The sequence below is a fragment of the Clarias gariepinus genome, chromosome 1, assembly GCF_024256425.1.
Source record: "Clarias gariepinus isolate MV-2021 ecotype Netherlands chromosome 1, CGAR_prim_01v2, whole genome shotgun sequence".
Classification (NCBI taxonomy): Eukaryota; Metazoa; Chordata; class Actinopteri; order Siluriformes; family Clariidae; genus Clarias; species Clarias gariepinus.
In genome coordinates, this window is record NC_071100.1 from 35,812,938 (window position 1) to 35,942,279 (window position 129,342).

The window sequence follows — 129,342 nt, forward strand, 5'->3', positions numbered from 1 at the left end:
TCTTTAGTCCTCAGTCAACATTTCTTAATGTTTCATCATCCTGGCTACCTGTTCATTTACTATGTAATCTGGACAAATCACATTAGTGATTCTAATCAAGAAAAACACAAGTTTACAGTAGGATAATACTGTATATGTACTGTGTAATAATATCTAATCACTTCATCGATTTAATCATCTGTATTTGCAGTAATCTTTTTCACACTTAAAATCATGCTGAAGTTTTTAAATAATATATTCTGTTAATTTCCAATATTTTTACTAACATGTTTAAACATTCCAAAACTTTCATCTGTCCATTCTACTTTCATCTGATCAGAGTATGTACTGTAAGCATGAGTATTTGTTCTAATAATAATGCATCAGTGACTGGAGGACTGTAGACATTTTAAGAACATACAGTTTGTCAGAGTGTTAATGAATTAATGACTACATACAGTTTATATACCTGCCACTCCAAACCATTTAATAAGTAGCTACTAATGAAGTCTTTGGGATAAGAAAAATTGAAATATACAGTACATACACTGTTTATTCATTCTAACCCAAAGTTTAATCAGATTTTATTTATATAGCGTTTTAACAATGGTCAGCAGGCAGCAGATGGTCTTTACAGAATCAAAAGAAAATTTGGGAAATGATTATGAAATGTGTGAGAAACTATAAATCAAAATGATCAGATTGTGATCTTTGCAGAAAACCTACACTATGTGAGTTTCTGCATTTTTTCCCCCTTAAATTCGACCTTATTTTAGTGACATATGTATTTAGAAATTACTTTCTTGTTCAGAAAAACCAAATTTTGGTCACAATCTACTATATATTACGATAAATCTTTTTCATGTTAAATGTTTTTCTGTGAAAAAAATTGAACGCAAATTTGGTTGAGTTCAAGAAACATGGGAGTCCATGTTGGTTTTACACTTTTTTTTCTAACTGACTTGTATGCATTAAATTGTATTATTGTAAATGTATTATGTTTTCTTGATATCTTTAGCAGATGATAAACACTTAATATTGTTCAAATAGATATTCAAATCTTTTTGTGGTTTTGACCAATGCAGGGAATAGTTTAAAGACATCATCTTTTAACCTAGTGTAGTCATTTGTACCTGCAAGTTGAGATAAGAATTAATAATTTTTTATTAAACGTGTGAAGTCAACATCCCAACCCAACCACATGGAATAAAACAAACCCATATTACACCCAAATCATCACATTTTCATCCCAGGTATTTTATAAGTTTTTTGCTGTTTAAAAATAGTAAAATGTTCATTAAATTCACAGATTGTACTACTGTGCAGTGTTTTATGTTATTTGGCTTGTCTGGCAGGGAAGAAAAAATGTGATTAAATTGATTAAAACTTTATATTGATTAAAGCTCACAGTTTTAGTTTACTAACAGTAGTCTCGTTTTGTTTCATTAGTTATTGGGGGGCAAAGTACACTCTTAAAGTTTCTTTTTTTATTTATTAGACTTAAATAATAATTTTATAGTCTCAAATTTGTGTTTTCTGAGCTATTAAAATTACTGTCTCTTGAACCCGTCTGACTATTTTCCTGTGACCTCCCATGAACAGGCTGTTTTCACTTACAGTACTGCAGTTTACTGGATTTGTTTTTGCATCACTTAACTTAGAGCCTATTGTGAAATCTCAAGAGAATCCCAGGAGATCAGTAATTCTTAAAATACTCAAACCAGACCAATTGGCACCTTAGTCAAAGTCATAGAGATCATGTGTTGCCTCTATTCTTATGTTTTATCTTAACATGAACTGAAGCTCTTAACCTGTATCTGCATGATTTTATGCAGTGTTTATGCAGCTACATGATTGTCTGAATAATTATATGAATGAGAAGGTATACAGATTGTCCTATTAAAGTGGCCCTTGAGTGATTACGTGTAAAAAGCTTTGCAGGTGTGAAAAATTCAATTCCAGGGCAAGACTCGGTCATTGTATTTAGTTCCTGTTTTTCTAGTTTCTTGCTTGCACAGTTACCTCTTTTTTTCTAGCTTATTATTTTCTAGTTCATTGTGTTCTTTTTTTAAGAAACCCTAAAATTCTTGTGTAAAAATGATTGCGCGTTCCAAAAAAAGAAATACTCAGTTAAAACTTCACAGACACGTTCTGACTTCAATTTATATTTTCATATTATGTTTTTGATACTTGATACAAAGTTTATTGTATGCCCTATTTTGAACTTTACCATCACAAAAGAACTGCAAACATATTGTGGTTCCTAACCAATTTTAAAAGGACTTTAAGACTTTTGCCAATGACCATTTCGTCATTATATGCAGTACATATATGAAATCATCAGCATGGAAGAAAACCAAAGAGATGTGAGCACAAAGAAAAATTTAAACAGAAGTAAATGATTAAATATTTCATTAAGCCTCACCATGTCAATAATAATAATATTAATAACAATAATAGTAATAATAATAATAGTAATAACCAATAATAATAATAATAATAATAATAATAATAATAATAATAATAAGTATTATTATTATTTTTATTATTAGAGAAGATAACTTTGTATTTAAATGCATTGTTTATCTTGAGGACTAAAACTGTTATGGATAAAATTATGAATTAACCCAATTAAAATTATTAAAATGAAAAAAAGTCAGTTCATTTAAATGGGAACTTAAGTTTAAAGAAAAGATGCCAAAACGTCAGAAATAGCACAACTTTTTTATTTTTTTATTTTTTTAGATTTATGAAAACTCATGAGTAGACTATATTGTAGTTGAACAAACTTTTCTGTGTCAGATGACATGTAATGTACTGGGATTATTCTGAATTTTAGAGTATATAAAAGAGTAATAGTGAGAAACAGACAACTCAGTGAAATTCAATGGTATTTATATAGCGTTTTTGGCAATGGTCTTTTATTGCAAAACATATTTAAAGAATACAAAATTAAAAAAAGGAAATAAAATGCAATGAAATATGTTTTAATTAAAACTATATGTTTGTCCATGATAAGCAAGACAGGGAGACAGTGGTAAGGAAACTCTCCCTGAGTTGACAATAGGAAGTAGCTATGGGACTCAACAGTAAACCCATTCTCATTTGGGTGACATCATATACTGTAGCAGATATTGATTTGCAGTCATACTGTGTGTTAGGAGCCTGAAAGTTTAGTATAACAGTAAAGGTGTTTAAGTTAATACGGAATCCACTTTTGTTTGTTTTTGGGAATTTCAGTCCTAAACTATTAAGCGACTATAGTGTCAAGCCATCAGAAAAAACTGCCTGGATCAGCTGAGTCCAAGAACATGTTCATGGTCAAGTGGAACCGTCCACAGTGGTACCGTTGTGTGAGACCACTTAGTGCTTTATATAGGTCAATAGTAGTATTTTAAACTCAATGTGTAATTTCACTGGGTGCCAATGTAATGTGAATAAGATGGGTTGATGTGCTCATATCTTCTGGTTATGGCAAGGGCTGCTGCATTCTGGACTGACTGGAACTTGTTATGTGCCTAGTGGAACACCCAGAAAGTAAGGTGAACGAGTTTTTCTGCAACCCAATTGCAAAACAAAGAAATGTTTCCCATGTAACATGTTTCACAGGATATTGATAAATCCTTACAAGAAACTGTAGGATGTTTTGAAATTCTGTGAAAAAAAAGTACAACTTTCCTAAATAGGTTTTGTCTCTTCAGAGTTCACACTTTAACTGCATCCGGAGGGATTCTGAAAAAAATACGTTGATTTGTACCTGATACCTTAGGGCCATGGTTTTCTTTCGGGTCATCCAAGAAGTCAGTAAAGACTGGCAGGGACCTGTGGTTTGTTTAGTGTATTATTATTTGTTAGAAAAAGAGGCAACCCCACATTTGGGTGGGAAAAAAAAACAAAAAAAACAAAAGTGTGTATGGATAAAATTATGAATAAACCAAATTCAAATTCAAATTACATTTCAATTGTGTATGACTGAAAAAAAAAAATCTCCACACCAAGGTCTGAGACATTCTACAAAATAAATTAAACTAAATAAAACCTGCTAAGTCAGTTCATTTAAATGGGAACTCATTGCGTAAACTCAGAGGAAAAGGCGTCAAAACGTCTTTTGAAATGGCACAGCTTGAGTTTTTTTTAATGTATGAAAACTCATGAGTGGACTAGTTCAACCAACTTCTCTATGTCATGTGATAAAGTATGTAATGCACTGGGTTTAGACTGGAGTGGGTACATGGTTACTAGGCTAGGTTACTTCAGCATTCACATGAGAGGACGAAGTCACTACACATACGTGTGTGTGTGTGTGTGAAACTGAGAGCGAGTGTTCAGGGTGATGTGGAGAGGAGAATAGCTCAGTGTACAGGTGTGTGTGTGTGTGTGGTTATATAGGATTAGTTTAGCGGAGAGGTCGTGTTATTTTGACTCCGAGCTCTTCTCACACACTGACTGATGGATGTGCTAGTCTTGCTCTGCTCAGTGTTGCCAACTCGTCAGTAAGGAAAGTAGCTATTGGCTGTCGTAGAAGTCGCTAGAAGTCGCTAGATGACGTCATCACGTAATTTGCATAATGCAAATCTGTCATATGGCTTTCAAAAAGATACGTGACACTTATTTGAAGCTTGAAATATGGTAAGAATGTGTATTTGTATCTGACAAACCCATTTGTAACATTTCGACTTTTATCTCATAACATTGAGTTTATTCTTGTAGATTTACATTTTTTTTTAACGTGGCACTAAAGCTCCATCGTACCGTCGTAGTTTTTATACATAATATATATTACTATATATATCACCATTTTTTTCATATTTAGCAGATGTTTTTATCCAAAGGGACTTATAAATGAGGACATTTAAAGGAATTAAAATCAACAAAAGAGCAAAGACATGCAAATGCTATGCCATGTCTCAGTTAGCTTATACACAGTGCATTTAGCAAATGCTGATGATAGAATAGAAAAAGAATAATACATGCTTATGGTAGGCCTCTGTTTTTATTTTTTTTATATATATAATAGCCTAAATAAAAAAACAGGAAAGCTAGTGTTATTAGTTTAGTTTTTTTAATGTCACAATTCCTACCCTCCTCCTTTACCCGGGCTTGGGACCGGCAAAAGTGACCCAAATGAGACACTTTGGCGGAGTTTTTTTTTTGTTGTTGTTTGTTTGTTTTTCTGTTGTTGTTTTTTTTTTTTTTGCTTGTTTTTTTTTTTATCTTTATAATCTTATAATCCACTTAGAACCTTAAAACATGAACAGTTTAACCATAACATTGTAACATTTTAAATTTTTTTGTTTTTTCCAGACCCCCCTCAACACTAACACTAGTTAACACTAGTTAACACTAGCGGTGGGCTCCTGCGAGAGGACAGCCCTGTCTGTGAGTGCTTTGGGACGGGGGCGGGGCCGGCGGCGGCAGCTGCTGTGGCAAGTTGAGAAGAGTCAGTACAGACACATCAGAGTCTACAAAAGTCTCCAGTAACACAAGAAAAAGTCGCCAGATTTGTCGCTAGTCGCTTTTAAAAAAAAATGTCGCTAGAGGGATTTGAAAAGTCGCTAAGTTGGCAACACTGGCTCTGCTTTCTCTCTTTACACTGCTGCGTCTGCGCGGTGCCAGTAGTGCGCATGTCCGCGCAACTCACCGCGACTGAAGGTAAGACAATGATGTTTAACAGCTGTAGCTAATTGTTTGTAGCTTAAACTGTTCCGATTCTAATAGATTCGTTTCATGTTTGATTTAAGCCCTATACGGCGCCTCATACAAATCTATTTATTACTATAAATTATAGGAACAAGTGCTATACATTATGCAGCTAATTAACATCTATCTAGATATACAGTATACAACTAATTTATATATATATATATATATATACATATATATATATATATAACTTACTTAAAAAAAAAATTAAATATAGGGTGACATCAGGTAAATTGGGCCACTTTTTGGTAAATCAAAAAAGCACTTAGTGAGACTGATTTGTTTTTTTTATTTTTAATATGGTTTGTTTTCAACATGGATATGCTAAATTAATTGAATAAATTATTATTGGTTAGGCACTATAAATTTTAAAACATCAGTTGTTGCACATTTTTTAGCTGAGCAGTGTTCAGGTAAAGTGGGCCATTTAAAAAGTAATTTCTGATAAAACAAATCAATTAACTTTAATTTGAACTCATTTTAACAAACATAACACATTCAAGTGTTGATCTAATAATTCATGAACTACAACACAGACTAAAAAACAACTACAATTAATTCATCAATGAAACATTTTGACAGAATTTTTAAAGACACAGTCTTGTGGGCAAATGAAACCATCCTCATCAAAGATACCATTCTCTTCAGCACAGCTTTCATGAAACCAGGCAGAACATGGATTGCGTTTTACCCATTCCTCAGTAGCCTTAGGGTCAGTTGGGTCACCATAATGGGTTTTGCAGTCTTTGCAAGTTGATTTGCTTTTTTCGCCCTGCTCCCCCACCCCCCCCCCCCCCCCCTTTTTGGTTGCTTGCTGCCCGGGTACTTTCTGGCTTGCTTGGATGATTTTTTTGTTTTAATATATTCAATGTGTTGCTCACTTGTGAGGTTATATGATGGTGGCTTAGCTCTCTTTCTGATGGCCCTCTCCCTTCGCGGCACTGAGATCAAGTCAGAGGATAAAAGTACAGTGGTTCCCACAGGTTGCAGGGGTGTCAGCAGAGGACTGAGGTCTGGCTGGCGGATGAGAGTGCTGATGTCCAGAAAGCAGGGCTGATTGCGGGCGGGCAGAGTGGGTCAAGGTCAGCAGGGGCGACCGTGGTCCAGTGGGCGGGGGTGGGAGAGACTGTGGTCATAACCCTTTGGTCGGTATGTGAGTGTGTGGGTGCGTGTGTGTGTGTGTGTGTGTGTGCACGTCTCTCTCTCTCTCTCTCTCTCTCTCTCTCTCTCACACACACACACACACACTCACACACACACACACACACACACACTCACACAAAAAAACACTCAAACACATATGTATGTGTGTTTGTGAGTGACGTAGATGATGGCCCATTTTAGCTGAAACATGTGGCCCATTTTACCCCAGTGGGTTAAGGTACATTGGGCCACCAAGAAAAACATAAATTTTTTAAAACATATGTTTATATACCAAACTAACAGCATTATTTTTGATTTATGCCATCAAGAGATATATTATACATAATATTTTTATGTCCATGTTTGTTTGTTTTTATAGAGTTATCATCCTTATAATAGTTTAGTTAGATTTGGTATGCCAGGCTACTTGCTACCATGCAGCTTTTTGGTGCAGTCTTGATTTGAACTATTGCCCCGTCCACCATAGCAACCATAAACCAATCAAAACACCTGTTACTTGTCAAGCACAGTTATGAGAACAGTTTGAAATGCTTTGCAGTGATTGGCTCTAAATTCCAGAGGCGCTGGGCCCCCCAGACCTTAAATGGCCCATTTTACCTGATATCCCCCTACTGTTAAACTATGGTTACATTTTTTGCTCCTCTCTGCGTATATATTTATTAATTTATATAAAACTATATATATATATATATATATATATATATATATATATATATATATATATATATATATATGTATGTGTGTGTGTGTGTGTGTATTTATATTATTTATGTTTATAGGCATATATATATAGGCCAGAACACACACAAAGCAAAACATTATGTAAAAAAGCTATTTTCAGATTTTTTTTTTTAAAGCTTCTGGGTTTTGCATGCATAAAAAAGAAGCAGGTGCGATATGTCCTCAGAAGTAAAACTAAGCAGGTAATTTCGGTATAAAACTGCTGACATAAAAAAGACTATATATGCTATAAAAAGACTGACATCTTTGCTCTACAGCAGTTATTCGCATGTGCCAAGACTTTTGGACAGTACTGTGTGTGTGTGTGTGTAAAACCTAACACCATATGTGAAGAAAGCATATGTTCATATTTAACAATAACACCTTAAATCAACATATTGCAGAGGACATTTTAAACTCTTCTTCCGAGACAAGTCTGGAGTGGATATCTGACCCCCCCAAAGCGGTACGTTCCTCGTTTCAATCCTTGTACTGAATCTTACTGTCATTCATGAAACATTTTATTTATTTACATTACAATACATTTATTTTTAAATTGTTAATTTTATATGTTGCTAATCATTCATTTCAGTGGGAAAAAATTCAGCTGAAGCTGGGACTGGCTTCAGTCCATCCTGTCTACCAAGGCTGTAATCCAAAATATCAAAACCAATCAAAAACATTGTGGACTAAATGGATTGCGAAGAAAGACGCCAACAAGCTTCGGCTGGACCTGCTTTTTGCTCAGAATGACCAATCACCTGTCACTATTCTGTTACTTGAGTCTGATGAACCAGTGAAACATCCTCTCAATGGAAGAATGCAACAACAGGTTGTTGCTCCACAGGCATTTACTCAGCCTAATAAACCTCAGGATTTGGAGACACACCTACATCATGCACAGGGTCTAGATTTGGGAAAAGTCACAAGAAATGGATTTCACTTAGGGTTCTTCTACAATGGATCATGCATGTTAATTTCCTCTGTACGGGTCTTCTACCTGAAATGTCCAGAGCTTACAGTTAACCAGACTATTTTTGGAGAGGCATCAGAAGGGTCAAGCTGGATCAGTGGCCGCTGTGTGGATGGAGCTAAAGCAATATCGACTCCACAGATTGAGTGCGAGTCGAATGGACAGTGGGGTGTAATGAAAGGATTGTGCATCTGTGGAGCTGGTTATCAAAGAGAAGGGAGCATGTGTAAAGGTCAGAGGATGCTTTTCATTTTTATTTCTTGAATAGTTACACCCATGAAAGCATTACATGTGATAATGAGACATACTGCATACAGTACACCAAAATCAGATAAATCATTTTATTTCAGCTTTATTTATTTGTTTATTTATTTATTGCATCACACTACTGAATCTGGTGTGCTAGTTTTCAAAGTTGCTCAACAACATACAGTAACCGGTTCCTACTTATTCAGGCCAGTTTAACTAGCACACATATGACTAGTATGACTAATAATTAGAACTGGTAAATGTTAGTACTGTAAGCCTTTAACAGTAAATCAGATTTCTTCTGTTCCAAGAAGAATCCAATTGTGACATCTTTAAATTCAGTCATATTCCATAGCATTATACATGACAAATGATCTCACTAATCCTGGTTATAGTTTACAAGTTTACTTTACAATAACTAGCGCATTCAGAATGAAACCTGTCACCCACAATCTGTTAGTCAGAAAAATATCATTAAAAATATATATATATTCTTGAAAATCAGATTCACAGGAACTTTGCACAACCCTTATTTGTTCCTCTATTTTACTCTTACATGACCTCATGTGCTCGCTCTCTTCAACGGAAATCTCCTAGCTGTTTGGTACACATGAGCAATGTAATCCCATTATGATGAATATGAAATATATATATATATATATATATATATATATATATATATATATATATATATATATATATATATAAATAATTAATAGAAGAAAGAGGTAACATGATCTACTAGATGAGTCCACACTGTGCAAAGCAACGCACCGCAGTCAAATAAATTTGGTGTTGAAGACTCTGAAAACAAAAGCACTTTTAAGACAATTCCACAATAGACTGAGAACCTACAGTAGTAGAACCTAGAAGGCTTGGTGATCACTGTTGAGATGAATTACAGGACTGAAAAAAACTTGAACTGCAAGATTTGCATTAGTGTGTTGACAATTTGATAAAAGAGAACTCATTGCTCTTTGAAAAACTATTATCTAGAGAGAGAGATACCATCATGACTCCTCGCAGGAAGGGGAAAGGAGAATGTTTTTTTTTATTCTAGTAATGCTCCAAAACATGTTATCAACCAAAGTGTTTTTTCTTTTAATATTTGTGGTATGCGATGCTCTAGAGCTACTATTGGTGAAGGTGTAATAACGTAACAGATACACATAGAAACCCAACCGGGGTGTCCATCTACTAAATCTAGAAGTTTTCTGACGTTTGATGATTTCCCTTTAAAACACATCTACTGTACAAACCCTAGAACACAGTATTTAACAGTGAGGGGAAAATGATTAAAACTGTCTTGTTATTGGTGTTCAGTATGAATGGCAATTAATAAAACACTTTTCATCTCATTTATTTTGTACACAGCTTGTGGTATGGGGAGCTACAAGCCTTCCAGTGATAGTGGAGAATGCCAGCTTTGCCCATTCAATAGCAGAACATCCTCGGAAGGGGCTTCACAGTGTGATTGTGACGAGGGATATGCCCGACTGGAGAATGACCCACCGCAACTAGGCTGTACAAGTGTGTAACATATCTTTAACTTCTTTATTTATGTCACAGCAGTAATACATATACATTCATTCTCTTATATTCGTACATTTCTATTCATAGGAATGTACAGTATAGGCATATAAATTTAATGTAACTATTGTTGTGGAAAATTTAAATCATTAAAAATGGCTAACAAGTTTTAATGCATGCAAAAAGAAAAACAAATACTCAAGTATGTCACATAGGAATATACTGTATAGTGACATCTCTACCCAGGGTGAACTTTGGTTCTTCATGTACATGTGACTTAGAGACAAGATTCAGTCAATGATTCATAGCGGCTGTTTACTTCCCTCACAATGGTTTCAACGCTCCTAATTAAGGATGCCATGTTCATGCATCCTTAATTGTTTCGCAATTTCATTCATCTTTTCTTACACCTTAGAGATTGACCTATGGTCATCATTGATCATATGGTCAACATTGATAAAAATTGATCCCCTACTATAGCACACAGATGAATTTAAATTGATTACAAAGGCTAGCATTAAGGAGAATCTCTTATGTATGTAAAGACTACCTCTGCTGTGAGTAGCCCACAAATTGAATATTTATTATAACAAAAAGTTAAAGGTTAAAATGAACCTGAGCACTGGGCCAAACGACGTTCACCCCGAAGTGCATTTCCAGGACACCAGTAGAAAATGGCTGTTTTTCTCTGACAACTAGACAATACATGTATATTGCAAATAAAGAATTGTATTTGCAGATGAAAATGACAGCTGGTGAGATGTAAGTTTAGTTCTCAAAGACATGAATTGACCATCAACAATTACATACGGATTGATATACAGATTATACAAATTACAACACAGGCCCTTTTCAGGTCATTTAAACCAGTTCTGTCCTTGCACTCCAGACGACCGTTGGAGACCTCAGAAAAACTTGGTAACGCCCCAGCGACCTAGGAGGTTTCTAGCTTTTCCATCCCACGCCTTTATGATTACCAAACAGTGTTTCTGATAATGCCAGAAAGTATTCTTCCCTTGAGAATGTCTTGTACAAACAGTTTTGGAAATTTAGGTCTTTTTCTGTTTTCTGACAATTAGCAGCCTGTGTCACAACATATTCTGGTCCTGATGGAATGAGGCTAGAAGGAGCAGCAGTCTAAGTGAGATGCTCCCATGTCAGCAACTAGTAAAACTACATTACATTTCAAATTAAAATTTTGATACCCTGTAATAATATCTAACAAAATATCTAGCTTAAGGCACAGAGTAAGGAAATATGGTCTGGGTAGCCGTACTCACCCTGTCCAATCACTTAGCTTTTCCATTTTCAGCTTTATTTTCAGTTTGTAGATGCTTTTTGTTGACAATTTTTGGCAAAATGTTTTTGGCAGAATTTCCATCTCTCAGTTAGACTCTTATCTTTTCCTCGTCCTTCCTCTGTAGTTTCCTCTCTGGTGCCAGGGCCCCACCTCTTTGAAGTAGCCGTCTCTCCATTGCCGAAGGCACTTCCTCCAAATGAAATTTATTCTTTTTGGTCAAAATTGGCCAGCAGATGCTGAGGAAACTGCTTACGTGTCTTTACAGCTCTGCCAGGCTTCTTTAATCAATCCAATCTATTCTTTCTTTATAGTAGTCCACTCACCCTTGCAAAGGCTTTTCACAAAATGGTGCTATGTCACTAAATTAGACCAACCCGATTTGTTCCTTAATCGTTGGTCTTCAATGGCCATTTTTTAAAAATATCCTGTCACCCTGATTGTCCCCACCAAACCCACTGGCCTCACAAACATCCAAGCCTGTGGGGTAAGCCTGGAGGGGCAGAGGACTTTTTCAGAAGTGCCAGACACTCCCTTGCACAGTTTTAGTGATTCTATCAGCGAAGAAGATAAGAGATATCAGGATCTGTGGTACGGCACCAAAAAAATGTAATGACACACTTGGATAGAGAGCACTCAGGCTAACATAGGTTTTAATCACTTGTGTGCCGGTCTGTACTAAAATGAAATACATATATGTTGGCAGATCATGTTCACGTACCTTAGAGCTGAGAATTTAACCGATCATTCATTACTGGTGTTTATTTCGCTTGTAGCCATAAGGAAAGATAAAACATAATTCTGGCCTTGAAACATGCCGATCTTCTCATGGTTGAACGTGTCAATAAAAAAAGCAGTGGTTTCACCATTCACAGCAGACACAGACATACAGAACAGAACTTTAGGCTAAACTAAATTTACATACAGATACAAAAATATAAATAATATATTAAGATAAATCATGCTTAAAATTTCTCCGAGATGTATAACACACAATCTTTCCTTACTTATTATTTATTTTCAGAATCTCCATCTGCACCACTCAACTTAACCATCCATGAATTGAGTAACACTGCCCTGATTGTGAACTGGGAAATGCCTGCAGACCTGGGTGGAAGAAAGGAAGTGATGTACGATGTGGAGTGTAGACAAAAAGCAGGAGTACCTCATACTCCCTGGGTTCCATGCAACAGTACCATATTAATAAGTCCACAGTCCACGGGACTAACAGAGACAGTCGTCAACATTACTAGGCTACAACCACATGTGAGCTACCAGATATCTGTCAGAGCATACAATGGGATATCTCAGACACTGGGCACATCTGGATCTGCACAGTCCATTTCTATATGTAAGTGATGATCTGGGCAATAATGACTGATTCATTTATTAGTTTGGATGATGGCAAAATATGACATGATAATCATATGAAAGATTAATATGGTTTTCTTGGTATATGGTGTGCCTGACAGTGAAGACTCAAGTAGTGGTTACTGTTCCTCCTGTTCCTACACCAAGCCCTGCTGTTCAGACACAGCTTGAAATTCCAGTCATTGCCGGTGTGCTGTGTGGAATACTGCTCCTCCTGGCTCTGCCAGCAGCTGTCCTTTGCTTTACAGGCAAAGGTTATAGTAAATTCAGGTAAAGAAACTACAGTAGTATTTTCTTCTTATTATTATTATTTAAACACATTCATTAAAATGAATGTAAAAATGTAAAATGTTGTAATTAAGTACATGATCATTGTATTTACTTATATTTTGATTTGTAATCATTATTAGGTTTGGAGAAGATCATGAAGTGGAGCTCGTTCCTTTACAGGACATTGGCACGGCGTACAGACGCACTGAAGAGCCATCAGCTACATCTTCTCAACAAATGACCAGTAAGACCTAATTAGACTTTATCTCAAAATGATTGCAGTGACTATTGGTGGAAGTGCTAATATATGACTGGAGCACGTTCTATTGTTCACATTTCATTTCCACAGTGTCAGTGAATGTGAATATGATTGTACAGTAAGATATTTAATCATATACATTTGAGTTATACCGCACATCTGTCTCTGCCACTGTGTCCTTTAGGTTCTGTTCAGGTTTTGGACAGCGTGAGTGAAAGACTGCTATCTGGTATTAAAGACGTGTTTGTAGACCGTAGCCGAGTCACACTGGGCAAAGAGCTTGGAAAAGGTAAACATACAGTATCTCCCACATATCTCCAGGAACAAAAGTCCAATCAAAATGAACTAGAGGTCTGTACTAAAATGAAATACATATATGTTGGCAGATCATGTTCACGTACCTTAGAGCTGAGAATTTAACCGATCATTCATTACTGGTGTTTATTTCGCTTGTAGCCATAAGGAAAGATAAAACATAATTCTGGCCTTGAAACATGCCGATCTTCTCAAAATGAACTAGTCTTTAGTTGATTCTCTGTACTGGATGGTTTTTTGATATGCATAGTTTATTAAGTCATTTTAGTGCTTGCTTACATTGTGTATTTAATACATGAAATCTTAGTAGGATTGGCATTTCATCTCTTTTAGGAGAATTTGGGGCAGTCTATGAGGGCATCTTCTTAACAGAAGATGATCAGAACATTCAAGTAGCAGTGAAGACCATGAGAGGCAAGTATACGATTAGAACAGCTTCTTATACAGTTACAACATTTACACCAATCATTTTTAATTAGCTAGTGTTAGCTAGTAAGCAATTTTTACGTAATTGATGCACCTTAACTGTAACCTTTTCCCCTACTCATTGTAATTCTTGTTTGCTGCTTACGTGTTGTGTATTATGTGACCTTGTATGCTATTGCATTAAAATTTCACTTTATCGGAATTAAGAGACCCAAACCTGTTCCAGCATGCCACTGCCTCTGTGCACAAAGCAAAGTCCATTAAGACATAGTTTGTCAAGGCTGGAGTGGAAGAATTTGAGTTGCCTGTCTAGAGCCCTGACCTCAACCCTGATAAACTGGAATGCTGAATTCACTCAACATCAATCCCTGACCTCACTAATGTTCCTGTGGCTGAATGAGGAAATCCCCAAAGAAACGCTCTACACTTTCCAAGCATTCCTAGAAGAACAAAGGCTGTTACAATGTAATCAGATGTTTGGTTAAATCAAACATTTCAATGTTATTTAAGAATATGTTCTTTTTCATTCTTATTATAGTTGGAATTTACAGCCAGGATGATCTCCAGTCATTTCTTAAGGAGGCTGAAATTATGCAGCACTTTGACCATGATAACATAGTAAAACTTCTAGGTAAAGTAAAGTCTCTACTGTAAATCTTTCAGAAAAGTCAAGTTTTGTCTTCATCAAGATGAAGCTCCTAATATGGATTAAACTGTATGCTTATACTTGGTGTTGTCTATTTATATGTGTATATTTCATATAAGTCTTTTGCTGGAACTGTGTGAGTATAAAAAAAAAAACACTATTGTTGTTCACTTATCTTTGGAATTGAAATTTCTCACACATTCTGACTCATTCAGTTAATGTGCTATTCTGATAATAGGACCCAACCCAAACATAGCCCTTGGTATATAATATTTAAGGGTGTTTCATACTTTAAATTACACAACTTATAAATGCATTTTGGTGCTGTGTGCTGACACTCAAGGGAAAGATAATGTTTAGCCAGTTTCATGGTGGATGGGGCACATACAGTACAGTATTTTGCCATGATAATGCTGTTGCAGAGAAAAAAAAAACTGAAATAATTTGTTGGAGTACCTTTGTGACCAGGACAGTTTACTGCAAAATTGTAAGTTTTATTAAGTTAAAAGGTATGTGGGCATAGCTAGGATACAGAATGCCAGAATACAAAATCCACTTATGCACTAATACTATTACTGGGTAGGGCTTTCCTTTGCTCTCAATGGTGCAAGTGTGTCTTTAAGTTGCTGTGCTCTTTCTGACACATCTGGTCAGCGACCTCACCTAGCTGCTTTTACTTTTTTGTCTTCTCTCTTTATCCTCGCTAATCATGATATTAATAATCTCTTTAATGAATATCATAATTAATACAATGCCCTGCTATGGATTGGCACCCATTCATGGTGTACTCTGCCTTGTGCCAAGGCTCCAGGCCCCCTGTGACCCTGTATACAGCATAAAGCAGTATAGATGATGAGTGAGAGTGAGTTAGTCATTTATACTGTACTCACATTTAAAACTGTGTACATTTATTCTTAAATAATTAATGGCACAAATAGTTTTATATTAAAATAAAAAAGGTGTTATTGAAGATATTCAGAAACAAGGTGCCGTTATATTTTTCCCAAGTATACACAATGCACACATTTTACTGCTGCAAACCCCACTTACTGGCAGATAAAGCTTCTAATTAGTATTCCCCTGAAAAATAATATGAGAAAGTTTGTCCTGTTGAGTGTCTGCCTGCAGTGTCACAGCAACTCCGTTAGGCAGGGCGCATCACAAAAAGATTTAAAGTCCTTGTGTGATGTGAACTGACTGACAGCAGCCAGATAACTTTATTAATAGGTAGGACATCATGAAAATAAATAGGAAAATTAAATTTTAAAGGGCCTTGTGCATTTTGGACAAAAAGGACAGGTGCATAAGCACCGTTAGCCCCGTCCCCTGGACGCCTACTGCTTAACCATAGCTCTTTACAGAAAGTTGAAAATAAAAGTGACTAAAGCTATAGGGAAACAGATTACAGTGGGTACAAGTAAGTGATGAAAGCTGAAGTTGATTTGTACAATCTTGTGCCATGTCTGTCCACCAGGTGTCACACTGGAGACAGTGCAGGACTCTTCCATCCCTGTTCCACTTGTCATCCTGCCATACTTAAAGCATGGAGATCTGAGACGGTTTCTTATAGCCACTCGCTATGGTGACATTCCAATGGTGAATATCAAAGACACGCGCATAAACAAGTAGAAATGTCCAGATGTTTATATATATATATATATATATAGAGCCCATTACTTGCAGTCTGATAAAGTACAGTACATCTTCTCTAAATGTATATTTACAGAAGGGTTTTGTCTGCAACTTTGTGAGATTGTTATTGTTATTATTACTGATAATAATGTTCATATTAATGACAATATGTTCATAGTAGGTGTATTTTCTTTTGTCCGTAATGTGTTTTGTCCTGTTAATCATAATTTTCTTATGTTTTTTTTTCTGAACAAAAAAAAAAGCATTTTTGTTCATTTAGATTTGGAATTGAAAGTTGACACCTGAGTGTTTTCAACTTGTTTTTTTGCACCCAACCCACTCATAGCTTAACATTTAATGGTGCTCGTTACCATAGCGACAATCAGCTTTAGACTTAAACTTTTACACGACTAACCATGCATTGTTCTTTCATCTTGTGACACTCAAAGAAAATATTTATCCAGTCTTAAAGCAAATGCACACACACACTTTACATTCCTTATGGTTTCTGTGACTGATTACTTTATTCCAGTTTGTGCCACATCAGAGTCTGCTACGCTTTATGATTGACATTGCATCCGGGATGGACTATCTCAGCTCTAAGGGCTTTTTGCATAGAGATTTGGCAGCACGTAACTGCATGTAAGTCCATGGTGACATTTCCGAACATTTTATATCACAATAAACCAGTGCATTTAAATATTTCTCTCCCACTCATCGCCCACGCATCCAGGTTGGGAGATGATCTGCGTGTACGTGTGGCTGACTTCGGCCTATCCAAACAGATCTTCAGCAGTGACTATTACAGACAGAGGGTTGCTATCCGCATGCCAATCAAGTGGATGGCTATTGAGAGCCTTTCTGAATCCATCTACACCAGCAAGAGTGATGTGGTCAGTCATGTAAATTACTGTCAAGATACTTTTTATTTATTTATTTTTAATTTTTTTGAAAACAGTTTATTGAATCTTTCACTGTCTTCAACTGTATTCAGTGGTCCTTTGGAGTGACCATGTGGGAGATTGTGACTAGAGGAAAGACTCCATATCCTGGTATCCCCAACCATGAGCTTTTGGAAATGCTGGAGAGCGGACATCGCCTCAACCAGGGGGACTGTGATAGTAAACTGTGAGTGCTTTGCATTTGTTTTCACACAAATCTAAACAGAGCAAAGATTTTGGTGCACAATTTGAGGACAACCATTTTTATTTACAAGTACTTTACAAACTTAAATAATTCTTTAGAGTGTGTAAAGCTGCTGTGCCACAATGTCAATTGTTAAAAGCGCTATACAAATAAAATTGAATTGAATTTAAAGTACAGATGTAATAACGAGTTGAAAATAAAACTGTCATTTATCATTCCCTACCTTGGTTTTAGGACCTTAAAAAAACTATTTTTCAGTTACTGACAGCTCTAATGTCTCCAAAAACTTCAGGCAGCTGTCTTCATAAACAATCCATGTGTCCTAAGAAACTAAGTATCCAATAGTAATGTTATTTTATATTTAATTTTAAAGGGCCATTTTCAGAAGTGGGTTAAGCATGTACAGTACCATGCTATTTTTTTTAGGAATGCTGTAAACTAAGAATGCTTTCAAAAATTTTAAATGTTTATTATTATTATTATTATTATTATTATTATATTTACAAAATGAAAAGTGAGCGAACGAAAGAAAAATCTCAATCAAATTAATATTTGGTGTGAGTACCGAGCTGCACAATTGTGCAAAAGTCAAAGTCAGGAATTTTATAGGATCAGAGTCAGGTGTATGATTAACCAGTTACACCAAGCAGGTGCTAATGATCAATAATCAGCTGTGTATGAAGCTTTAAACTCAGTAAGGAACAGCCACTACTGCTACTACAGTGAGGTTGTGGATAATGAGGACTGTAGACGCCGTGGTCAGCCAAAGAAACTTAATGCAGCAGATGAAAGACACATCATACTTACTTCCCCTTCGACATTGGAAGATGTCCAGCATTGCCATCAGCAAAGAACTGGCGGGAAACCAGTGTAACCCAAGTGCACCCGTCTAGTGTCTGGAAAAGTCTGGCAACTCAACAATGCACGAAAACATAGAAACCGTTGTGCAAAGAAATGCCAGGTTTGACTGGCGAAGGGTGGTCATCAAATACTGATATCTTTTGGATTTTTCTTTTGTTCATTTACTTTCCATTTTGTTGATTAATAAAAATAAACTATTAACACTTACATTTTTTGAAAGCATTCTTACTTTAGAACACTTTTTCACACCTGCCTAAAACTTTTCCATTATACTGTACATTAAAGAGTTAAAAATGGAATTGTGCACATCAGTATCTTGGTGGGTTTTCCTCCAGGTAGTCCATCTTCCTCCCACAGTCCAGGCACATGCAGGGAAAGCTAATGGGCATTTCCAAATTGCCCATATTGTGTGAGTGAGTGTGTTAGTGTGTGCTTGCTTGTGCCCTCTGATGGGCTGGCACCCAGTCCAAGGTGTACCCTGCCTTAAGCCCAGAGGCCCCTGGGATAGGCTTCAGGCCTCCTAAGTAATATAGAGGTGAATATATAGTATAATTAGTGAGTGAGTATTTTGACCCCAGATGCAATTGTAAACTTGGGCACATGGTTATGACTCTTATACAGTATGTGGGTTTTCCCACAAATTTACTAGAAAATGACTGCATGTTGTAGCATTACATTTTCCTTTACTGCAAGAAAGGAGTTCCCAAAACAAGTTCCAACCCTGTTCCAGCCAATCCTTACGCACAAATTGCGGTTTAAAAAGACATGGTTGTCGAAGTTGGTTTGGAAACACTCAAGTGTCCTCCACAGAGACTTGACCTCAACTCAGCTGAGCTCAAACTAGGGGATGAACTGGGACACTGACTACGCTCTGGGTCTTCTGGCTCCAACATCAGTTTCTGGTGGCACTGATGCTCTTGTGGCTGAATGGGCACCAAAGCTAAGCAACACTAGAGCAGGAAGTAGCTTTTAGAATGGGATCTTCAGCGAGCATGTACATTTGGCCATACTGTATAATGGTTAAACAGTTGGATGGCAAGTGCTGTTCTTTAAAAGGGGTTGTCTTTGATTCCATTACATATTAGGAAGACAAAGATCTGGGTAATATTCATTAAGAGTTAGAATCGAAAGGGGTACCTCGAAAACAATATGAACACATAAATGAAATAACAATAATAGTTTTTTTCTTCCTGAATTGTGAATATGGCATGAGGCACTAAGATCCTTATATGGTAACATAAACAAAACCTGTTTACTTCATCAAAAAAAAAAAAAAAATGTTAAGAATCAGCTTTAAAATTGCTCTAGTAGTGTCTAAACCTCCATGTGTTTTCCTCTTTTTCCTTCCTCTATCACCCTTCCAGCTATGAGGTGATGCTAAGCTGCTGGCACAAAGAGCCCTCTCAGCGGCCTTGTTTTGCGGAGCTGGCGCAGAGTCTCAAAGCTCTACTGTGTGAGCTTCCGCCCTTGGAGCCCAGTAAAGAGAGCTACTACATCAACCAGGGCCTGGAGGCAGCCAACGCCAGCCAGAGCAATGCTGCAGAGCCTGACACCGAGGGAGCTGTAGGAAACATTTACTTACCCTCGCCACTGGCCAAAACAACCTGTGCTAAAGAGAAAGAAGAGGAGAAGGAAGAAGGATATCTGCTCTGTAATGGTGTCGATTTGACAGTTCACGATAAACTGTCGAAATAAATTAGGTACAAAATGTTGTTGTTTCTTTTTGCAGTGTTATGTTTGTACAGTAATGTATACTTTGTTTATGTGTACACAGTGCAAATTCAGAGATATATATTTTTACATTTTTGTAGCTTTTTAATAAAAATATTTTAAAGAGCAGGACAAGTTGATTTTTTTTTTTTTAAGTATAATCTGAGTCTACTTTTAAAAATCGATTATGTAATCAACATTATCCTAAATAACTGATAGTGAACACCAGTGATGACTGTTTTTTTTATTCAGCCAGGCATGAAAAGAAAATCAGTTTCTTACTTGTAGAGTAAAAGATAACACACTAAGTTCCACCGAAATAGTGACCTATTGTTAAATCATCTTGACATCAGGTAGAGCATTATTTTTGAACCAGTACCGGCTGTGAAAAAAATAGTCATGGTTCACTTTAGTATATTATCACAATCTCAAGTCACATGATAGTCCAAATAAATAAATAATTACAACAATATAGTTGCAAGCAACAGGCCCATGCACCCAATATTTACATTTACATTTTAGGCATTTTGGCAGACGCTCTTATCCAGAGCGACTTACTTTTTTTTTTTTATCTCAATATACATCTGAGCAATTGAGGGTTAAGGGCCTTGCTCAAGGGCCCAACAGTGGCAACTTGGTGGTTGTGCGGTTTGAACCTGGGTTCTTCCGAACCGTAGTCCAATGCCTTAACCACTGAGCTACCCCTGGCCCATGTGCACTTAATGTCACTTTCATTGTCACACAAAGTTATTAATCACTTGTCGGCATCAGATCACAAAGGAGGAGTATAGCAAATTCCATTGGGTGCAAACAACCCAAAATAACTGAGTTGATTAAAGCCGGTTATGTAAAGCCCATGACATGCAATGCAAAAGTTGCAATGAGTTCTAAACATGTACCGGGATGTTATCGTGGTGATGTCCTAGTGCTTGGGCCCTAATAATAATAATAATCAAATTGGTTAACATAATCTTTGCCAAAGTCCTTAGCCCCTTAATTCCTACACATGACCCTCTACTCTTAATGATCTGTGCTAGCAGTCACATTTTCAATTTTTTATCAAATTTCTCCTTTCAGCCTTTGCTTCAACTACTTCACCTCATTTTGAGTGTTCTTGCAGAGCTATTGAAATGTATCCCAGAATGATTAACACTGACAGAGTGGATCATAAATCACTTAAACACTTAGTCAGCATTGATGGCAGCTTGTAAAACTCTACATCAACTTTTGTATTGTACAATCTTGCCAGACCTTAGTAGGTACAATATTATACATCATGTTTCACAAACAAATAAAATTGTACAAGGGGCGTTCAAGTGAAACCCGGACTTGTAGCGGAATTTCTTATGAATAAAGTAATGAGTAAAACTGATTGTCATTTATAGAAAACTTAGATAGACTTCTTAGATAGCAGAAGGCACTGTAACTCTTAGCTGCAGTGAAACATTTGAATGGCGCAAACCTTACAATGAATGCCAACGATGATCACAGCCAAGGTTGGCTCTGAACCCACTAAAGTCGTTCACTTAAAAATTCAGCAAATGGAATGTCTGATCCTTTAAAAATCAACAGATAACTTGCGGAAAGTATGATTCTGTCTGTAGGGACATTCACAAACACCATTTGCACATTACAGGAAGCCGGTTGGGAGTTATTGCCCCGTCCTCCATTTCCACATGTTTGGACCATTAAAGGAGTTTTTGGAAGGCCAAGGTTTCAAACGTGATGCACACAGTCCAATCATGGCTCCAGTGTACTGAGACAACTTTCTACCATGATGGTATCCAAGCACCAGTGAAATGCTGGGATAAATGCATGAGTGTATTATCCAGGCATGAGTTTATATAGAGCAGAGATATTTAACTCCAGTTCCTACTCACGTGGCACCTGGAGGAAATACAAGCAAATGGCGAGAAGAACATATGAAACACACAGACAGTTACCTGAGCTGAATGGGGGATCCTGGAGCTGTAAGGTGACAATGCTGCACCATCATTCTGCTATCCCCGATTCAATTTCTTGATTTGAGATCAAGCTTCATTATGTGTACAAGAACGTGCTGAATGTGCGGCTTCTTGGTAGAATCACAGTCATCCAAATCTGTCAGTACACCTTAGCAACAATCATAGAGCTAAAACAAGCTGAGGCGTAGGACTTTAAACCGGAAAAATAGTATGTAGGTGTACTGTACAATCATCCCAGTGCTTGCTTTCACAGGTACTTACACACATCAGCCATAACATTAGAACCCTCTGTGTAATATTGTGTAGTTCCCCACACACACACACACACAGCTGTCCACAGTTGAGAAGTTGTGACTCATCACACCAGGCCACTTGTCTGGTCTGTGTCTACGCAGCCACATGTAGCAAGCTGTGGTGCACTGTGTTTGTAGCCAAAGTGTTAACTTTTTCATCAATTTGTAGTACTTCAGATCTAACACTTATTTGGGATCAGACCAGACAGGCTAGCCTTTGTCCTGTTGTGCATCAGCAAGCCTTGGGTGTCCATGACCTGGTCACCAGTTCACTGGTTGTCCTCCTTCCTGGGACCACTATACTGGGAACACACCACAAGATTAGCAGATTGCAGATATCAAGCATGTTTGTGTTGTAATGGTCCTTGACTCTCAGCTAAAGACTTTAGATAGGTTTTTGTTTGGTCAATTACGCTCGTAACTAGGGTTGCCAGCTGTCCCATAAAATATGGAATCTTCCCATATTTGAAAACTAAAAGACCTATTCCGTATTGAATATTACAGGTCAGACTGCTAGGACAGACGTATTTGTATGGGATATAAGCATACAGTCAGTGGATAGAACGAAACCCCTCATCTTCTTCACCCTATCTGCCATGGTCTCTACCAAAACACAGAACAGAGAATGTGCTTCTCATTGCTTGGAGCTCATGACCCTGGGCAGCATTTCACTGGGGGTGGCTTTGGAAAAATAATAGGACATAGGGAAAAATAAGTGCAAAGTTCAGAATTATGATAATGTTTGTGAGATTGGTTTTCTATTACTCATTTGCACATCACATGTCATCTCACAGTGTCGGTTACTTCACCTAGTTTGTGAGTAAGGCAGGGGACTGACTGGGAAGGTCACTCACTTAGATGTATGAAATGGGGAAGGAGGGGCTAGTGGACATCACCTCAGGTCTCCCCACTAGAAACCAGACTGCAGGGGCAGCAGGGAAAAGTGCATATAAAACTTTGTACAGCAATGCAGTTAATAAAATCAATAACACTATGAAGTGCTACTGGATAAATGACAGATCACTCATTCTCTATATATATCAATATATACTGTACTGTACAGTTTCATTCTTCTGTTTAATGTGAAATCATTAGGAATAATATATAACCAGTCTACACACTCCAGAGGTGAAATGGTTTAGTCTTTACAGTAGTGTTAATTGGAGTTTGTATGTCCTGATGCTTGTCAAAAAAAGAATATATAATAAATAAATGGTCAAAGCCCTATTAGGTGGTCAGTTTATAGAAAATAGAAAGAAAGGAAGAAAAGATAAAGGCATGCAGCTGTAAGCACTTTATGAGTTGAATATTATGTGTGTAGTAAATAGGCCAGTAACCCTTATGTTTGTTCATCTGTCTTGCTGTGTTTCTGACTTATGTAAAGTTGAATATAATTTCATATCCAGTGTTTAAAGTCATATCATTAGCAAATTTAAGGCAAGAAGTTTTTTTTTGAATGGCAGTCGAGAAACAGAAAGCAAACAGAAGCATTTGGATATCTGCAAACAAAATTTGGACTAAATTTTAGAATGAGAGATATCATTACTGGTAATAAGACATGGACTCATCACTACGAGCCTGAGAGCAAACGGCAGAGTATGGAATGGAAATGTCCTCAACCGCCATCCAAGAAAAAGTTCAAAAGTCAGCCATTAGCTGGAAAACTGATGGTTATAGTTTTCTGGGATTCTTAAGGGCCAGTATTGAAACATTATCAGGAAAAAAGGTTTAACAATTAACAGTGCTCGTTACAGTGAGACGCTTATTTAGCTGAAGTGTAAACTGCAAGAGGACTGCTATGCAAGGGCGTTGTGACCTTTCATGACGATGCATGTTCGCACACTTCTGCCCACACTGTCGAAACTCTGCAAAAACTTCATTTTGAAGTGTTAAAACCACCTCCCTATAGTTCTGATCTTACTCCATTAGACTTTTACGTGGTCTGTCAGTTGAACGCCGCCCTACAAGGATAAAGATTCACTTCTGATGAAATGAAAAAAAAACAGCTGTACATATGTGGCTCACAGCTCCGCCTAACATTTTTTAACAAGGGAATACGAAAGTTTGTTGACAGGTGAAAAGCAAGGAGATTATGTAAGAAAATTAGGCATTTGTTTTTCTAAAAGTTAATTAAAAAAAATTCTACAGCCAGAGCATGGCTAATTTTTGACTCAGGTGCCTTAATCTTGGCACAAAAAGGCGTGGTCCACTGGGAGGAGATGCTGAGCTTTTATTCAATGTCAAAGCTATTATGTTTAGCCTCAAACTAGTGCTAGGATCACTGTAACAATAGTTAAATAGACTATAAAACTAACAAGATATTGAGGAGTGTAAAACATTTCTATTTCAAAGAAGGAAACATACACTTTATTACTATTCATTACACTGTATTATTGAGGAATCTGGATCCGGACTTTAAGAAAAAAAAGTACAACCCCCCCTTTTCAAAAAACAAACAAAAACAAAACAACAAAAACAAAAACAACACCCCCACCACATATTCTTATTTCCGTTTCTGGGAGTTGGCAAGCTTAGCTTTAATCAATGAAACTCTCTCCCCCAACCCCCCCAAATTTTTATTTTATTTTCTTTCTTTCTTTTTATAATTTTAGGTTTAATTACTTAAGTTATTTATTTATTGGTTTACTGAGCATATTCATTTATTTACATTGTTTTGTTTATATTATATATTCTGGGTGGCATGGTGACTTTATGGTTAGGGTTCGAGTGCTGCGTCGGGTCTGGGTGCATGGAGTTTGCATGTTCTTCCCGTGCTTGGTGGGTTCTTCTGGGTACTCCGGTTTCCTCCCACAGTCCAAAGACCTGCTTATCAGGCTAATTGGTGTTCCCAAATTGCCTGTACTGTGTGTTTGCCTTGTGAATACTTGGCACCGTCCCCAGGGTGTACCCCGCCTCATGTCACCTGGGATAGGCTCCAGGCCCCCCGTGACCCTGTATACAGGATAAAGTGGTATAAGCAATGAGTGGGTGAGAGAATATAGATTTTATTTATTTTGGTTCCGTTAACTGTGGATTAATTAGTTAATCCAATGTAGTGAATCTTGTATGCAATACAATATACTTTTTTTTTATTAAATATTTTGTAATTGTAACTTTTGTTAATAATGAAAAGACAAAAAAAATTACAATTCTACTGGTAGTAAAACTAGTGTTAAAAAGTCTGAAAAGATCAAATGAAGAATTTATACAATTCAAACTACTCTCCACACATTTGACTTTGATTAATTTCTCAAAAGCTGTGACTAAAGTCCAGAATTTAAAAAGTTAAAGTTAACGAAATTGCCAGAAACTGTAAGGGTTGGTGACGTCATGTCATTGTTGCCGAACTTGCTTTTCTTTTTTCTGTAATCAGGTCTCTTTTGAAATCGCTTCGTACTGCCACGTCATCTGATGTCACTGCCGCACCTGCGCAGCCATCTTGTACTTCTGCGGCCAGAGAGGAAGGAAGAAAAGCAAGGATAAAACTGAACCGTGCTATTATTCATTAGAGTAATGTCCGATAAGTGAAGGGACGTAACTGAAAGGCAGCGTGCAGCGTGACAGCAGCGGAGGGGAATCAGAGACACGGCGGAGTTCGTCACAGAGCCATAGAATTACACACGCAGAGGAGTCATCTGTTCTCTAGGAGTGAAAAGAGGAAGGAAGAGTGTCCGTCAGCTTTCCACCTAAAATAATACACACCGGCCTTCACCCACCATGAATCCTGAATAGTAAGTATCACTCTTCCTTCACTACACCTGATGTACTAATGGATCGTTTTCACTAGTTTTACATCCACTAATGAGTGATAAATCCATGGCGTCGTTAGCGGACAAGCTTTGTCACCTCCTCCCCTAGTAGTTAGCAGCCACCGTCAGCTGGCAGGCTGCTTTGCTAACCTAACTATTATGTTCTACACCCGTTTTACAATGCAATCCACTTCCTGTATTGTTATTGGTTGCAATCGGAGACTGACCGGAATTTGAGCCAATCGAAACGTAGAATCGAGCCTTTTCGCAGCCGTTTGTAGCCTTGGAGGCGGGATGTCACTGAATACAGGTTCGTTATGCTAATTTAACGGATATAACCAAACTAGCTAGCTAGCCAAAATCATCTTAGCCGTAGGAAGTGGCTTATTAAATTTGTTCCAGGACTAATGGACGCCCACAAGGAGTCTTTTCAGGTTTTTCCCTCTTTGGATACGCAGCTTTTAAAACAATTTACGATGGGTTGATAATCGAAAGTGACGCCAGCGGTTTACGCCGCAGCCGGTTTCCTGTCGTTTTATTTGGCCTCATTTGGTGAAATTGGTGCGTTTTAAACTGAAACTGTGTCATAGGGAGAGAGACCAAATCCGAAGAAGATAAACATAGGTTTATTGTCAGGTTGTGTGTCATGTGTGACTGGGTTTTTTAGGCCTGTATGAGGACCCGGGGCTGTGGCTGGAGGAGGAGGAGCGGGCTTTAGTGTAAAGGTGGCCGATATGACAACAACAAACTCCCATCACGATATGTGCATTGTGCACACATCTTTACCATTCACGATAATCGTGTTGGTAACAGATCATTATCAAAATTATGTCAATACTTTAATAATATTATTTAAAATAAATGGCATTTAATGGAAATGATGATGATGATTTACATTTTTCATTTAGGCATTTGGCAGACGCTCTTATCCAGAGCGACTTACATTTTTATCTCATTACACATCTGAGCAGTTGAGGGTTAAGGGCCTTGCTCAAGGGCCCAACAGTGGCAACTTGGTGGTTGTGGGGTTTGAACCTGGGATCTTCCGAACCGTAGTCCAATGCCTTAACCACTAAGCTACCCCTGTAGTATCACAATACTATAGTAAATCCTGGATTCACCCACAACTTTCTCTTTCTTTATGCTTGATCAGCTGACCTGAATAACAACTAATTTCTTCTTAAGTTTCTACCATGGCCACTATTACAAATGTAATACAAGCAACGTGGCTGAAACCTACTACCATGATAAGGAATGTCATGCAACAAAATGTTTCCTTTTTTCCGAGGTTTTCTTACAGCAGGATTTATGGGCTGTCTGATTAAAAAATAAAAAAAAGGTGGATGATCAATAAAACAGGAAATAGGAGCCAGAAAAAAAATCCCTGTGCGCTTCTACATTTTTTTTATATCATAAATAAAGAATAACGCTTTGCGAAGAAGCTTGGGAATGTCTTAGGTGTTTCCATGGCAACGAATCTTTGATTGGGACGGAAGGTGGTCAGCTAGGTATCGGGTAAGGGTGTACGTAAATTAGTACCTCTTATTTCATGTGTGTGCTTTAATGTTTTATTAGGGAAACCAGGAAAACAAGTGAAGAAAGATAATTTAAAAAAGCATAATTTAAATGCAGTTCCACAGATGTTTCATCACTTGTTCCCAGATTGGGGCTAAAAGTCAAGACCTATCAGAGCATGTGTGACATTTACAATAAAGCCAAACTTACCAGTTAGGTATTTGTTCAGGGTATAGTTAAAAAAAAAAAAACACCACAAGGCAGTTTTATAAACTGCAGGTTTAATTTGACCTTTTTCTGTTTCCTGGCTCTTTCGTGTTTACAACATGAAAATACTCATTATTGATTCATGCAGTATGATCAGAAAAGCATTATTATTGCATTCTCTCATGATAGCACACCTTTTTGTCCTGTTGTGTGGTCTTTAGACATAGCCACGTCACACCATATGACATGCTGCATGCACAAAGTGCTTATTGCTTCACAGCAGATGTGATGCAACACTTAGTTGCATATGTAACGTAAGTCCTTGGCAGTGCCTTCTGCTCAGAAATCAAAAGGCACCAGAACAGCAAGTGTGTTGAAACATTTAGATGGTCAGGAGTTGGTTTAAATGGCACGGTGGTGTTTATCAAGGGCAAGTGCCCTGTTTCTGTTTACCACTTTACCCAGGTTATTTACATTTCTTTACATTTACATTGGGCAATAATGTAAATATGTTGAGTTATTGTGTATAGTAACAGCAACCGTTTACATCCATAGCTGCTAAAAATTTTGCTTTTCAAAGGGGTTAGGTTTTTTTTACATGGGTTGAATTATTTGCTTGGCACAGTGGGCATTTTATATGCAGGTCCTTATGAAGGAGTGTTTGCTTCAACTCTTGTGAGCTGTTGTGAAATAGTGAAGCGCAATACAGATGCACTAGGAAATGCTAACAGATGTGTGAAAATGTTATTTAAAGCCTGACATATTTAACTCAAACAAGCTCCTCCTGCCTTTATACTGTTTCCTTGTTTTTCTACTTAACTGCTTTTGATCTGTAATCCCCCCTGGGGTGCGATTTTATTTATTTATTTAACCTGCAATGTGACCTGTGCTTTTCAGTGACTACCTGTTCAAGTTGCTCCTCATCGGTGACTCTGGAGTGGGCAAGTCATGTCTCCTGTTGAGATTTGCAGTAAGTACACAGCTTGGTCAGTTGAAGTGAAATAAGAAAATGAAACTAATATTTTTCTGGTAATTAAGCTCTTTAGAAAATATGTCCTTTTGATGGATGCAATTAAAGTGGAAGAGGTCCCCAGTAAGATGTACATAGACAGAGTGTTTATTATTATAATTATTTTTATCAGATATAATGAGGCAGGAAGTAAGTGGCATGTTCCACACCCATCAAGGATTATTACAATAACTTTTAACGTTATTTAATATATACAATAGAGATCTGGAGGGGGGGCAGTTGGTTATGAATCAAGATTATTTTGTTTTTGTATTTTTTCCCATTCCATTCATTTTTCATTCATTTTTCATTCATTTAAAATAGAGATGCACTAGTCGATTAGTCAGCACATGGAATTGGCAGTTTTTCAGCTTGATCAGCCTGGGATATAACTGATTCTGTGCTGAGTACACAAGCTTCAAAATGGCGCAAAAGAAATGCCCTTTTTTTTTTTGGAGTCACATTATCAAAAGTTGCGTGCATTAACCAGCCTACCTCCATTTTCTCCGAACTCTGTTTGTGAATTGGTTTCTCAAACATTCATCACACAAGCTTACACTAATCTCAAAACAACAAGTGTGCTAAGTGTGCCCATGTTAAATGCTGTGGGAATCTGCATGCTCACAACTGATCAACACGCGCTCAAGATTTTGTAGGCATTTGAGATGGTAAAGCATCGTCGTCTCTTTGTTATCCTATAGGCGGTGCACTCTATAAACTATTTTCACACTACCATCCCCTGCAATAGGAGGGAATTATTTGCTAAGTTGTTTAGAAATAATAATTATTGCAGATGACAGAGATGCATCCTGCTCAATTAAGTGTGCATTTTGTTTAATTTTAAGTTAAATGCTAAACTCTTCTATTTGAAGTAGTTTATATTGTTTAAATGATCCCTGTGGTTTTTAAGTGAGAAAACTAATATAAGGATTGGGCTACATTTAATTCATCCTGTTCAATAGGTTGAAAGCCTTAAAATTGTAATATTGGGTGGTGACTGGTGATTCCTATCCCTCATATACCGCCTTTCTTGAGGTCTTATTTTGCTAGGCATAGCTATAAAATATAATTAATTCAATTAGTATGTAACTTCTTTTAAACAATGCCTATAATTTAACATACAACTAATTGTGACAATGCATGCTTGTTTTCTAGGATGACACGTACACAGAGAGCTACATCAGCACCATTGGAGTGGACTTCAAGATCCGCACCATTGAACTGGATGGCAAAACTATTAAGCTTCAGATTGTGAGTGATGTCTAAACTTTCAGTTGAATTCCTGCAAACCCTGGCAAAAAAGTATGGACTCGCCATATGTAAAGAATGTTTATCCAGATTTTTTTACATTTTGTAATAAATTACGGATTTAACGCAAAACAATTTGTGTTTATTGGTTGATGATCAGTTTTTAAAAAGTGATTGAAATATTAGTTTTGCAAAGAAACCTTGCCATGTCTCTTTTTTAATTGTATTTTTTAATTCTGTTTATCATGTTGGGACCTGGACTGTTGGCTAGCCATGTTATTAAGATGATAATGTTTTTCTTCAAGAAAGAAAAAAACTTTTTGCTTTTATATTCCTGGAGAAATAAGAAGTGTCATTCATAACTAAATTACCTTAATTCATTTATCTAATAGAGATGGGGCAATTCATGCATGACCATACTGGCTTGAAAAAAAAAGAAAAGAAAGAAAGTTCAATTTAGATATGTGTGCATTTGAAGTGGTAAAATGTTTCTAGCCCTTTATGTTCCTGCATGTAGTGTGCTGTAAACTATTCACAACACAGCATCCTGTGTGATGAGAGCAAATTTTGGTTAGAACTGTAACAAAATCTGGAGGGAAAAAAAGGATTCACAATATAAATAGAATTGGCACCTACTGTAAGTATCGTGATAATATCGGATTGGGAGGTCCCTGGTGATTTCCCGCATGGCGTTTCTATATGTATATCCCATTTTATTCAGATGATTTCTTACCGTTGTCACAATCATTAACTCTGTTTAGGCTTTTTTTTTTTTTTCCAGTTATGTTATGCATGTTTATTTTGCCTCTTTGACATTTTCCTTTGTCTAGTCACATTTTTCACCTTATAACCTTTTCTTTTTTTTCATACTTGTATTATGTTTTATGAGATGAACCAACACCTTTTAGCCACACCCTGTGCTGGATTTTCTTTTTTAATTTGTTTTTTGTGTGATGTGTAAAAGTAATTATTTCGTTGTTTAAATGGACCACTTCTCTTTATGTGGCCATGTTTCTATTAATTAGATATGTCCAACACCTTATTATAGTCTATAAGCTGTTGCTATGTAACTTTATAAGCCTTATAGTCTGTTTTAACTGGAGACTCATTTGCATTTTTGGACCTCTGCAGGTATTTGTTTTTAGAAATGCAAAGTAGAATGTGAATCCATAATTATTTCCTTTATACATTTCTCTGGAAGAAAAATACAATTAATTAAAAAAAAAATTGTTTGAGGCATGTTTCACAGAGCCAGAATGTTCAGCTAAAAAAAAAAATTGTGTTATAGCCATTCCTACTAAGCTGTTTGAGTTATGTTAACGTTTAAGTCTGGTAATTCCATAAGTTTTTGCCCTGGGTTGTCAGTTCAAACCTTAATATTGAGTTATTACATACAAACATTGTCTATAAAAATTCCAGTTCTTGGTTTAGAAGACAATACAAACATTTTTATTTTTTTAGTGTGCTCGCTTCTGGTTTAGTTAGCTATGCTGTATTTGGAATTAAGAAAGAACTGACTCTGTAGATCAAAATAACTTGTACTAGTCGCTTTATTTCTTTTATAAAAAGATTCTTACAAAATAAATTTTTACAGTTGTTAATTGTAGTCGATATGATAACAGAGTACTTATTAACAATTGTTTATGCTTTCCTAAATATACACTTTATTTATTTATTTATTTATTTTTAATCTTACCCTACGGTCTGTTTTTTCCTCTCAGTGGGATACTGCTGGTCAGGAAAGGTTTCGCACCATCACTTCAAGTTACTACAGAGGGGCACATGGCATCATTGTGGTGTATGATGTTACTGATCAGGTAATACAACATGCAGTATTAGACTCATAAGATTAACCAAGTGTACTGTACAAAGCTTCTAATTCCATGGTCTTTCTTAATTTTTATTTAATGCTGCATTGTACAAAAAAAATGCTGAAGGCATCTAAAATATGCAATAATCTTATTTAAACAGTTGATGTCGAGATGGGTCTGCTACTTATCCTCTGTAAAGCCGGGCCTTTATGAAGGCTTTACAGTTGATATTGAGATGTCGTATATAAAGCCTTCATAACGACTCTAAGGTTATGTTAATTGGTGATGTTTGAGGCCGGTAACTAAAAATAATAATAATATCCCCTCTGCAACAGAGGTAACTTTTGGTCTTGCTTTCCTGGGATGGTCTTAATGAGAGACAGATTCATCATGGTGCTTGATGGGTTTTGCACATACACTTGATAATACTATTCTTACTGTAGTTGTTGTTATTTAATTACCTAATGCCATATGTGTTGTTTTATTTTATTTTTATTTTATATTCACTATCATTCTAGAAAATAAATCCAACCTTTGTGACTGGCACTGTATATTGTTAGATCTCATATTTCTTGCTTATTACTTGAATCAATAAAAGCCTTTGTAAAAAGTTCCAACCATTTGTGAAACAATCAGTATAAGCTAGGCTTACATTTGTAATAGAATTATGGGCACACCTGACTTCTCTGCATCTCCATTGTCACATTTTATAAACAGGCAGAGAGTCAGGGTAAAGGATAAACTTTAAGATTGATATTTGTTAATGATTATTAATAATGAGCTGAGGTAAAAATGGCTAGAAAATGAACCTTTCTACAGTAAAAGTCAACAGTGCTTACACCATTGAAATACTGTATATCTGAAGGTTTTCTTGAAATTAGCTGGCATTAAAGTTTTGCACACAGGTTTACTGTTTGATCCAGTTAGGGAGAGGTGATGTGCCACCTACTGGCATGGTGACAAAAGTTGAGGTAGCTGTGTGCAGTATCCTTACAATGCAGCTAATTGGCCACTTAATCTTATATGTCAGGGGGGGCAGTTTAAAGCATACATTCATTTTGTGCACTTTACTGTTGTGTAAGTCAATTTGTTGAGTATACATTACTGTGTAAATCTGTTGGTGCAGTATCAGCATTGTACAATTTATTTAGTCTCGTTACTCTCTCTGTAGGAATCTTACAACAATGTAAAACAGTGGCTTCAGGAGATTGATCGCTATGCCAGTGAGAACGTCAACAAGCTGCTGGTTGGAAACAAGTGCGACCTCACCACTAAGAAAGTAGTGGACTACACAACAGCCAAAGTATGACGCTCTAGTGATCTCATGCTATAAAAAAAGAATAATAAGTTAATGGCGCACATTTTGTTTAATTTGTTACTTGCCCATTTTAATGAGAAGGTGTCCTTTTTTATTGCAGGAATTTGCTGATTCTCTTGCCATTCCTTTCCTTGAAACGAGCGCTAAGAACGCCACCAACGTGGAGCAGGCCTTCATGACCATGGCTGCCGAGATCAAGAAACGCATGGGCCCGGGAGCTACAGCTGGAGGAGACAAACCCAACCTGAAGATCGAGAGCACTCCAGTTCGACAGTCTGGTGGTGGCTGCTGTTGAAGAGCATCTCTCTCACACATACACTCACAAAAACATGCCCTTTCTGCCCTCCCATACATACATACATACATACATACATACATACATACATACAAACGCACACACACACACAAACACACACTTGCATACATCTAGGAGCATAAGAACAGAAGGTGATGTTCTAACATTCGCATGGGAGTAACCACTGCATTCGAAGCCAGCTTTCTAATGGCTTCCTTGCGAGAAGTTTGTAGCTTCCTCTGTGAGATCCCGGTCCTCTCCTTGGTTTTATACTCCTAGACTCCATCCCTATCTCTTTCAATATTTGTCTTCTCAAACCTTGACCTATTCTTCTACTTTAGTCTCACCTGCATTAAAATTTCCACCCACAACCCAAACTCTATACAGACACAGTGATTTCTGGGTCTTTTAAAGGTTATCTGTCTTCTAACCGACAGGTGTCAATTAGAAATAGGAAGTAAAATTGGCTTCTGGAGGATTCCCTATTTATTATATGCAGAGCTGAGGGATGTGAGTGAAGAGAGAAAGTTACATAATGTTTGTCATAACGTCTCTCCCCAGTCTTGCGTTCACAGATCCAACACACGAATCACAGATCACGTACTTGTTGAGTGTATAAAGAATGAAAAATCAAAAATTTGGCAATATTATACGTCTCATTTTCCGATCTTATAAGGATTGTTATTAATTTTAAGACTTATTATAGTTTTTTCCTAATCAGAATTATTGTATAAAGGCTTACTGCTGTCAAATGAAGGTGTTTGGCGGGGAGGGGGTGGAAAGCTTGATGTCTGGGGTTTAGGCTAAATGACTAAAGCTACTGTTCCCTGTTACCTCATTTAGCCCCTCCCCTGTCATTTGTTCTGAGTGTTTTCAGGAGCAGGAAAAAAAAAGTTAAATCCAGACTGGAACTGAAAAGCCTAGTGGTGGCACAATTTTCTCTTCTGTATTTTAAGTGAACGTCAGTTGTTGTCCTTCATCACTGGACGCTTGGTGCAGTAAGGCAGTCGTATATGTAATTTGCGATTTAGGTTTTTTGTTTTTTTAAAAAAAAGGTTTTCTGGTGTGATGGATTTCACATATTCCACTCCACGTAGGTCGTTCTGTTTTTTTTTTGCATAATTACTGTAGCTTGTCCTCCAAGATGTCTTAGGTTTGACATGTGTCGACATCTTAGCATTTCATCGAGTTGGTCTTCTACAGAATCTGTATAGGCGTTGCGGATGTTCCACTGTATACCAGATGTGTGTCTGACTCAACCCAGCACTCCTGCAGAACTGTTTGGTCTTTGTATGTGTACAGAAAGTGTACATGCATGTAGAGGGAATTTAATTTAAAGTACTCATGGAGGTATGTGAAGTCAGTCAGATGTTTGTACTGTGTCTTATCAATATGGAGGATCTTGGGACTGACTGGTTTTGGCTAAGAGACCGGATATGACTTCCCACATCCTCTTGCGAAGTGCAAACCCCCCCCCGGTCTAAACAGAAAAAAAAAAATCACAATCTGATCCCTTTCTTCATTTGGCCCAGAACAGCACAAATATATTGTCTCAATAAAATCCATTTTAGGCAATATAAAGGTTTTATTATGTATGTCATCAAATTAAAGCCCCTTTACTCCATTCAGTGTGGTTTAAACTTCTCATAACAGAACGGTGTCCCTGTACTGAATGTTTTAGCTTCAAAGCCCATGAGCCTGTGTGAGCCTCTGGTGGACAGCAGACAGTGTTTTCCTCATAATATATAGATTGTGGTTCTAGGAGAAAAAAAAAACGCATAGATGTTTGTAGAATTCATTGTTCAATTCATTGTGACCTATCTTAAATGAGTTGCACCAGTCTCCTTCATTTTGTAAGATTCGATTACTAATTAAACTGAGCCATTTAAACTACTTTTGATGCCACTTCAGCCATTGCTAACCTCAGATTAACCATGTTTCTTGGGAGATTAGAGACAACGTTTAGCGAGTGATGGGATCGGTGGAATAAGGGTGGAGGGAGCAGTAGCAGGCTGGTGGGGGGAGGTACAGGGTGGGGTTGGGTTTAGTGTATTTAGGAACATTCCTTCTATTTCGATTACATGTGACGTCTGCAAAGGAAAATATACATCTCGCTTCAGACTCCATCACACTTTAAATCTGAGTGCATCCAGTTTATGTCCATAATGCATTTTTTTTCCTCCACAAAGCTTGCTGTTCTACTGATTTTAACTTGAGCTATTACATTGTGATGCTGTGTGTCTGATTCATGGATGTGGGCCTAGGGGCAATATCGTAGAGGGGCGGGAGGTTATTGAACGTGGGGAGGGCTACTTTTGAATGTGTTGAAATTTTGCCGCGTGCTTTTTTTTTTTTTGGCTTTTACTTTTTAACTGGTTTGTTCTGTCATTTGCACATCTCTGTGTTGCTTTGGGTGAGGTATGACGAAGGCACGGACGACGGTTGTAGCGAGCACCAGGCCGGTAGTTCTTCCCCTCTCCCTCTGCTTGCTCACTCTGGTGCTCTCTTTCATAGCTCAGTTTGATCATGTTTTTCTTCTTTCTGTACATATTATTATAAATATATATAATAAAAATGATCAATGTCTTACGTCTGGCTTTTTTTTGGGGTTCTTGTGCCTAGGATGTCATTAACGTAACTGTACACAGTAAGTGCGAGTGTGTGCTCCAGCTAGATGCTACTGTGTAAAAGTGTTAGAGACTGTAATGCCCACACTGCAAACACACACCTTTGCCAGAAGAATTAAGTAATCTTCAAATTTATTTTATCACTTTAGTGTAAAAATGCCTATTTTTTTCTCTTCCTGCCCGAACATCTAATATTTTTGTATAACAAATTGTTTAATGGGGTAACCTAACCAAGAACAACTTATGGTCCTGGGTGACTTTAAAGCATACAGTATCAATGCTGTCATATTCTCTTTGAAATTATTTGAAGTGTAGTTAGTTTTACTCAAGTCTAGTGATGTATCTGTTAAACATTCCGAACATCAGTCTAAATTCAGTAAAATAATTGCAAACACTGCTCGTGTAAGCACTACTGTTACATTAGACTAGATCAACATCAAGCAATTATATGACTATGAATAAATCTTTTTGCTTTTGACCTACAGTATAGTATAAATAGCCTCTGTACTGTATATCTTGTTCTGCTCCTTCCATGCTAAAGGCAGTGTGCATCATGTTGGTGGGGAGGCAGTGATGACCTTGAGTTATTTATAGTCAGGGAATGAGCTGCAGTCTGCAGACACGACGGTACCAGCCTGCTCAGACTTCCCTAAGAAAGAGATGAATAGACAGAGGCCCATGAGCCTTAACTTAACTTTTTCTTTCATTGAGATTTATTTAAAATTTGTATTGTCAGATTTTTATTTTTTTTTTGCAAACTCAAACACAAAATACTCATCAGTCCTAATGTCTGTAGCTGCCTGTGTGCATTTTGAAATCTCGGCCCCATTTACACAAATTACTCTATCAGCATTTCAGGTTCAGGCACAACCACCACTAACTTGCAATAAAATGATCTTTCTTTGCTTTCCCACAATAATTTCACGAAAATCAAAGCAATTGTTTTGTAATTATTCCATCATCTTTATTTACATATTCTCAACATTTTCTCAGCACGTTGATCTTTTGGTGCAGTAACAGTTCAGTACATGTACTCCTCAAGTCCTTTTCTTTCACATGCACACAGTTTCTTTCACAGTCCTGCTGTCTCAGTCAACGGGGCCTTGGAAGATGAGCTTGACGTGGCCGTGCTGGCCAGTGAGCCACGTGCCACAGAACGGGCATGCTGCGTGGAAAGCGTGTGTTCCGTGGGGCAGTGGGATCTGGCTCCAGCCTTGCGCTGTTTTTTCTGAGCACACGTGGCCACAGGGGCAGAAAGCGTGTGTTGGGGGACCTGCGTCCAGATACAGGCCACCCTCGCAGCCCAGCCACAAGGGCACGTAAGGGCCCACCTTCCTGCACATGGGGCACTCGCGCTCGGCTGCCCCCACCGCCTTATCTTTCTCCCTGCGGAAGCCCCAGTTGTGGTAGCCGTGCACGTGACCGCAGTTCATGTAGACCCATGGCTGCTTCTTGTCCACGGTGGCACGTTGCGCCAAGCTGGGGAAGGCCAGCGTGTTGAAGCCCACAGGACACTGAGGACGTGCAGCATTCAGCTCCTGGCGCAGCGACTCAAGCTGCTTGAGCGTAGGCGTGCGCCGTAGGCCACTTGGGCTTCGCCACAGCAGTGTGGCACCACACAGGTCAATCAGTGAGCCGTCCTGCAGTGTGTTTGACTCATTCTCGACCTGCAGGAGTGCAAAGTCCGCACAATAGTAAGGATTTGGACAGATCCAGGGATTCCTAGGCTCAATATTTTCAGATAACTACCATTTTTACAGACAATGATCTCTTGCATTTTTTTTGCAACGTTTTCCACTAAAAGGACCCCATAATTTGTTATACTCTGAATCGCTGCCAGGGGATCAGCTTGAATTTTAACCAGGATCAGCTAACACATAAGACGGTTTAGTTTTTATAGCAACTATATTCTCTGGTTGGTTGAGCAGTTGGTCTGTTTTTAGCCTTGTAGCAAATTCCAAGCATGATACCCTACTCACCAGTTTGCCTCTCTGTTGAGCCGAGCGTGTCTCTCTCAGTGCGAAGACGTTCCCACACACTGATATCTCCCGCCACACCCCAGGAGTAGGCTCAGACACGAAGTCCCCCGCAGGATGCATCACTAACACCCCGTTGGTGGTGAGCCCATCCATCAAGCCGTCTGAGGTCCGCCATTTAGCCGCCCGCTCCTATCACAATGCCACAGAGCAAAATTATTTAGCCCATAAAGTCGGATTTACCATTTTAAACATCATATTTTAGTCAATAAGGTGTAAATCACATACAGTGCTCTCAAGAGTCTTTTTATAATACAATATTTCTGTCCTCATGTACGTACAGTACATTTCACATGCTTCTTCTCCACCTCCCTATTACTCTCCACCTCCACAGATCGGCAGTGGGCAGAGGGAGTCTGTTGTGTGCCAAGGACATTAGTGTGTGTCAGGACTCATGCTGTGGTAAATCTGAACATGAATCACTTACTGCAACAAAACCAACACTGTTCTTTGTTCAACTGCCTCTTAGTTCCATTTCTGTTTAGCAATAATGCCTTTTTCATAATGAGGAAGACATTTTTCGCTTCCACGGCACTCTTGCAGAGCCTTCTGTGTAAAATGCCCTGTTAGGTAAAATTCAAAATAGTATTATGAAAAATGAGTCCTGGCTCAGTGATAAATTTCTATCTGGACAACTGAAATATTTTCCAATAATACATATGCTAATATTAAAAGAAACATATTGGGCAAAATTCATGTTTTAGTATTTATTTTTTATTTATTTAGATGGGTTTCCAGTGTGTGTCTACAAAATATCAACAATAATAGTAAAATTTTAAAACATGAAAAATAATCCTGCTCTTTGTTCTTTTCCATTTTCATGGAATCTTAATGGCTGGGGCTTAAAAAAGCCAATTGGACTTTCTGCTTAATGTGATCTTATATAAGAAGATGCCCTCCACCCAGATTTGCTGTTCTGTGTGTGTGTGTGTGTGTGTGTGTGACTGCAATACTTCTAGACACTCAACCTGCGTGTTTGGAGAAGGTGTAAAACACATGGATTTAAGAGTATAAAAAAGCATTATCTGCGAGTTATTTCAGGTGGAGCATTAACAGACACATTTTGGGGAGCTCAGAGACTAGGGTTACCTTGCTAAAGAAATAGTAAAATACAGGAACTTTAAATCTGTTTGAAAAAGCAGTGACTGTTTATCGGGCCAAACATCATTTGAAGACGCGATTAACAAAACTGAAAAAAGAAAATTAATTGAAGCAAATGTTTCCTTAAGCAACCTTTGACAAACTCACTGGGTCGTTATTCATCATTAGTTACTCCAATAATTTTAACCACTCCTTTTTAACCAGTTTCATCAGCAATTTTTGTTTAGAAATGTAATACAGTACTTAAAATCCTGCCCATGCAAAAATGCTCCTAAGCACACTTGTAGAAAAAAGGCCAACTGTTCATTTTTGATCGATTTTAACCAGATTGGAAACTGACAGAATCTAACTCTCCTACAAATATTGCGTTATCTGAGTGAGCAGCTTGAGAACTGTTCAAAACTCAGAATATTTCCATCAGTCATTTTAATCGTAGACAAATCCAGTTGTGCCAGTGCCTTCCCATTTTAATTTTTGCTCCATCAGTGATTGCTACAATGACTCACCCCGAGGAAGATGTTTTTGGAGGAGTCAAAGCCAGCAGCGTAGATGCGGGCTGTGAAGGGGGCACTACGCTCACACATGATGCGGCAAGCGTAGCGAGAGATGGTGCTTTGTGCTGACTGGCCCCCGTCTCCTCCCGCACCCCCCTGACTCTGACCTTGGCACTGCCCGCTGCTGCCTGCCATATCTGTCACCACGAAGTCGATCATGCTCTCTGTGGAACGGCCAATCTTGTACGAAAACAAAGACATGTACATGAGATGATCTAGCACACTTCACCATGACAAAGTACGGTGCTTTGCAAAACATTAACCCACATTAATCCACTTTTTTACAGTAAAATACAGCTTTACTTCTTGATTTGAAATTAATTTGGTGGTTGGGTGATTATCACGCTTGACCTCGTGCTGCTGTACTGAATATTAGATTAGCACTTATGCAATATCTTCTCATCACAGCCATGCTGCTATTCAGTACAACAGCACTTCCTCTTGTGTGATATTGCTTAATCATTTTACTTTTAGGTGCATTACAGAAAAGGTGATAGAATTTCACTGAGGTGTAGGCAGGAAGAGGTACTGCCATCAGACACACACACATATATATATATATATATAAACTGTGTTTACCTGAAACATATCTGTGTTGGAGTCATGTGTGTACTCTACTATAACAGAATGACTCCTTGACAGTGTGTAGGAGATGCTGTGCTGACTTTTGTTGCTCAGTGCCTGAAACACACACAGAAATACACCACTCCATCAGATTTTCATCATTTGTTAGCACTTTCATTACACCAGTATATGCAACAGTACAGAGGCTGCTCTCAAAATCTCAAATCTTATGCAATGGCCACTGCAATGTTATATAATGGGTTTTTTACTCATGACATTTAGTGGGAGAACCAGGAGATATGCAGGTGGATATGTAGGACTTAATGGAAGTTAAGGTTCTCTATAAACAAAAAACAAAACCCCCCCGATAAAGTTCTGGAACGGCATCCTTTGGACCGATAAGACAAAGATGGACTTAGACGAGAAGGAATGGAAAGAAGAGAGAACTATTCATTATTTGGGGCAGTGGTAACTCAAAGGGTTAAGGCACTGAGTTACTGATCAGAAGATCGACGGTTCGATACCCAGCTCCACCAGGTTGCCACTGTTGGGTCCTTAACCCTAACTGCTCCAGGGGCGCCGTATCATGGCTGACCCTGCGCTCTGACCCCAGTTACGCTGGGATATGCCAAGAAGCAATTTCCCTCTGGGATTAATAAAGTTATAATTATTATTATCCGAAGCATATCACCTTATCTTATGTCGTGGGTGAGGGGAACAAACTGGGACTTTTGATTGTGCAAAATAACAGAACACAGATATAAGATTAAAAATTACATTTATTTCACTATACAATCCCCTGCTACATCAGTGCACTTATGCCAGCATTTCACTAGTGCTTGGATACCATCAAGGTAGAAAGTTCTCGGTATGCCGGAGCCATTATTGGACTGCTTCACATTTGAAACTCTGGCCTCCCAGGAACTCCATTTATGGACCAAACATGTCCATTAAGGGAAAATGCTTAAAGTAAGGTTTAGGATTATACAGAGAATATGGTAATAACTCTAAGCCAAGTTACACTAGCTGAATGTCCTTAGGAACAACTGCATCCATGAATGTACAGAGTTCCCTAAAAAACGTTTTTAAACCTTTTTTTTTATATGTTCCTGCTGATAAGAATCTCATCACTGTACTGTGCTTGAAGTGTTCAGAAAATGTCAATGTTTTATGCCTTCATTCATAAGACATTTTATCAGAAGGCCTGGTTTTACTTGGCTTGAATGTTCAGCTGATTTGGATGCAAATACTCTTAGAGTATCGTTGAAAGTCTGTACTTTGATCACTACTTATTTTTCGATATACTGCTGTAGACAGCTAGACTAACAACAGGGAAGTTAATGTCAAATATTTATGGGCCTGACTGTGCACCTTACTGTGCAAAGTGCATAGGAAGCTGGTTATTGTGTATACATGTTATGAACAGATGCATGAACATATGCATCCTGTGCATTCACACCTTCCTTCCAAGCTCATACATTTATAATACCAGCTCAGTAAGTAATGATACTCGACTTGACTTAACTGTCGCTATCAATAGATTTGCTTTCCTGTTGCTATTCCTACTGGGCACAAGGATCAATATTAGTAGCGTAGCCAGGCAAAGCAATATAACATTCTAGTCATAAAATATTCTTTTTAGAATAATTATTACTTGCTAATTAATTTTTTGACAGTAATGTTTTCTCTGATATATAGCAGTGGCTGAAAACAGCTTCCTATTTACAAAAGACCAAAGTTGAATTTGGCACACTCGGTTTTGTTTAACTCTACCTACTACCATTACTGCTGGCCACCTAAGCGATAGGTAAGTGAGATAGCAAACCAGAATTTAACTACAGTATAGGCTTAGTACCCTCCTCTGAACTCCTACATTCACATGTAACTTTGTGCAGTTGGAATTTATATGATTTGCATAAGCTTACTATTAAGGAATACTATTTAAACAGCCCCTATTATGCTTTTTCAAAAAAGATCTTTCATGCAGTGTGCCATGTAGTGTGCCACTGTATGTATGACGCCGACAGTGCACGATAACTGAGGTTTTTGTCTCTTAAAAAAAAAAAAAAAAGAGTCAGCTCAAATTCGCCTAAACGAGTCGTTAGCAAATCTAATTTTTATTCCGTTACGGATTCACGTCACTCCGTAACATATTTGCATAATGTCCGCCCACGCTCTAAGTTGCGAACAATTTGCCCGCCATCTTGTAATTAACGTTACCACACTCCTGTTAATGTGACCGAGCATTTATGCCGGGTTCGCTCCACCATTCACCAAAACTGAACTTAACACTTGCAAAGTGCGCATGCCTCTTGCCGTAGCTCCTACGGCAAGCAATGAGGGGAAAAATTGCATCACACACACGCGAAGTGCGCATGCGCTTTGTCCTTTTACGCCAAAAATGCATCACACTCGCGAAGTGCGCATGTGCCTTGCCCTTTCACTGAACTGCCTTCAAAGGGACAGCCGGGAAAGAGCGGGGTGGGGTGGGGTGGTGGGTAGTAGTAATGGTGGACCAGCGCTGGCGTTATTTGTTTGGATGAGAGAAGGAGAGAATGCTGTGGATCATTTTCTTTCGAAGATTTTTCAACCGGATTATCTTTGACTGGACATATTCCCCCGATTTCTCACCCTCCGTCATCGGCCTTCCGGACTTCATTAACCCCGGTGAGATCGAACCATACTCAGTATACTCGAATAACACACGTACAATAAACACAGACTTTGGACATTTTCCACTCACTCACGTTCATGCACATAACGTTTATTATATATAGTTTGTAAATATTGTTTATATCTTTGTTTGGTTGTGGTGCACCTTATTCGTTTACTTTATTTAGTTTTGTGTAATACACGTTTGCTTTATCTACTTGTTTGTGTTTGCCACAGTTTGCCACAGTTAATATAAAATTAGCTGGTCGTTACACAGTAAAACCAACGACATCTTTTCTATGTATTGACGGGTCATTCAGTTATGGTAATGGGCGTTTCATTTTCCGACACACGCTGTAGAGGTAGACTAATCGTAACGGGCCGTGCCATCTGACCAATCACAGCAGTGAGGGCTCACGGAAAGGAGGGGTTTAGACAAACTTAATCTTCAAATGCTTTACACGCATCGTTTACTAATCATTTAGAAATGGGGTAAAATTAAATCTATTTTTGGAGAAAACTGAAGTGTTTTTTGACCTTTCATACGTGTAAACCTGTTTTAAGAGACTCATTAAGCAATATTAGCAACCTTTAAAATGGCATAATAGGACCCCTTTAATAATTCTCACCTTTGACACCAGAGGTGTGGATACGTTGTGAATGACATCAGGTTTGACGCCATTGGCTTTGGGTCTCTTGTAAAGGGCTAGTCGACTCCTCCTGCGCCCTTTATCACCACCAGCTAGTGAACCGTTATGTCTGCGGATAACAGTTAAAGGAATTAGCTAGAGAAGTCATGACAAATAGGTTCACTTGACAGGAATTCTTAATTAAATGATTGTTTCTACAATATACATTATATATGCAGTATACACTGATGATAATATTAGCCACAAACTGTCCCTTGCTATCACGGAATTTGGTTAGTTAGGGTTGTTTAGGTAGGTAATGTGTCATAGTGTGTCATCCACATGAATGCTTGGACTCGAGGCCTCCCAGAAGAACATTGCCCAGAGCGTCACGCTGCCTTCGCCAACATGCCTTCGTCCCATAGTGTATCCTGTTGCCATCTTTATGCCAAGTAGGTGTTGCACACACACCTAGCCACATTATGTAAAAAAATAAAAACATGATTCATCATACCAGGCCACCTTCTTCCATTGTAGCATGGTCCAGTTCTGACGCTCACATACTCATTGTAGGCACTTTCAGTGGTGGACACGGGTCAGCAGGGCCATTCTGAGCACTGTGTGTTCTGTCACCTCTGTATCAAAGCCAGCATTAACTTTTTAAGAGTAGAGTAGCTCTGAGATCCGAATAGACAGATTTGCCTTAGATTTTTGTACATCTGACGGATGTACCAATGAGCCTTGGGTGCCTGGGTTGTCCTGTTCCTTGAACCACTTTTGGTTATGTACTAACCACTGCATACTGAGATCACCCCACATGACATGCCACAATTTGGCCTTTGTTAAATGACTCAAATCCTGACACTATAGCCATCAAATGCTTCGGTTTTGTTTTGGTTTTATTACAAATACAGTTTTGCCTTTTTAAAGTTTCTTTACTTAACTTATACATTACCTGCACTCTCTTCTTCATCCTTACACTGATTGTGAATGGATTAGAAAAGCCATCTCTCCTTCTCTCTCCATCTCTCCCTCACTAATGGCTAATGTGGTCTCTGCTTTCATTACTCTGCTATGTCTGGTAGTTGTGAGATTTGAATGATGTCTTTGTCGGCATTCAAATGAGGTGTTTTACATTCGGAGCTAAAATCTGACGATAAGTGAATGGAGCAGCTGTATCTGTGCGGCACTAGTCGAGTCTAAACAATGTTACGTTCATTCATCCAAAAGAAAGGATCATAACAGGAGGCCTATTTATCTCAAGGTAGTTTTACCCTTGAACTCCTTCTTAGATACATTCAGCAGAATATTGGTGCCATGTAGTGTTGTAGAAATGTTTTAGCAAAAAGAATACTCTATGTGTGGAAAAACAGAGCTGACTTAATAGTTATAACTGTGGCAGAAATTACCAGAAATTACCAAATTATATTAAATCTATTACTATATTATAATATGATAATATATATATATTTTTTTTATCTCAGAAACATAAAAAAAAAAACACACCGTACAATTGTTGGCATATTATTATTACAATTAAATGGTTTATACACAGCAAAGGACCTACACACTTTTTTAAAGTGGAGTCACTTGTAATTCCCAAGACTCTATACTTTCCTAAAGCGAAGTATTATTTAATCCACACCCATTGTTTCATGCATTATATACACACCCATGTTCATTATTTTCGTGCTGCACTAATACACTGCCTGCCAAAAAAAAGTCACACTTTCTTAGATTTCGTTGGGCCACCTGGGCTTTGATTATGGCTGTGGCATATTTTTCGATAAGCTTATGCAATCTCACAGCATTTATTTTGCATTAATTTCTGTATTGATGATGGGAGAGGCAAACCGCTGCATAAAGTCTTCTCCAGCACATGCCAAAGATTTTCAATGTAGTTAAATTCTAGATTCCATGTGTGGAAACATATCAAACCTGGCAGTTATCTTAGTATACTGTATGCTTGTTCCAACAGGAAATAATAAAAATCCTTTGAGGGAAAAACCTGTTCATTCGATATATAGTCAGGTCATCAGCTGACCTCTTTTGGGCACATACTGTTACTAACCCTAGACCTGTCTGACAGAAGCAACTCCGTAACACTGCCCCTCCACAGGCTTGTACGGTAGGTTACATCACTTCATCTGCCTCTCCACTTGCCCTCTCTGAAACGGGGTAGATCTAGACTCGTCAGACCACATGTCCTTTTTCCAATGTTCCACAGTCCATTTTTAATGCTCCCTTGCAAATTGAATGAAAGACCTTTTTCCATTTAATAAGTCTCACTTATTAATGTGGTTTCCCTAAGGCTACACAACTGTTTAGTCCTTCGCATTGTGGGTGTGGAAATTCTCTTACTTTATCTATTAAACATAGCTGTGAGTTCTACTGTTGTTTTTAATGATTTGATTTCAAGCATTTAAGTGTTTTTTTCCATTACGATCATTTGGGATGTTTTTCAAACCATGTTTCTCCTTGCATGGCAGCTAACAACCAGGAAGGCTGAAGGTTGAAGGCGAATTGAGTTCTTCCTCGGTTGGAAAAGATGCATTTGGAGCCAGCCAAATGCATCTTCTCCAACTGCTGCTCAAGCTATTTCACAGGGCAGCAGAATAGTCAGAGAAAGGCACTACCTGACCTCTACTGCATACATACAAGAAATTACACTAATTAGTACCCATAATTAGTAGATGTATTATTGATTGTCAGGTTTTAAACATTTAACTAAATGCATTGTTGCACCGAAAAATTGCTCAATATGATGCTGTGCAGGAAAATGATCTGATTTAACAGTATAATATAGTATAGTATAGCATAGTATAGTTAGTTTATTAAAAATAAAAATCATCATTTTTAAATTTAGTTGCAGTAGACAGATAAAGCTCAGTTATTTATCCGAACAATTTATATGCTCAGTGCATGTACCAATCACATGTGACTCAGTTTAGCAGTGTATTAGGAACCGTATCACTTTAGCTACCTTACAGAACACAGAGTGGAAAGTGATATACAGTTTGAATTGATACTTCCTTCAGCCAATTAACATAATAGTTGAACAAAATTGATGTGATGTGATGTTCTTACCCCAGCACGATCAGCTCTCCATACTTGATGGGTTCCTTGTCACCTGGGAATATGGCATCATGGGATTGTGAGCCCGAGTCTAGAGGGGGCGATGGTTGGCTCTTGTTGCATGATGGGCGCAACTCCAGGGACGGAGGAGGGCACAGGGCCTCAGAGCTTCCTTCTAAAACCATATCTGATGGCCACGTGCAGGAACTTGCAGCTGAGAAAGGAAAAGGCCTTCATTCATTAGGTTCTAACAATTTAAGACCAAGTGAAGTTATCAGGTACTGTTCAATATCGGATATCATTATTATACTCTAGGTTATGCATGTTTCTCAAAATGATCCTGTACATTAATTAATCTCCGGTGGAACATGAATGTTAATCCTTCACCTGAGCGAACCATGGGGTTTCTTTGTAAGGTTGAACTTCATTAACTAGCCCACATTTCTACACTGAAGATCTGGATCATAAAAAGCAAGCCTAGAATCCCTGAGGTGGAACCTCAGTAACATTGCGAGTTTTCTGCTAATAATAATAATAATAATAATAATAATAATTTTTATTTATATAGCGCCTTTCCAGAGCTCAAGGACACTTTTACTGTTTACTGTACAATTTACTGTTATGCCTTTAAAGATAACAACCAGTTAACCATCAGTGAACAATGTGCCAGACTGACCGATGTTCTGTTACAATGCACTCAAGTGCGAGTCGCCACACAGACCACACTTTCAAGACTTGGTCATACACATGCCTTAAGATTATCCAAGCTATTCTTCTGCTTATAATCAATGTCTTAAAAAGATGTACAGTGGAACCTCAGATTGTGAGCAATGCGGTTTGCGAGTGTCCTGCAAGACGAGCAAAGATTTTTAATAAATTTTGACTAGCCTAGTCTTGGTTTACGAGTACCGAGTATCATGCATCACACATGCGCTTCTTGTTCTGACTCCGAGCGTCACGTGATCACAACTGGAGCCAGTCTTTTTTCTCTTTCTTGCGCAGTGGAATTGTGGGTAATTGTCTCCCCTACTGGGTCTTAGTGCGTGTCTCTTACTGGTATAATCAACATACGTGCACGTGTGTACTGTTTACTATAACACTGTGACCATGTGTGTGTACGTAAAACATATTTTATTTTATGTTTGTAAGAGATGTGTACAGTACGCGTGTACTGTTTTCTTATAACACGTGTACAGCGCACGTGTAAATCAAAAGAAAGTCTCATTAGAGAGGTTAAAGATCCATTGTGCGCGCGTAATTTGACACCGTCCCCCTTCACACAACATCTCGTCTTTACCCTCCCCCCCCATCACCCCTCCTCATCTCGAGTTTACACACAGAAACACACACACACTCTGCCCTACACAGAAACGCTGCTCGGTCGCGATTGTTTCCAAAGGTAAAGTGCAGGTTCATTTGTTTGTTTGTTTTACTTTACAGCAGTGATTCCGTTAGTATGCGCTCACACGAGTGTCATTAGCAATGTTCCTTGCTAAGTTTTCTGATTAAACAGTCTTTCCGTTAATGTGTGTGTGAAACTCAAATAATAGAGAAGAAAAGTTTACTGTGTAAGATGAGAAGATGGAGACGGAAGTGGCTGATTCCTCTTTTCCTTTTACTTTAGATTCACACACACACACACACACACACACACACACACACCGCTTACGCGCATAAAAGGAAACACTTACTTTTCTGGATTTATTTTTACTTTTTAAGGTAAAGTGCAGGTTAATTTAGTTTTATTTTTAATTATATATTTTATATTAAGTATTTTTTTGTATTTATGTTTTGGAGCTGGGGAATAAATAATTTGAGTTTTCATTATTTCTTATGGGAAAATGTGCTTTGATTTACAAGTGTTTTGGAATACAACCCCCCTCCTGGAAAGAATTATGCTCGTAATCCAAGGTTCCACTGTAGGTGTCATGTGGCAGCAGTTTAATGCAAAAAATCCTGATACATGTTCACATCAAAAATCAGATCTCGCACAACAGTCTACAGAAAATGCATAACATTTTAAACCTAAAAAAATTGGTTACAATTGGGAAGGACAACAAATCAGCCAAGAACAGGAGTCTGAGGCTACCATGGGCACAGGTTCAGTCAAACTGGACAACTGAGGATTGAAAATAGACTAGGCAATGTTTTGGTAAGCCTGTACCCATCTGCCTCAATGTGTCACTTAATGCATGTATTCTAAAATGTGTTTCTGCTTATTACGGTTATGAAGAGTGATTATTCTAGTTAACCAGTCTGGTGATTCATCACCTAGCCTTCTCATCAACAAGTCGTTTCCACTCAAAAAAAACTGCGTCTCATTGGATGTTCGGGTTTTTCACACGATTCTGTACAAACTCTGGAGCCTGTTGAAAATCACAAAAGATCAACACAAACAACGATGCTGTGGTCAAAGTCACTGGAGATCAAATTTTTCCTCATTTCGATGTTTGATATGAATATTAAATAAAGCCCTTGACCTGTATTTGCATGATTTTATGCATTATGCTGCTGCCATAAGAATCAGTAAAAGTATTAAAGTGGCCTGTGAAGGCATCTTTGTTTATGTTTGGTTAAAAATATTTAACTAGTATTAAATGTATCCAAAGATACTGTAGTTTATTAATAAGAGTGTTTTATTAATATCCCAGAATCTATCCCAGCAGACTTTAGGCACGAGGCAGGGTACACCCTGCATGGGGTTCCAGTTCATTGCAGAAAACGCACACACACTACGGGTACTTCTGGGAATGGCAATTAATCTAATCTGCATGTCTTTGGACTGTGGGAGGAAACCTAAGATCATAGAGGAAACCCACCAATTACAGGGAGAACATGCAAACTGGGATGGGAATCGAACCCGACCATGGAGGTGCAAGGCGACAGTGCCAACCGCTGAGCCACCGTGCCGACACTAAAATGTGTAAAAAATCTTAATAATCATCACATTTACTGATCATGCATAAAGTATACACAATCAGAGTTACATCAAAGATGAAATATATCAACGATGCACATATTAGCTCTGTACATGCTGGATTCCGTTATGTAAAATTTTATGAGTCTATCTAGCCCAGGGATGATGAACAGCACAAATCAACCAGCTGCAGTTCTGCTACGGTGCAGCATGGTTGTGGGGGTGTGATGGTGGGATAGAACAGACAGAGGGGAAGGGGCAGGAGAGAGAGATGAATGGCAAGAAGACAAAAATAGATCAGGCATGCCAGTGCAGGTGATGGAGGGCAGACGCATGGCTAAAGAGAAAGCCACACAGTGCACAATGTGACAAAGTGCTGAAGGCTTACATTAAGCTAAAACATGCACACAGGGCTGTAACAAAGGTGTGTGTATGTGCGGCCTTGTGTGTCTGTGTGTTTATACATGCTTGTGCATGAGCCTGGCAGGGTGATGGATTGCCTGCTTTGTGCCATGTACTTTCTAATCAACATCACAACCTGGAGTAGGAGACCAGGTGAGAGAGAGGAGAGCGATAGAAGGAGAGAGAAGGCAGGATGGACAGGAAAAAAATAGAAAATAAGGTAAAAAGAATGTGACAATCGAGTAATAAGGATGCAAAGGAAATTCTGTATGATATAACAAAGGACAAGAAGGGGGACTAGTGGGATGGTTAGTGCTTTTTATTTCCTACACCATGTTTTACTCTATGCCTTTGCCTTTATTAACAACAACCCCCTCACTCCAGACACCATCTGCCATCTTCTTTTCTTCCCTGGCTCCTTTTCTTCTTTTTTGTCTTTTCCAAACCATGTCTTTCCTCTTCATCTATTCCTTTCAACTCCTGTCTTCCAAAACATGCCCCATGCAATCTCACTTCCCTCACACAATCCTCTGCGCTGCCTCTGCAGCGTGGTATGTGTGTGTGTGTGTGTGGGAGAAAGAGGGAGACTGTGAGGGAGAGTAGGAGAGGGAGAGAGTCTGCATCATCTATCTCCATCATGAAACTGATGAAGGGGGCTGCTAAATATACACATGTACGGAAATGATCTCCAAAATAACTTAGCCTATTCCAGTCTGATCTCACTAAACTTAATTCTTCATCGTCTGTGCACGCCTTTTTCGCAGCGAAACCATTAGTAAGCTCTCAGTTTTATGTCGGCGCTGCAGTCTCCATGCATGGCATATATCTTCTATGCTAGTACTGTAGCAAGGCCAGACGCACCTAAGGAGTCCGTGGCTACAAGTGTGTTTGCATTTAATATAATGATCAGAGTTAAATGCCTGTAATGACCTTGAATTTGCTGTGCTAATGTTCTGTACACAATAGCTTCTGGTATACGTTAGCAAATTAAGTATTTATAACAGACTTATCTGTAGGCAGGAGTGGAGAAGCATTTATGTTTTTTTTAAATGATAATGGTAATAGTTTTATATTTCTGTATTATTATTTATATTATACTATCTAATCATATGGGTGTTTACAGTAGCCTGACATCATTATTTCCTCGTATAACTATTATGCATTACGCTGTCAAGATAATCGAGTAGAGCTGCATAATGTGGACAAAAATAGCATCGTGCTACACGCTGTGTTGTGCAACACATGGTGGTGAATCCATGATAGAGCATGGTTATAGAACAACTAGAATTTTTACCTCACCACATTTCCCCCCATATTTATTAAAAACCGCCAGAAAACAGTTTGGCAAAATGCTAAACGTTCAGGGGATAGAAAAAATACAGGTTATGAGCATGCTTATTTGTATGTTGCAAACATGGTAATAATAAATGCATTTATATTAAAATATATTGCACATTGCTATAATAAACAAGTATATGTGTTGTAATGGTGCAGTTTGTTCAGTGAGATGGTGAACTGTGGGTGTTTAACCGTCCTGCCTGAGCTGACTGATGATTCCTGGACCTGCCAAAGGATCTCAGAGCAAAGAAAGAATTGATCTTTCTTCTCTCTCTCTCCATTTTATTCAATCTTATCATGTAAAATAAGAAAAATAACAAGAAGAGTCATTACTCTTCATCGTACACTTTTTACGCAGGGTTGTATTTTTTTGTCACATACCTGTATCTAATTTTCCTTTTCTATTTTTGTCACTTAAAAGGACAAACTTCCTTATCAGCATGTCAATTCAATGCCATACGTTTCCTACAGTAAAGGTTGTAATATACCAGAGTGAGACTGAGATCTGCTAATTCTGCAGGAATGGAATACAAACATCACCATCTTTTAGAAAGCCCTGCATGCACAGATATCTGCATTTAAAGCCTGAGCCAAGAAATGAGCAGGATAATAAATAAATAGTAAAAAAAGAAAAAAGAAAAAAAAAGTCACAGAACCCTTGCACCAGGGCCCGTGTATGTTAGAACTCCTTAACTCGATCACGAGCTTCATAAAATTTACTACACAGCTTCTTTCTACATGCAAAAAGACTTATGAACACTTCCAGAATTGTAACTTTTCTGTGTGTTATGTATCTATGCAACATAATATTCAAATATTTATGAATATATTTACTTCACACATTTTTTCATCTTATTGCAATTACATACCATCTACTGTACATTCACAACAAAAGCTCAACAGCTGAGATGAATACATTGTATATTGTACTGTATGAGCAACAACTTATATAAGCTAGAGTACTACAGCACCTCGACAAATCAAGGTCTTCGAAACCTTCTATAATGCTTCATCGTAGATGATGTATCCGAGAAGCGCTGATCCTAATAGTCCTGTTAGGCCTTCTTCGCTGTCTACACACACATGCATATAATCCCATAAGCTACAACATGAGCAAATCTTTTCTCAACTCGAGTATGTCACAGGTGGATCTCACAACCACATCCCCACCCAGACACCCACACCACCCCCCCTCCCCCCCCACACACACATCGCAGATGTTGAAACCTGTAAGAGTACCAGTAGAAAAAGGGGAAAAAAAAAATTCACAACAGGCTGTGCTGAGTCACTGTGCCGAACATATAGACATATTTCAACCACCATGCTGTGTCTGGGTGCCTTAAATGTCCTTTATGGGTTTAATACAGCCAAGTGCTTTGACATCCATGACATCTTGTGGAAATACAAATCTGACACTGACACCATTATCATAATTATAGTGACACACTGGAAATGCATGCACTGTAAATAGGCATGTGATCTTTCTGTCACGTTTAGCCTTGGAAACAAACTTCCCCTTAATTTCAAGACATCATTATGCAATGGCATTTGTGGCTTTACAGCCCTGCTTGTAAATCCTACGCTTTCACATGCTGGACTGCAGGGGGTTATGCGTCTACACCAATACACACACACACACACTGTTGATTGTCGATAAACAACCCAGAAAGCACCCATTGCAGGGGAAATTCATCCTAATATGCTATCAGGGTATGAAGCTCGAAATATTGATCAGTGCACAGTGATGGGAGACACACACACACACACACACACACACTCACTGCGCACAAACAGTAAACAGTCTAATGCGGGATCAGCATCATTACAGATCTATCTAAAGACAGTCAGAAAGCATGTCCACACACACACACACACACACACACACCCGCTGATGTTTGCGTCCTCAGTCCTGATGGCTGCTTTAATCCGCGCGTGGCATCAGAAGGGCGCGTGCTGCTGCTGCTGGTGCTGCTGTCCTCGCGCTACGATGATGGTGATGATGATAATAATAACAAAACAGAAGGCGCGCGCTCATTGCCACCCAGACACCCCGGGGTCATTACGCTACACGGTGAGGGTAAATGTTAATCCGACTCAGGAATTTCGCTCGGCGGACACGACATTCAGCTGACACGCCCATCACTCCTATGCGTCCCCCGTCTTCCAAGAGATAGAACACAGAAGGTGTTTCTCCGTCGCCTCCGGAGAGGGTGTGTTTGCTCGCCTTGGACGCCGTGACTCGGTTTAAGACACGCCTTACGTTCTACAGATAGCGGGGTAGCACAGGCTCCGCCCACCCGCGGGTCCGCCCCACGCGTTCAACCGAGAACACGCGAGGAAACACCGCGAGAGCGAGCCTGGCCTTTAAAACTTAGTATTTGTGCAACACCTGAAACTATCTTTTTTTGTTTGTTTAAAGTAATGCAAAACCACACAACCTCTTTTTATACAGAGATGATAATATAATGATAAAATTATTGCGATTATATTGATATAATATACATCATACTGTTTTACTTTACCTCAAGTGTGTAGACATGTTTTGGCTGACTGTATAAATACACACACACACACACACACATATAGAAGTAGAGTAGAGTACACCTTGGACAGGGTACCATCGCAGGGGGCTTTACACATATCCATTCCAGTCACTAAAAAAATACCAATATTACCAATTTCCAACACTATAATCATATTTTTGCATAAAAAACAATTAAACAATTAAGAAAAGACATATACTGTACATTAAGTAAAATACCCATGTTGCAATGTCTTCAATAAATCTTGCACAAAATGCAAAAAAAGTGTGTAGACATTTTTTTTGGCTGATTCTGTATATGTACAGCATATATTTATGTAACTTATATATAATTATATGTCATTTATAAATAAGGGCATTGGTGGCTCAGTGGTTTCTTGCCTGCCATGCGGAATGCCCGGGTTCAATTTCCAACCAGTGCTGGTCCCGAGCTCGGATAAAATGGGAGGGTTGCGTCAGGAAGGGCACCTGGCATAAAACCGGTTCCAAGCTTGTGTGCGGATTGGATGGTCCGACCCATTGCTGGGAGCAGCAGAAAGACGAACACAACATATAATTTATACATAATTTATAAATATACATACAGTACTAGGAGTACCAGCTGCAGATTCTTACACCCATGCTACCCTTACCTGCGAAAACAGTGTGCGGTCAATGCACTGCTGATTCTCACGCTGCTCCAATGTTCTGGCAGGGCCTACTTCTGCCGACTGTCTTATGTGTCATCACTGTAGACATGTCACAATCTGATCCTGGGTTTCAGTAGCTGTTATCTGGGGCTGACATACATGCTGTGCTACTGTTACAACGTGACATGCTTACAGAATGACATAAAAGTTGGTGATTATACCACCTAAGAGTAGGATGACTATGATGCTGCCCATCATGACACGAGCAGGTTTTATCTATCTATCTATCTATCTATCTATCTATCTATCTATCTATCTATCTATCTATCTATCTATCTATCTATCTATCTATCTATTTAGCTATCTATCTATTTATCTATCCATCTATCTAGCTATCTATCTCTTTCTATATAAAAAATTTATCTATCTATCGTCTATCGATCTATCTATCAACCTATCAATCTATCTATCGATCTATCTATACATACACACACATAAACACCAATCACATAAAAAAAATTATCATTACCTAGGCTTTGGGTTCTTCTTAGTTCTGGCCTCTAGGGGTGTCCTGTGTTGTCCAGAACAAAGACCTTAGCAGTGGATCCTTCTGGTGGTTTACATGGATCCTCAATCGTATTGGGATCTGGGTGATTTTGAAACTGGGTCGCGGCCTTGGGCTCTTTACCAGCTGGGCCACTTGCGTGGCAGGCTGTGGGTCACTGGTTGTAATTGTGCCTTTCTACTGTGGTCAGCATTTACTTTTTTTGGCAAATTGTACTGTATCAGCTTGTTTGTGGATTGGATTGACCAGCTATCCTTTAGACCCCCCCCCCCCAGTGTTGTTGATGTATGTACATATGGCATATATTCCCTGTAGCCTGCATAGGACTCTCATAGCCTTGTACCTCCAATGTACATATTTTTTAAGTTTAAATAAACCACTTATGCACCTCAGGTTAAACATTAAATGTGTTTGATTGACTTCGCCCATGTACTTTGCACATTGAATCTGATCTAAATCTACTCAAAAGTAAATGTAAAAAAAAAAAAATTCACATGTGAATAATACATAAAGTATATGGCTCAAAGAATGTGGACACTTGACCATCACATCCATATGTGTCTAGTCCTAATTCATGGGCATTAACATGGACTTAGTGCCCTTTTGCTTGCACTCATAGGGAAATGTTTTTTTAAAAATAGATTTTGGAGCATGGCTATGGGTATTCGTGTTCATTCATCCACAAGAGCATTCGTATTGTCAGATATTGATATTAAAGTGAGGAGTCCTGAGGTCCCATTGGTCTTCAAGTTCATTCCAAATGTGTTTAATGTTCCATCACAGTGTTCATAGATCCACATGCTAGAGTATGTACTCATTTTTATTTCACCTCTTTTAACCACAGGCATGGAAAAATGATCATTTGCATAACCTCCTCCACAATGGATGATGGATCTGACCCACATTACCAATTGCATGACTGCTTACATAAATCCCAATATACCCTAAAGGTGAATGTGGCAACCATCTGTCTACCGCAGCATCATGAAAAACAGATCTCACTTGCTATTGCCTTTCTAAAGAGAAGAGCCACCAAAGTGTTGGCCCACTGGGTGGTAAATATCATTAACCTGGGGAATAGACAAGTGCAGCCCCTGCTGTAACATACCATTCTACACCTATTTTTTATCCTTATCATCAAAGATAATTAAAAAAATAAAAAAAAAGTTTTTTAGAAATACCTGGACCTGACTGTCAGCTATTTCCAGATCTCACACAAATCTCACATCATCCAGTGGTGCAACATTTATCTCTAACCATCATAATCTTGATCCTGTTCCTGACTGATTTTATATATTATCCAGGTGTTTCTCACCACTTATGTCTAAAGCTCAGGTTGTGTATCTAACAGATTGCCTTAAAATATTCAGTTCTCTCATTGAGAACCAGCACTGACTTGGGAGAAAGTTTGTTAAAACTACTGCATCATAAGGCGTACCTTGGAGGAAGGGCTCAGCATACACGTACAGTATGTGAGGACAGGGTGGTGAGTACAGTATAGGTTTCACACGACCTCTGGTGTTTAGAAGGGGGTCCAAAAAATTAATTAATTAATAAAGAAATAATGACCAGCTCATCCGTTGTCTTCATTGATTTGGGTTGAAATATGAAATGTCTGACACTCAACAGTTATTGCAAAGCCCGGCAGACAAAACTTATTATATGTTAAATATATCTAAAAATTAAGATGTTCTAGAGAAAACAGTATAGCAGTGGAGAAATAAAAAAAAATGAATTTATAAAATTATAAAAAGTTATTGATACAGATTAGCCTTCGACTGAAATGTTGCCAATGTACATGCATTTGCCAACAATGCATTTGCAATAGTGGAACAGCATTTAAAAAATGTTGGTAAAAGGGTGCAGGAAAGTGCTTAGACTGCTAAAACTATTGGTGACATTAGGAGCTATTTAGTTGCTATTTTAGTTGATTTCAAATTTGAATTTTGCCTGTTTTTTGCTGCAAAATGAATCTCTTTAAACATCTTAAAATTACATTAAAAAAAATAAATTAATAATAAAATAGGGGTATGCTTATCTTTTTTGCACAGAGATATTCATATATATAATTTTAAAGTAGTAAAACAAATGCAAACCTATGCAATAAGATGTGTATAGTGTGCATGGATTCATGTTGTTTTCTACTTTAATAAATAAATGAAAGGTTATTTACACATTTATCCTAAAAGTTATAGGATAAACTCTTATAACTTGTTTATATCCTCCATGGAAAAAAGAAATGTGTTACAGCAGCATGGTACTGTAAAAGGATATACAAACAGACAGATAGACATAAAATATGTTGGTAGTAGTGGCAAGAATGCCAAAAGAATGGTAACAGCATGATATGTAAGACAGGAAATTGGTACTGTACAGTATATCAGAGCATCTGTAAAATATAATGCAGATTTTAGTATGACATAGTAGTAAAAATGAGTGACAGCTGCATGATGTATTAAAGGAAAAACGTATCCCATAAAATCACATATCTATAGACTTATAGGGTTTCCCACTGACTTAAATACAGGATTATGATGCCAATCATATTATAATCTTAAACAGCCCGTCCAGATGACTGAGAAGGCTACAGACTAGTAGGTTACCTCTTTTTTTTTAGGTGTTTAATTTGTTTGGAAGACGCTTTTATACAGTACAGTATTTTGTATTCAAATTTATTGTATTTTTCAGACTGGAAAACACCGGTTCAAGCTCTTAATCAGCACAAGCAGTCACTCCTATCCTCTCCTAAAAACAATCAATAAGCAGTGGCTCAGACTGAGCAGCAGGCTTCTCCTTGATATAGAAAGGAACTCTTTCTCTATTCAGCATGCAATCAGATTACGCAGTTCTATTTTTTTCTTGCACTCAACCTTGAAGTGCAAGAAAGGCACACCTTAAGGTTTTTAAGGCTTAATGTTTTTTGGACAGTTTTAATTTCCAAAATGGTTAATAATTGAAAGTCTTCATTATAAAAATCTATTAAAGGAAAACAATAGGGACAAATAAGCAAATATGAAACCCCCCCACAAAACCAAAATGGTGGCTCTGTGATGCTGTGTGAGGCATTGTGCTTGTTTGTGCTTACTTGTCTCCTCATAGCGATGGGTTACTAATTAAACTATATTTCTTGTTGATTGAAAAATCTGTTTGATTGATTAATTTATCCTATGAAAAATCATTCTTTTTTTATGGGGTTTCACTCCTCTGCAACAACGACGCCAAAAGCAAATGAGTGTTAATGGACTTTCAGTTGCACTTATCATTCTCAACTTGCTTGTCTTTTTTTTAGCGAGGTGTTTAAAACTCAGTGCATGTTATTTTCTGTTTTGCATCATCCCCGGTCATCTCTAGAGACTGCACAGTATGAATCTCAGGAGGTGCTGGAACCAACACATATAAACAGCCAAAGCCACCCGGGCTTTGCATGCTGCTCTTCAAAATGTTTTGTAAAAATCAATTTAGATATTTTAAATATTTCTGTATTTGTTTTTATAATCTACTGAATTACTGGTTTATATAATTTTTATAAACCAACGACAGCAATAACAAAAAGCAAGATAATATGACTACTACTAATTCATTCCACTTTTATATTGCTTTTCCTGTTTAGGGTCTCATGAAGCAGAACCCTTAACTCTGAAGGTGTCATATAATAATAATGACAACAACAACAACAACAACAATAATATTAGTAACAATAATAATAATAATAATAATAATAATAATAAGTAGTAGTGGTATTAGTACAAGTATATTACCTTTTACTACAAGCCTGTTAAAGATTTTACGGTATATGAGTATGTGATACTTAAGGTTAATTAGGATGGTTAAAGATGTATTAAGCTTTTCTTAAATTTTTTATACCCCTTAATTCCTATTGTACTATTCAAAATTTACCAATTTGGTTTTTGCAAAATGTATTCACTGCTTGCGTTTCTTGTTGTGCTCAAATTTTAATAACGATTCCTAGTCATGTGACTAAGTAGTCAAGGAAACATTTAGAAATGTTGGTAAAAAAAAATATTTTAAGAAGATTTCCTGTCTTTTAAAAATGATTTGAGTGCATTTGTTCATGTGTGGAGTTTGTCTTGTTATTCGCTGTACAGTATATATGTTTTATCAAAATAAACATTATAATCGGCAAATAAAATTTTTTAAGCATCAGTTAAACATTGTAACAGTTGAGAAACATTGTAATTCTTTGAGATACGAATATAAGGTGTATAATAATATATAAACAGCCATATCAGTTCTAGTGTCCCAAATGCATTTACTTGAAGCTTTAATTTTCACTTAAATTTTCATTTGATATAAAAAAAAAATATATATTTCCTGAAGGTACCTTATTGTAGGAGAATCTTTAACAGTGTTGACATTATCGACAATAACAACAACAACATCAACATAATAATAATAATAATAATAATAATAATAATAATGTTTTTTAAAATTTCTAGCAAGAATTACAATTGCAAAATTAAAATAATATAAAAATGGTGTAAAAATTTAACTATACATTTAACTATCCACAGTTAACAGAGCAAAAAATAAATAGAAGATATACAGTATAGCAAACTTGACCAAGATTATGTAAATAAATAGTAACAATAGACAATAAAAAACAAACAAATAAATAAATATATATATATAAAAGATAAATAAAATAACTAAATGAGAAAAATGTTTCATTGATTAAATCTGAATGACAGTAAGAGAGAGGATAATTTGAAAAGGTTTAGGGAATGATTTAGAAAATTGACATTTATAAATGCAGAATTTGGCCATTTAGAGTTGACAATGTATTCAAATGGTTTGTTACTCTGACCGAGAAAAAGAAAATAATATCCTTTAAAGTGAAAGTTTAAGATTCGTGAATGAAATGACATTTATCATTTTCAAATTGCATGATAATACAGTACACCAAACCCGATTTGTCAGCCACTCTAATGACGTCCCTACATGCTTAAAAAGAAGGGCGCACGTTAGTGACGTCATTCAATGGCGCCCAAGGATCAGCCTTTAACTTGTAGCTTGGGAAGTCCCGAAAAGCGCGCTAGCTCCTCGTCATTAAGCGCCTCTGTGGCGATTAAGGAGTGAGAAAGGCCAGTCTAAGGTCAGGTCGTGTGGAGTGTGCGGTGTGTGCAGTGTGTGAGGTTCGCCATGCCACAGGACGATGGTTTAATGCCGAGCCGCAGCAGCGCTGAGGAGTTTCTTCCTCCTGATGGACTCTGCTGGATCTCTGTACTGTCCTGTTTACTGCTCGCATGCTCATATGTTGGAAGTTTATACGTCTGGAAAAGTGACTTACCAAGGTACCCGGATAATGCTACTCTCATCTGGGCTGAGTTTTAATTGTTCACATGCAGACAGGACATTTACTCGCTTTATTTGCTCTCTCTGTGCTGTTAGTTGGTGGCAGGCATGGATTGGTTTTCTTAATGTATCCCTAGAAAGAGAAATTTCTAGAAAGTTAATGAGAGGCAAGTTTTTCCTACTTGATAAACATTTCACCTTTACAGCTTCTACATGTCAAAGTCACAATGTAATGATGCATGAACCAGCTGTCACTGCCTGGTTCTTATCTGACCAAGAACTTCTGCTGGACTGCGCTTAGATTTTATTTAAGAGATCAGCTTCTGTGGTTCAACTTGTCTGGAAATGAAATGCTGCTTGCTACACTACATAGACAAAAAGTGTTGGTCCAAACCTGCAGTGACAATGTATCCAGATCCATACACTTTAATATGGAGTTGGTCCCCCGCTTTTTCAGCTATAACAGCTTCCACTCTTCTTGGAAGGCTGTCCACACGATTTTCTGTGTGAATTCGTTCCTATTTATTCTGTAGAGCGGTTATGAGCTCAGGCACTGATGCTGGATAAGAAGGTCAGGCTCGCAATCTCTGTTCCAGCTCATCCCAAAGGTGCTCGATACGGTTGAGGTCAGGGCTCTGTGTGACCCACCCAAGTCTTTCCACACTGAACTCATCACACCATCAAAATTGTGCTGGAATAAAGAAGGGCCTTCTCCAAACTGTTGCCACAAAGTTAACAAAAAGCATAGCATTGTCCAAGATGTCTTGGTATGCTGAAGCATTAAGATTGCCCTTCACTGTGGATAAGGGACCTGATTGAAACACCTGAATTCAATAATGATCCGGTTTGGCCTAATACTTTTGTTTATATAGTGTAATTTAGTTGATAAATATTTACAGGTTGCCTTAAAGGTTGGGCAAAACTAATTCGCTAAGAGATTCACAGTCAGACATGGCACACGGTTCATAAAAGAAAGTACCACCTATTTGACTATGATATACTGTTCTGAATCTCTGACCATATGCGTCTGTGTGTGTTTGTACTACAAGGGACCATCCGTCAGTGATAAAGAGGCGTTTCACTAGTGTGCTGATTGTGTCAGCATTGTCTCCACTCTTTGTCTGGGGATGGAAAGGGTTCACAGGCATTCAGGTGAGAAGGTCTTAAGTTTATGCCTCAAAGTAAATATTAACTGCATTCTAAAATATAGCATGTAAACGCACTGTTTTTTAACATTTATAATTAATTTCAACGTCATGAAAAAGGCTTTTCATTTAATACGCAACACATATGAGGACATGTATGCCGAATCCTGTTTAAGTACCAGTAAAAGGCATATGTGACATATTCTCTGAATAAAAAAAAAAGAGTACTATATGCCTTTTTAACAGCTGGATTGGGTCATTAATTGTGTTTTGAATGCAGTGCAAGGAATATGTTTCTCACAGAGTTGTTATAGTCATCTTTGTTTTTGTAAATATACAGTGCCGCGAAACAGGATTTGCCTGAATTTAAATTCTTTTGCATATTCATCACACTTAAATGATTGAGATCATCAAACAAATGTCAATAACACACAAAGATGCAAAAACTTTTTTGTGAAAAAGTAATTGCCCCTAAGCCTAAAAACGCAATCAAGCTGTTTGTGATAACTGACAATAAGTCTTTCACATTGCTCTGGAGGAATTTTGACCCAATCACTTTACGTTATCTTTGTGTAATATTAAAATGTGATCTCAGTCATTTAGGTGTGACAAATATTTAACAAATTTTGAAAGGGGGCAAATACCTTTTTACATCACTGTACAAACGTTAATATAGCTGTATATAATGCATTTAATAATCTAACAGTTAAATAGGCACACCTACCTTTTACTGCCACTCATTAACTACTTTCTGAGCACACATATTTGGGTGTTAAACCTGAAAAGACTGATGCTGGTACGATTGTAGCAGGTAAAGGACAGCCAGTAGGTAGGTGTTTCTAATAATGTGGCCAATATGAAAACATGTTATAACAGATGAGCTAAGCAAAAAGACATACAATACAAGGTAGATAGGTAGGCAGTATAGCAAAAGCTGCCAGTTCAGTGTATGAACTCTATATACTACATACTTTAATCTGTGCCGTGTATTTGAAATATATTTTAGGAAAAGGTTTCTGTTGCCGTGGTGTTGCTTTTAATTTGTTCCCATCTTCCACTCTACAGACGACTCCACCCTTACTATCTCTCATGGGAATCCGGTTTGAGGGTCTCGTTCCAGCTGTCATTCTTCCCCTCATACTGACCATGGTAAGGAACGGTCACGTGTCATAAGATATCATACATTTCCTAGGATTTTCCTGAATACCCTTTAATGTAAAGGTTTCAGAGTTTCATTTAATAGGCATTTCAGATTTGCATTTTGTTTTTAAATAAAACATGGTTATTGTAATAGTGCTATTGGATTCTCCTATAGGGTTAGACAGGAGGTGTTGGTCAATTTTTTTAGTGAAGCAGCTTTCATTTCTCATAGTTTTTGTGATTGACTGTTGTCACTTGCCTCTGAGATAGCTCCTGATATGAAATTTAGTGAGATAATTGGGTGAAAAAGCATATAAAATAAGTGTATGGCACCCTTTTGTATTTTCATGCCCCAGTTTATCCTCTCTGCTGGTCTGCTGGTTCAGGTTAATGTGTTGTAGTGTAATGGATCTCCAGGCCTGGGATGCACTAATGTACGCATCCATGACCACTAATACTATTATTTATTTTTATTAGCTTTTTTTTCCTTGAGATGGTTTCAATCATCTCAGCTGTGTAGTTTGTGACTACTGATACTTTTCCTCACCTTAGTTTTAAATGAATTTTCCTACTCTGCTTTGATACCAGTCTAATAGTAGTATTTCAGTGAACAAGACTGTGGCATACTGTATATAGTAAGACTTTGATTATTTATGAAATGTATTCTTTATTAAAAGGCTCACATTATAACAGTTCTAATATTTACAAAACTTATAGATTGTAACAGAAGCCTGATCGTATATGGAATGATCAATTTCTAGGTAAATAATAAGTGTGCTTCGTTGTCTCAGGTACTGTTTCTGGGTCCTCTTATCCAGCTGGCCATGGATTGCCCCTGGGGCTGTATTGATGGAATCAAAGTGGCTGTTGGTGAGAAACACATTTTGTACATAAAAAATGTTTGTGGATGTTTCATTGTTTATCGTTTTGCTACATATCTACTTTGTAATTGTTAAAATCAGACTCCCAGTGATATCATCAAGGCGCCAACTGAAGAACTATCTTTCAGAAAAATCTTGATAATGCCTTTTTTTTTTTTTTTTTACAATGACTGTGCATTCCTATCCTGTCTTATTTGTGCAGAACAACAATCACAAAGCACTCAGTTTTTACACACAGCAGTAGGATTGCACCTAAAAAATAATAATTTTAATCAAGTTTATATACTGTACAGTAAGTGCACAGTAAAAAAACAAAAAAGATTTGTTGGGTTTCTAAAAGTTGAAAAGTAACAGTAGTTTAAAATGTGTTAAACAGACCCTAACGTATGATAATACCAAATCCATTTAGCAAAATAACTGATGCACTTAGATCCATTTACATTTTAATGCTGGCAAGACACACATTTTTGTGTTGGAAATGGTGGAAGTGTAGTGAACCACATTGCATTTGTTTGAAATAAAGAAAAAAAGTCCTCCAAAGTCAACAGGAGGATGATTTAGGCGGTAAGGATTGTAATAGGATAGTAATAGTATTGTTTTTTTTATATAATTAAGATTTCTACAACAGTAGTCTTATTTATTTTTTTATCTGTATATTTATTTATAATATTTTGAATGATCTGGATATTAATCTTGCCTTAAAAAAATTGTGAGCTCGTAAAGTTGGACATTTAATTTAGATAATTTCAATATTTTACCATATTGTAATATTCACCACATTCTAAAAATTGGCTAATATAATTTAAAACACACACACATTTGAAGTTCATGCATTGAGGTATTTGTTCAGCATGATGTGCTCAGACCCATAAAAGCTTTCTTCTTTTACACTATCATTCTCTATACCGCTTATCTTGTACAGGGTCGTGGGAGACCTAGAACCTATCTGAGGGGACTTGGGACACAAGGCAGGGTACACTTTAGAAGATGGGGTACACCCTCGGGTACACCCTACACATTCTTCTTTACACAGAGACATTCAAAATAGTACAGATAAGTCTAAACGTAAAGAAAAAGATGTTTTAAATCGCTGATTGATTGTTTTAAATCTAGTTTGGTGTTTGGGAGACCGTAAAGACAAGGACTTGTCATTTAGAACAGTGAAAGATTTAGCTTGCTTTTACTTTTCTGCATTGAAATAAAGGACTAGGTGTCAAATTAACGCAGAAGAGTTCCTGAGTGGCGTAATAAAATATGCATGAACTCATCTGGAGATCACGTGTTCGATTTCATCTGAGCAGGTTGACCGTGCTTTAAGAGGGAGGGGTAAGTAATGCTGCCTCCCAGTGGTGCATGAGCAGCAGTTCATGAAATAGGTGAGGTCAGCTGGCGCCACATGCACTGGTTGACTTTGCGTCTGATGTAAAAGCTGCAGGGTTTGGATGTGCAGAGAGTAAAGAAAAGGCATTTGCTGAGTTTCTACCGGCTAGTAGCTCCGTTGGACTGCACAGAGCGGATTCAGCCGTCTAAAATAAGATTCTAAACTGTAAGAGTGAAAGTGCTCAGTTAAAAGGGAACTGTGAGCATTAAGCGGAACAAGTGTACAATGGTTCATCACTTTGCTAGAAGTAGACAAGCAAAATTGTCCGTCTGTCATGGAGCTTGCACAAGACCTAGCATTCATTTCATACTCTATTTATTGTTCCCAATAAAGACATAAAGGTAATAATAATAAAAAAAAATTATAACTTGTAAGTAATCTACTTGTATTGTAATAAAAAAAAAAAATAGGCTGTTAATCGGCATAATATACATTTTTTAAATAATGACAGGATCTATCTTCTTAATTAATCAAATCACATTTATTTACAAGAGGCATCCATTTCATAGTATTGTGTTCTGTAATGTATAGTTTATTATTTAGATATATACTCTTTTTTTTTTTTTTGAAGTGTGAAATTTTGCAGTATTTTGCAAATTTTGTGGAAACTGTGCTGAAATAGAATATAAAGAACGTATTGAAATAAAAACCAATAGATCCTGTCATTACTAAAGAAATAATATTATCAAGATTAATGTCCTATGCTATATCAGCTAATTCGCAATGCACCAGAGTAAGGGGTACACACGAAAATAGGCTACAGCAGGGCTACTTTTAATAACTAGAGCACATGTGAAACTTTCACGAACAGTTGAACGGTTTAATGAAGTGTCTTATGTTCGTAAGCGCTCTCGCAGCCTTGCTGTTCTCTTGTGCCACAAGGCAGTCAAAGGAGAGGAGAGAGAGTCTATAAGAGGATTAAAGACATTGCAAGCCTTTTAGATTTTTATTTATTTATTTATTTATTTTTGTGGAGAGACGACAGCCACTGATGACTGTCTAGATAAAACTAGTCACAAAATAAAAACTTTTAATGCATTGGTGACCATTTCAGTCGCCACCCCGAGCCTTGTAATAACACGATAACCCCCAGCCAAGACTTTTTTAATATAGTACTTAATATATAAGTACTATATACTTGAACTAGAAAGAAAGAGTGCTTCCACCTGCTATATACTTTAATTTGATTGGCTATTTAATCAGTCTTAATTTGTCATTGTTCAGTTCCATGGCAGGAGCCTGCAGGCTAAATTTGGATCATGTCCAGTAAATGCTCAGAAAGTATATAATTTTTCATACGTTTTAACGCTAAACTATTAAAAACCTTACAATTTACTAATTTTGAAACGAATATTAATGTCAATTTAGGTAAATTTCCATAGAAAATATAATACCTTATACATTTTTTAGTACTGTAGAGAGAACACAAAGCAACTGTAGAGGAAAACGTGGCTTGGGATTAATGACGGCGCATAAAGAAACCGCACTTGTGTGAATTACAGTACATATACGGGGAACATCTGTATTTTACATTCTAGCGCTTCTGGTGACACAGCAGTACTGTGTATACGGGTTTACCTTTACATGCCTTTTTTTTTCAATGGTTAATGTATTCAGCTGAATTTGAAATGAAATTAAAGTGTTTGGGGGCATATTTAGGGTTTAAACCATAAAAATAGCCATTTATAAGCATATTTTGACCACATCCCAAATTCATGTTTTGCTCATGTTTAGCATGCAGGTGCTCTAGGAACGTAACACCTACAAATTTTGTGGGGTCGACTGTATTTTCTGCTGTGCTGTACTGTAGTCTGCTCTTTTGTATGCATTAATGTTAAGTGACTTGTCTTTTGGCTGCAGATCCACGCTTCTGGGCGCTGTGTTTAAGCGACATGCGCTGGCTGAGGAACCAGGTGGTGGCACCTTTAACGGAGGAGCTGGTGTTCCGCGCTTGTATGCTACCAATGCTGGTGCCTTGTGCTGGACCCACCACCGCCATCTTCACATGCCCACTTTTCTTTGGTGTAGGTGAGTATAAGACTGCAACTTAAACTTCAGCTTCCAAACGACATTTGGTTCTGATATGGTTCATGAAAATTCCCTAGATTTTCAGTGTTACTTTTGTGTCTGTGTGTGTGGTGTGTGTCTCTCACTGGTCACGGCAGCACATTTTCACCATGTGATTGAGCTCCTGCGCTTCAGACAAGGGACCATCTCAGGAATTTTTCTTTCTGCAGGTACATACAAACTTTTATCACTGTTTCCATATCAATTTCTATCAATATAAATCTTATACATATGGCTTATTGTGCCTAACGGGTGTCTGTGTTTGTACATGTTGCAGTGTTCCAGTTCTCATACACAGCAGTATTTGGAGCTTACACAGCCTTTATATTTCTCAGAACAGGTACGCCGAGACTGAATGTCATGTTCCACCTTACTTACTACATTATAGCATGATTATAAAGCAGTATAACATCCCAAACAACCTGTAGGACATGTGTTCCTTTTTATTTGTAAAAGCAGGTAATAAAAAGTTTAATTTTTAATTTTTTTTGGAAGAAATGTACTATACCATACTGTATCGTACCATATATATATATATATATATATATATATAAATATATATAGTAGACACAACTTTTTTTCTCTTTTTCTCATTATACTCTGTTTGCCTTTTACTTTCCCAGGTCACTTGGTAGGCCCTGTGCTGTGTCACTCCTTTTGTAACTACATGGGTTTTCCTGCATTGAGTTCAGCACTGGACCATCCACATCGCCTTACCGTTTTGTCCTTTTATGTGCTGGGAGTGTTGCTCTTCCTGCTTCTCCTCTTCCCCTTGACCGACCCGCTTTTCTATGGCTGGCCCACACCCGTCTGCACTCTTGCCTCCTCACTCGGCTCCCTCTGCTCCTAACTGTCCACATTCCGCATCGTTCTGCTCTCCTACAGGACCTGTGATCTTTTGAACCTAAGAGTGACCAGGATGTGTGTTGTAATGAGGATTACAATGGTCTCATTGGCGGAACAAAAAAAGGTATGAAAACTCCCACATGTTGGACAAGTCTGCGTGTTCACCAGATCACCAGAACACCTCTTCCTACATGGATTGGGCCAATAAAGTCAATAAGTCAGACTCTGGAAGAGTTAAGAGAAGACGGGTATTTATACATTGCTGCATGTTCATTGCATTTATATGATAATATATTTGAATTTGGGTTTACTTGGACGTAGTGGTTTTATTATTTTATTGTTCCACTGAGAAAGGTTCTACACTGTATGTTGCATCACCCACATAAGGAGTGGATGACTTCCTTGTTGTTTTTGAAATCTCCTTGCTCAAATTAACATAAGCTGCTTTGTCCAGTGCTAGAACTTGAAGAACAATGTTTAGGTCTATCCTGAAACTTTTTTTTTAACTCGAATGTTTTAAAATAACCCAAACAGCTCATTAAGACGAGAATCACATGGCTCATTCGACTGTCACTTAATATTCGCATAAGGGTTGAAATTAGAAAAATGATTTTAATAGTATAGAATAGCCTTATAGCTTGATATACAGTATGTGTAACTGACCTCATGCCAGACAACTTGGCTCCTTTCATTATAGACTGATGCAAAACAGGCCGCTGTGCATAGATTCAAAGCTACCTGTTTTTGTTAATTCAGACATTAATAGAAAATACCAGCTTTCTGGATTATGGCAGACCATTTACTGTATATATAGAGAATTTTTCTAACAACGTATATGTGACCAGCGAAATCACCAGTTACATATGCTTCCATGGCGTCTGGATAACTACTAGGAGAGGTGTGAAGCACCTCAAAACCTATATGTTTGCATGGACACTCATGCTAAGCCTTTCCAGCAAAATCATGATACAGATTTTGTACTTAAGGAGCTTTTCATTGAGCTGGTGCTGATTCGAAATGAAGAACCCTAGCGGTTGTCTGGGTTTCATGAAATCACAGTTATTATACATATCTACAATTCTATTTCACCTCATCTATTAGCCAAGGGTGGTGTAAAACGCCTGGTAGCCAATGCCAATCCATCTCTTAATAAGGCAAATGAAGGAGACACATTGTTTTTTAAGGGCACATCCTATAGGAATGGTCATTATTTTTATACCATGTAGTGGTATCTGCTTGAGACCACACAGCTTCTACTAAGACAAGTTTTATTTTTACAATAACTAATAAATATTGCCCGAGGATTGAATGGATGATGTCCATTGGGTTTATGGTGGAGTGAGGCCAAAGCAGTGGGCTAGTGCAGCTGACTGGGCTCTTGCTCTGCCAGGAAGAACCACAACCAACATAGTGTTGAGGTAAAATCAGCAATGGGGGACCACCTGCACCTTGTCAGAACATTCCTTTATCTAAACTGTCAGTATTGGGTGCACATGTATCTTGCATAAATGAGGTTATTTGGGGACATTTTATGCAAGACTAAGAGAGCTGCTCAGCCCTCTGCCAGCCTTTTGGTTCATACTGCTGACTATTGCAACATTTTTTGAATGGGCCAGCATATGGCACTGTCTGAGAACCAGCAAGATGATTGTGAGGGCCAGATGGATCACAGTTCCAGGTGGTTGATGTTTTATGGCGGTGCACCAGGGGGCCAAATGCCTTGTAGCTCCAGCATGACAATGCTTGAATTACCTTCTCTGAGACAAGGATATGCCTATCTATGGTGATTGTATCTAACCCACTTATTAATACCAGTTAATAATACCTGTTGTTTCATAAAGCATGGGGAGATCCTTGATGTGGCTGCTGCTTTAGGTCTCTAGATGTCCAAGTAAAGCAAAAAAGACTTTGAAGTGAACTGTCATTGGAAGTGAAATCTTAGTTCCAGCGATGTGAACCATTCCAGTTACTGCATGGCATGAAGGTGGTGGGTCTTTATCAACTAGAGTGCCATTAGTATCCCAGTGACCCAGGCATCAGGATACACTGGTCTGATGTTGGTGACATTTTCATCTATGTAGCATGCGAATACCAGCCCCTGAATTGCTGGTTATACCTCACAAGACTCTTGAAGGTCTCTAAGGTTGGTGGAAAGCAGCAAATTAATTCATAAGCTACCCAACAACCAAAAAAAAAACAACAATCTGAATAGAAGGGCACACGTTTCATAATCTTAAAGGATTATTTGTGTGGCATGCAAAAGGAAGTGTTTCAAACCACCCTAAGAAGTTAGAGGAGATAAAATTAAAGCAGTTTATGCACAATTAAACTAACTGCTTTAAGATGTAGTACATATGGAAAAGTAGACTTTACTGGTGTGATGGTCAACCTTTTAATAGCAACTTTATTCTGGGTTTTCATGCTCAATCCATCGAAATAGATTATAAATAACACAATTCCACATTACAAATAATAACAAAATTATTTTGTTTTATGCCCTATGACATGTGCGGTCAGAGATAAAAAAAAAAAAAAAAGCAGTTTTTTTTTTTTCTTTTAACTAATGCATATATTTTTTTTCATTCTGGTGGAATAAAAATAGTCTTGTTGTTTCATGCATGACTGAAGACGCAGAAAGCTCGTGTAAGCAGTTCTTTATTATGAAATGACATTCTGACCACTACACTGCATGCTGCTACACTGCTCGCCTGTGGATTGTAAAGCTGTATTGAAACCGAGATGCATCGTTTGATATTGGCATGAAATCGATCTGGTGCAAAGACTGATTAACTTGTCATATATGGTTTGTAGCGCAGCATGGAATGAGGCAGTCTAGCAAAACACATTTGTTCAGATCATATCGGTAATGCTGTTTGCTATTATGCCTACACTTTAAATCTCACCTGGAGTCTTCAGTTATTTAGTTTTTATTCAAAATGTATTTGTTCACTTTTAACATTCGCATAGAACCGAATCGTCGTCTGAACTTGCCCGTGTGTATTGAATTACTAGAAATTCACCAAAATGACTCAAATAGGTGCTATCAATTTATTAGGCTATTATTATGCTGTGAAGTGTGTAATTATTGCTGTTGTCTATGTCAAACTATTCAAATTGAACTTCTAGCAATAATAATAGACCAAATCAGGGATTTACATGTAGTTCAACTCCATTTTCAGACATTAATTGCTACTGCTGAATCATTTTCACGAAATGTGCCATAGTTCATTTGATGAATTAGTTAATGCTTAGCTTGACAGGTTGAAATTTTGCTATATGCATCATCCAGAACTGACATGTTTACATGTGGTGAAAATCGCTTGCACATGCTGCTCTGCAGTTTGCTGCACAATTGCTTTTCTGATGTTATCAGGTCAAATGCTGCTTTTGTGCTACTATGCTTTTTATTGGTAAGCCTCAGTCATCAGAGCTGTTCGACATTTAATTTATTTGAAAAGAGCCATTATTTATGCTCCAGCCATGTTAACTTGAGAAATAAGTCTAATTGTAAACAGACAAATAGAATTAGAAGAAAAACACTTTTTTTTTCCAAGGTTGTCTTTAACCAATAACTAACTTTTGCAATATACTAAGTTGTCTAAAATCTGTAGAACAATTAATAGAAACTTGGCTCACTTGTAGTGAAAGTAGCGAGAGAAGAAGTGTGTCACTACAGTTGACTGACTACCTGTGGAACTGAATAGATGTCAGGATGTTTGTCTACGTTAAGCATGTATCAGACAGTCTTAAGCTCTTGTTATTGTTGGACATCCTACTGCTCTTAAACTAATGTAGCTTTCTGGGTTGAATGTTTTTTCTTTCTTTCTTTTTTTCCCCCAAAAAAACAATTTTCATTGTATAGTGTAAATCTTAAGATGATTTAAAAACTTTGTTTAAAAAGTATGTTCTTTTTCTTTTACGCAGTTCCACTGCTTATTTCCTCTTTGGATGTTTGTTTTTCTTTCTTGCTTATCCTGTAGGCTTTTAAAATCTGATTTGCATACCAGACATTTACATTTGAAGATTTGCATCTTCACTTGAGCAGAGATGCTTTTAATATAATATACACTCATGGACAGGAGGAGCAATAGACGTTAGAATATATTTTTTCACATACACATGGCTATGTACTATTTCGAAGGAGAACAGTAAGCAGGGTTTGGATAACGGAACACTGCTATACAATTGTTTTTTTGTTTTTTTTTCAATACTTGTAATTATAAATAGATGTTTATACTAAGGAATATATTTTATAATCAGATGTATTTTGGTGTCATACGGGGGGGTTAATGTATAGTACATGCAAGATTTTCACCAAGGCCATGTGCAATGCAGTTAACACACTGAAGGACAAATATTTTTTGACAATCTTTTTGGGGTCTTTCAACTCGCTCATCAAAAACTGTTTGCAAATAAACTCAAATTGATGAAATACTTTATGAATTGTCATTTATTTTTCCCCACCTACTGTGTGTAATGGGGAATAAGATTTCGAGCAATCTAATAATCTTATTCTTCTTAATTGCATGTTCTGTTGTCATGCAGAATATTGTTGTATATGTGTGTTTCCTGTCAGACCACTAGGTAGAGATGTTGTGTTTCTTTTGCAGTAGATACTGTATGTAATGTTGCCAGATGGAGGAGCTAAAATTTGGAGAAATTTCAGGTTGATTAAAAAAAAAAAATGGATGGACGTGTGTGTGTGTGTGTGTGTGTATATATATATATATATATATATATATATATATATATATATATATATATATATATATATATATATATACACAGTGAGGTCAATAAGTCTTTGATCACCCTGTGATTTTGCAGGTTCTCTTACTTAGAAATCATGGAGTGGTCTACAATTTTCAGCGTAGGTGCATTTCCACTGTGAGAGACAGAATCTAAAAAGAAAAATCCGGAAATCACATTGTATGATTTTTTTTTTAAACAATTTATTTGTGAATTACTGTGTCAAATAAGTATTTGATCACTTGCTTATCAGCCATATTTCTGACCCTCAAAAACCTGTTATTTTGCTTTTAAATAGTCCATATGCTTCTTACAGAGCCACTCCTTGGTTTTCCTGGCTGTGTGCTTTGGGTCATTGTCATGTTGGAAGTCATCTTTCATCTTTAGTGCTCTGACAGAGGGAAGGAGGTTTTTGCCCAATATTTCACAATACATGGCCCCGTTCATCCTCTCCTTAATACAGTGCAGTCGTCCTGTCCCCTGTGCAGAAAAACACCCCCAGAGCATGATGCTTCCAGCCCTATGCTTCACTGTAGGTATGGTATTATTGGGATGATATTCATCATTCTTCTTCCTCCAAACACAGCAAATGGAGTTAAGACCAAAACGTTCTACTTTGGTCTCATCTGACCACAGGACTTTATCCCATGACTCCTCTGGATCATCCAGATGTTCCCTGGCAAACTTCAGACGGGCCTGGACATGGGCTGACTTAAGCAGGGGAACCTTTCGTGCGATGCAAGATTTTAAACCATGACGTCTTAGTGTATTACTGATAGTAGCCTTGGAAATGCTGGGACCAGCTCTCTTCACGGCATTGACTAGCTCCTCCCGTGTAGTTCTGGGCTGATTCTTCACCATTCTTAGCATCATTGATACCCCATGTATCTACTTAGACTTTGGCTGATTGTGGGGTGCACAGGTGTCTTTGTGACAACAAACGTCCTCAAACAGGTGCTACTAATTTAGAATCATGAGCAGACTGTAGCTGGGCTAAATAACAGGTCTTTAAGTGTCAGAAATCTGGCTGATAAGCAAGTGATAAATACTTATTTGACACAGGAATTCACAAATAAATTCAAAAAAATTTCTGGATTTTTCTTTTTACATTCTGTCTCTCACAGTGGAAATGCATCTATGCTGATAATTGTAGACCACTCCATGACTTCTAAGTAAAAGAACTTGCAAAATCACAGGGTGATCAAATACTTATTGACCTCACTGTATGTATGTATGTGTGTGTGTGTATATGTATATATGTGTGTGTGTGTGTGTGTGTGTGTGTGTATATATGTGTATATATATATATATATATATATATATATATACATGTGTATATATATACATATATATATATACATATCACAATAAGTTAGAGATATTGTTATTTACGTGAGTGCTTTTCCTATTTCCTATTAAGTTGAATGAAATAAGTAAAAGTTTCCTTTGATATTACTAATAATGTATGAAAAGAAACACCTTTTTCATTACAGTAGTTGAATATTTATTACCCCAAAAATGGGATAGCCCCAAATAACAAAAATTGACAATGTCAGTAGTGGGTGTTTCCACAATTTGCCGCAATGACAGATTGACAGCGACGTCTCATGCTCCTCACCAGTCTCATGAGGTTCTGAGGCAATGCATTTCACTCTTCCACAAGTGCTACACTTAGTTCTGGCAGGTCACATGGGGGTGGGGTACGATCATCCAGTCTCTGCTTCAACTGGTCCCAGACGTGCTCTATGGGGCTCAGGTCAGGGGACATTGATGGCCATATGAGGCACTCCAACTTCCTGAAGTCGAGCTGTGACAATTCTGCCACAATGTGGTGGAGCATTATCATCCATGAACTAAAAGTTGGGGGTGTGCTGGTGGAATTTGGGGATAATGAAGGGTTCTTTGATGTCTCTGAGGTAAGAACATGCAGTGACTGAGCAATGTACTATAACCAAATCTGAGTATTTCACGGTCTGAGTATTTCACAATCTGCTCAGTTACTGAGATTTTCACGCTCAACCATTTCTAGGGTTTACAAAGACTGGAGTAAAAAGGGAAAAACATCCAGTATGCGGCAGTCCTGTGGGCGAAAATGCCTTGTTGACTGAAATAACCACTCGTTACAACTGAGGTATGCAGCAAAGCATTTGTGAAGCCACAATACGCACAACCTTGAGGCGGATGGGCTACAACAGCAGAAGACCCCACCGGGTACCACTTATCTCCACTTCAAATAGGAAAAAGAGGCTACAGTTTGCACAAGCTCACCAAAATTGGACAGTTGGCGACTGGAAAAGTGTTGCCTGGTTTGATGAGTCTCGATTTCTGTTGAGACATTCAAATGGTAGAGTCAGAATTTGGCGTAAACAGAATGAGAACATGGATCCATCATGCCTTGTTACCACTGTGCAGGCTGCTGGTGGTGGTGTAATGGTGTGGGGGATGTTTTCTTGGCACACTTTAGGCCCCAATTTGGCATTGTTTAAATGCCACGGGCTACCTGAGCATTGTTTCTGACCATGTCCATCCCTTTATGAGCACCACGTACCCATCCTCTGATGGCTACTTCCAGCAGGGTAATGCACCATGTCACAAAGCTCGAATCATTTCAAATTGGTTTCTTGAACATGACAATGAGATCACTGTACTAAAATGGCCCCCACAGTCACCAGATCTCAACCCAATAGAGCATCTTTGGGATGTGGTGGAATGGGAGCTTCGTGCCCTGGATGTGCATCCCACAAATCTCCATCAACTACAAGATGCTATCCTATCAATATGGGCCAACATTTCTAAAGAACGCTTTCAGCACCTTGTTGAGTCAATGCCACATAAAATTAAGGCAGTTCTGAAGACGAAAGGGGGTCAAACACCGTATTAGTATGGTGTTCCTAATAATCCTTTAGGCGAGTGTATATATACAGTGTGTATATATATATATATATATATATATATATATATATATATATATATGTATATAATTTTTTTTCAACACACTGTTCAAAAAAAAAAAAACCTGTTCAAAAAAATAGCAGTGTGGAGTTCAATTAGGGAGGTAAATTATTCTGCAGAAAAGGTTGACATCATCATGTTTCGTCTTGGCCTTGTCACTCTTGGTCTTCCAGACCTAGGGCACTCAGCAGTGGGACCAGTTGTTCAGAAACTATTCCACAGCCTGGAAATAGTCTTCCTGCCGGCTCCAAAACATCTGCCCATGTCTGCTTGTGTTGCACCAAGCCGAAGCATTCCGATGGTCCTCTCCCTGCTAGCATTGTCTCAATGGGGCATGATGCTGTCAAGACAACATGCCCAATCAGAATGTTTCTTTATTTTTGATACCAAGACATGTCTACTGGACATCATCACTTGACCTGTTTTGCGCCCCTATTCAGAATAAACTAACGCTCTACTGAGCATGACCGTAATTTTACCTTACATGTGTTGTTCATGTAATACGCCAAACAAAATGATGAATTATATTTTAGGTTTACAAACCTTTGTATTTTTTTTTTTTATAGTGTAGTGTTTCTTTCATCCATGAGTATATATTCAAAGAAATCCATATGAAGGTCATAATTGGTCACGCAGGTTGTATGTATCCATACTGACGGGTTAAGCCGTGCAGATACAAAAGCCGTGTTCTAAGTGGATGACGGCTCTTTTGCTCCTGTCGATGTTTCCATTGAAAGACATTTTGTTAAATTGTTTAATGCTCCTGTGATTCCTCTTCAGTATTCGCAGTGGAGAAGTTGACTGAGCTAAAGCTCTAAAAGGAAACCTTCATCTTCTGTGATTTCTGTTTTGGGATTTTTTTTCTGCCACCAGCTTGGAGCAGTCTTTCAATCTCATGGACATAAGTACATACAGTCAAAGAAAAGTTACAAGCACTGGAAATAATTGTATAGTTCTTTTTCACCATAGACCAGTCAGACACAAGGGGAACTTAGATAATATTAGGCTTAATGTGTTGAAAAAAGTTTGCCTTGTTCTCCATCTGGTCTAACTGGCCTAACCCTAACATTCTTTGGGTTTGGGATCCTTTGGGTGCTATGGGTTGTGGGATGGGTCCTTCAATGATCAAACTTGTTTTTCATTAGTTTTAGATCTGGGGAATTTGGAGGCCAGATTAACACCCTTGTTGTTATTTTACACCCCATACAGATGTGATGCACTGAGCTGTTGGCATTTCTGTGGGATTGAAGTGGACAGGGGCTAGCATTTGGTCCCTGCGGGCATAAACAAGCCTCGAGAGCCCACGTTGCTGTGACAATTTACAGGCATATAATTAATAATCAATGTTAATAATATGTGGTGTTAATCTTATGGCTGATCGGTATATATTGAGTTTGGGTTTACTGAAAAAAAAACATGTTTAATTAGGTTTTCCCTTTTCAACGTCAGGATTACAGATAAAACCGTTAACCAGCTCGCATAACATAGCTGTCCCCATCCAGCCTATAGTGACACTATGGTTGATTGCATGCTCTATAAATATGCTCCGTATGCCATTTGAATTAACCTTGCATCTTTGCTTCCTGCTGTCTCTTCTTTATCTGTGATGATCCCTCTCTCACTCTTACCCCGGCATAATGCATTGACTCTACCTTTCGGAAGAACAGGTTGGTGACCCTGTCTAATGCCTGCCTCTTCCATATTCACGAGATGTCCTGTGCAACGATTATTAAAGCAGTATGTCATGAGAGTGTGTACATTACAGCAAAATTTAATAACAGGGTAGGGTGCTCTTAAAAAGTGCTAACATCACTGCTGCACATCCCTTCAAGTGGCTTACTTCTTTTAGAAAATGATGACCAAACAATATAATGAAATTGAATAAATAATTTAATTCATAGTTAATTATACTCACTATAAACAATTCTTGCTCTATGCCTTTTTTGCTAAGCAACACAGCAGCCAAACATTAGGCTATACTATGAATGTAGTATACACGTTTTATCGATTTAAAACCTGGCGCATGAATACAAATTTTAATTATGTATTTGTATTGGATAACCAGCTTTTAAATCATCTCAGCCAGAAAGATTGGGTTGGAACCCAATATAAATATCATTATATAAATGTGTTAGGAATTAATGATGCGATGTAAGGTTTCTCTACCATGAGAAACAGAACACTTATATTTGGATTAAGTTTGGCTTCGAGATCAGAGCAATACCAGAGCACTGCATGTTACTTATTAAATTGTTTTAATATACTGATGTTTACCAGATGCTGATTGGTATCTATAAGGGTGTTCGAGTCAAACCGGAACTTTTGAACCTTCAGAATAACAGAACACAGTTATAAGAGTAATATATAATCATTATAATCACCTGCTACACTAATGCACTGATCCCAGCATTTCACCAGTGCTTGGATACCTTCAAGGTAGAAAAAGTTCTCAGTACGCCAGAGCCATGATCGGACTGCCTGCTTTATGTCTGAAATGCCCAGGAACTCCTTTAATGGCTTAAACATTTGGAAATGGCCTGTACGTGGGATGTGGCAATAAATCCCAGCCTATAATGTGAATGTGGTATTCGTCAATGATTGTGTGTACAGTTCCCACAGACAGATGTGTTTCTTCCTCAATTTTGTAACAAGTTATCTGGACAAGGTTTAAGGACAATCATTCCAATCGATGAATATTCACAGGAACGCCTACAGTGGGCTCTGTGCCACCTCGGGCCGGATCGGTTTTACACCTTCATTTAGCAGGCATTTCATCATAAGTCTTGGTTTGACATGAACGCTTCTTATATTTTGTCTGTAGGGATTTCTGCACTGGGTTTAAGAATGAATGCACATGAGTAAGAAACAAAAAATCAATAGAAAACCAGTGTGATTATTTAATAAAGCTTAAGCCATCTGAAGACATACTGTATACTTGTTAACTACAGTACGCATGTTCATATCACTTGGAGCAGGAACGTAACATTAATGACATCGCGGTTTGTAGTGCAGTGTGTTACAGAAGCAGTGATTAGGTGAAAAAGGTTAATACAAAAAAGATTCATGCTTTCTGAACTTTGGATCCCCATGGAATGACTGTCATGTTTATGTATGTGTGTACAGACCATTCTAGTGGAAGTTTGTCCTTTAGGTTCAGATCAATCAGATCAATGCCTGCAGATCAATGCACGCATTCATGCTAAAGTCCTTACATTCAGTTTCTAACAGGCTAGGTATTGATATGCTTGGTTCTATAAAGTGCAGGATTTTGAAATTCACTTCTTTTGTTTTTGCATTTAGTGGCTTTTTTAAAAGTGTGTGTGTATGCGAACATAAACACAACTGGTGTGAGGTTAATCCAGGCCACTTAAAGACTGCTAAGTGCTACAGCTGTGTATTGACTAGAAGACATTCTTTTGAGCATTCTGTAGTCCCACAAGCACAATTTTTGCTTTTAAAGATAGGATATGTAATATTTTTTCTTATTGCCAAATAATTACTATTAAAGATAAAATGAAATGTGCTGTATTTAGATATATTTGCACCAATGTCATAAATATCAGTGTATCAATTTTTTTTTCTCTAAAGGTCTGGAATGAAATCATTGATTATGCTTACATGTCACTCTTGTCAGTTTTCTGTACATGTCAGTGATTCACTTTATTCCCTTTAGGCAAGGCAAGGCAAAACAAGTTTATTTGTATAGCAAATTTCATACACAATGGTTATTCAAAGGGCTTTACATAAAAGAGAAAAAAAAAAAATCATAAGAAGAAATAAAAAATAATAGCACCAAGACTAAAATAAAAAATAAAAACAGTTTGTAGTGGCACTTTTAAAAACTACTTACAATTTGATTTAGAATCAAAATAAAACAGTTGAAAATATAAGAAACAAAATACAGTGCAGTCAGTTCGGACGTAGCACAAGTGCTCATTCAATAAATGCTCAGCTAAGCAGATGCGTTTTATGTCTAGATTTTTTCTTCTTCTTTGTTTTTCGGCTGTTCCCTTTCAGGGGTCGCCACAGCGAATCATCTGCCTCCATCTAACCCTATCCTCTGCATCCTCTTCTCTCACACCAACTAACTTCATGTCCTCTCTCACTACATCCATAAATCTCCTCTTTGGTCTTCCTCTAGACCTCCTGCCTGGCAGTTCCAACCTCAGCATCCTTCTACCGATATATTCACAATCTCTCCTCTGAACATGTCCAAACCACCTCAATCTGGCCTCTCTGACTTTATCTCCAAAACATCTAACGTGGGTTGTCCCTCTGATAAACTCATTCTTAATCCTATCCATCCTTGTCACTCCCAAAGAGAACCTCAACATCTTCAGCTCTGCTACCTCCAACTCTGCCTCCTGTCTTTTCTTCAGCGCCACTATCTCTAAGCCGTAGAGCATCGCTGGTCTCACCACTGTCCTGTACACCTTTCCTTTCATTCTCAATTTCTTTCTATCTGGTATGTGTGCTTATAATGTTAAATGATTTTATCATACAAATGTAAAAGAACACTGTCTTTTCTAACATGTTCTTGTGTGTCTTAATTGGGTAATAATAGAGCTTTTTTACAATAATGGTATGATTACAATCTCACACACTCTGCTAATGATAACAATGAGGCTACAGGAGCAGGAAAGAAATCACTTTAGCTTCACTTGAGTAAAGCTGAGTAAACAGATGGCCAAATCTGATTGGTACATTTATAGACCAGACGGCACCTCTACCAAAATTAGCCATGTACACCTCAAATCCACCAGGAAAAAAATGCTATAAAAAACAAATACAGTAGCCATTTAGAAAGAAAAAGTTAAAGAAAAACATATTTATCACAGAAGCTATTAGAAACTTTATAAAAATAAAAGCTGACAGGAGCTTTAATGCACACATCGTTATCAAAGATGCTCTTTCTTCATAAAATATGTTAAGATCATGAACCTAGTTCTTGTGATCTTGAATGTAGTTAATGTACCAAGCTTGTATAACAATGGGATCATTAAGGATTGTTACTTTTCTAAGGTGTGTGCTTGGAACTTTCTCCTTCTGTTGTAGCGATCTACTTACAACCTTAAAGGTTTGCAGAGGAATAAACTAGAACCCTAATGGTCCAGGTTTGTGTGAGATACTAAGATGTCCTAGGATTTGCAGACCAAATTTGACCTCCTCAGCCTACTTACCACAGATGAGGCTACGGGAGACTATATGAGACTACAGTTTGAAAATCCCAGGTTCAAACCGCCATAGCAACAACGTTGGGCCTTTTAGCAAGGCCCTTAACTACAGCCTCTAGATTATGGAATGCCAAATGTATTCTTAGTCTGATCTTCCCAACTGACAACTACCAGCCAGGGAGGGTAAACTAAAACATGCTTCCCCTGAGAAGGTGAGACCAGCTATGACATTTTCAAATTGCCTCCGGTTACTCCGGTTTCCTCACACAGCCCAAAGACATGAATGTTTTACATAGCCCATAATGTATGTCTTTTTGGAATTCGTTTCTTTGTGTCCTGCAATTGCTTGGCACCCCATCCAGGCTTACAATCTTAGTGTCACTCTGACTGACAAGAAACAGAGAATATGCCATCGCTCACACCCGGAAAGCACTGCCAGTTTCCTCTCTAGACACCTGGCAATGGATTCAAACCACAAATCACAGTCTCCCAACAAATAGCTAAATGATTTTTTGTTGTGCCACATGGAAACCCTTATTAATACTATTGCATAGCCAGAATTTGGCGAGTGCTTAAAAGTCAACTAGACCATTTCAGCATCTTAACATCCTTGTGTGAAAGTGGAAGATACAGAAATTAGCTGTAAAACATACTTTCCACAGCCAATATCTGTGAGAGAAAACACTTGCAATATGAGTTGCAATACACGTAGCCATCTGGTTTAAATTATTTTTAGCATTGCCAACTGAATGCATTATCTTCTACATATGAAATCAGTAAAAAAGAAAAAAAAGAAGAAGAAGAAGAAGACGAAGAATCAGTATGCACTAAGCAAATCTGTCATGTTAATAGAACATTCTATTTTTATAATATATCATAATATTTCACAGTGGTTGCTTTATCGTCATGGAAGAAATCTACCAAGCACAGGGAGAAAACTCCACAAACATGGCCCTGAAGGCAGAACTTAAACCCATGTTCTTTCTTTATAGTATATTGTGATGCATCAATTTTGTACAATTATTTTTCCATTGTTAATCCTACTGTTTCCAGTTTAACAAGTTATCAATTTTAGATGTACATTCCAGACAAAAGTAACATCTAAATAAATATTAGTAGAAAGAACTGCAAATTATTTTTAGTGCCGTCGGCTTTATAATCAGAAGACTGTGACATAAGCTACCCATTAAAAAGAATAAAAGAACAGATCAGACATTCATCCTCAAGGCTAAAATTTCAAAACACAAGACAGGCGGTTTTTGCTGATTACACGGAAATTAAGATAGTGGCAGCACACAGTCATGGGAACTGCAAAGAAAATAAAAAATAAAAGAATCAAATAATCATTCTTCCTCTCCTCATCCCACTGATGTGAGCACTTCCAGCTGGTCTTGCCACACATCAGCCAAATGTGCAGATTACAAGCGATGGGAAAGCAGGAGAATCCTAGTGGGAAAAACAGTTCTTCTTTAAAATGCATCACACTGAATTATGTGCTCCATTTACAGTTCTTTCACAAAGTTACATCGCACTATTTTTAGTGTACCTAATATTGAGTAGGTCCCCGTTTGCCACCAAAACAGTAATAACCTACGTGTTCTGACACCTTTCTATCAGAACCAGCATTAACCTTTTCCTCAATTTGGCCTACAGTAGGTCTTCTACTGGATCGGACTACACGGGCCAGCCTTCACTCCCATGTGCATCAGTGAGCCTTGGCCACCCATGACCCTGTTTTCCTTCCTTGAATCACTTATGGTAGGTCCTGACCGCTGCAGCCTGGGAACATTCCACAAGAGCTAAAGTTTTGGGGTTACTTTGAGCCAGTTATTTTGTTGGAGTTACTTTGATCCTACTCACAGTAGCTCAGACATTTTCAATATATCATAAAAAAAACTGGCAAGCATAAAGATTTGAGTGATTGACAAGGGCCAAATTGTGATGGCAAGAGGACAAGGTCAGGCCAATTCCAAAACTGCAGCCCTTGTTGGATGTTCCTGCAGTCTAAAATGATCAGATTGGCCTCCTCCCTTTTTTTTTTTTTATTGTAATCTCTGGACACAGTGTTTTCCTTGGTGTCTTTCAAACCACCAATTCTCTCTACCGAAAAAAAAAGGCATAATCCTTGGCTTACCCACATCCTCATGCTCCTGTCTGAGTGTTTTTTCCCCAGAGCCTGGCTTCCTCACACCATTCCAGCTCTGTCTCCATGTCTCTCCCTAGATTACAGTTTTGTCTAAAGTGTCTAAACCACAATCCTGGAGACTTAACCTCTTATAAGAAGTGTTATAAAAAACTTTACAGGTTCTACTGAGTTTTTCTGTTACCTTTAACAAGCGGAATATTTATAAGACTTAAGATTGTATATAATAAAATGTGTAATTAGATATTTTAGAATCCCTTCAGAATCCCCAAAGCTGATTTTATTTGACAGAGTGCTGAATTAAGACATGCAGAATTAAGATGAAGTTAAACATTGTTGAATTACTTAAGCTGTTAAACTTATCTGCAGTAGACTGGAGTGTGTTCCTGCCCTCCAGCCAATGGTTGCTGGAAAGGCTCCACGTCCACCACAACCCTAAGCAGGATAAAGGAGGTACTGAAAATTACATGGGAATATATATCGCGCTCAGTCCAATATACAAAACGAAAAAAGCAATGGTGGTTAAAGAGGCATTTACAAGGACGACCATGCAAGGCGACCGTGCCAACCAATAAGCCACCATGTAACATACCACAAACCCTTTAGATTGTCTCTTTTTTAGGTTGGTTTATGGAGTCATGGCTCTGACAGTTCCAGCTACAAGACAAATCTCTTTTTGTATTACATATCAATGTAATAAACTTCATTCTGATATATAATTGCCCCAATCTAGACCGTTCCCTCATATTGTTTTTTTACCTATAGTCTTTATAAAGCTATACAATGTTCAATATCGTCTTAGTGTTAAAGTAGCAGTATTAAATAAAAAATTCTGTAATGCTGATTTAACTCAGTGTTCAAGTACTTGATGGCATGATGACAATGACATGTGACTTGTGTGCATATATGGTACCTTGCATCCCGTGAAGGTTTATTCCTGTCTCATGACTAGTGTTCTCCAGATGGACTGCAGATTCACAGTAACCATGACCAGGGTTAAGCAATTAACTGAAATGAATAAGTGATTGTTTTTACAATTAAGGGAATACTTTGTCCCAGTTTGACTCTAACATCCCTCGGTCAAGTCAAACCATTACAAAGTGTTCCCTTAATAAATTTCAGCTATTCGTTTGGAATTAAGCTTTGCAGTTGTGTAATGTTGTAATGTGGAATAAGTATCTAGTATTAAAGTACAGCTGTGAAAAAGTTGCCTCCCAATTCCAGGACTGGGTGTTCAAATCTTGCCTCCAGGCTGTGTATGGAGCTTATATGTTTCACCATACTTTGTGGGTTTTCTCTTATATTCCAGTTTATCCCCCATAGTCCAGGGACCTGCATTGTAGGCTGACTGGTGTTTCCAATTTTCCCATAATGTATGACTGGGTGTGTGAGTGTCTGTGTGCTTATGTGTTGACTTCCTATTTAGGCTTTCCTGAAAGTGGCAAGGGAAATTTTTTTTTATTTTTTTTATTTCAAGCTTATAATTATGTCAACTCTTTTTACATAGTACATCCACAATGGGATTCCTTCAGGGGGTTTTTTAATGCAATTTTGAAACCAGCATGAAAACCAGACACTAATCTAACCAGCAATATTCCCCATTCATTAAGTTACCAAACTAAAATGTCAAGCATTAATAAATAGTCAAAACATACTTTGGTTTTGGCTTTACACTGTTAACCTTATGACCGTATAATATTACAGGCATGGCCGTATAGATATCTGTGATTTTGTCAAAACACGTCACCACATGGTCATAACTCAAGTAAGTTCACTATCCAATATCTCATTTCAAGATATGAGTCAACTGTAAGCTAGATTAAGCAGCAGTTTTAAAAGCATAACATTTCATGGAGTTAACCTAACTATCAAGCTCAGGGTTGCTGATTGGAGGGTCAGGGGTTTGAGCCCTGCAACCACCATGTCATCACTATTGGGTCCTTGGGCAAGACCTTTAACCCTACACAGCCTACAAACATACAAATAAAAAAAAAGGATCATGCAACAGGATGGGCATTTATTGTAAATCTGTGGCAAATCTTGCTGATCCGATGTAGTGAACCCTAGGATAAAAGGGATGAAGCCAAATAAAAAATAATTATCAGAAAGATCTTTTATTCACCAGGCTATGAACCAGGCTGTTACTTCATTAAAAAAGGAGAGGAATTGAATAAACTAGAATGTTTTGTAAACTTTTTATTACAGTGTGTAAAATGAATTTTACAAAATTTGGAAATGTTGGGGGAGGGCACATAGTGGCCACAATTTGGGATTTGAATTTCTATTTTGGGTCTGTGTGTGTGTATGTATGTGTGTGTGGAGTTTGCATGTTCTTCCTGTGCTTTATGGCGTTCCCCTGGGACTCCAGTTTCCCTCAAAGTTTCCAAGTCCGAAGACATGCCTTGTAGACAGGTCTGTGTTTCCAAATTGCTTAAAGTATATGCCTAGCAGTATGTTTCGGTTCACCCATCCATTCATCCACCCATCTAGGAACCTCTATAGTTCTACTAGGGACTGTGGAGGCCAATGGTGATTAAAAAATTGGATTTATTTCCATTTTACGACATACACTACAGGCAATGGTAATGCCAAATAGCCCAATTTCCATGTTTTTGGATTGTGGGAGGAAAGCGGAGTACCCAGTGCAAACCTAATCCAAACACAAGGAGAACATTCAAACCCCATGCACAAAGACGCAAGGCAGGAATCAAACCTGCAAAGCAATAGTGCTGATCATTACACCACCGTGCCGCCATAGGAGTGTGTTTGTTCATTCCATCCATGGTGTCCATCCAAGTCCTCCAAAACCTGACACAGGATAAGCGTTTATAAATGTATTTTTAGAGGGTCATAGTCTTACAAGGTGGCACAGGGGCTTAGTGATTAGCAGTTTGGCCTTACACTGCAGGGTGTGGGTTTGATTTTTGCCTCGGGGTCTGTGTGCATGGAGTTTGCATCTTTCCCCTGCGCTTGGTGAGCTATCTTTGTGTACTCAGTCCAAAGTCATGCAAAAAAATAAAAAATGGGAACAAATCCAATGGTCACCATTGGCCTTCACAAGCTGGATTACAGAGGTTCCTAGATGGATGGATGAATGGATGGATGATGGATAGTCTCATACTGTAGAAGGTGATATTCATGACTCTTTTATAATACAATCCCAATCTAAAATATATATATATATATATATATATATATATATATATATATAGCATGGTATGCTTTTCCAAGGGTGAGGTAACTTTTAAAAAATAAAAATACAAAATGTCTTATGTGTGACTGTTTGTCGAAGTGTGGTAAAAAGCAATGAGCACCACACCACATTCTATTCATAGAAAATGACAGACGTGAGGAAAATGAAAGGTTTGTGAGCGGACAGGAAAGCAGCCCTGAGAGAGAGACAGAGAGAGAGAGAGCGCGCGCATTCCAACCCCACCGGGCTACACAATAAGGGGTGGGAACTGCACTGGATATTTAACAAATCAGCAATCTTAACTCCAACATCAACCCGGCTCTTGCTTATCGACAGAGAATCCGAGGAAGGAGATTGTTTATTGCGGAACGGAAGACCGAGAGACTTCAAGTCCCAACTTTTTTTTTTCTTTTTTTTTTTCCCGCGTCCATTTTATCAGCTGGAAGATTGAGCTGAAGATATCACCGCGCCTTGTCCGCTCTTGTCCTTTCCCCTACTCTACACAGCTCCTTCTCTTCCAATACCTTCTCTCTCTCTCTCTTTTTCTCTCTCTTTTCCTTTTATTCCCGTTGAAGTAAGAATAAGGAACTGTGACTGGTTTACTTCAACTTTGTTCTTTTGAACTTCAAACGTTTGATGTTGTTACATTGTACCGGACGCAGAGCCGCAGGAGGACTGAAGATGTGCTGAACGTCTGCACCTTCTGCTTTCAAAGAAACAAGGTTGTTTTATCAGCCAGAATCGGCATGTTTTACTGTCAGGATGTGTCCTAAAAGTGCTTTTTCGTGAGCAGATGGTTTGAAGATCGAGTGACAAGAAGCGAAGGTAAAATCATCATCACAAAAACAACAACAAACAAACAATATTTGTAAACAGTTTGTGTATATTAAACGCTTTATAGGCATAATCAGGACTGATTTGGTGTAAAAAATGGAGAGATGAAAGAAATGTTTCAGCGGTTGTTTTTTTTTTCATCTAACTTCAAAAGCGTTAAACGATGTGGGTTGAATCCCAAATAGGGCACTAGTACCCTAGTGACCCTCTACACGGTCACTATGCAGGGAGGGTTAGAATGGATTGTACATTCCTTCTAGCTGACTGTGGCACGGGTGGCAAGGTGGTTAGTATTGTCTCCTTGCACCTCCAGGGTCCGGGTTCGATTCCCGGGTTCCGGTCCGAGTGTGTGGAGTTTGCATGGGTTTCCTTAGGGTACCCCGGTTTCCTCCTACAGCTGGTGTTCCCAAATTGCCTGTAGTATATCTGTGGGCCAGGGTGTACCCTGCCTCAAGCCCTAATTTTCTGGTGATAGGCTCCAGGCCCACCACAACCCTGTGCACAGAATAAGATGGTATACACGCTGAGTGAGTGTGTGTGTTATGAATTGGCACCCTGTCCACGCTGTACCCTGCCTCGACCCCTAAGTGCTCAAGTACATGTTTGATATAGAGTGATATAGACGATGAGTGACTGTGTCTCCAGTATAAAGTGATGTGCGATTCTCACTTGGGAACGTTTCATACAGGTGAGTGCAGTAACCTTGTTACAAAAATGCCTTTTTTTCCTGCTGAAAAGGGCATATTGAAGCATTCTAAATAGCCACTTTTGCAAATAATAAGTTTTACCTTTTACATTTTAATATGAATTATACAATATGACTTGTAAATATAACATGTAACATAAAGTAAAGCTCATGCTTGTTTTGTTAAACAAAGCAGAGCCTATCTAGTCTATCACTTTGTTACTTTGTTTTTTAAAGAATCTACCCAGAAGCAATTCACACCCGGCAAACATGTGGATAAACATGTGGCTATTAAACATGTGTTGTTTTAAGCGAAATGTGGTGCGCACGAATGCAATCAAGTCATTCCAGTCCTTTGTATCTGATGTCAAAACACTACAAAAAGCTGCAAGATGGAGCTACTGATAATGTCCTTAAAACGTTTCAGACACTTTCTTGTTAACTTAGAAGTGTTAATTATTGTTTGCTTATTTTTTCACCTTTTACCATGTGTCATGCACTGAGATAACGAGTAACATTAACTAAGTTTCTGACTTTCTGTCGAAAGATGACATGCAAGACGATAACAGCAATCGCCCCCGAAAGAGAAGGATCTAAAAAAAAAAAAAAAAAAGCAAAAAGGGGAAGATCAGAAAGCAAGTGAAGTCGAGTTCCCATGAGTCTGGTGACCGCTGCTTGTGAGAATAGTGTAAGAGACATTGAAACAGAAAATGCTTGCCATGAGATTTAATTTCTCATGAATGAAGGCATAAAACTGATTAACGTTTACAGAAGACTACAAAGACGGTGCAAGACTCTTAGCTGCAGTAAAACATTTCAAAGGTCAAAACATTTTAAAGACGTCTGTACATCCGTGAATGACGATCCCGGCTTGGAGCCCTAAAAGAAGAGTTGTTTCCATAACCATTTAGCGAGTAGGATGTTTTTCCTGATCCTTTAAAATCGAGGGATAACTTGTCGCCAACTTGCAGAAGAGATGCATCTGTCTGTGGGAACTGGTCACACAATCATTCACAAACATCACATTAGAGGAACTCTGCTGGGAGTTATTGCCACATCCCCCACACAGTCCTGACCTCACTCCAAGCCATTTCCACATGTTTGCGCCATTAAAGGAGTTCCTGGAAGGCCAGATTTTCATTCATTTTTTTTGAAGCAGGCAGTGCAATCATGGCTCTGGGGTACCTAAAAAACCTGATGGTATCCAAGCACTAGTGAAACGCTCGGATAAGTGCATAAGTGTAGCAGGGGATTATTTAACTCTCATAGCTGTGCTCTGTTGTTCTGTACAATTAAAAGTCCTAGTTTGACTTGAACAGCCCACATACTGTAATTAGGGTTAAGATCCTTTTTTTTCTTTTTTTTTTTTTAATGAGAATCTGTTTTTTGTCTTATGAGAAAAATGAAAGAATTTTTTTCCTGTTCAACGAGTACAAAAATAAGTATTTGAAAGGAGCCATTTAAAACTAATTTTCCAAATCACAGTCAGGATCAGATGTCTGCACCACATGATGTTTTGATGATAATGAGTTTACCCCTGCTCATGCGGTGAAACTTTCACGAGCTGTTAAAGTGGTGAAGTTTTGCCTGTTCTGTTTGTGTCTGAGAAAGTTTTCTCCAGGATTTTCCAGTCTGTCTAAAATATACCAGTAAGTGGCCTGGTGATCTAAACCCATCCTGCTCATGCAATGGATATGCATCAAATCCACCATGGCCTGTGGTCATGCTAAAGCGATTACTGGAGATTGTCATTACTAGTGAAAAATGCAGTCAAAAAAATGTCACAGCATTACCCCATCCTCCAGATAATGGAGATGTTTGTCATTTTAAACAAAGCCAAATTATTAGCCATGACTGCTAGACAATTCCCAGCAGGAATCATTTAGCATCTGGTTGCTTGTACAATACATAGTGTGTTGGTTACTGCATGAATAGAGCCTACAGCATTCAGCTCTTCTATTTTTTTTCATTTGCTGACTCTCCATTTAAAATGAAATGTAATTTTTGGGAGGCGCCCTGTAGTACAGTGGTTAGCATAGTGATTTTCCTACAGGTGCTCTGGTTTTTTCCCACAGTCCAAAGACATGCGGATTAGGCTAATTGGCATTCCCAACTTGCCTGTAGTGTGTGTATGTGTGTGTGTGTGTGCATCATGCAATGGATTGGCACCCCATCCAGGGTGTTCCCTAAATCAAGAGCTAAAAGATGCTGTGTCCTGAATGCCCCTTTTTAAACTCATGCACTTGCAAATAAGACATTGTTATTTTGCCCGTTCAACAAAGACATCCATCATCGCTTGGCAAAGCAGTCAGAGTCATCTCTCATATTATTGAAGACTATAAGGACTGCAATCCTAGCAACTTGTTCACTACAAATGGTGCGTTTCCTTACATACACTTATGGCATTTGGCTGATGCCCTTATCTAGAGCAACATACATTTTAACTTGTATGCTGTGTGTGTGTGTGTGTGTGTGTGTCTGTAGGCATTGTGCGTTTTTTACAGCCTTACATCGACATTTTGCTTATGGCTGGTAACGTAGACCTTTATGTAGTCCCTCCTCATGTTGTTTCCAGCCATCACTGGGGAACATAATTTGGCGCTCTAACTGCGATCATAATATTTGGAGAGATAATACTACTTCAAAAGCTAAGAGGAGGTTAAGCGTTGATAGTCTAATCTGAAAAGCCTTTGATAATGACCCGAGAGAAATCTAGCTAAAGGCGCCTGACTGGCTAATATATTGTAAGACTGGAGCTTTGCGTAATTGGTTTCAGCTGCAGTATTATCTACATAGGATGTGTCCAATTGTTAGATGTCTGCCTTTTTTTTATGTGTTGTTGATGGGTCAGGGGTAGCTCCGTGGTTACGGCACTGGACAACAATTCGTATGGTCAAAGGTTCAAACCCCACAACCACCAAGTTGTCACTGGTGGGCCCTCGAGCAAGGCCCTTAACCCTCAACTGCTCAGATACATAACAAGATAAAGAGTCGCTCTGGATGAGGGTGTAAGAACAGTTATTAAAGATTGTGTATCTATTTTGCAAATCGGTTAAAATTCCAATTTGATTTTGGCAAGTTTTCATTACTTTCCAGCTCTGTAATGAGAAGGTACAGTTTAATAACGTATAGGACTGAGATAAATAAATGGAATCAGTCCGATGTCATACATAATCATTTCAGTCTTGTTTGCATCAAATGTAATTCAAATTAAATTCAGAATCAGACCAGAAGAGTTTAATATTTCTAAATATCGTCAAACAAAATAACCCACACCATATGTTTTTACAGAATACATCAAAGCAGAACAATGACATTTTTTGCTGAGTCTTTTGGAAGAAAAGAATCGGGTCCAAACCCTGCCTAGTTCGTAATACCCATCTATTTCAAAACAGCATAGCTGACTCCTTTTTTCCATTACATAAGAGGAGTAAACTGTATACTTATGGAAGTACAGTCCCAGACAAAGCCGCACGCAAATGCTTCCCGATGTTTGATGAAACATTTATGAGCACAGCCTGTAAAAAAAGAATTATAATAAAATAAGGCATTCCTATAGTGGTTTCCTTCCACCAAAGGCTGTAGCAAGAGCATGCCTTAAATCACACACAGTGTTCATCCACCAGGAGCTGAACTTTCTGTGATTCTGTCTCCGAGGCGTGCTTGAAACGGAGCGGCCAGCTCATCGCGTTTCCTACAGTTTTATTGTGCGACAAACGGCGCCGCACGCAACCAGCCGTCTTGTTTGCGTGTCCAGTGGCAGACTTTGAGGAATGAGCGCAGGCCCCAGGTCTCTGGCTGCCGAGCTCCTCAATGGCAGGAAACATAGCCATCAATATTTACTCTGCTTGCGGAGCAGCCGGCGTGTCCATTTCTAAAGCCCGTTCCCACCCTCTCTGACTGCAGCAATTAGAGCGCAGGCAGACTGACTGGACCCACTGCCTGTTGCTTTTTCAGCCCATGACTTCCTCTACCGCGGGGACGGGACTACCGCGCTGCCAAGACCATTTAGGGACCTGGTCACATGGCATGCCAGCCAGCTGCACATCAGCGTTTTAAAGCACAGCTGGACGATTTGAAGATGTTGGGATGAGGGGGCGGGGATGACTGTAACGGATGTGAGCATAACATAAACTAGACCGTTTCGCAGGGCTTTGATGTCTTTCTGTTTTGTCTTACCCACAGAGATGGAAACTGCTACACAGGGATTCCTGCTGCTTCTGACTTTGATGGTTTTAAAAGGAAACCCAGTTCACGCAGGTAAGGCGAGCTGCAGTACGTCTAAAACTGTTTTCGCTGTAGAGACAGGAGTTACATAAAAGGCTGTGATGATTATTTAATTTTTTATTTATTTTTTTTACCGATCGTGAATCAGCTAGGTGCAGATGTAGCGATTTACTCTCTCCCTCTCGCTAGCAGCGAAACAATAGCGTAAAGGAAATGTGTATCTTCCTGCCACGGGTAAGCTTGCTGCGCTTGACAGGACATGTTTCAATAAACTCGCTTAACCCTCGCTTCTGTGTTTTCTAAATGCACTACATTTCTTTGGTCGGATATTCCCAGTTCAGCTGCACTTACTGTAGGTAAACTGATACTTGCATACTTTATTTTTAAAAAATCTGCTAATGAATGCACGGTTTTATTTTTAAGTGCATTTTTCGGTATGTTACCATTGTTTTGTTACAACCTATTTGTATAATTGATGCATACGCACAGACTTAAGAGCATGTGTAAGTAGTTCATATGGTGGGGTTTGCTTTGTGGATTCAGGATTGTTTTCAGAGAGAGAGAAGTTCTGAAAATGTTAAGTAAGCAAAAAATGATAGCTTTTAAATCATATAATCATACAAGAAGTAACTTGTTTCTTGGACATTACACAAAGTTAACCATGACAAGTGTGATCCAGCGTTCCTTAAGTAATAAAACCCCAAGTTATTCGAAGTAATTCAAATGCCGCTGTTGGGCCCTTGTGCAAGGCCCTTAACCCTCAACTGTCGCTTTGGAAAAGGGTGTCTGCCCAATGCTGTGAATGTAAATGTGAAACAACATACAATAGGATAGTGGATAGCACTGTGGCCTCGCAGCTCCAGGATCCTGCCTCAGGAGTGTGTGTCGAGAAGTTAGCATGTTCTCCCTGTGATTGGTGGGTTTCCTCCCTCGGTCCAAAGGCATGCAAATTAGGCTCATTCCCAAGTTGCTTATAGTATGTGAATGAGTGTGTACGCCTGGTGGACTGGCACACCGTGCAGGGTGTACCCTGCCTCATGCCCTCCTCAAGTCTCCTGGGATAGGCTCCAGACCCCCCTCCGTGACCCTGTATACAGTTTTAAAGCAGTATAGATGACGAGTGAGTGAATTGATGTTCCCAAATTGTCTCAAGTGTGTGTGTGTGTGTGTGTGTGCCCTGTGACGGATCAGCACCCTGTCCAGGATATGCCCCGCCTTGTGCCCAAAGTCTCTTGGGATAGACTCCGCACTCCCCACGACTCTGTAACCAGACAAGCGGTACAGAGACTGAATCAATGAACATTGTCAAAGTGCTGCGGTATAAGAGGAATAAAACATAATAGGGAATGCTATTTTATTATTAATTATTATTAGACCTATTGTGCTGAAGTTCCATTACTCATGCAGTGTGTTTGCTGATGTACATACCGTATAGATGAGCCATACTGGAGCTTAGGGAACCAACTCTGACCTTTACTCTGTCGTCATTGTCATCTCATCTCATGGTCTCTCTCTCTCTCTCTCAGAAACAGAAAAAAAGGTGACCTGTGCATGTGAAAATGCATGTCACGACAAACGGACATGTATAGGATATGTCTGCTTCTTCACCCTGTCCGAAGGCCAGGAACGCAGAGGCTGCTTTGAGAAAGCACAAAAGGAGCAATGTTTTGTCCCACTCATCCCCGGCATCTACGCCGAGTGTTGCCACACTGACTACTGCAACGCCAACTTAACAGTACCCAAGGGACCAGGTCAGGAATTTTGAACGACCTATTATCAAGAAAATCTGTCTGGAGAATCTAATGCTGAAATGATGTTTTTAAAGACGTCATCCCTTGTTTATTCTGATCAAAGTTACATGTGAGGAATTTCCTGTTAGGGACTTTAATTCTCCTATGACTCACGTTAAAGAGCCATAACAAAAGCGGCACTGCTGCCCTCTAGTGATGTGTTCTCAATGAATACAGTGCCATGATTTCTGTAACGTTCAGACAGATGGGTGACTTGTGCATAATTGAATTAAAGCTCATTACGCTGAGTCTGGTAAATAATGATGTCTTCTGCATGTATGTGTGCTTTAGTAGAGCCAACTGAATCCGGAGATGTGATTGTGCTGGTGGCCGTGCCTCTGCTGGTGCTGCTTTTGCTGTCCGTCGCGGTGTGTGTCTTTGTGTTGTGGCTACGCTCCAAGCGACAGCACCACCATCTGCAGGAACATGACCCCCCCATGCTCAAAGTGCCCAGTGGAGGAGACCCAACCTATGGGGTATGTGCTGCTTAATAAGCCTATCCATCTCATATATAACATTCATAACTTCTATTAACCTTACATAATATCATATATATTCATTTACAATACCATTGATTCTATTGTGTTATAGTAAGAGCTCAGGGCAATATGTAGTGTGCCCCCGCCTCGTACCCTCAGCTATCAAATTCCCCATTTCTTAATCTAATCAAGTATCTATTTAATGTGCCGGACATTCAATGTGCTAACGCCCTTGTGCCAGATGTTAATGCTGATCAGTGTATAGTTGATTATTTTCCTATATTATATATGTTTATATATGTTTTTCCTCTTAACCTGTTGAATATATTATATTAAAATCTCTATCTATTAAAGTTTAACTGTGAATTTTGTTTCGTCTAGGATATCTTTGATGAGTTTTGCACATCAGGTAGTGGGACCGGCCTGCCTTACCTGGTGCAGAGGACCATGGCTCGGCAGATCTCCTTAGTGGAGTGTGTCGGTGGGTGAGATGTGTTTGAAACAAACTGAAAACAGATGTTTCTTTATATGTAAATGAAACTGTCCTTGTTTTGCTACAGAGGTAAAAGTGTTGCGAATGTATACTTTGGGGTAGGTAAGGGCCGTTATGGAGAGGTGTGGAGAGGCACGTGGATGGGGGAGAACGTGGCTGTGAAAATCTTCTCCTCTCGAGATGAACAGTCCTGGTTCAGAGAGACTGAAATATACAACACTGTCCAGTTGAGACATGAGAACATTCTGGGTAAGTCTCGCATACTTTACACAATCAGATCTTTTATTCTATTTATCTTTAGATAGAGCTTTACCCAGGTCAGGTCAGGGTTGGTTCCACTAACAAACGGTGTGAGGTGCGAACACACCCTTTCAGGGGTCGCCACAGCGAATCATCTGCCCCCATCTAACCCTATCCTCTGCATCCTCTTCTCTCACACCAACTAACTTCATGTCCTCTCTCACTGCATCCATAAATCTCCTCTTTGGTCTTCCTCTAGACCTCCTGCCTGGCAGTTCCAACCTCAGCATCCTTCTACCGATATATTCACAATCTCTCCTCTGAACATGCCCAAACCACCTCAATCTGGCCTCTCTGACTTTATCTCCAAAACATCTAACGTGGGTTGTCCCTCTGATAAACTCATTCTTGATCCTATCCATCCTTGTCACTCCCAAAGAGAACCTCAACATCTTTAGCTCTGCTACCTCCAACTCTACCTCCTGTCTTTTCTTCAGCGCCACTGTCTCTAAGCCGTAGAGCATCGCTGGTCTCACCACTGTCCTGTACACCTTTCCTTTCATTCTCGCTGATACTCTTTTATCGCACAACACACCTGACACTTTTCTCCACCCATTCCAACCTGCCTGTACCCGCCTCTTCACCTCCTTTCCACACTCGCCGTTGCTCTGGACCGTTGACCCTAAGTACTTAAAGTCCTGCACCTTTTTTACCTCGGCTCTCTGTATCCTCACCGTTCCTCTTGGGTTCCTCTCATTCACACACATGTATTCTGTCTTACTGCGGCTAACCTTCATAGTCTAGATTTAAATGTGCACAAACACTCCATGCACCATAAATAACTAACATTGTACTTTTCCCCATTAAAATCCATATCACTAATTAACGGTAGATGAAGTAAGTATAAAAATGCACAAAATGCTGCAGTACCAAACTAGTGAGTGGGAATATGCAGGTGAACAAATTGGGGAGAAACTATCCTTATTGCACCCCTATTGAATCAACTGGCAAGTTTATTGCATTACTTCCGCTGTTCCTAGAGGGAAAAAAATGCTTCTATTAAAAATAAAATGACTTATGAGGAAATAAAACAGAAAAGCCCTGGCAGGTACAGCAGTTCCTTTGGATGAACAAGCTTCATGGACTGTATGTTATAGCTTCACCACATGTTGCTATTTATTAGTGTTCCAAATGTCAATGAATTTCTTGTTTGCACTCACTTCATCTGAAACTGATTGCTGTCCATTTATTGCTGTGCATTGATCTGTTAAGAGTGAAATTGGATGTTATTGTGTAAAGGTACCGCATCACTTGAAAGTGATGCTATTACAGGCTGATGCAACAGTGATCTCAGCTGACCATTGATTCTTAAGTCATTAAATTGTGCATGAGGGAGAGGTAAGATCAGATAATGAACACAGCTTTAATATTATTGTACTGGACGTTTACTCGGAACTGCTAATTCCAGTTTAATATGTTCTAATGTTCTAATTCTAATTTAAATTCTTCTATTCTAATATTCTCCTATTCTTTTTACTCTCTGTTATGTTTTTTAATTGAGACATGTTAAGCCAGTTTATTTCATCAGTTTAATCTACTCTTCCATTCCTTTTCTGCACTTATTGCTTTCCTTTACTGTATCCTTGGAACGTGATGAGTTGACGCCATTCATCCACTGCCTTTTGCATTTTTATCCCCCTTTGTTTAGATTATCATTAAAATGTAGCTCATATGTACATGGATAAGAATAATGTTCATTTGACTATGTTAGTAAGTGAATACAGGGGTGAGTCAAAAATGATCCGCACTCCGATTATGTTAAAACTTCTTCTGTCTTATCATCGCTTTCCGTTCAAGGCTACTGTCTCCCCAGTCCCTGTGGTGCAGGTGTGAACATGTTAGTGTCAGTTCATTAGTAACTGTGGTCCAAGCAAAAATGAATGCCTTACTCGTGATTTGAATGAAAGAAGAGCAGCATGCAGTGTTACGTTTGTTTGTGCTCTATGGTTGTACCTTCTGCTATTATTTATTGAAGACTTAATGCACAATATGGAGAAAGTTTTTAGATAAACAAAAGCAAACAAAATTTGGCCCAATACTCTAAGGAAAGCAAAAGTTTTCTACTGTTGACAGGAGTTGGATTCAACACTACAAGGGTAGTAGAATGGCTGAGTATGGAATAGAAACATCCTCAATCACCGACCAAGAAAAAGACCAAGGAAAAAGTCAACCATTAGCTGGAAAATGGATGCTTACAGTTTTCTGAGATTCTTGATGACCAGTATTGGAACATTATTAAGATAAAGATTTGGATTAAACATCGGATTAATTTGGATTTGCTATCCAAAGGCGTTGTGATCTTGCATGATGATGCATGTCGGTACATTCTGCCCACATTGTCGACACTCTGTAACAACTTTAAGGTGTTGAAGCATCCTCCTATAGTTCCGATCTTGCCCAGTCAGACTTATGATAAAGATTCATTTCTGATGAAGAAGTGAAGACAGCGGTGCATTTGTGGCTTGCAGCTAAAACACTTTATTTTTAACAAGGGAATATGAAAGCTTGTTGACAGATGGAAAAGTGTATTGAAAATAGATTATGTCTAAAATTATTTATTTGTCAGGCAGAGTGCAGATCATTTTTGACTCACCCTTAGACTATACATGTGGTAATGTTTAGGAAAGTCCTTCTATTACTACAGTACATTTAGATTTAGCCCAGTGAGTGGTTAAAATATGCCTTATGTATGTGATTCGGTCTAAAACAAAATGTTTCCAGAAGAAAGTTAGTCAACATTCAGGAATGGTTGTAGTGAAATGTGTGATTAAGGGTGAAGGGTGTGGTCTCAACCACTACATTGACTGGGCCAGGGTGTTCTATTATAGTAAAAGGATGGTCATTTTTTTAAAGGGTTTGACACCACTAAAAAAAATTTCTTAGCCCGAATAAAATAAACATATGATTATGTTTATATTAAAAAAAAAGGAACTAAGCTAACCTACAATCACTTCTAAATGTTCTGGCAGAGTTTCTATTTCTAGCATTAATTTGGAAACACTGTTAGTATCCCTGATAAACCTTTTCTGCTTTTAGAAATTTAGCAATGTTCAGTTAGTAGGCAGAAAACTGTTGTTTGATTTTCATGTTCTCTTTGTTTATTCGTGTGCTTGAAGTATTCCGATTTTTTTTTCACAAACAGAAAAGTAAATTTACCAATTAAACAGGACTACTTTATATAAAAAAGGGAAGGAAAAGAGAGCAAAGAATGCAATTGCCCTATTATCATTATAGAAACATGTTATTTAAATGATAACATACATCTACATTCTCCGCTGAAAGTGTGGGAAAGGCAAGTATTTCACTTCCTTAATAGGAGACTGGAGGGAGAAACCCTTGTGCCAGTTACAAACAAGTCCCTGCAAAAACATCAGTGTGTTGATGGGGGTGTGGTCGAGTGTCGCCTGCGCCGGCAGCAGACAGACAGCGGAGCTGAGAAGCACTGAGGCATGAGCGTGAAAAACAAAAGCAAAGTAAAAGTTTCTATTATGACTCACAGTCCGCTTATTGTCCTTCAGGCTCTGAACATGTCACGCTGGTGCCGAAACCCTGGACTGAAGGAGATGGACGCCATGGAGTCCTCACCCCTTACAGACATCATATGCTTATTTGCTGCCATCCATCATGCTGAGCAGAGCAGAATGCTGGAGCAGTTTTTCACACGGCAGCATGAATCCAGAGACACCATCCAACGTCGCTTCCGGGAGTGATCCAGTTGGCAGAGGACCATATGATGGCATCTCTGGGGGCAGGACATCCATCCTGTCCTTCTTCTTCTCTCTCATCCCCATCCCTTCCCTTATGCTTTCCCCTGAAACCAGTTCTTTAAACCCATGTTTTGCCCTGCCTATCCTCTATTGCCTTTTTCTTCTTTGATGTCCCCTTTAACTGTTGCTTTCTCCACACAGGTGAGACATTCCAGGCCACTTGCGAGTGAAGTAAAGTCCAGGCAACACGTAAGAGTGTAAGGCTTATTCCTTGATATGATCCCAACTTTCAATTGATTGTTTCACACAAAGTATGATTACATTTATTTTTTTTTTGTATGAGTCAATACCAGTATTGACACCGATACTGGACGGAATGTGAAACTGACTCATCACCTACAGAATGATAATGTTTCTTATATTGTGGAACATCATAATCATTTTCACAGAGCACAGTTCGTAGTCTGTTTGTAGTGTGACATTTATGTCTGCACCAGGCTTGTTACACGCAATGATATTGGATGTTGGTCTTGGAGCATTGGTAGTGTTGGTAATTGTATTGATGTTCGCTAATCATGTTTTTTGGATTCCAGTGTCAATAGAGTATTGGATGACAGCTCCATGGCTGCTTCCCTCTTCTGCTTTCCGTCACTACCAATGGTTTTCATATGCCCTTTTTAAATGGATATTTCCTTTATGTGGGTTTTACCTAGTGCTACGTATGCCGTGCTACAGTATGTATGCACCCTCCCCTATTTCCACTGATCCGTCTGATAAATTATTCAATCCTCCCATTCTTCAGTGAAATTTCCTTGATTAGAATTGAAGCTTAATGGAGGGAGAAGTAGATGAAAGTGGATGAGGAATCTCTTCTCAACAGGCCGCTAAAGACTAAGGAGCTCTTCATAAATTCCCAGAACATCTGACATTGCCAGCGTTTGCAGACTTTAATATAACAGGAAAGACTGTATCAATCTATCTTACTGTTTACTTTAACCTTCATTTGCTTGTGTGTGTGTGTGAAAATTGGACTACTGGTGAAAGCCAAATCGCAATAACTAAACCGACACAAAGACTCCTCTATTGACATTTCTCCTGCCAATCTTCCCCACCACTCCTGCATTAGTTCCTTATAAGGCAATCCCTTCAAGTGGCTCTTCATGCACACCCATTGCAGTCCTCATACATATGTAAAGACTTTAAAAAATGCAGCCTGTAGTTTAGTGTTTCAATCACTCTTTTTAAAGACTGAACTCTTTTGCCTAATGCAGATGTTGTACTGAGCAATAGTCTGAGCTAAAGCATTGACCTGTGATAACCTTATAGTCTCCAGAGTGAGTGAACTGACTCGCTCATTGTGTTCATACAAACAGGAAAACTCTAGACGCAATCAGGTCTCTGATTAGAAAACATTTTGGAAAAATTCTGGACGACTAGTGGTGGGTAATCTCTTAATCTGTAACTACTTAAACAAATTACCTATTATTATTATTATTATTATTATTATTATTATTTGACTTACACTTGAGTCAAGGTGCCTTTCTCAGTCATACAGTTTAAAATGATACAGTATAAGTGTGTTTTGATTGCTCATCACATATTGAAGCAAAAGTTATTCATGTCGGTAATTTGAGAAGCAGATGCCTGAGCAGGTCACGATCGGAGTCGTGCTGTGCGCTTGCTCATTTCAGCTCATCACCCTTTACCATTGCACAGCACAAAAAGGCAGCCGATCATTAGGCACTAGTGATCATTACTACATGCAAGATGTCCAAACACACGACTAGACTGCTCAGTGGTTTTCACCAGTAATATGATTGTAATTTAGTGGAATAACTGGCATGGCTACTGTCTGCTTAAGGAACTCTCCAAATGATTATAGTATTGCATATTACACAAGAGTTGCTCTTATATATCCATACATGCATACAGTGGAACCTTGATATACGAATTTAATCAATTCCGGAGGCGAAATTTCATATTGTGAAACACATTTTCCTATAGCATATAATGTAAATGCAAATAATTATGTTCCAGCCACCCAAAAATATTACCAATATTACTAATTTCCAACATTATAAACATATTTTTGCATATGAAAACAATCAAAACATTTAGAAAATACATGTAAATTAAGTAAAATTAACTTCACTTACATTGCTAACATTCCTGGGACCCTTGGCGCTGTCTTCACTAAATCTTGCACAAAATGCAAAAAAAAAAAAAAAATTTTGTAAACTTGCTTTGTTTGACTTTCCACGGACATTAACAAATTAAATTTCTTGCAAAATTTGCACAACAGCACAACTTTTATACAAATGGCATTCATTATTAACATATACACTCACCTAAAGGATTATTAGGAACACCATACTAATATGATGTTTGACCCCCTTTTGCCATCAGAACTGCCTTAATTCTAAATGGCATTGATTCAACAAGGAGCTGAAAGCATTCTTTAGAAATGTTGGCCCATATTGATAGGATAGCATCTTGCAGTTGATGAAGATTTGTGGAAATTACATCCAGAGCACGAAGCTCCCGTTCCACCACATCCCAAAGATGCTCTATTGGGTTGAGATCTGGTGACTGTGGGGGCCATTTTAGTACAGTGAACTCATTGTCATGTTCAAGAAACCAATTTGAAATGATTCAAGCTTTGTGACATGGTGCATTATCCTGCTGGAAGTAGCCATCAGAGGATGGGTACATGGTGGTCATAAAGGGATGGACATGGTCAGAAACAATGCTCAGGTAGCCCGTGGCATTTAAACGATGCCCAATTGGGGCCTAAAGTGTGCCAAGAAAACATCCCCCACACCATTACACCACCACCACCAGCCTGCACAGTGGTAACAAGGCATGATGGATCCATGTTCTCATTCTGTTTACGCCAAATTCTGACTCTACCATTTGAATGTCTCAACAGAAATCGAGACTCATCAGACCAGGCAACATTTTTCCAGTCTTCAACTGTCCAATTTTGGTGAGCTTGTGCAAATTGTAGCCTCTTTTTCCTATTTGTCGTGGAGATGAGTGGTACCCGGTGGGGTCTTCTGCTGTTGTAGCCCATCCGCCTCAAGGTTGTGTGTGTTAAGGCTTCACGAATGCTGCATACCTCGGTTGTAACGAGTGGTTATTTCAGTCAAAGTTGCTCTTCTATCAGATTGAATCAGTCGGCCCATTCTCCTCTGACCTCTAGCATCAACAAGGCATTTTGGCCCACAGGACTGCCGCATACTGTATGTTTTTTCACAACATTCTTTGTAAACCTTAGAAATGGTTGTGCATGAAAATCCCAGTAACTGAGCAGATTGTGAAATACTCAGACCGGCCCGTCTGACACCAACAACCATGCCAAGCTCAAAATTGCTTAAATCACCGTTCTTTCCCATTCTGACATTCAGTTTGGAGTTCAGGAGATTGTCTTGACCAGGACCACACCCCTAAATGCATTGAAGCAACTGCCATGTGATTAGATAATTGCATTAATGAGAAATTGAACAGGTGTAATGTGCTCTTTTATTTAATCTTTTTTTTTTTACACTACCAACAAATATCCTTCTGCGACTGGTGGAACTAGCGTTGACCTGGCGACTGACATTTACTGTAATTACCAGTGTAAAAAAAGTATTTTGAAGTTTTTACTGGTACTACTGTATGTAATGAAATAGTCAATCCTATATATCATGTAAGTTTGTCTTTATATTTTCACTTATTATGCTTAACAATGCCAGCTAACTTGGGGCTAATAGCGTAAAAAAGGGAAGCTAGTGCGCTATGTAGAGTGTATAGTCCCTTGTTCCACAAACCAAGTAGTGCCATTAATCAGGAGTTAGAGAGGGATTTGGGATTCAGCCTTGTTTTGAAAGCTGGTAAACTTGGTAGCTCACATTAGGTGAAAAGAGTACAACACTGATGGTTCAGAGACAATTCAGGATGACTTAGAAACAATCTAAGGAGAGTGTTGTTGAAGATGACAGAATGTTATCAGGTGTTTTCATGCTGAAAGTCATATGGGTTTAGGCAGGCAGCTTGCTCTCTCCTCTTTCCAGTACTGTGGACTGTACCCAGCTACTTTCATCTATGCTGGTGACTGACAGTTAGTGTAATTAACGACTATTAGAATCATGAGGAGGAATACATAGAGAGTAACAATACTGTTAGTCTTTAGATCACGACTCATGGAATGCCTCTTGTTAGATTACTAACAGTTGAAACTGAACTGTAACAAAACCCAGTAACCTTAGCACGCTATACCTTCACTGATCAATAGAACAGCTCTGCTATAATCCTGGAACATCACTGTTTCGTTTGCCTTACCCGTAAAGAAACCAGAACTAATTATTATAATGCCACTTGAAATCAGACTTAATTTTTTTTTAAGTATAAAAAAGTGTGTGCACTTTTAAGCATTTCTTTTTGCTGTTTATTATAGTGCAAATATGAGATCTAGATAATGCCATCTAGATAACACGGAAAAGGTAATCACATTAACAGTCCTGTCTGTTGCTCCTTTCTCATGTAAACATAAGCAAGCATAGGGCAGTGTGATTCCTGTCCCAATGGGTCTCTGTTAGCGCTTATTGTTGGTCCAATAGGTGCAATAATGACTACAGTATAAGAAGCTAAATGGGGCAGTGAGCATGCTGACCCACGATTGCACCACATACTGTATGGAAAGGTGACCAAATCACTGAAACATTGGCTTGTATCTGTCAAATATAAACTTTTTTTTGTTTAAGTTCCGCTTTAGTATTTCATTTGAATAAAAAAAATATATAAAGATTTGTGAATGAGAACTTGAAGAATAATTAACATTTGTTGAAGTATATAGCTGGGCTTCCCTCATGGACAAGCCACTCCTGCTCTAGTTTCACAGCTGTACTATTCCGTGTGATTACGAGTGAAGTGATAGAGCTAGGCACTAGTTTTCTTTCCCATGTTGTAACAGTCTCCAGTGTTTTCCCGATCCCTTCCCCCTCAATCCAAGTCTCTCTATCTGTCTTTCTTTTTTACTATGAACTATGATAATCTCATTCAAAATGCTGTCGGCAGTCTTGTAGTTCAGTGTGAGTTCCCAGTCAAGACATTTTTGATGCGAACGGATTACATAAATAAAATAACACAGTATACAGCCACTCAGTTTGCAGTTGTGTGTATTTGTTTTTGGAAATGTAAAGTATCTCGTTAAAGCTTTCTCTGTCTCTGTCTATTCACTGTGCCCTGAATGAGTCAGGTTGATGGTACATCTGTCATATAAATGTGTTACAGCCACATAACAACTTAACTGGCCATTAGCCTCTCAGGAAACAAGGTAATGAAATAAAGTGGTTTCCAGGGAGGAATCTGAGCCATTGTTTAAATGCCCCAGAGAGTGCATCCTGCACATATTTAAACCAGATGAGATAAACAATGCTACATTTTGAAATGTTCAACCTGAAAGGAATCATAGGGAACACAAACACAAACAAAAAAAAAAGACCACTCGGAGCCACATGTCATGCAGACATGAGGTTATAGGGCATGGGTAATAATTCCAGGGTCCTCAAGAGACTCTGAGCACACGAAACCTTTGGAACAGTCTGGCGAGTACTTTAGCCCAAGTTTGATCTTAAACAGGAGAAACACAATACATTCAGGCAGAGATTTAAAAAAGAGAGACATGTTTCTAAATATAAATCTGAATATGAAATGAAAGCAAGGCCAAATATATTTTTCCATTCAGTTTAAATATACATATATGCTTTACTAACATATATGTAAGGACTTTATTATTTAAAAAAGAAGAAAAAAAAGAATAATCCTTATATACAGTAGATATACTATATACTGCATATAACTGTAATAAAGTGTTAATACTGTACAGTAGGTGTTAAAGTGTTCTAAGTCTGTTCTAAGGTGTTATGTGCATTCTGGTAGAAAAGCAGTATCTTCACTCTCTTTGTAATCATATCCCATCAGATTGACTAGAGATGGGGTTTGGGTACTTTCCTTATTATATTATTAAATAAACTCTGAATCTTAATGAATGTATGAGGGTTATTTATGCAACCCAGATGGAATGATCTGTGCACTGAAAACTGTCATCAATAATGACAGTAATCACATCTCATGCTGCTTCACATTATCATTACAAGGACAGAGCATGGGATTGATCTCGCTGGAAAGTAGTAATGCGTCCATTTTTGCTTTTTTTATCTAAGCTCAGATGCACATGCACACCCAAACACAAAATGCCTCAACTACAGATTTGTATATGTGTTTTGTGCGAGGTTTTGTGTGAATTCTGCCTCATCAAATAGAGAATGATTAAACAGAAAGACTCGATCTTGCTCACTTTATCCAAAGGGATCCTGCATTTTACATCCACAAAATTCACAAAATAGCATTATGCAGAAACAGCACCTGTCTATATGTTAAATAAGGATGTATCTCAGGTTATTGGAATTTGCATGTATTTTGTTGTCCTGGGTCTAATGCATGGATTTATTGTGACAAGATTCCTCCTAATTCAAACCCTGAGCTTTACATCATTCATTATGTAAAGATGGGATAATTGAGTATAAAATGAATATTTCTATAATTTATTTATAAAATATCCAGTGTAGACATATTGTACAGTACGAACCTTTAGATTGAAGCTGAGAATGTGGATTATACCTGAATAGGAACTGGGTTATTTAAAATCCAGGATTTATAAAATTGGACAGTATGACAGCAGACATCCTGAGCTTGGGTTACTGTCTGTGTAAAGTTTCTGTGCATGTTCTCTCTCTGTGGGTTTCTGCCACATTCCCTTGTTTCAGCTAATCTCCCCAAAACATACCAGCAGGTGGACTGCTGATGATATATTAAATGAGTGTGATAAATGAGTGTGTGAATGTGTTTGTTCATATGGTACACTGGACTGGCACCCCATTTAAAGTATATTCCTGCCATAAAGTCTGTGGTCCCAACATATGTTCTAGATTTACTGTAATACAACCCTGACCAGGATACAATGATTGTTAAAAGTTTGTGAGGTTAAGGGAGCTTGAAACTGCCAAAATCTTGTATTTCGTCAATTGTCTATGGATATTACATTATTTTCCACAGAATTGTGCCAAGCATTTGTCTCTTGATTAATATAATATAAAATAATAGGTATGTGAGAAAGAGAATATTTTGGTTTGTGCATTTTTAACATTTTGTCTGACAAAATCATGAAATGCACTGAATTGAACCGAACTGTTAGGACCAATCAAAATGATACACAGTGAAAGATTCCAGTGTGGTTATAGAAAGAATAGACACCCGTGAAACAATACAACCAGTCAAATTAGTGGACAGAACTTATTCTTGCAGCAGCCTTGTGGTATCATGAATTCTGCAAATGCTTTTCTAATATGTAGGGACATGTCGACATGGAGACTATAAAGCAGATCCCCAAAATGAAATTCTTTAAAAAAACATTACCTGTCATCACTCATCAAACCACTTCATCTCTCTCCTCTCTCCTCCTTCATTCTGAAATTCCCTAGCCTCTATCTAATCTGACATTTTCTTAGCCATTTAGCTATTCTTGCCAGTCAAGGGAGTTGTCCTGGACTCAACGTTTTATTCTACACAAGCATAGACAGTGGTTCAATATTTGCTCACTTCTTTAGACACACGACCTCACATTGGAAAAGCTATAATATCTCGCATAGCTCTCTGTTATCTGTTAGCTTTCTTATACTACATACAGTATATCCGTGACAGTCCATTATGGAGAGCATTATCATAGGTGGGGAGTGTGTGATAAGATACTGGAACTGTAATATGACCAACTGACAACTTCTCATATGTTTATATATATATATATATATATATATATATATATATATATATATATATATATATATATATATATATAAACATATGAGAATATATATATAAACATATGAGAATATATATATATATATATATATATATATATAGCTCAGTTTAAATCTGAATAGCGTGTTCTGTATGAACTACCTCTCTGATGCTAAGCTACTGTGAATAGTATGTCACCCTGAAATGTCACCATGCACTTTTAAGTTGTTTTGGTTTCCATTTGCCAGAAGAAATAATTCTTTGTAACTATTTCAGTGACCTTCAGAATATGAACCTCTCAGAGGTTTCCCTGGAAATAAATTTACCCTATATGTTGCTAAGGCATAACTCACAAGAGGCATATACACATTTCTGAAAGGAAAATAAAAGCAGTTTGTGAAAAGCAGCTTAACAATTATGTAGTGTGTATTTGTGTGAAAATGTGAGCAGATGAGTCTCAGAGGGGTTGAATTTTAGCAGCATTCATATTAAATTATTTCAATAAATGCATGATGATTAAATTTGCTTTAAAAATGTAAAAGTCCTTTAGAATGAACTTGAGACTTATTAATATTATTATTGTTATTATTATTATTAGACCAGTGTTTTTTAGGGTCTTCACCTGCTAATTAGGTAAAGCAGGGTGCGAATAACTGCTTTACACTATGTGTATCTGTTTGTGCCTAATCTTCCAAATAGTTTTTATTTCTTAGGAATTAAACCCAAAGCACCCTAAATTGGAGTTGTTTTTTTTATTATTATTAAATATGTACCCTACCACTGTCCTGGAAAACACTGAAATGCACTGGATGAAAATACCTGAGCTAGAAATGTCAGCACTATTTTAGTGTGTGAACTCTGGATCTGGCAGGTACTCAACATCCACTACATAACTTAATTTAATAGATTTTCTCATCTACAAGTCTTTTTAAAGGAAAGCTTATGCAGTTAAGTTAGGACTGTTGTTTTTTCTTACCCCCGATATGTTATAAAAACTTAAAATGATCTAAATTTACTTTTACTTGGAAGATGCGATAAATACAATATTGCATTATAGCTCTAAGAAAATACACCATTTCTCCTTCTACAGTGTAGGGCCAATTTGCTCCTTTGACTTCCAGCCTATGATGCTGTGGTATTGTCAGTATTTGAAATTGTGATCTCCACATATTAGGGTGAACGCATTTCTGTTATTCACCTCTTTTCAGATTTTTTGTCGGATGCCCTTCCTGAACCAACCCTCCCATTTTATCCAGGCTTGGGACCGGGACTGCATCCATTGGCTGGGGTTTGGCTATTGGGTGGAAACTGAGGAAATTGATGTAGTCCAGTAAATCTTGTAAAATTCTTGTTGTATTTTCGCTTATTACACTTTATGATGCTTTTACACTCCTTTAACTTTTGGGTTCCACCAAGATTAAACCTGAAATTAGTGTTAAATGGAAAGCTAGTGCACTAAAGTGTACAATCCATTGCCATGCACACCAAGCCTTTTGTAAGGAGCTAGCTAGCTTTGTGGTAGTAAATGAAAAAACATGGATTGTTCAGAGGCATTTCGGAATGACTTAGAAGCAATTACAGTTAAACCTTAGATTGCGAGCATAATTCATTCTGAAGGCACGCTTGTATATCAAAACACTCATATGTCAAAGTGAAATTTCCCCAAAAGAAATAATGGAAACACAGATCATTCATTCCACAACTCAAAATATTCATATAATTATGAATAATACAAAACAATCAATCGTAGTTGTAGTGATTGAGAGGAGAAAAGAGAGAAGGAAGATGGGGGAAGTGTGCGCATGTGTGTGTGGACACACACACATACACACACACACACACACATGTTTGCTGACAGAAACTCTCACTCACACAAGCGCGCACACACACACACACACACATGCACGCACACGTAGTCACAGTGTTATAGTAAACAGTATATGCGCGCATGGACATTGACTTTACGAGTGACGCATGCGCACTGAGACAAACAAAGGGAGAAGATTACCCACAACACGGCTTGTATTTCAACCACCATGGAGTTAGAAAGTGTTCTAAAACTTTTGAACGGTAGTTTATATACGTATGGCTCAGTTTGAATCTGAATAGCGTGTTCCGTATAAACTACCTCTCTGATGTTAAGCTACTGTGAATAGTATGTCACCCTGAAATGTCATCATGCACTTTTAAGTTGTTTTGGTTTTCATTTGAAAGGGAAAGAGAAAGGGAGACGATTACCCACAACACCGCTCGTATTTCAAGACATCGCTCGTTTACCAAGTTAAAATTTATTAAACTGTTAGTGCATTATCAACACTTAAATCCATGAATGTTGTTAATGGATGGTAACACCACTGGGACATTTAACTATCTGTATCTCTCCATGTCCTAGGCGTTCTAAGATCTGTTCCCATGGTGTTATCGTCATTTATCAACACTGCCTCTGATCCAATCAGATTGCTCAGTTGCAAGTAACTGTTGTAAAATGTAAACTGAATGTTGATTTTTCAGCTGCTTCATTTAGGGGTTGCCACAGAACATAACCTAATCTGCACATTTTTTATGTTGGCACAGGTTTTATGCTGATTGCCCTTCCTGATGCGTTTCATTTTCATGTGGCTTGGCAATACCTTCAATCCCAAAGCCTGACTGTATTGGCTGCACTTGAACCTGCATGTTTTACATGGCAGATGCGAAACCTGTCACTAAGTCACCAGTGATTTAGGATGCACGTGCATATTAATTTGTAAGCCCAGCCACTAAAATAACATGCTTTTAATAAATTGGACCACTGCTTCCCATTTATCATTAGATATACTGCAAAAGATAAATTACAGAAGGTAATTTCGGTCCAATGGAGATATGGAGGTAACAAAGAGAAAAAGAACCTTTTGGAATAAATGTTCTGCTAGCTTCAAAAAGCTTCATAAATGCTAAGAAATCTGACCATGAACTTCTGTATAAACCTTTCTTTTTTCAAGAAACTCTATATCAGAGTTCTGAACCTCTTTCTCTTCATATACAATCCATAATTCATGAGAGAGGGTCATTCACTGTATCCCGAAATAGCTTTTTAAAGGTATAGCGTCTCTGCTGCAGACACCTCATCACCTGTAAAGCTGAATACACCTTTTTAGTCCTTTTTTTACACTCACCTTATGATCCAGTCTGTTCTGGCCTCTCACTCAACCATATACGCTGTGACATCTCCCCTTCTTTACACACAGATCCTCTCATCTTGTCTTTGATCTTGGGGGTAATGTATATAAATAATTTAGCCGGTGTGCTGTGAATAGTCAGTGCAGTACAGCATATAGTTTCTCACCAAATAAATGATTTATACTGGCCATTTAAGGACCATCTTAAGGATGAGGCCAGAGAGACCTCAATAAGCTCTCAGATAAATAATGGAACACTAATAAATAGATTTGTGTACACACTTGTAATTGTTAGGAAACTCACATAGTTATTCATTTGGACTCTCTGATTATCCCAGTGCCTGTTTTGTCATTACACAGTTACACAACAGATTGTAACGTAGTTTACTTTTAGACTCTTGATCCTTTATACACACCTGGTTCTCCATGTGGGCTGCTCTTTTTAATGCTGAAATGAATGTGACTTGAGGTAACTTGTGTGCTTCTCATTACCCTCCGTGTCATCAGGGGGACTGATGGGCAACAAAGATATCTCCAAGTTTTAGTAGCACAAAGTTAATCTTGTCTTAATTACTTTCAGCTGAATCCGTTTGCCCTGCATTTAAGAGTCTGCGCCTAGGTAAGTACATCCAACCAATATTAATGCTCAAGTAATGTTCTGTCACATGGCACCATGCACATGATGTATATACACATACAGCATGCACAGACGTTCTTACCAAGGAGTAATAAATCAAATGGCAATTCACCTTCTGGCAGGAAACCCAGAAAACCCAATGAAAGACAAAACTCCCCCAGCTCAGGATCGAACCTGGGACAGTGAAGCAGCAAAAATATCCTCAGCATGTTCTGTTATGTAATTAACACACTTGAGGTTATGCTGTTGTACTGAATATCAGCACAGCTGTGATTAGGAGATAGACATGAGAGCGCAGCACAAGTGCTAAGGATATCAAAGCCTTGCTGATATTCAGTACAACATTGTGACCTTTAGTTTGATATTTCATACAATACTTTTATTATGAACAGATTATTATTTATTTGCCAATGCATATCTTTCCGTGCCTGGCAGACAGTTAGTGTTAATAACAGGGGTGAAAGTTTTAAATATGAATTTACTTAATACGAGATTTACTTTATATTTTCACTTATACCGCTTTAGAATATCAGCTAACTAATAGTGCTAGTGCACTATGTAGAGTTCTACATACACACACACGCCAAGTAGCGCTTATGATCAGTGGTTAGAGCTTTGGGATTCAGCCTTGTGTTAGAAGATAGTGAGCTTTGTAGCCATAAATAAAACAACACAGATGGTTCAGGGGTGATTCAGAATGACTAAGAAGCAATTAGTAAGGAATCAACATATTGTTGAAGACACTGTTATATTATCAGATATGTTATTTTGCTGAAAGTGCTTTTGTGATTAGTTTTGAATGTGTGTTTTTTTTTGGTAGGCAGTTGCTCTCCCCTCAGTCTTAAGACCTTACCAGCCTACTTTCATGCATGCTGTGACCGATGGTTAGTGTAATTAACGATTCTTATAACGTCATGGACGCAGAGTGTTACGTTTAGTTAAACGTCCCAGCAGTGTTAGCATTCATTATCACCCCCCATGGAATGCCTCTCGTCTAATCGGATTGCTCAGTCGGAACTGGCTGTTGTATAGTTACAGTTAAATGTCTCAATGCTGCTACTGTCTATTGTCACATCTTGTGAAATGGCTCCCGTCCAATCAGATTAGGCAGTTGGAACTAACTTTTGTATAATCTTTAGAGCTTTTGAAATTATTTCCTGGAAATTATACCCTCAAAGAAAACCTCTGATCATACTCATCATAGTATTATATAATAAGTATGTATTTTTTAAAAATATTTTTAAAACACATATGTGTTAATTTAACATAAATTATTATAGAATATTGTTGGTTTTCAATGGGAAACAGCATCATAGGGAATGTTTGCTATAGACCACTTGAAAAAATATAGACCGGAGGGTTAAATTCATTCGCTTTCTTTTTTGTTACCAAGATACGGTCTTGTAACTTTTTAATACTGGATCAACCTTTTTGAAGAGATTACATTGCCAGAATATATATTTTTGTCCTTTTAAAGGTCATAGACATGTAAAAGGGTAAATGCACCACCAGATCATCAAGGCAAAATCTTTTTGGACTAGTTTGATTGTAAATTTTTATAGTTCTAAAAAAATTAGTCATATGTTATTAAGAAAATAACCATAAATTATTAATCTATTATTTGATTCTTCTATTCCCACATAACTTTCATATTTTCTGATTACTAGTCCTCAACAGCAGTTGTAGGACAACTTTACCCTATCCTAACCTATGATTTCCATCGTGTGAAAAAAACTGTGAAATCAATGCATAAATCAGTAGTACGGTGTTGTTTGTGGTGTTAAAGTTGCCATGTTCTCCAACAGTTCTACGTCTTGTTCCACACTGCAGAAGTTACTCTGCTTGTTAAAATAATGTATAGCACACATAAATCAACAGTGATGGAGGAGCTGCTGTTTTATCTCACTTTTTATCTTTCTCTTTCACACATTTATCTACACGGTCAAGGGCATTTCTTTTACATGTGCTTTCTGTCCTCCCCATTAGGATACTTTATGGAAGCATAAACAATTCCCCAAATTCCATGTTACTGTCAGAGCTTTGCAATGTCCCTGCAATCTCCAACCTATTTTTTGTTGTTATTGTTGTTGGTGGGGGAATTCATAATCTTTCATATCATATTCCTTATTCACATAAGCATCAGGATTTATTTCCTTTTAAGGATGTATGGGTGTCTGTTAGGGCCGGGAGATGTGGCCTTCAGCCTGGAGCTTTAAGTCATTCTTAACCTTCTATCTTTCTGGTTTGGATCTTTTAGTGGTATGGTGTCTGCCTACAACATGATATTTTAATGTGTCCAAGCAACTGTTTTAGTCAGGAGGATGTTCAAATATAGTAGCAGAGTGGACTTTCTCAGGCTTCTCTGTCAGTGAGAATGCGGATGACTAAGAGTACACTCTGAAACGACCCCATGGAAAAATTACTTCCATCTTACACAGTATCCTCATGAGAGCAGTTCTCTTAATTATATTAACTGCAACAATAATAGTCATTCACAATATGAATCATTTTTAAAAATAGAAATGGGTTAGATGTGATACGATTACCGTATGCTTATTATTTTAATACCACTTACAATTAATGTTCATGGGGGGCATGGTGGTTTAGTGGTTAGCACTGCACTGTAGCATCCCGTCTGTGGGGGGGGTCGGGATTTGGACTCTCACTTCCAGTAAGTTTGTCTGAGATTGCATGTTCTCCCCGTGCTTGGTGGGTCTCCTCAGGGCAACCTGGTTTCCCATCCAAAGTCCATAGACATGTGTTGTAGACTGATAGTGTTCCCAAATAACCCATAGAGTATGATTGGATGTCACTGTGTGTGTGCCAGTCTAGGGTGTACCCAATTTTGTGCCATGAATTTTATGAGTCCTTATGTGACTCCACACAGGATAAGAGGTCCAAAAACTTGATGAATAATTAACATATATATTTGGGGCAATATAGTTCCGGAACTCTGAAAGAACTTGCAGCCTGATAGATAAAAGGCAAATTGTGCAGAAAATCATGCTTAACAATAATAATAATAATAATAATAATAATAATAATAATAATTTGAGTTTAAAAGACTCTAAAAGAGTCTTACTTTATTTGAACAAACAAGCTGCATCTTTAAAGCTCTTAACCCTTTAGATAGATTCATTACAGTATTTGCCATTAATGTCAATAAGTTCCCCATGGACATGCATTAAATACAGTATATGCTGTATAAACACTGAGCTATATGGTATCACTGTTGGATGACCCTAAAACTGGTGGATTCAAAATGATAAAACATGTGGTTAACCATAAATTGATGTTCCTTTATGTTAAATGCGAACCACACGTTTGATGTTCTGGTTACTTTTGTCTGTGTGTCAAATGTGGAGTGTTGTTGTTTTGGTATTTATTATGCGCTGGAAGAATCTCAGCTGGAAAACCGGAAGAGCCAAAAATAGTGAGTAATGAGAAAATGAGGTTCTTTGACTCGCATGTAGTCTCGCACACATACACACATAAACAGAAACTGCTGCCCCGCCACCCGTCATTCCTGACCTCTATTACCACTATGTGACCACTCCACTTCCTGTCATATTTTGGGAGGCTGAGTGAGAGCGTGAGAACAGCTTTGTATGGACCGTGGAGAAATCCCAGAGCAAAAAGTAGACCCCATCGTATTCACTTAAAATGTGTACAACACAAAAAGTTCAGTTCCATATCTTTATTTTCTCCTTGTTTGCTTCTTAAAATAGTCACATGGTTTCATTTCACGTCTTTTCCTCTCATGAATCTTATTTCTTTCTGGAGATGGTTCAGTCATATGCTTTTGAAGAGGTTGTACAAAGTAAAATCATCCACATAAATGTTTTTTTTTTTTTATTTCTTACACATGGCTTATAATAGTTCCTCATGCTGTGTGCGACCGAAAGAAAAATATTGTCCTGAAGACAATATTAATGAAAAATGTTTATACACTCAATTTTCTATCCATCTTTTTTTCTTGTGCAATGCTAAATTAATAACTTGTACAACAGGACTACAATTGATTCCTTATCAGTTCCTTTCATTTATTAATTTGGCAGCTGAACAAACGCACAACCGTGTTCTCACCAGCTACTCACTGTGTGACTGTTAGCTAATAGATTCCATATGTGGGAACAAGGAAGTCCAGTAGTCTGTGTGATGTAAACATGTATCCATTTGAATTTTTGCCAAAATGGCTCTTGCGATAAAACTAACTCTGTCTAAACTAGTCATTAGTGTTTGCCACACAGTCAACTGTGGGAACTGAGATCTTTAATGTAAGAAGAACGATATCAAGTAAATGGTGGCTCTCCAGACTGAATTAATTATACAAGAAAATGGCCGGATGAGATCAGGAAAACTGGTCAGTCATCCCGGAGGGGCTGCTGCCTGGCGAACAACCCCCATGCTGGACATCTGAAACCGGGCTGGTTTTGCTGAGTGAACTGCTATGAGGTCATTAAAGCCTGCAAAACACAATGGAACACCCAGTAGAACCCAGCATGGTCTTTTATAATGACTGTATAATGAAAATACTGGTTGGGGATTCGGTCATGTTTTTATGACTTTATGGCAAGCAAATGTCCTCATAATGTTTTTTTTTTTTTGCTGTTTAAATGGTGACCATCTAGAGACGCTTTAGCGAATTGGAATGCAGCACATTATTGGCTAATACAAAGATCACACAATTATAAGGCCACAGCGATCCAGGAGTGCAACTATTTCAACTATGACTGCTTTTCTCAACAAAACGGACATAATAATATAATAGCATGAAAATATGCCGAGTATTGTTTAAATAAACCAAACCCAACTATGCAGAATGTATACTGTTAGAGAGTGTTTGTCTATTTATGACTTGAATTAGCCTGCACTTCCCACACAGACCTTTGATGCAACCCTACATAGAGGTTTTAGAGAATCTAATAAATTAATGAAATCCTCATACTTTCAGTAACTAATGTAAACCTGAGGTGGCAGTGCCATGGTGGTGAGCACTGCGATTGTGCAGCTACAGGGTTGAGCATTTAATGCCCGACTTGGGTCTATGTGTGTGGAGTTTGCATCTTTTGCCTGGGCTTGTTCGGTTTCCACCAGGTACTCCAGTTTCCTCCAACAGTACAAAGATATACAGAATAACCTAACTCGCGTTTGCACAGAGTGTGTTGTGTGCATGTGTGCTGGCTGAGCTGGGTTAAAAATCCTTTTCATTGGTTTTGGTGTCTTTTTTAACTCTACAAAAGCAATTGTTTCCTGTGTACAGTGTAGATGTTATAATCTTCTTCCATTTTCATGTTACTCTGACTTAACCCTGCTGCCTTGCAGCTCCAAGATTGGGGGTTAAAATCTCGCCTCCTCTCTTCGTGCATGGAGCTTGTTCACTGCATGCTTGGTGGATTTTCTTAAGAGTCTGAGATTCTCCCCGAAGATAAGCATCTTAAGCTGACTGTTGTTTCTAAATTGCCCATAGTGGGTAATTGGGTATGTGAGTGTGTGATTGTGCCTTTCAATGCCACCCCATGCTTGTCACCCCATTGAGGGTGTACCCTGCCTTGTGCTCTGGGATCGGCTCCAGGCTCCTCTTGACGCATTATAGGAGAAGTGTTATACAGTAGACAATGGATGGATGGATGGATTTTCATGTCAGACCATTTTTGTTTTTACCTCACTATAGTTTGTCTCTAGATTTGGAGTGCTGTTGCACTACTTTATAGTTTTTTTTTGACATATAAGTGAATCTAAATACCTGCCTTTATACCTTTTAGCTCTGTTCAATAGTCATTTAGAGTTTCCAGTTGCCTGAGCACTGGCACCTTTAATGGGGTTTTGTGGGCATCACTTAATTTAAATGAGCTTTGCTGGAAATATGCTTTGCACTTTATGGGTGATCAACATTGTTCTTTGTTAAATTTGCACAAACATTTACATACAACTTTACTAAAGGCTTCGATAAAAGACGCTCAGCTTACAAGTTCCCATTGTAAAGCAAGACTCATTTTGAAAACCTGAAAGGTACCATTTAACGTGGAATTGTTCTGTTAAAACAGATCACACACCAAGCTGAATCTTGCTCTTGGGTTTATATTTTGACAATATGACTAGATGCTCCTGAAGCGCTGATGGGGCATGAATAATATATACTCAAGTGGTTGAGGTGGAAAATAGCAGGCTTTCAGTCTAACTGCTCTCGATAATTTTTGGTTTCAGCTCCATCTATTATAAGACATGGTAGTTTCAAGTTCATCAAACCCGGCTGACATCTACATGTTCTCGTTTTGAGAAGCTTTGAACAGCATAACATTTTTAAACCAATGTTGCTGTAAAAAAAGGAAGTGATTCTGGTAGTTAGTCTTAACTAAACATCATCAAAACACACACAGATGGATCAGATGGGCTGGCCTTTGGTCCCTGTGGATGAACGTGTACTCAAGATCCTGTCACTAGTTTGCTAGTATGTACAGTAGTTGGTGATCATTGATAGCCTTAGCATCAAGATCATTTCTTCTTTTGTCTGTTCCAACCACTTGGCATTCAGCATCACCAGTATACTAATCACCAGCCTGATCATCTGTCATCATCTGCACCTGTTTCTCACTAAAAGTTAAGTGGTTTTTATGCTTAATGGTCCGTGTGTCACTGTGTGGCTTTACATACAAAAACATTTCTTTGAAACCAGTTAGGTAAAGGGATTGGTGTAAAAATGAAAGCTAAAACCTTGCCAAAAATGAGAGCAATAAATGTCCTTCAGGAACACTGGAGAACTATTCCTCAGGGCTACCTTAAGTCTGGATTTTTGAATGCAAAATATAAAGAAATGGCTCAAGACTTTTTTACAGTACTGTAAACAGTACATACAGTATGTCATTTTTGTTTTAATTTCGATGATCACTTTTCACAAAAATCAAGAATTCAGTATTTTAAATCATTAGAATATTAACTAAGATCATTTAAAAAAGGTTTTACTCTTATTCAGTCATTCATTCTAGTTATCACTTTCCTGTCCAGGGCTGGAGTTTATGAGTCTATAGAATGCCAATCAAGGCACACAAGCACGCACACATTTAGAAATGCCAGTTAACCTAATCAGCATGTCTTTGGACTATGGGAGGAAACCAGAGCACTTAGAGGAAACACACCAAGCATGGGGCAAACATGCAAAGTCCACACACATACATTTGGTTGGAATTGACCCCTTGACCCTGAAGGTGTGAGGCTAGAGTGCTAAACACTATGCCACAGTGCCACCAAAAAGAATTTACAATACAGAACTGTCCAACTTCTGAAAAGTATGTTCATTTATGCACTTAGTACTTGGTTGGGGCTGATTTAGCATGAATCACTGGATATAAAAAGGAAGCAATCTGCCCGTGGCATTGCGGAGACATTACTGATGACTAGGTTGTTTTGAGAACAGCCGTCAGATCGCCAGTGTTGTTGGCTCAGGTGTTTCTCAACTTCCACTTAACAGTACTTCATAGATCCTGTATGGGTATACTGTATGGATACTAATTCACCCAACCTCTAAAATAGATATTCTTATATAGTAATCAGCAAAATTACAACAAAAACATTTGCAATATTTTCTTTTAAATGTACATTTACATCATAAATTAAGAATATAAGGTCCCCTGTCAGGATCTTATGATGACACTCAGATCACATCTTCAGTCACTGCCAGCAAACATGGGGTAACCCTGTATAATCAACTGTCCTTTTTCTTTCACATTGCATACAGTATATATACATTCTTGTTGATTTCTTCTTAATAACATCAGAAGAAGTTGTCTATTTCTCTTAACACAGGCCACTTAGGTGATTGTTCAGTCCCTTGTTATTTCAGGACTGAATTACCAGAATAAGGCTGCATGACTTGTTTTCATAAAACTTCAAAGCACGTATGTAAATCGATCTGAATAAAAGCATCTGACAAGTGGCAGTTTCACATGTAATATAAATTATGAAAAAAAGTACTATTCTATTAACTTAAATGGTCTAATTTTTCAACCAAAATTTTGTGCTACACTTTCAGAGGGATCATTTTACATCTTTCTTAATTTAACATAAAAGCATGAAATAGTTTAAATATTGCAAAGCAAAACAAAAAGAAAAATTATGATGAAATACACATGAGAAAATGGCAAGCATGGGAATGTCATGAGCAGGATTTAAGTCTGTAGTTATATACAGTATGGGGGTTGAATACTGATGTTTGCAAATTCAGTATTACTATGCATGACTACCGCTCTGCATGTGGCTCAGTTTTTTTTCTCCTTTTTCATGTTTAAAATGCATGTATCTAAATAGCTTTGTAAGAAAACCCTTGAAATAGTTTCATATAATGTTCTAGTTGTAAAATGTTATAATATTGATGTTATGGACATTGCATTGTTTGATTTTGAAGATGGAACTTAATATCCAGTTTTAAAGCTTGAAACGAACAGAAGTCAGCCTTGCTTGCATTTGTTTAAGCAACTGACTAAGACTCACTATTGGCAAGGTAAGGGTCTGTCATATGGTTTACTGCATTCATAGGAAAATTTATAGGCCATTTGAGTTGATGTCAAAAATGTAAATATCAGAGGAAATGGAAATCACATCATATTTACAATGAGTTCACATCGCAGTTCTTCTCTTAGGATTAAAATAATCACAGCTACGACAATGTTTTAATTTTATGGTAATTTGTTTTTGTTCATTTCAGTTAATAAATCTACTACAAATTTAAAGAACACAAAATATAAGATGACGAAAAACATACATGGGTAGCTTTTCTAATTACACATGATAAAATCTAAAGGCTTACTGTGTTAACGTTTACTTTGCTTAAATTCGATCCTAATAAGATTTTATTTAATTTCAATTCTACATTTGTACTGTAATTTTAATACTGTGAATATGAATTCGTTTAACTACAACGTTTCACTTGATTTTATCCGCTACTATGTGCAGCTCTAACGAAGCACGGCTCATTAATCCTTGAGAGAATGAACTGATGCCCGAGGCGTCAGTCTATAATTATATAGCGCCACTCAGCGGTAGAAGCCAGAAAACGCACAAACCCAAATGTCGCCCCTGTGAGGCGTGGCGGTAAAACCAGAATACTGCATGAGTAACATCTGTAATAGAAATGAGTCCCTTAAGCTTTCCTTAGTACTTATGGTATACCATTAAGAACTACCTAATGTACACACTTAAGGTTTACCAATGTCTATTTTCACTCCATTTTCCCCTCACATGATTTAACACGTATCATAATTAGTAATTTGTGTGGGGACAAACTGGAGAAATCTTTTTCTATAAGGCAGAAAGGAGAATTTGTGTAAAAACACGTACCCAATAAAGTGGGTTTCTTCCAGTCAATAAAACAAACTGCCTGGGGTCTGCCCACACATTGTGTAAATCAAAGGGCAGAGCAGAGCATGGAAATCTGTAAACACTCCTCCCTGTGCCTCTACACATGCTAGATTTGTATATATGTGATAGAGCATGTGTGTGCGAACGAGTTTGTAAGTGTGTGCCAGGAAGAAAAGGTGTCATTAAGGAGTCAATGTTTTATAATGTGTTACTGGTCAGGTTGGCATAAAGGAGATTATAAAGGTAATGTGTGGGCTTGTGTATGCCTATAAGTGTGTGGGAGAAAGTGTTTGTGTGTAGTTAGACCTCCCATACATCTGTGCGTGTGATTCTGGCTTTTGTCCAGCTGTCACAGAATCTTTAGCCACAAAATCTTGTGGGTCTTGACTCACTGTGAAAAAAAAAAGCCATCAAGTTGCACAAGTTTACTCACCTTTTAGAGAAATTTGCTAGCCAATCTAAATATTTTATATTACTGGTTAGTTGGCCCAATGTGTACTCAGCTCAAACTCTTAAGTTGACTCAACTTGTAATTAAAATATTTAGGCTTAAGTAATATTGGTTATTTGCTCAATTATATTTCTCTAGGGCTGACTTAGTCCAACTTTTCATCTAGTCAGAAAGGTAAAGTTGTCTACCAGTCTCACTGATATAGTTGGTTCAAGTGATTCAGTTGGTTCAGTTTTTCTAGAAGAACAAGTTGGCCTAACATTACCCAAACAATTTACTTAAAAAAACTTTCTTCTTCCAAAATTAGTCAAAGTTAAAATGAAACTGGAGAATACATGTTATATTTTGTTTAAAGGTCAATAAAATACCTGGATACAGTACATTGCAATATCATAACCATTTTTAAAAGCTAGCAAAGATGAAGACCCGCCCCCATCCCCCCGCCCAATGTGTTAGACACAAGAAAATGGCAACCAAAGTTGGTTCTCTTGTTTGTTGGGGAGCATGTCTCTTTAAGTGCAATAGAAATCATTTGAATGGTTTCATAGGTGTACATCATTTTGTACTTCAGTGTACAGAGCACAGGCTTGGCCAAACATCACTCCTAAAACTGCTGTACTGCATAGTGTCTATGAGAGTCAACTGAAAAAAGATTTATTACTTGTTTCCTTAGCTGAGTGGGGGTTAAATTGCTGGCTCAACTAGATTTTTGTAGTTTATTCTGTCTGGATCTACAAAGTTTTCAAGAACACAGTGTTACCGGTTGTCTAAACGAATACCAGTGTAAGAAGTTGGGCCAACACTGCAATATTAATTCATTCAACATTCATCTGGATGAGTTTTTACAGTGCTTATGGTTGTTGACAATAGACTTTGTGAAACACCAGCCTGGGCTGGAAAGACGTCATCCCACATAATTGCCATTCAGGAACTTTAAGGTTGTGTAGTTGACTCATACCTTTAATTCCTGCCTCGGTTCTGTCTCTGTGGAGTGTATCCCAGTACTTGGTGGGTTTCCCTTCACAGTTTAGAGGTGTATTGCCCTTTCTAAATTACCCGTCGTGTAAATGCACCCATCAATATTTGTTCATAACTGCCTTGTGATGGATAGCACCCCATGCGGCGTGTTACTCCACTTTGTGAAGAAAAAAACAGAGAACATGAAAGACGCTAGAGCTGTGAGAAGGCAACAGTACCCGCTCTATCACGTCCCCACCACAGCTCACTAAGTTTCAGAGATAAATGTAAATCACCAGGACATGGTTTATTTACCAACATAGTTCATGCATATGGACACTTGTTAATGTATGCATAATTGATGGATATAACAAATTTCATTAAATTGCTTTCTAATGGCTATTGCAAGGCTTTATATGGTGGGGAGGTTTAATAATTCATATATTTGCTCTTGGCTCCCATTCCACTCCCATGTTGCATCTCTTATTAATCACTTTATTTAACATTGTTCTCAAATCTACTTTGTGTAGAACAAGGTTCCTTCCATATCTACTCTCAGCTTCTAGTTTTTGTTCATGCTTATATTGTTAATGCTAGGATCACTGGACAGCTATGCATGAAGTGTGACTCTTTTCACTTCATGCTCTCTCTTATTACTCATCATCCCTTGTTTGTGATATCTAGAGGAATGTTGAAGAAAAAAAGAAAACCGTTGGGATGTTTTTGGCTCACAGTACTGCTTGGTATCTTTATGTATTATAGATAATGTATTCTGAAGGTGGAAGGTATGAGGTATATGTGTATATAGAATTACATAAATAATTCTTCATGTCAAGACCTTAAAACAAAATCATTAAAAATGGCCTCCCATACTATAGATACCATTACTGTATTGACATGATGGTTGTTTTGAATAAGGTGTGGCAATGTCATTTGAGGTTGTGAACATAAAACATCACATTCTTATGCGATAATCATTCAAGAAGGAATTTTTAACAACAAACACACTCAGGTTTTAGGATATATATCATGATCACTCCCCTCTCAAGTCATGGCCAGAACACACTGCACAATGTTGTCCATGACCAAAATACTATAATGGCAGAATATGTATACATGACACATATATTCTGTAACTTAAGTATAAGGATTATTTTGATTATGGAACACCAATGTTAGGTGATTATTGCACACAAATGTGACGGTTTTGATGGAATGTTCACTTTTATATCCTGAATTATATGAGCATTCTATATTTGCTTTTTTAAAATATATGATTTCCGTGCAAAACAAGATACATTCATTCTGGATGTTTTAAGGAAAAAGTTGTTTTGGAAAAGATTTTTTTAGGAAAATAAAAATTCAAAATGTTTTGGTCATATCATTGTGAATATTTAAATATAAATAATTAATCCACCTCCCATGATTTCAGTTTTTTCAGAATCTATAAATCAGCCTTTGTGGTAAAGTAAATATACAGTTTATTATCACTCTTATTTGGGTTTTTAAAAAGTATTAATTAAAAAAAAAAACTCTTGCTTATTTTATCTTTAAAAAAAAAAAAAAAAAAGATTTAATGTAAAACAAAACTCACCACTTTTTCTTCATTTCCTTTACTTTTAATTTGCTGCCAGTATGTATCATTACAAAGATTTACATGTTCACAAACATGATGAAAGTATATATAAAAAAAACAACAACAACAATAACAACAAAAGTTTCAATATTGCAGCTTCGTTTTAAAACCATCCAGAGAGTGATTTCAAAGTGAAATCCACACACATACAAATTCTGACATCAAAAGATTGGATTTGTGGTTTTATCCAGTAAGCTAATTAATGTGAATTAAATTAAATTAAACAGCATACATTTGAATAAATTAAAGCAGATAAAAAAAAAATTCCCTAATGACATGGTGTATCCTTTCTTATTAGCTTATGTAATATGTAGCTTATGTTTTGTTCCACATTAAAACTTTTAGATTACAAAGATGCTAAAAATATAATATAAATATAAAATTTTGTTAAATAACCACACATAACAGTTTTTATATAAAATAAAAAGTAATAAACCAAAAATAAAACCTTTTTTTTGTTCACCTCGATGACATGGAGTATCTTTCCTAATAGCTTATGTAATCTTGAACTTTCCAGTGATCAACATCATTTGTTTTTCTAATTTCTTTCCTTCAATGTTTTAAATTCTTGTTTCAGGCAGTTAATAAAACTTTGAATATAAACTTCGACACATCAAATCAGTTTATAACACTTTGAATATAGACTGTGACACATCATGCTTGCGTAGCTATATCATTTAAGCAATGTACTGTTTTTTTTAAATCACTTGGTCTTCAGGTCAGTTCTGTGCCCCAGGATGTGAGCATAAATCTGGTCCAGATGTTAACACTAAGGGTGCTACTTTAGGTCATTACATTAATGTGACAGAGAAAATACTTTTATTGCAAGTCAGGTTTGGATTTTGGACAAAATTGTTTACATTCCCCTATAGCTCATTTTAAATTCCAACCATTACCGAAGAAATAGAAAAATAACTTAAAAGTTAATTTATTATAGGAATAACACAATTGTATTAAACCAGATATACAGAAATTGGGTTACAGTACATGGAAATGTTTGTCAATTTTTACTTGATCTTTTGTGGCAGTGCTGTATACCGCTGAAGTAAACGACTGTTGCTTTTAAATAGTAATTAAAAATTTTTTTCAATAAATGCGTGTCTTAGTTTTAGTCAATGACTCACTACTTGATTTTCGCATTTATTATATTTGGGCTGTCAAAATAAAATTATGTCCAGTGATCTAACATCCACAATGATGCAAATTAACCTCATGAGGTCTCTTGTATTCTTTCCAACACTGTTGTCATTCGCTGAAATTCAGCCTTAATTGAGTTAGCACAATGTTTTGGATTCTGCTTACAAAAAAAAAACAAAAAACAATATGTTTGAAAAGCCAAACAAAGAAATGACGAACAATCCCAACCTGACATTACGTTTTGTCTTTGCCCAAGGTCTTTTTATTCCATTGTTTAATTGTGGCTCAGGGGGTAATAATGCTGTGTAAGCAAGGACTCCAACACTGAAAATTCCAGATTTACAAACGGCCAAGTACAACAGGGAAAAGTTTATGCTCGAGCTGAGAGAAAAACGAATGCATTTTGGAAGGCATCCTCATACTAGCATTTTCCTACAGTGTATTAAGGGGGAAGGTATGCTTTAAAAGATATCTTTAAACTGATAAAATAAAGAGAAGTGGGAAAGTGAGCAGAAAGGAACACAATGAGGAAAAGAGAATGAAAATGGGGAATGAGAAGTTTGGGAAGTAGATATTGAATTTCGCTTCAGCTGAAACAATAGCACCATTCACCCACAGTAGGAGCGCTCTCTTCATCTGCACTCACAGTGTGATAGCTAAACCAGTGACCTGCAGGAACAGCCAGCTGCTCTGCACAATATCACTCCTGTGATCAACTGACACGTCTGTCTCACTAACCCGTAGCCATATTATCTCTCCCTTCTACAGAGGAGGCAACTGGGGAGGAGTTCACTGACAAGATTTTAGGGGCGTCATGGGTCATTCCTACCCAACCGCTAAATCCACACTTGAGAAGGAAATTTTAGACATGTTTAAGTCTAGACTTTTATGGGTGTGGACTAATGTAATGCATTTGGCTGAGATTTCTAATTAGATTTACATATTCCTTCTCCCAGATTGTCTTCCTTCGAGACTTCGAGAGCAGTTTGAATGCATGATAAATGGTACCAGGTTGGGCAACGCAGATGTATTATGGATGTCTTGTTTAAAGAAAGAAGGCTGTTGGAATCCACACCTATTAAACCATCCAAGGGTGTTAGCCTTTTTCCAGGTTTTGAAAATAATATAATAAATTTTACACCATATCTTGGTCTGGTTTCTGTTTAAAATGTTGTGTTATATAGTTCCCAGCAGGATTGTCTGGATTGGTAAAGCTGAAGATGCCTTTTATACCATTGGATAAAATAATAAGTGCTAAATATCAAATAAAACAATACAATTAAGTTAATTATATAAATTATATTTGTTTGTTTTTTTGCAGGCAAATGGGAGACCCTTTATATGCTGTCAGTGAAATGATAAAAATTCGCCTTTAAATATCAAGATGATAAAGGCTAATGACTATTACAGTGGAGGTTCACTCTAGCCACCAGGGCATAGATAAAAAATTTAGACCAATGTGAGGTCAACTGTGACAGCCTTCGTATTTCTTGACTTTTATAATAGATCCAGGATAAGGATGAGGTGAAGAATGGAAAATAATGCTAAAATACACTCGGTACACTCAAGTTGGATTGTTAGAAACATACTGGGCAAAGTTAACCTTAAGCAAAGTTCAGGTTTAGATAAAGAAGTGATAAAGAAGTGATTAAAAAAAGTAGTTTATAAAATTATGCACTGTTTTTCTGTTTCATGTCAGCTTTTAATTACTTCATTAAGACTTGAATAAATAAACTCTTCGACTAATATATGCAATCATTAGTGAGTGCACTTTAAAGACAAAATACATGCAAAGATTTATCCAGCAAGCGCGAGGCATCGTTCTGGTTTGTATTAAGAAAGCATGACATTTTAAAGATGACCATGAAGCAATGCAGATCATGCTCTTTTTTTCTAAAACAAATGCATTATATTTAATTATCTGATCCTGCCCACCAAAAAGTTTGATATTTTTTAAATAATGGAAACATTTAAAGATGCCTTATCTGGAAAGAACAATAAAGTCACAATGACCCACTAATTTCCACCCGAAAATATTAGGGGCTGTTTTTTTCCTTGTTTGGTGCTTTTAGACAGTTCCTTTACTGCATCTGGTCTTTGGCATGCATGTTTGTATTAGCATTTTGTTATCATTTGCATTGTGGCTAATCGCCAGCAATCAAAATTAATGTTGCCTGATAAGAAACTTTTCTACCTTCTTATCAGTCTAAAATCTTGGTCAACATTTGAAATAGTTTAACTAAACATACATTGCGGGTCCTGTTAATGATGTCATGATGGTGTGTTTTGCCAACAGTTTCTCCTATGGGACATTTATAGAATTCTGCTTGTTCTTTGGTACATTTGCTTTCCTTGGTGGCACAAAGGTTTAATTAAAATTTTAACACTTAATAATTGTCTTAGTATTTTTCTTATTTATGCACATGATCCGATATAGTTACTCATAACAAAACCTGTTACATGGTGATCAGCCAGAACAACACTGTTTCTGATACACGATGGTGCCTCACTGATGCACTGGAATTTGTCACAACATGATTAAAGTTTCGAGTATCAATTCACTTTTATGTTTTTTTCTTGCCAAATATATGCAAAATGGCAAAGATTTCTGCAGAGGAACTCCAAAAGCCCATGTGAAGGAACATGAGTTATGGTATAAGTCATGATTTATCCTACATTAGTGTCAATGGTAGCAGTTATTGCTTGGTTTCACGTGACTGAGATTTTGGGAATTTGGAGGTTAGATCAGCAGCCTTGAACTCTTTGCTTGCTGTGTTGCACTGAGTGTTCTCTTAGCTAGCATTAATGTTTTTAAAGAATCTTGGCCTACACTGGCACTTCTGTGGGACTTGAGAAGGCGGACTGGCCTTTGGTTCCAACAGGCATAAACAGTGGCAAGGAAAAACACAATGGCAATATAGCAATTCTCCAAATGCAATCAAGGCAAATATTTAAATATCCATCTAATAATCTTTTTTAAATTTGATTGTAAACATATTAATGCTGATGATCATGATCATGCAATCACTGCAAGTTTTTCAATTAAGCTATAGCAATTGTAAATGTATGTGGAAACCATGTAGTTCATTACGGCCCATCTTATTTTCCCAGATGATGAACTAGAAATATAAATTTATTCATTATCATGGTCAAGTACTGTATATTGTAAATAATTGTCAAGACATAACATAATGTGGCACTTGTTTAATTCTCTACCTACTTGATTTTGATAGTTAATTACACTGTGTTAATGGACAAACTGATCAATCATAATCCTTTGTTTATTTATTCATCCTCAGTAATCCACTATGGTGGATATGGAGCCAATCTCAACAGCAGTAACCAATCTCATGATTGAACCAAGACCCTGGAGCTGTGATGCAGCCACATGAACCACTACATCACTATGCTACCCATGTGAAAGCTTTTGTGGCCATTATAACGCTTTCTGTTTCTGATTCTGACCAATCAGTGGTTATGATATAAAGTGTGCACAGATGGTATTTTTCAGGCTTTAATTGTGGTTTTGAATGAATACATTTGTGGCCATGTGTTGGCAAATTTACTCCTTCTTCTAAAGAAAACATGCCAGACGTTTAGAACTGACAAGGCGTCCATGCTCCACTGGGTACAGCCCACTGAAAAGTACCATGTAAGCCTAGGTAGAGGTCCAGATTTAATTGTAAAGAGTGTTGAATTGTTAAGGTGGCATTAAATATTCTGTCCTTGAGAGAAGTGTTCTTTCCCAATGCCATCCCCTCCAAGCCTGTGATAAAAGGAAACAGAAATCTATCTTCTATAGAGACAATTCCTATTCTCAATGAATTCCTAATGTCTTTGCCATACATTTAATAGTGACCTCATTATACATTTTAAATGTTTTTACAGCCCATAGTTTGTTTCAGACTGTTTTAGATTTACAATTAAGTTAAATGTAATGTAAAAGTTTCAAATTCAGAAACTCGCATAACTAGAGCATGCCTCTAGCGAACTCCACCCTGTTCATGCAAATCCCTTGTAACAGAGTAGCACTGAAGTCTGTACTTCCATCTGAATACTGATGTGCACATTTCCAGCATTAAATCTTCACTTCTTATTTGCTCTGAATATAGTCTGCACATACCAAACTACAAGCCAACAGTCTCCTTCAGAATTCAGTATAAACAATACTATTAGCATTCTTAGCAAATAATGGCGCAAACCCTTTCAACATACACCCTTGAAGGAAAAAAAAAATGTTTTAAAGGTCCTTTAAGGTTTATAGCTTTCCAGAATGGAAATTCTTCTGTTAGGGAAAACTTGATGTTGTAGGGTTCTTTATAGACTTATTAAGAGTTCATACACAATGACAATTAAAAGACGGAAAAATTATTTTTCATAAACGTATAAGGGTTCACCAGATAATTAAGGGATCTTAGCTGCACAAAAGATTTTTACTTGAATTTTTTTTTTTTTTTTAATCAGGGAAACATTATAATGTGGGGAAACATAGAATAAATCAAGCATTAGTGCAACCGTTACAAAGTACTTGCTCAGTGAGGTGAATATATTGAGTGAATTACTTGAATAGTGAAAGAAAATCAAGCAATGATGGAAACCAAAACAATCCTTATCATAAATATTGTCAAATGAACAAAGTATGCTATGGTATTTTAAAGCCCTCCACACCTATTAAAACATCACATTATATTGTGAGTCATTTCTTCGATTATTTGCTTGGTAAAAATTGAGGAATGCATAACCTGAACCAGCTTAAGGAAAAGAACTATTGTTCTCCTGTGAGGAGAAGGGATTATTCACTGAAACCAGTATCTTTTAAAGACAGACAGACACATACGCTATAATCATTAGAGAAGGAAAGTAAGGACGGTGAGACGGACACGTCACATAGCACATCTCCCTGACGGGACTATGGGCGGGTGATAAAGAGAGGTTATCTCCTGCACACATACGGATGATTCGAAAGCCAGACAGTGACAGAACACAGGGGGAAAAAAAGACATTTAAAAGTGACTGTTCTGCACAATATGTTTTTAGACCAATATTTTAAAGATTATTGATTTCTTTTTTTTTCTCTGCTTTGTGAGTAGATTTTCATGTCAGTTGTATTTAAATCTATAAAATGAATCTAGACTGAACATGGTTAAACCTGTGGAGCAAAATATTATATAGATGATAAATTCTGGATTGGTGCCCACTGGGATGTTTTTCTTTTTATTACACTCCACAGTCTGCAGTACAATTTCCACAGTTTCTCTTCTACAAAATAGTTTTTGTGACCAGGTTTTACTGTTATAGCAGATACATATGCTGTAAATCTCACCATAATCAAATGTGCAAAATCAAACAACACAAAGCAATAAGCTCATATGTTGCTTCATTCA

At 37.8% G+C, this 129,342-nt stretch overlaps 5 protein-coding genes across 5 annotated transcripts; 4 read left to right on the forward strand and 1 right to left on the reverse strand.

Moving 5' to 3' along the window:
* Positions 1–5,350: 5,350 nt before the first annotated feature.
* Positions 5,351–20,374, forward strand: si:ch73-40a2.1 (ephrin type-B receptor 2). The gene is made up of 15 exons (XM_053502035.1): positions 5,351–5,631; positions 7,971–8,032; positions 8,159–8,771; positions 10,163–10,318; positions 12,640–12,966; positions 13,088–13,256; positions 13,397–13,500; positions 13,700–13,804; positions 14,164–14,244; positions 14,795–14,887; positions 16,377–16,498; positions 17,067–17,176; positions 17,268–17,427; positions 17,529–17,662; positions 19,906–20,374. The coding sequence occupies exons 1-15, from the start codon at positions 5,508–5,510 to the stop codon at positions 20,234–20,236; spliced, it is 2,691 nt and encodes an 896-aa protein (XP_053358010.1). The 5' UTR covers positions 5,351–5,507; the 3' UTR covers positions 20,237–20,374.
* Positions 20,375–25,858: 5,484 nt separating this feature from the next.
* Positions 25,859–34,696, forward strand: rab1ba (zRAB1B, member RAS oncogene family a). The gene is made up of 6 exons (XM_053505228.1): positions 25,859–26,239; positions 28,877–28,949; positions 30,144–30,239; positions 31,958–32,053; positions 33,219–33,350; positions 33,466–34,696. Exons 1-6 carry the CDS (start codon positions 26,226–26,228, stop codon positions 33,658–33,660), a joined length of 606 nt encoding a protein of 201 aa, XP_053361203.1. The 5' UTR covers positions 25,859–26,225; the 3' UTR covers positions 33,661–34,696.
* Positions 34,697–35,905: 1,209 nt separating this feature from the next.
* peli3 (pellino E3 ubiquitin protein ligase family member 3) lies at positions 35,906–53,780 on the reverse strand. The gene is made up of 7 exons (XM_053505217.1): positions 53,441–53,780; positions 46,911–47,112; positions 43,824–43,953; positions 40,558–40,659; positions 39,931–40,158; positions 38,267–38,455; positions 35,906–37,954 (listed from the first exon to the last, which is right to left on the reverse strand). The coding sequence occupies exons 2-7, from the start codon at positions 47,081–47,083 to the stop codon at positions 37,376–37,378; spliced, it is 1,401 nt and encodes a 466-aa protein (XP_053361192.1). The 5' UTR covers positions 47,084–47,112; positions 53,441–53,780; the 3' UTR covers positions 35,906–37,375.
* A 6,523-nt stretch (positions 53,781–60,303) lies between these two features.
* On the forward strand, positions 60,304–72,486 carry rce1a (Ras converting CAAX endopeptidase 1a). Its single transcript, XM_053504885.1, has 8 exons — positions 60,304–60,603; positions 61,654–61,756; positions 62,815–62,898; positions 63,681–63,759; positions 67,012–67,179; positions 67,317–67,388; positions 67,496–67,558; positions 67,842–72,486. The coding sequence occupies exons 1-8, from the start codon at positions 60,452–60,454 to the stop codon at positions 68,066–68,068; spliced, it is 948 nt and encodes a 315-aa protein (XP_053360860.1). The 5' UTR covers positions 60,304–60,451; the 3' UTR covers positions 68,069–72,486.
* A 14,051-nt stretch (positions 72,487–86,537) lies between these two features.
* Positions 86,538–95,088, forward strand: LOC128521012 (serine/threonine-protein kinase receptor R3-like). The gene is made up of 6 exons (XM_053495523.1): positions 86,538–87,100; positions 91,980–92,054; positions 93,548–93,772; positions 94,103–94,287; positions 94,672–94,771; positions 94,886–95,088. The coding sequence occupies exons 2-6, from the start codon at positions 91,982–91,984 to the stop codon at positions 95,086–95,088; spliced, it is 786 nt and encodes a 261-aa protein (XP_053351498.1). The 5' UTR covers positions 86,538–87,100; positions 91,980–91,981.
* Positions 95,089–129,342: the final 34,254 nt, after the last annotated feature.

What these genes read in the sequence shown, in the direction of transcription:
- peli3 (XM_053505217.1), bottom strand. Translation starts at nt 47,083, where the DNA reads ATGGTTTTAGAAGGAAGCTCTGAGGCCCTGTGCCCTCCTCCGTCCCTG. An exon ending in CCACACCTCTGGTGTCAAAG is followed by an intron (nt 40,660 to 43,823) that starts GTGAGAATTATT and finishes TGTGTGTTTCAG; the next exon opens with GCACTGAGCAACAAAAGTCA. An exon ending in CTCAACAGAGAGGCAAACTG is followed by an intron (nt 37,955 to 38,266) that starts GTGAGTAGGGTA and finishes GCACTCCTGCAG; the next exon opens with GTCGAGAATGAGTCAAACAC.
- LOC128521012 (XM_053495523.1), top strand. Translation starts at nt 91,982, where the DNA reads ATGGAAACTGCTACACAGGGATTCCTGCTGCTTCTGACTTTGATGGTT. An exon ending in AGGAAACCCAGTTCACGCAG is followed by an intron (nt 92,055 to 93,547) that starts GTAAGGCGAGCT and finishes TCTCTCTCTCAG; the next exon opens with AAACAGAAAAAAAGGTGACC. An exon ending in CTCCTTAGTGGAGTGTGTCG is followed by an intron (nt 94,772 to 94,885) that starts GTGGGTGAGATG and finishes ACTTTGGGGTAG; the next exon opens with GTAAGGGCCGTTATGGAGAG.
- rce1a (XM_053504885.1), top strand. Translation starts at nt 60,452, where the DNA reads ATGCCACAGGACGATGGTTTAATGCCGAGCCGCAGCAGCGCTGAGGAG. An exon ending in AAGGGTTCACAGGCATTCAG is followed by an intron (nt 61,757 to 62,814) that starts GTGAGAAGGTCT and finishes TCCACTCTACAG; the next exon opens with ACGACTCCACCCTTACTATC. An exon ending in CTTTATATTTCTCAGAACAG is followed by an intron (nt 67,559 to 67,841) that starts GTACGCCGAGAC and finishes TTACTTTCCCAG; the next exon opens with GTCACTTGGTAGGCCCTGTG.
- si:ch73-40a2.1 (XM_053502035.1), top strand. Translation starts at nt 5,508, where the DNA reads ATGTCGCTAGAGGGATTTGAAAAGTCGCTAAGTTGGCAACACTGGCTC. An exon ending in TATCTGACCCCCCCAAAGCG is followed by an intron (nt 8,033 to 8,158) that starts GTACGTTCCTCG and finishes CATTCATTTCAG; the next exon opens with TGGGAAAAAATTCAGCTGAA. An exon ending in ACCGCAACTAGGCTGTACAA is followed by an intron (nt 10,319 to 12,639) that starts GTGTGTAACATA and finishes ATTTATTTTCAG; the next exon opens with AATCTCCATCTGCACCACTC.
- rab1ba (XM_053505228.1), top strand. An exon ending in GTCTCCTGTTGAGATTTGCA is followed by an intron (nt 28,950 to 30,143) that starts GTAAGTACACAG and finishes CTTGTTTTCTAG; the next exon opens with GATGACACGTACACAGAGAG. An exon ending in TGGACTACACAACAGCCAAA is followed by an intron (nt 33,351 to 33,465) that starts GTATGACGCTCT and finishes TTTTTATTGCAG; the next exon opens with GAATTTGCTGATTCTCTTGC.